The sequence below is a fragment of the Cynocephalus volans genome, chromosome 9, assembly GCF_027409185.1.
Source record: "Cynocephalus volans isolate mCynVol1 chromosome 9, mCynVol1.pri, whole genome shotgun sequence".
Lineage (NCBI taxonomy): Eukaryota > Metazoa > Chordata > Mammalia > Dermoptera > Cynocephalidae > Cynocephalus > Cynocephalus volans.
The window spans coordinates 62,717,883-62,862,061 of NC_084468.1; the positions used below are offsets into that span (position 1 = coordinate 62,717,883).

Here is a 144,179-nt window from a genome sequence, read left to right on the forward strand (position 1 = left end):
AACTAAACTGAAAACAAATTCAAACCTAATCTGAGGAAGAGCAGAGTTCTAAATGAGTATTCCTTCTAAATGTCTTCTAGCAGTGGCAAAGCAATAATTAAAAAAAATTAGTTATTAGAAAATAAAGCTTGCATAACTGTTTTTAAAATTGTAAAATAAAGTAATATGAAACAGTGGATTTCATTTTGGATTTATTGTGAACATATTTGAAATTTGAAGTAGTCATGGATACTTGAGTAACTCATTCCCAATGTGGTTGCCAGCATCTGTCTTTTCTCCAGCTTGCACTGCCCCCTCTACCAACTGTCTTGCTGCTGTAGACACTGGAATTGTTACAGGAAAGGTACGAAGCAAGGTCTCTATGACACTTAGAGTCCCTGTCTGAAAAGAACAAAGAATTAAGCACAAGACAAAAAGAGAACACCCTCATGCCAGCTTCTGCAGTTCAAACCCCCCACCTCCCAAATTTTCCATCCCAAATAAGAATGGATATAGTTTTGTCAATACAAAAAAAATCTTTGAGGGACTCTCAGGGAATAACTGTTCTTATTTTTTGAAAGGAATTATAGGTAGATATATATATCCTTCTTACCCAAGACTACCCGAGTTTATAATTCTTGCTCTGTTGTTCACTAGTTGTTGACCTTGGGCAAGTTATTTAATCTCAGTTACTTTACCTTAACCTATTTCCTCAATTGCATAATGGGATAGTAATGATGTTGCCCTAATAAGGAGCAAATATGCCAGTGCTGGTAAAGTATTGCTGAGAACAGGGACAGACACATTGTAGGCATTTTATAAATGTTAAATAAACAGATAGTCCTCTGCTGTCCTTTTGCTCCTGACACACTCAATGCTTCAGGAGAGATAATATAGCTCTAACTCAATGTAAATACACTTGAGATTTTAGTGTTTGCAGCATTATTATGAGTAAATGCAAAATTTCTATTACTATTATCTGCAATTATTATTGAAAATAAACTCATGGACTTTTATTATGCTTTCATGGATATCAGAAGTTCATGGACACCAGACTAGAAACTGTTTATTTATTCATTTATTTATTTATTCATTCATTCACTCAAAACATACTTACTGAGCACCTATGACATGCCAGGAATGTATATGATTAGTTATGTAAATCTTAAATTTGCTAGAGATGGAGATCTAACAACTTTCCTTTGTTTTTCCACAATACAGTCATTTTGAAAGTTTTTACTCATTTAATTTAATTCATAGGTTTAATGACTATCTACTTTGTCTAGTACTGAATTGAGATTTTGTGAATAATATAATGAATAGGACAAATTTTAACTCATAAAATGATTGCAATTTAATAAAACCATATAAATTCAAAAGATATAACTAATAATGAAAACAAAGCAATAGAGATCATCAGAAGAGAGTGAGAAGAACATAAGGCTGGGGGAGAGAAGGTCTGGAGTTATACTCTGAAGATGGGAGGACTTAGGTAGATAGAAAGCAGGAGGGAGTCATCATAGTGGGAGATAGCCCAATAAGCAGAGACTTCAGTCTAGAAATGAACGTGACATTCTGGGAAAGAGGTAGCCTCTGGAAAGAGGTAGCACCTTGCATATCGTCTCACTTAATACAGTATTTTGTACTTTGTAGGCTTTCAAAAACTGTTATAACAAATATTACTGAGTTAATAGGGAAATTTACATGTGAAAGAGAAATAAAAGATTATGCCACAGAGACCATCCCTTCATTTATTTGTTCATTCGTTTACTCATTCATTCAACAAGCATTATCGAATACATATTATGTGCCTGACATGTGCTCGCTTTTGGGGATATTGCACCGAAGGAGAAAGACAGAGCTTCTGCTTTCAGGGACATTATAAACTAGCGGAATAATAATAATAAAAAAATTAGTGGAATTAGCTTACAGAACATTTTGAATATCAAGGTAAGAAGCCTGGCATTTATTTAAAAGGTAACGGGGAGCCACTGAAGGATTTTAAGGAGAGCAAAATTTTAGCATTAATCAGAATAGATAGAGATATGAACATTAACTCAGAGTTTATTATAACAACCAGGTGTGATTTGGTAAGATCTGATCCAGAGTAGTGTCAGTGTCCTGGGGGAGAAGGGTAAATGTGAAGATGGATCAAAACTATTTAACTAGACAAAACTAAAGGCTGATTCAAAACTATTTAGGGACAGATTGAATACCTGATGTTGAGGAGAAGGAGGTAATAAAGTTACCTCAAAGCTCTGAAAATAGGTGACATGAAGAATTATAAGCCAAATGGGTAAATTTGGAAAGAATTAGAGAGAGGATGTGGTAGGGAGATGACCACTGATTTTGAATATAGTGATGTACTGAACTGATGTCAAGTGGGTTTCATGGAGAGAAATGGATCTGCAAGGGTTTTTGACAGTGAGCATAATAAGAAACACATTTTATATGATGACCCAATGTAGACAAATATAGCAAACATTTCACAAAATGATATTTATCCTACTATTTGCAATGCACACTGATCAATTCTATTCTATTAATTTCATTTTACTAAAACCTATTGGCCATGACACACTAAATTTATTTCATGACCCTGTTTGTTCTAAAATAGTTGGAAATGAGGATCTTATGGTAGTAGGTGTATTGTAGAGATTGTTGGCACTAAGTATCATGTTGTAGAAGAAAAGTCAAGACTAATAGAGATTTTGGAGTTTTGTGTATGGCATTAGAAAATATGTTTGAGTTCACAAGGTGTAGAAATTCTTCCTAGATTATCATGGCTACAAACAGAGCAGCCTCCAACACATGAATAAGTTAATTAGACATACCCCAGGGTGTAGATAACAAAGAACATTAGAAATAGTGTGCAATCCAATTACTTACTATTTTTTTCTTATGAAAAGATATGCTTTAATTTTAAAAGATGGATATCTGTGTTAATGTCTGACTACACCAGATTTTTCGTATTGAGTAAAGAAATGTCACAAATACCCTCTTCTCCCCATTCTTGCAGACACATTTCATATTTGATGTTTCCTAGGATTATGCACAACTTTAAGGTATAGTGAGAATGAATCATGTAATAGCCTCTGAATGGACTGATTTAGGTTATTGTGGTTATCGGTTTGCTTTGGCTGACCAAGAAGCAATTGCACCCATGTGCTAAGTGACCATGAGCAAATTTCTCTACAACAAATGACCTTGCTTCACAGAGTGGTTGAGTCGTTGGAAAGATTTTTGTATTTGAACTCCTCCAGCATCCCCTTTTCTTACTCACCTAAACTGAATACAAAAGAATATAAATGGAAATTGGAGCTTGGATTTGGGTGGGAAGAACAAAAAGGGCAGCCATATGGCACATTGTAAGTATTGAGCAACATTCTGGGCAATGAATGTATCTGCTGGGCTGATGGGATGTATTACTGAGCTATTTAGATAGACCCCAGTATTCCTAAGGATTGTTTTTAGCCTCTTCAGTCAGTTAGGATTGAAGTAAGGCAGCTTCTGCTCACCTTTTTACCTTTATTTTGTTCTTCTGACTATACTAATTCCCAGATTGCATTATGATGTGAACAGAAAAATGTGGGAGGATAAATGATGTAAAGTTGCTCATGGCCACTTAACACGTGAGTGCAGTTGCCTCTTGATCAGTCAAATTAAATTGACAATCAATTAAATTTTGAATGGCTCCTATATTCAAAATGTGCTGGATCTGGTATTAGATATAGTGAGTGGGAGATATGGTTTGTGCTTTCTAGTAACTTATCATTTTGGGGTTGTAGGACGGAAATTATAGAATGTCTATTGTAAGGAAACATTGATCTAGTTCATCTAACATGGATCTCAATGGTCCAAAAAAGAAAGAGAGAAAAAGAAGTTTCTGAACAGCCAAATAGAGATTCCAAAGTTCAAGCACCAAAGTTCAGTCCCTAACAACTGTTTACAAATATCAGCTAACCTTATGTCCTAGTGGGACGGGACCTACACTCTGAGATTTGAAGAACCATGGAACCACTGCTTCAGGTTCTTCTCTCTACTTTGTTGCCTGAGGTTCCATCCATTAAGAATTCACTGACACGACAGCAGTATCTTCTAAAATGCCTCTCTTTCTAGGAAGATTAGGGTGGTTTGGGGGAGAAAATGGAGTGTTGAGATTGGAAGCTTTAGAGAGAAACTGTCAGGTTTTGTGGAGTTAGTTTACTAAGATTACTGATCTTTAACACCAACCTGAATCTGCCAACAAATTAAGAAATGGGAGTTTTGGCAAGGGGTATGCATTTGAGAAGAGGACCATAGAACTTTGAGTGTGAGTAATAGTGGAGGACTTGGGGCACCCAAGAAATTAGTCCTGGTGAGGAGTCTAGGCCAGGTGTTTGAGGTGTGCAGAGGGCAGTGGAATGGGAGACAGAGATGACCACAATGTCTAGGAAGGGGCCAGAGAGGAAGATGAGTGCCACAGACAGACTTTTCTTACTTTTCAATTTAGCCCAAGGCAATGAGTCTCTCAGTTCAGGACACTCTCTCATTCCGACCACTTCTACCTTCTCCGTTTTCCTCAAGTATCCAACTCCAAGTCTTTTATTCATAGCAATCCCCACCTTACCAAGAAAATAGAAACCACACGATCAGTATCTTCTGCCTTCCAGATATTAAATGAACAGATCTAACTATATCTACACCCATCCTGTCCTCCTTCCCTTCACTGTTACTGGTTGAGGGAGTCCTCTGCTTATCTTCCCTTGGATTTTTAATCTTATCTCTTCAACTTCTCAAGAATTCAACTCTCTTCTCTCTCATACACTTAATATCTGCCTCTCAGTGGAATCCTTCTCATTGGCTTCAAAATGCTCACAAGCAAAACTTTTCATTGAGCCTCAACACTCTCCAGTTTCCCCCTTTACCATCTAAATTTCTTAGACGAGTTTATACTGGAGAGTTTTATTTTTTACCTCCCAGTCACTTCTCTAGCCCCTCCAGCCTGGTTTTTGGTCTCATCATTCTATCAGAACAGTTCTGTTAAGGATATCAGTAATCCCCATGTGACAGATGGTTTTTTCAGTTCTCACCTACTATCTCTGTCTGTAACATTTGTAATTCTTGACCTAGTCTTGTTTGAACATTCTCTTCCCTTGTGTTCCCTGGTATAACACTGCCTTGATTTTTTCCCTTTTCTCCGGCTACCAGTTCTTTAACCTTTGATCTTCCTCAAGACTCCATCATGGACCTCTCGTTGTCTCACTTCTCTCTCTCCAGATATCTCAATTCTGCACTTCTCCATGACTCACAAATAATAGACCAAGCCGAGACGTTGTCTCTGACCTCTAGATCGTATGTCTATTAACTACCTACTTGACGTCTATTCCTAGCTGTCTTAAAGATGCCTGAAATTCAACATGTACAAACCATCCTAAGGATCTTCTTATATAGCTCTAGTCTCTGACCAATGCTCTTTAGACCAAGGAGTAGTACTACAAATGTTGATTTGTAAAAGGCAGAAAACTAGAAATAAACATGACACCTCTACTTCCCTACCACCCGTTTTCAATTATCAAGTCCTGCTAATGTTAGCTCCTTGGAGTTTTGTGTTAGGGAGAACCAGCTCCCAATTTTAACCCACCTCTCGTCTCTGCCACCCATGGCTCCATCCATTACTATGAGGGGATCTCCTTTATAAGCATGTGGAAACCCACCCCTAGTGTTATCGTTCACATTATTGCTTTTAGAATAGAGACCAAAATATTTAATGTAGCTAAGATGACATCCAAAGTCATCTCCTACTCTCATATCTCATCTCATACTGTACTTCCGACTCTGTGTCTAGCCTTTCTGTTTCTTTCATGCTCCTTCTTGCCCCAAGCATTTGCACATGCTGTTTCCCCTACCTGGAAGGCTATTTTCTGCCCTCATTAATCCTGCTCATTTGAAAAATTCTCAGCTGAAATGTCACATCCCCAGGAAAGCCCTCTTAGACTCCCAGGCACATGGTATTAAATAAAAATATGGCTTGAATCAGGAACACTGGTTCATCCCTAAGTACGTGGGTGGTCTACTGTCTTTGTCAATCATCCTAGATAAACTATGGGTCCCCACGGAAGTTTTGTAGTTTTCTACAAGGATAGCATCTTTCTTTGGGGCTTGTAATATCAAAATGACAACTTTCTCTTACTTAGCTTTCCCTGGAAACCTGAATAATTGCAAATTCTGCTTTTCTTTTCTGCCTGCCAGCCTGCCTTTCTTTTTTTTCTTAATGTTTCTGTAGGAAGTACCATCGTCTTCTAAGTTGGGGCCTAACTCTTTGCTTTGGTCTCTTATCAAACACTTAGAAATTACACATCTCCATATCCTCCTTACTTTCTTCAGTCCCCTTCCTCCTCCTTTCATTTCTCCAACAAAGTTCCTTCGCAGGCAAAAATGAACTCAATGAATGCAAATTTGAAGTTTTGCAGCCTGTTGAGTTGCATAGGCATCTAAAGAGGTTAACGCCCACACATTTTACTTATGCATGAGCTTGTCATTGGATTTAGAGCTTTTCTACTCTTCTTTATTATCCCTGGAGTACCTTGTATTCTACACGCATAGTAACTTAAAATGTTGCATTATAATTATCTTCCTGTGTGTCTGTCCCTCTTGTTAGACTGTGAACTCTTCGAAGTCAGAGACTGTGTCTTATTAATCTTTTGTATCCTCATACTCTAGAGAATGCTTAGCATATAGTGGTCACTCGAATAAATTTTGAGCATGAATGAAAGACTAGATAGTGCTACTTAAAATAAGTGTGAAACATTGTTTTGTGGATTGTGTTCTGTCAGCAAAATGCTGTTGTTTTAAAATAAATAGTGTGTTTTTTGATGCCAAGGCAATGTTCGCTTTCAGATACCATCATTCGTGATGTGCATTTTTTGCCAGTTTTCCATGTAACTGCAGAGAAAAGTTTGGACTCATCAATACAGCCATTTATCTTCAAGACATTAAATGCAGAGAGGCTAATTTATTTAATTTTAATGAATGAATTAATAAATAGTGTAAATATAAGAATTAAAATTGAATTGAAATAGTAATTGTATATATTTCATTGATGTTTGGATTACATTACAATTTTTATTTGCCTTAGAAATGCCTATGTAAGTTCTTACATTTTGGTCAATTTTCTTATTTTTTTTTTAGGAAATGCATCTTAATAAGTGAGTGAAAAATTAAATTGTGTATTATGTTTCAGTTGGTTAGTCTGATGCACAATGGTCTTTCACATTTCTACCCTTCTGTATTTCTTAGAAAGCAGTCCAGATACTTCATGATAGGCTGAATACGCATATGTCTATCGTATGGCAGGAAGACTGCTATGAAAAGGTTTTCCTGTCCCCAATTTTCTCTCCAAATTTTCTGTATTTTGGAATGACTTTAGGTTAAGTGGTTGTTTCTAGAAAGTCTCTGTTAAAACACTGAGGACATTGTTGACATTGTTGTCACATTTTCATGAGTATGTTTTACTTTATTCCTAAGGGAAGGAGACCCAGAAGTAGTACCCTGTCACAGAGAGACTGCATGAGGGCTGGACCAAAAAGATTGCCAGATTGAAGGCAAGCCTGGTTTGAATGACTCAGTGAGAAGCTTTAGGAATCCAGAGGGTGTATTTTGAGGCTATGATTAGGGTGGAGAGAAGTAAGGGACTGGTCCAAAGGGATATTTCATCTACTTTTCCATCCTGTCCAAATGAATGCAAAACAAGTACGAAAGGGATAAAGTTTCAGGTTTAATTCCCAGTTACATTTACATTTCAATGGAGGTATTTTTTTTTTCTCTCCTAAATGATCAGTATGCTATTATCCTTTCAAAAGAAAGGAATTTTCTTAACTACTCTCTATTTTTAAACTTCTCCCATAAAGATGAGAAAACATTTTAAAATCACTGAAGCTATTTTTCTATTTACCTAGAAACTAGATTCTCCAAACCATATTTATAACTCTTAGTTTAAATATTTGCACTTAACCTCATGCCAGAATCCTTTGATGACTGACTAAACATAAGAGTTTAAAGGCTTGAAGAACTAGACGGAAGGCAACAAACCAGAGACAGAGCGAGCGCCCGACCTGGCACAGCACTGTGAGTGATCCCTGGCACAGCTCTGTTTTCGGGGAGTGGATGCCCACGCAGCTCCCGCCTGCACCACCAGGCCACTCACCGCCCTGGTGCTGCCTCCATTTTCCCAGGTGCGGGCAGCTCCGCCCTGCTCGGCCATCACTGAGCCCATTTGCTTGGCCTGGCGCGGGGCTTTCCAGAGCCTGCGGGCTGGCCTCCTCTCCCACTCCCTCCGTGGTTCTCTGGCGGGGCTAGGGGTGTGGGGCGTCCCGACCAGTGTTGGGAGGGCAAGGAAGTACGGGCGGGCCGACTGTCACTCCACCACACCCTGGACTCCTGCCCCGGTAAAGTTCCTGTTACTGGGAGGCAGATACCATCTCTGCGACCACCAGTTTGGAAAAAAGCCTAACGAATTTCTGGTTGGGAATAGTGTGGTAGGAGAGTTCCCAGGTCCACTTGAACCTGCCGGAGAGCAGGCTGCAGGCGGGCACTAGACTCGGTTTATACCGGGGGGATACAAAGGTGAACAAGACCCAAGAAAGATCTACACAGTGCTACAAAGGCACCCAGAGAGACCGGTCGTCTGTGCCTAGCAGAAACCTGGTAGACTTCCTGGGCGAGGCGGTGCTGAGCAGGGTCTTGAAGGCCCAGCTGATAGACGAGGGGTGCAGAAGACACACCCCAGCCCAGCACAGTGTGCACAGAGGGGGGAGACGTGCGGCCAGGGGGGCGGAGACTCGACAGAAACCACACACCCGGTGGGGTCACCACTGCACGATCTAACAGCCTGGGCCAGAGCACATGGAACGGGGAGAAGTCCTGTACAGGAAGTGAAAGCTCAACAGAGATCACACACCCTGTGGTACGTGATCCACCAGCCCAGCAGAGTCCAAGCTGACCAGAAAGGTGGATCCCCGGAGAAGCCCAAGACCCGAGGCAACCACACACACAAGACACTAGAGGCCAACTGAGCAGTCACGGCGGGAGCCATACCAAATTGGCAACCACAGCAACATCCTAGTTAGTCATTAGTCTCAAACCGGTGGACTGTGAAACCCCCTGCCACAATGAATAAACACCAAAAAAAAAGACACCAGAAATACAAAAAATCAAGAAAGTACACCACCAAAAGTTAATAAATCTCATACTCTAGATCCTATAGAACAAGAAGCCCTTGAAATAACTGACAAGGAATTTCGAGTGATAATTCTAAGGAAACTGAATGAGATACAAGAAAACTCAGCTAGACATCATGATGAAATGAGGAAAAGTATACAGGATCTGAAAGAGGAAATATACAAGGAAATCAATGTCCTGAAAAAAAATGTAGCAGAACTTGCTGAACGGAAGAAGTTATTCAACGAAATAAAAAACACAACGGAGAGTTTAACCAGCAGGCTTGTCGAAGTTGAAGAGAGAACCTCTGAACTTGAAGATGGTCTGTTTGAAATAACACAAGCAGACAAAAAGAAAGAAAAAAGAATCAAGGACATGGAAGAAAATCTGAGAGAGATATCAGACAACCTCAAGCGCTCAAATATCCGAGTCATGGGTATTCCAGAAGGGGAGGAAAAAGGAGATTCCATTGAAAACATATTCAACAAAATAGTGGCAGAAAACTTCCCAGGTATAGGAAAAATCACAGATCTTCAGATCCAGGAAGCTCAACGATCTCCAAACGTATTCAACCCAAAAAGGCCTTCTCCAAGACATGTCATAGTCAAATTGGCAAAACTCAGAGACAAAGAGAGAATCTTAAAAGCTGCAAGAGAGAAGCGTCAAATCACCTGTAAGGGAGCCCCAATCAGGTTAACATCAGACTTTTCATCACAAACCCTAAAAGCTAGAAAGGAATGGGATGATATTTTCAAAATACTAAAAGACAAAGATTGCCAGCCAAGAATACTCTACCCTGCAAGGCTATCCTTCCGAAATGAGGGGCAAATAGTATATTTCTCAGACAAACAAAAACTGCGGGAGTTCACTACCACACGACAACCCTTACAAGAAATCCTCAAGGGAGTACTGGGTTTGGTTCCTGAAAAATAACTACCAGTGCCATAAAAACCTAAGAAAAATCTAAACCCACTAGTACAATAAAAATGGCATTCATGAAGAGAAAACAAGCTAACAAAAACACTATCTACAACCTAAGGAACCAACAAACAAAGAAACCAAACAGTAAATCAGAAAGCAAGGAACAAAAGACACCTAAGACAACCAAACAACCAATAAAATGCTAGGAATAAATCAACACCTTTCAATAACAACTCTTAATGTTAAAGGCTTAAATTCCCCAATTAAAAGACACAGACTGGCTGACTGGATCAAAAAGCAGGACCCAACTATATGCTGCCTACAAGAGACCCACCTCACCCATAAAGATTCACACAGACTAAGAGTGAAAGGATGGAAAAAGATTTACCATGCAAACAGAAAAGAAAAACGAGCTGGAGTGGCTATTCTTATATCTGACAAAATAGACTTTAAACTAAAAACCATAAAAAGAGACAATGAGGGACACTACTTAATGATAAAAGGACTGATCCATCAAGAAGACATAACAATCGTAAATATGTACGCACCCAATGTTGGAGCAGCCAGATTTATAAAACAAACTCTATTAGACCTAAAGAAGGAAATAGACACTAATACCGTAATAGCAGGGGACCTGAACACTCCACTGTCAATATTAGACAGATCATCTAGGCAAAGAATCAGTAGAGAAACACAAGATCTAAACAAGACACTAGACCAATTGGAATTGGCAGATATCTACAGAACATTCCACCCAACAACCTCAGAATATTCATTCTTCTCATCAGCACATGGATCATTCTCCAGGATAGATCACATATTAGGTCACAAATCAAGTCTCAATAAATTCAAAAAAATTGGAATTATCCCATGTATCTTCTCAGACCACAATGGATTAAAACTAGAAATTAATAACAAACAAAACTCTGGAAACTATACAAACACATGGAAATTAAACAGCATTCTACTTAATGACATATGGGTCCAAGAAGAAATCAAGCAGGAAATCAAAAAGTTTATTGAAACTAATGAAAACAATGATACATCATACCAAACCTGTGGGATACTGCAAAAGCAGTATTGAGGGGAAAATTTATTGCATTAAATGCTCACTTCAGAAGAATAGAAAGATGGCAAGTGAACAACCTAACACTTCACCTTAAAGAACTAGAAAAACAAGAACAATCCAATCCTAAAGTTAGCAGACGGAAAGAAATCATTAAGATCAGAGCAGAACTGAATGAAATTGAAAACCAAAAAACAATTCAAAAGATCAACGAATCAAAAAGTTGTTTTTTTGAAAAGATAAATAAAATTGACAAACCATTAGCATGGCTAACAAAAAAAAGAAGAGAGAAGACTCAAATAACAAAAATTAGAAATGAAAAAGGCGATATTACAACTGATTCATCTGAAATACAAGGAATCATTCGAGACTACTATAAACAACTATACGCCAACAAATTTGAAAATCTGGAGGAAATGGATAAATTTCTGGACACACACAAGCTCCCAAAACAGAACCGTGAAGACGTAGAAAATTTGAACAGACCAATAACAATAAAGGAGATTGAAGCTGTTATCAGAAGGCTCCCAACAAAGAAAAGCCCAGGACCAGATGGATTCACAGAAGAATTTTACCAAACACTCAAAGAGGAATTGACACCGATTCTTTACAAACTATTCCAAAAGATTGAAACAGACGCAAATCTCCCAAACTCATTCTATGAAGCAAACATCATCCTGATACCAAAACCAGGTAAAGATATAACCAAAAAAGAAAACTACAGGCCAATATCCTTGATGAATATAGATGCAAAAATCCTCACTAAAATATTAGCAAACAGAATACAGCAACACATACGAAAAATTATTCATCACGATCAAGTGGGATTCATCCCAGGGATGCAAGGTTGGTTCAACATATGCAAATCAATAAATGTGATACACCATATTAATAAACTCAGACACAAGGACCATATGATCATCTCTATAGATGCTGAAAAAGCATTTGATAAAGTTCAGCACTCATTCATGACAAAGACCCTCTATAAGTTAGGTATAGAGGGAAAGTATCTCAACATAATTAAAGCCATATATGCCAAACCCACTGCCAATATCATCCTGAATGGGGAAAAGCTGAAAGCTTTTCCTTTAAGAACAGGCACCAGACAAGGATGCCCACTCTCACCACTCCTATTCAACATAGTGTTGGAAGTACTAGCCAGAGCAATCAGAGAAGAGAAGGAAATAAAGGGCATCCAGATTGGAAAAGATGAAGTCAAACTGTCCCTGTTTGCAGATGACATGATCCTATATATCCAACAGCCTAAAACCTCTACAAAAAAACTGTTGGAATTGATAAATGATTTCAGCACAGTAGCAGGATACAAAATCAACACACAAAAATCAGTAGCATTTCTTTTCTCCAATAGTGAACATGCAGAAGGAGAAATCAAGAAAGCCTGCCCATTTACAATAGCCACCAAAACAATAAAATACTTAGGAATTGAGTTAACCAAGGATGTGAAAAATCTCTATAATGAGAACTACAAACCACTGCTGAGAGAAATTAGAGAGGATACAAGAAGATGGAAAGATATTCCATGCTCTTGGATTGGAAGAATCAACATAGTGAAAATGTCCATACTACCCAAAGTGATATACAAATTCAACGCAATCCCCATCAAAATTCCAAAGACATTTTTCTCAGAAATGGAAAAAACTATTCAGACATTTATATGGAACAATAAAAGACCACGAATAGCCAAAGCAATGCTCAGCAAAAAAAATAAAGCTGGAGGCATAACACTACCTGACTTTAAGCTATACTACAAAGCTATAATAACCAAAACAGTATGGTACTGGCATAAAAACAGACACACTGACCAATGGAATAGAATAGAGAATCCAGAAATCAACCCACACACTTACTGCCATCTGATCTTTGACAAAGGCACCAAGCCTATTCAGTGGCGAAGGGACTGCCTCTTCAGCAAGTGGTGCTGGGATAACTGGATATCGATATGCCGGAGAATGAAACTAGATCCATACCTCTCACCGTATACTAAAATCAACTCAAAATGGATTAAGGATTTAAATATACACCCTGAGACAATGAAACTTCTTAAAGAAAACATAGGAGAAACACTTCAGGAAATAGGACTGGGCACAGACTTCATGAATACGACCCCAAAAGCACGGGCAACCAAAGAAAAAATAAACAAATGGGATTATATCAAACTAAAAAGCTTCTGCACAGCAAAAGAAACAATTAAAAGAGTTAAAAGACAACCAACAGAGTGGGAGAAAATATTTGCAAAATATGCATCTGACAAAGGATTAATATCCAGAATATATAAGGAACTCAAACAACTTTACAAGAAGAAAACAAGCAACCCAATTAAAAAATGGGCAAAAGAGCTAAGTAGGCATTTCTCTAAGCAAGATATACAAATGGCCAACAGACATATGAAAAAATGCTCAACATCACTCAGCATCTGGGAAATGCAAATCAAAACCACATTGAGATACCATCTAACCCCAGTTAGGATGGCTAAAATCCAAAAGACTATGAACGATAAATGCTGGCGAGGCTGCGGAGAAAAAGGAACTCTCATACATTGTTGGTGGGACTGCAAAATGGTGCAGCCTCTATGGAAAATGGTATGGAGGTTCCTTAAACAATTGCAAATAGATCTACCATACGACCCAGCCATCCCACTGTTGGGAATATACCCAGAGGAATGGAAATCATCAAGTCGAAGGTATACCTGTTCCCCAATGTTCATCGCAGCACTCTTTACAATAGCCAAGAGTTGGAACCAGCCCAAATGCCCATCATCAGATGAGTGGATACGGAAAATGTGGTACATCTACACAATGGAATACTACTCAGCTATAAAAACGAATGAAATACTGCCATTTGCAACAACATGGATGGACCTTGAGAGAATTATATTAAGTGAAACAAGTCAGGCACAGAAAGAGAAATACCACATGTTCTCACTTATTGGAGGGAGCTAAAAATTAATATATAAATTCACACACACACATACACACACACACACACACAAACCGGGGGGGGGCGGGGGAAGAAGATATAACAACCACAATTATTTGAAGTTGATACGACAAGCAAACAGAAAGGACATTGTTGGGGGGGAGGGGGGGACGGAGAAGGGAGGGAGGTTTTGGTGATGGGGAGCAATAATCAGCTACAATATATATCGACAAAATAAAATTAAAAAAAAAAAAAAGGCTTGAATAACTAGATACTTAGAAATAACTAGCAATTATGTGGTTTTATTCCTCTCAGTGTAGAATTTAAATGCAGAATTAATGCCTGAGGTTTTCAGAGAAAAATGTAGGAATTCCTACTTTGGGAATCCATACAATTCAAGGGTTTCTAATTAATTAAGATGAATTTTAAGCAAGCAGATAATGTTCAGAATTAAATATTTTAATTTCTCAACCTTAATAAGGATACACATATGCTAAACTTGCTAAACACCGTATTGGTACTGTAAGCAAATATTCTTTCAGGTATTATCAATTTTATATTTTAAAGCTATAGGATCTTCATTAAATATATGAAAATCAATTCAAAGTTCAGTCATGATAAATTTGAATTTTACTAGGTTTTCTGTATTTATCATCGTATTGTAATATAATATTGCAGTGCAAAATAGACTCATTATTTTTTTCACTTGTTAAATAAAATAATGCACAAAGTATATGTGTGAGCGACAAAGTCCTGATTTTGTGAATTAGCAATACAATAATATTTAATATAAGGATTGCATGTTTGCTTAGGCATTCTCCAGGGACTCATATCAGGAAAAGGATAGGGTTGGCCACTTACTTCAAATAAATAATGCCCACTCTTCCTAGGAAGTTAAAAGAAAAGTTGGCCTAATTTATCCAGGAAAGAATTATTTTCTCCACTTAGAAAGTTAGAATAGTTTCCTTTTTCTTTTCCAATATAGGTTTTCTGGCTTTGCAAAACCTGGTTTTCTCCAGTTTAAGTAATTTTATAGGCAGACATTCTTTTATACTTGTATTACCTCTCAGGACTCCCATGGGTCACTTAAAAAAACTCTTACCTACCTATCTACCAATCTTTTCCTCTTCTGTGCTTGATTATTTAATTAGTACCTATTCCTGAAAATGAAATAAAATAAAATAACATTATAGAAAGTATATTCCTTTTCTTTTAAGACTAAATAAGAAAAATAATGCTTCTCTTGAGTATTTATTAGCTTCTGTGCCTATATGTGCCATGCGGAAATTTGACTGACAGTTTTGACTGACTCAGCTATTTACTTAAGTGAAATAACTGGCTTGATGCTAATTATTCTGTAGTATCACAGCAAGTCAGTTTTCCTACTGGTTGAGATCAGTAGTTCTTCATCTTCAGAGCAAAAGGGCAGAGGAAGAATAGACCTTCGGAGGTAGAGAATAGAACCTTGAGTGGGAAAGGAAAATCTAAAAACCATTAAAAAAATTATCTTTGCTTTGTTTTGTTTTTAGACATAATGTTTTATTTCAAAATTTTAAGTAGCATTAAAAAAGAGCACATGATTTTTCTACTTATTAAAAGGGAAAAAGGAAAAAAGTGTGAAACAGGGATGAAAAGAATCTGATACCTGGTGAAGGAGGTCCAGGATTCTCATAACCTGTAGAGGTGTAATCAGGGTTCAACCTATCTGTGTATATTATAATGGCAAAGATCATCATCACTGTCCTTTGGGCCTGTTTTCATCCCCAGGTCTCCTTAACTGGAGAGGGAAAACACCATGAGGGATACTCACTTTGTATCTAAGTATCTTACCTCAGGGCCTGAATCACATGTGGGCCAGAGCTAGAATAGAAACATGAAACTTCTACATATCTATTTTAGTTGTTATTGTTGCTATGGCTTTTTCTTAGTTTGCATTTGTGGCAACATCAGCTTTTGCGGACAGAATGATTTCAGAAGAATGAAAAAGATATGGAAACCGTATTGTGTGTGTGTGTGTGTGTGTGTGTGCATGTGTAAATTTTTCATTCCCTGTAGAGTACTCTTGGAACTGGTGATAGATGCGATTAAGGACTTCGCTCTTTTAGTATGGCTTATTTTCAAGCAAAGCCATTGGTTTAGTTACAGTTTTTTGCAAACATTGAAAACTAAAATGTTTAAATGGGAAATCGCAGATAAAGAACATGGTAATGAATAATAGGTACAAATCAGTTAAACTCTTGTGTAAAATTTGATAAGATGTTTTGCATAACTTTAATGAATTGACAAGGTCTTGTGGAAAAAACAGTTCCAGATTGCAAATATACGCAAGAGATTTAGTCAAACAGTTTTTTGGCAAGAATATTATGAATTTTGTAATCAGTTGGGAGCCAATGAGATACAAAGATGAGTCTAGTTAATAATCTACAATTATTGGTTAAAGGAGTATATTAGTGCTAATTTCCCTCTATGTGTCTTACCTTTTCTCTTCTATCAACCCCACAAGTCTTTGGCACAATGAAGTGGGTTACTTTTATTTCCCTTCTCTTTCTCTTCAGCTCCGCTTATTCCAGGGGTGTGTTTCGTCGAGAAGCACGTAAGAATTCTGTTTTTCTATTGTTCAACTTTTATTTTCCTAGCAAAAGAAAGTTTCAGTAAACCCTGCATCTGTAACGTATTAAATTTTCTTTTAGCATTTATTTCTAGAATATGATGACATCTTGTATTTGTGTACCCTTATGTTGTCATCTTATTAATGTGTTTCAAACACTCTAGGTGAAAAAAAAATGGTGAGAATTGTTTAGTGACTAATTTTCTTTTGCACAAGAAGAAACTTTAGGCAGAGTGACCTAAACTTCACAGAATAGAGTTGAAGATAAAATTCGTACTTATCTCAAAGACCTATTTACTGCACCATGCTTTATAAAAAAAAAAAACCCTCATAACCTAATTGCTAATCTTATAAATAGAACTTGTATTTATATTTGCTTTCATTCCAGACTGTTTTCTCAGTTGCTATTAATGGATACTACAGGAGCATTAAATCTTATCCAAATTTGAATATAAAGCTATTAATATTGAATGATTTTTAAAATGTATTCTTGATGATTGAATAATTCTGTTTAAATGCAGAAGAAATAATTCACCAATATCCTTAAATTTTCTGTAAGGATCAGAGCCCAATATTTTGGAGCAAATGAATAACCTAAGTCAAATGAAAAGAAATTTAAAAAGTAGCATCATAATGAATTGTTTTCCTCAGTATTAATACATTTTTTTTTCTTTTTCTCCCCCTCAGATAAGAGTGAGATTGCTCATCGGTTTAAAGAATTGGGAGAAGAAAATTTCAAAGGCCTGTAAGTTAAAATATTGAGGAGTCAAAGTTAATGTTTCTAATAACATTAATTATTACTCTAAAGTCTTTATATTCCCCAGTCATCAGGATTCAGACTCTAGAACAGTGCTGTTCAATAGAATTTTCTGCATTGATGAACATATTCTGTGTTAGTGCTGTCCAATATGGTAGCCACTGGTCACATATGGCTATTGAATACTTTAAATATGGCAAATGCAACTGAGAAAAAGAACGTTAAATTGTATTTAATTTTAATTAATTTAAATTTGTATACTCACATGTGGCTAATGGCTACTGTATGAGACAGTGCAGGTCTGGAATTCTTCTGCAACCTGTGTGGTAGAGAGGACTTTAATATATGGTTCCTTTGGCAGCTCACTTGCAAAACCCTTTACCTAGCAAATAGTCCTATGGTTTTGGGGGAACATTTCATTTTTTTAAATTTAGTAAAAAATGAGAAAATGGTTTATTTTTTAAAGGTCAATCTCATCCTCGGCTTAATTAAATGAAGAATGTGGGTTTTGTTTTTCATTATAGATAATTCACAGGACTTCTGTAATGCCCAGTCTTCACAATTAGGTCTATTTAGTATGCAGTTCGGTGACTTGGCTCTATGTGTGTGCATCTACTAACATGCATACACATATATTTAAACATTGTGGGAATACATATCCTCTTTGCCTAGGAAGCTACATATACCTGATTAGGCCTCAGATAATACCTGATATGAACAGGCTTTCTGGATAATAGTAAGAGATATATAAAATATAGAATATATATACATACATGATTTGCTTTCTAGTATAGCAAGATTAAAGTTTTATTATTCTACATATTTCTACATTCTTTGTTTCAGGGTGCTGGTTTCCTTTTCTCAGTATCTCCAGAAGTGCCCATTTGAAGAACACATAAAATTAGTGAAAGAAGTAACTGAATTTGCAAAAACATGTGTTGCTGATGAGTCAGCTGAAAATTGTGACAAATCACTTGTAAGTACATTTTGGTTTTCAGGATTCTTTCTTCTAAGTGATCCCAAGCAGTTCAAAGGAAAAAATTCCTTTTTAGTTTTCTCAATTATTATTAAATGATCAGATTTGTAAGCAACACTTAAAAGTTGCTTATAGACTAATAAGCCATTGTTTCCTCTGGAATAGAGATGCTCTAGCTATGCCCACAGTTTTAAAAACATTTCTTCATTGAGACCACATACAGCAGTCATGGTGTATTTAAATGGCAATTGCCATCTGTGAAAATCTTTTTTCAAAATTTGAGGTTTGGTTTCTTTTTGTACAAGCTAATAGTGATAGTATGTTTTTATGTACTAATTAATTTTATTTTACTGTGGTAAGAACATAAGACCTACCCTCTTAAAAATGTTTTATGTGTAATATATTAATATTGACTATAGGTACAATATTGTACAGCAGATCTTTAGAGCTTATTCATCTTGCTTAATTAAAACTTTATGCCCGTTGATTAATAACTCCCCATTTCCTCCTCCCTGCAGACTCTGGCAACCACCATTCTACTCTTTGAGTCTGTGAATTTGACTATTTTAGATACCTTATATAAGTGAAATCATGCAGTATTTGTCTTTCTGTGACTGGCTTATTTCACTTAGCATAATATTCTCAAGGTTCATCCATATTGTTGCACATTGTAGAATTTCCTTCTTTTTAAGGCTGAATAGTATTCCATTGTATGTACGTCCCACATTTTCTTTATCCATTCATCTGTCCATGGACACTTAGGTTGTTTTCACACCTTGACTATTGTGAATAGTGCTGCAATGAACGCAGGAGTGCTAGTATCTCTTTGAAAATATAGAATGATTTTTATCTTCAGGAAGCACCAACTGATTTCTATGGCAATTTTGTTGCCTGGGCAAAATAATTGTAATGCTGTGTATTCCTCATTTTCGGGATATTCATATTTTTACATATGATAAAAAAGCAGGGTAATCAGTAATTTTGAAGAACTGAACTTTCCGTATATCTAGATAGGTCTTCAAAATAAGGAGAGGTTTATCTTTCTCTCACCACTCAATCTATACTCATGTATACCTCTCTGGGGGCAAGACCATTTTAAATTTATCATTGGAGACTATTCTCTCCTTATTTCTCTCTATGTTTACCTCTTCCTCATGGCAGAATCAGCACTGTAACTCCTCACAATAATACATTTCTACAATGAATCTCTCTCTCTCTCTTCTTTTTTTACATATGAATTTTTAAAAATGTAATTTTTGAAAAATAATAAATTCTGTCTAGAGCAGTATATTTCCCCTGGGGTTTTAATTACTTTCATAATAAAAATAAATGGGGAAGAAAAGGATTCATTTAATGAAAAGAGCTTTGATGTAAATATTTCTAAAATAAAAAGAAATCTATATTGTAATGCCGTAGCTTAATATATATTAGATTGTGATACTCCTCAGTTTTAAATGGTATCTGCTAAAAAGTTGGACCTCTCAAAAAGGGGCACATCAAATGAGAAACTCTCTGAACACTTTTCTCCCTAATGTGAATCCACCTCCTACTTATATTTTCCCCTGATTTTTGTTGTAATGATTACTCTCGGCCTTTAGTGTCAGGTGGATATAGGAGTAATGCAACATTCTTTAAAGCTATTGACTGTCTTTTTGTCCTTCTGTTTTATCCACCATAAGTAATAGTGTGAACTTAATTTTTATAAAAATTATACAGAGATGGCCAAATCAAGGGAATGCTAAACGAGAGGGAGAAAAGTAAATTTTTATATGATTTCCTAACCAAGCTTTAGCAGTATATTAAACTTTTTAAAAAACTTTTTTATTAGCATATTCATTATTACCAATATTAATTTTTATACTGTTCTTTGATTATAAAGAAAAGAAAATACTGCTCAATAATTTGAAGCTTGCTCTCTTTAATTTAGCATCAACTTTTTGGAGATAAATTATGTACAGTTGCAAGTCTTCGTGACACCTATGGTGAAATGGCTGACTGCTGTGCAAAACAAGAACCCGAGAGAAATGAATGCTTCCTGGCCCACAAAGATGATAACCCACAACTCCCTCCTTTCTTGAGACCAGAGGCTGATGCATTGTGTGCCAAATTTCAGGAAGATGAATCTAAGTTTTTGGGAAAGTAAGTAATCAGATGTTTATGCTTCAAAATAAAAAAATTTTGGAATAAATCTATAGGTCAACACATATTTTGACAATTGCCACAACAAAAAATATATTTATCTTTAAGACTTAAAAGTTTTCTTCTTAGGATGATTTTTAAAGAAGTAATATTTGATACCGCACAATTCTACACAACAAAAATTATGATCAGAGATCTTTTGCAGTTTATTGAAAGAGGATGTGATCTGTACGAAAAATTTAAGACTGACATGTTTTAAAACATTATATAGGTGTGTGTATATATATATATATGTATCCACATATATATATACACACACATAAGTTATACTTAGAATTGATTTATTTTAGTCAGCAATATTATATCACCAAAATTTAACCATTTATACGCGCACACACAGACATATACAAATTTAAATTTAACCTTCCTTTTCACTGACAAGGCCTTTATGTGCAAATTGAACTTCCTTTGTAAATTAGATGTCTTTGGCTTTGGAAGGACTGGGGAACACTTTCATTACAATTGTTTCTGTAAGGGCCAACCCCGTGGCTCACTCGGGAGAGTGGGGCACTGGGACGGGTTCAGATCCTTTAGAGGGATGGCCTGTGCGCTCACTGGCTGAGTGCGGTGCGGACGACACCAAGCCAAGGGTTGCAATCCCCTTACCGGTCACAAAAAAGACAAAACAAAAAAACAATTGTTTCTGTAATACTGTATTCTAAAGATAAGTGACTGCCTTTTTCCCTTTTTAAAAATTTAGTTACTTATATGAAGTTGCCAGAAGACATCCTTACTTTTATGCCCCAGAACTGCTTTTCTATGCTCAAAAGTACAAAGCCGCTCTTACAGAATGCTGCCAAGCTGCTGATAAAACTGCCTGCCTGACACCAAAGGTATTCTCCAAAAGAAGGATAGAAGAACAAGTTTATAGTCTCACCTCTGATTTTGAACATTTTATGGTTAGATGTAAGGAACCTAAGTCTCTGACACAAATTTCCCTACATGGTTAAGAAAACCTTGCTCACTCTTATCTCCCCCAAAGATCTTTCATCCTTTTTGAAAGCCTCTAATCTCCTCATTCCTCCTTCTAAGATTTGTCAATGCTTATCTGACAGAAGTTATCACTGTGCGTGTGTCTAAATCCCCGCCACTTTTTATGGTGGTGATCACTATAGTGAAATACAGAAACTCATTTGTCAAACTGCACAGCAAGGGCCACAGTTTTTGTTTATCTTTTCAGGAAGCTTTTTCTTGGAGAGGGGATTCAAAGTAGTAGAGAACTGTACTGCACCTAGAAGCCCAGCTTTATTCGTCCATATCATAAATATATATTACGTGCTTTATTCTCTTTTCTGGGGAGTTTATTGATGCTATTGGTGGAAGAAGAACTAAAATGAATTACACACAAAATTAGGAAATCAGCAAAGTTGTATTTCCTGGATATTAGTGTGCTCTGTTCCTCCACTTTTCCTTTCAGGGCCCTTTCCCCCAGCAATACCTTCAAGATGATTTTTAACTACCTGGAGTCTTCTACTATGACCAAACTGATTTTTTCTCTTCTTACATAGCAAAATAACTGTTTGCCAAAGGGAGTACTTGGGAATTTAGGTGTATATTATCTCTTTAAAATTTAATTGGGCATTGTTTCATCTGGGCTTATGAAGAGATGCTTTGTATAGAAGTTTTCTAAGTTTTTCAAAATTATTCCTTTTTGTAGCTTGATGCTGTGAAGGAAAAGGCATTGGTTTCAGCTGCCAGACAGAGATTCAAGTGCGCCAGTCTGCATAAATTTGGAGAAAGAGCATTCAAAGCATGGTAAATATTTTTTAACATAGTTTGCATCTTTATAGTGACATAAATTATGATGGTTCAGTTGACAAATTTCGACATTTACATGGCATTTTACACAGTGCTTTTAAAAACGTCTTTTTGGTTGTCTAAAGGGTAGAAAATGTAATAGAGTTAAAAATCAGGATATCAATGACAATTTGGCATTGTTTTTAATCTTTTTTTTAAGTAGTCAAGATTAATTAATTAATTATTTTTTGTCACTATGAAATTTTTTTATTGTAACATAGTTGATTGTACATATCTGTGGGGTTCAGAGTTGAATATCAATATCTGTGTGCAATATGTGATGCTCCAATCAGGATAATTAGTATATTCAACATTATACAATGTAATTGTTTTTTGGATCTAAGGGAGGAATTAGTAGTCAACAATCTAGAAGACAACATTTTTTTGTTCTAAAAAGGGACAGCTATTTAAATCCCATTTATTTATAAATACTGGAGATCTCATTATAATGGTTTATTATTTTTATAGATCTGTATTTAGTGCATTTTACTTAATTTTACCTTTCCTTCCAATAATCTGAAAGTGTCTGCTCGTCCTTTTAAATCCTGATAATTAAGTTCAGCCATAAGCTAAGTTAAAGTTATTTCTCATTTTTTTCATACCTCCAACTCTGCATTTCATCTTGTGTTTTTGCCTGGACCTCTGGCAAAATTTTTATATTACTTACCTGGTTCTGGGAGCATACTTCAATATCTGAGCCAAGAAAAATACTACCTGTCCCCTCATTCCCTCATTTACCAGTCAACGATGAATCAACACAAACAGAAGATAAATTGAAAATAATAGACATTATGCATGCTCTCTAGAAACTGTCAACTGAATGAGCTATTTGGCCATTATTCCTACCATCTATACCACCAAAATCAACCGAATTGATAAGCAAAACAACTCCAACATGAAATGATACACAGATCAGCAGGCTATGATTGGTTCTGGGAAAGAAGTCTCTTTTATCAGATCTAGGTGACTCTGAAGTGATTTGGTTAAAACAAGGATATTAGCCTTTTACATCTTGTCATAGGGTCAGTTTATTGGTAAAAGTATGCTTAATAAAAACTCCCTAATTCTGTAGAATCTATAAAAAATTTTTTTCTCAGCCACCTTTAGAAGTCAGGAAGAATGTGTTTTAATTGAGAAAAAAAAAAGATAACTGGAATTTGTGTGGTACTTCTTAGATTATAAAATGCTTTCCTATGCATTATCTAATTTAATTCTTAAAATGGTCCTTTGATTTAACCTGCTATTGTAACACTTCCGAGGCTGAAGCCCAGAGAGGCTAAGTCACTTGCCTAGAGTCACACTGCTAGAAAGTGATAAAGCCAGATCTGAAGGTCAAATCTGGGCTCTGAACCTAATGCCTTTCAGCCTGTTGTCCCTTTCAGAATCCCTCTTTGATTTCCGCATTTATGAATTACTGGGTTTCTATCCACCACACACACTCTTAAATGGATAATTCTGCTCTAAGGAAGAAAGATAAACATTTGGTTTAGAACTAATATTAAAATAAGAACTAATGAATTTTGAAAATTCTTTCCGAATGTTAGTTTGTCTGGAATTTTCTTGTTATAAATAGTATTTTCCTAATACTTTCATATAAAATACTGCATGATAACAATATTTTGATGGGGGGATTTTCATTTTAGGGCAGTAGCTCACCTGAGCCAGAGATTTCCCAAAGCTGACTTTGCAGAAGTTACCAAGTTAGTGACAGATCTTACCAAACTCCACAAGGAATGCTGCCACGGTGACCTGCTTGAATGTGCCGATGACAGGGTAAAGAGTCATTAATATGCTCTTTGGTAGCATACATGCTTAAGTTGGTAGAATGAATACATGCAGTATCGTTGGCGACAGCTGACAGTGGGTTGAGATTGCCTTCTGTTCTCTTATATGCTTTATCTCCAAGCCTTTCCTGCCTTGTGATAGTTTTTATCCTAAGTACTAAGTGACCTGATAAACCAGTTCACTGATTTATAACTACATTCAGTCGTAATCTGAGAACAAAGGCTTAAACTGAAGGACAGCTACAAAGGTAGATTTCTAAGATTTTTGGAATGTGGGTGCAGGTGAAGAGGGTCGGGTACCTGAAGAGATCTTTGGAAATGATGTATTTCTTCCTGTCTGTATTCTCTCCCTTAATTAACTCTCTGTGTTAAATATACACATATTTAGCATGATGTCTCTTTTCCCCAAACTTGTAACATTTTTCCTTTTCTTCAAAGATTAAAAATATGACCAAACACTAGAATCCTAATCTCTCATAACTCTTTCTGAAAAACTGAAAGTAGATATTTCATATATGTAAGAAGGTCCTGTGACTATGATCTTCACTCATTTTTCAAAAATCTCTAATACTTTATTTAGTTATCTGGTTTCAAAATGCCTGCACTTAATATGGGGAGGGGGTATTATTTGGAAAAACACCACTGAGTAAGTTTTTTAAGGAAAAAAATCTTAAATGCCTTAATAGTAGAAATATAAAATTAATAAATAACTTATACGAGTGCCTGTTACTGCCCAGTCTTTTTTTAACAAGTGAGGATGTTGTTGTAGTTCAATCTGAGTCTCCACGCTTAGGAGAATTGACTCAGAATATGTTCGTAGAAGGCATGTTGTTATGTGTATGGTCTTAAAATACAATGATCATGTTCTGCCAACATAGTAAAGGTCTGGGGAGAAAGTATAGCAATGTCAATTTATGTTGAACAATTTCCATTATCTTGCTAATAGGCGGACCTTGCCAAGTATATGTGTGAACATCAAGATTCAATCTCCAGTAAACTGAAGGGATGCTGTGATAAGCCTGTGCTGGAAAAATCCCAGTGTCTTGCTGAGGTGGAAAAAGACGACTTGCCTTCTGACTTGGCCCCAATAGCTCATGATTTTGTTGAGGATAAGGAAGTTTGCAAAAACTATGCTGAGGCAAAAGATGTCTTCCTGGGCACGTGAGTAGATAAGGAATAATTCTTTCATAGCTTTCATATGGCCTCACGATATAGGAAGATATACTAGGCTTTTCTGTGGAGTTGCTACAATTTCCCTGCTGCTCAGCATGCTTCTTATCCTTCCTTCTCCCAGACTTTAAAAATTTTTTGAAAAAGTTAATTAGTTTAAAGCATTACCATAAAATAATACATGCTTACAGCAAAAGCACAACATTCCTTACTCCTTAGGGATATTTTTGGAAATGCCTTCAGAAATATTTTTTATGTGTATAAATTATATATATATTATTCTTTTAATCATTCATTCATTCAAAGAGTATTTCTTGAACATTTTTTATACGTGTGAATATATATTGCCTATCTATCGTCTATCTATCTATCTAATCTGTATGATGGCAACAATGAAGTATAAAAAGAAGTATGGAGACTGACACCAGGTACTTTGTATTTGGTTGAAAAGACCAGAAGTTCAGTAGTATGGCAAGGCAGTATGTAATTAAATGACAAAATAAATGATTATACATAGTCAAATAAATGTGGTGCTAAACTTTTGCATTTTTGTTGTATCCTGTATACCTGTATTCTTTGCATTAAATAATATTTCATAAAATTATGTACCCTATATGATTTCACTTACACAAAGAGGAAAAGGAAAATTTTAACAATATGCTTCTGTCCATATATCTATCAGAATTCTTTTAAGATGTAGTCCAAATCAAACAAAATATACATAAAAATAACAGGTGTCACTCATTAAACATTTAATATATGCCAGGCAGTATGTGTTCTGCATACATAATATCATGTATTCCTCACAATCCACCTTATGAGACAGATATCCCATTATACAGAGGAGGAAACTAAGACTCTGATAGTTTTAATAAGTTGCCTAAGGTGATATAGTAAAACCAGTGGCAGAGGCAGGAATTGAATCTGAGTAGCTTAAACTCTGGACCTCAAGTCTGTAGCACCAGGAATTACTTGGGGTTTAGCCAAATACAGGTCTTTGGAATATGAGTTAATCTTGAGATGAGTTATGTGATTTTTCTTGCTCATTTGTCCAACTAAATCTATTTTATTTTCATGTTAGGTTTTTGTATGAATATTCAAGAAGGCACCCTAATTCCCCTGTCTCATTGCTGCTGAGAGTTGCCAAGGCATATGAAGCCACATTGGAGAAGTGCTGTGCCACTGCAGATCCTCCTTCATGTTATGCCAAAGTGGTACGTTTCTTGCAGGAAAAAGATGTAGCTCCTTTACTGATAAGAAGGAAAAATAATGCAGGAATGTGAAATGACATTTAGTGCAATTTAGATGTTTTCTTAAGATGGTTTCACTTCTCTGCTCTTAAACATTATAGGAAAAATAGCCTTAAATAGAATGACTAATAAAACCTAGAATAGTTAGTCTAGGGAAGAAAGATCTGAAGAGAGTAACCTCTAATTTCACAAAATATTAACAATGGTTTTTCTCTTTTTTATACTCCTGAGAACAAAATAATATAAATTTAAGTGTTAATTAAAAAGGTTTAGCTTAGATATACAGAAAGTTAACCCAATTCCAAGATTTGTCAAGTACTAGAATTAGTATCTGAAGGAAGGTTGTGAAATCTGTTCTTTTAGAATATTTCCAAGACTTTTGGGAAGGTTTCAGAATAGTTTAAAGTTAGAAGAGGAAATCTGTTCTGGAGGGTTTTTAAGGTCCCTACAAGCATACATAATGGCTTGCAAACTATCCAGAATCAGAGAAAGGCCATTCTTTCCTCTGCCAAGAAGCTGTGATATGCCACTCATCCACTGCAACTGATGACCAAGGCAAAATCTTTCATCTTGGAGAGATCGAAATTCGTCTGGAGTGATGGCTTAATAATAATGGTACTAACGATTATAGCCATCACTTATCGAACTTTTACTATGTGCCAGGTGCTGTTTTAATTTCATTAGTTTAGTTGGTTTATGGAGCAATCTGTGAGGAGAGTGTCATCTTTGCCCCTATTAAAGAGACGAGGATTCTGATGTTTGAAGAGGGTAAGTAAAGTTGCACAGGTGGGAAATGAGTCAGATGGCCTGGCTCAAGTACCAGCCGTTGAACTCCAGAACTACTTACACTATACAGCCTCACCAAATAAACAATTCAAATGTAATATGACTAATGTGGCATTGAAGATCTATGCACATGGCTTTGGGCAGAGAGGAGGAAGGCTCTCATTTTGAGCAGAAGGGTGAAAAATGCCCTGCATCTAGTCCTCAGGTGGAATACTGGCAACACAACCCTTTTATATTTCAGCTTGATGAATTTCAGCCTCTTATAAATGAGGCTCAGAATTTAGTCCAACAAAACTGTGAACTTTATGAGAAGCTTGGAGATTATGGCTTCCAAAATGCGTAAGTATTTTTATTTATTGGCTCATTTTTTTTTGATCAATTTGTAATTATTTAAGACTTAATACACAGGTCACCTGGCATAGAACTTTTAATAATGAAAATAGAATATGTATTTCTAGTAATTCTTTATCAAGAAAAACTGGAGAGGACTGATAAAATAATTGATGGGATGAAGAGGTCTATATTTGAGTGCAGTCTGAAAAATTGGACTGGGAGTTATGTAGGCAGTGAGAGTAACTGCCAAACCTTGATATATTAGAACTAGGGATGCCCCTTGAAGGTTAGGAGCTAGTTTATGGGCAAATAAAACAGCAATATTTTACAGAACAGGAACGAGTAAGCTTTGGTGGCAGTAGCTCAAGAAGTAATCTATAAGCTGAACTTGAAAATATGATAAAATCAATTTATATACATGTGTGAATATTAGATTTATAATGGGCTATTTGGGGAAAGATTGGGTAGTTAGAAGATGCACCCAGCATTTGATGGTAACAACCTTGTTTTCCTATGAAATTTCTCTCTCTAGAAAAGACAGAGGCATATGACCTGCTGTACTAATGTCCCAGTTCAATAGAGCCTTGTCTATGGAGGTAAAGACAAGAAAGGGCACATTATTCAGCACATATTTATTGTGCAGCTCATGTACATAGTTAGCACTTTTCTAACTATGGATTTGAGGGATAACAACAGTGCACATAAATAACTGAGTAGTTTCTTCCATCAAGTAGATTGCAGTCATACATTGACTTTCAATGGTGAGTGGCATTCTTAATAAGTGATTACTACAGGCAAGATACTGCACCAGGTTAATTGCATACTTTATTCCTTTTAATTTAGTACTTGCATCATTCCTTTTGAGTCAGGTATATTTCTTCCCATTTTCCACTGATATCTTAAGTTTATCCCAGTGCTGTTGTATATTAAGCTCTCAGTAGGACTTACTGAAGGAGAGAAGCAATTAATAAATCTATCAGTGCTGCTGAACTATAATAAGGTAATTCAATTCTTGAAGATAATATAGTGCAATTGGAATTCAAAGCCAAAACTAGTTGCTCAAGACAAGTTCTCCCCCCTGTGCTCCCCCACCACCCTGGAGATGGAAATAATTTGATGAATGGAAAATAAGAACATCTTAGTTAATTTTGGCCAAGTATTCTCTACTTGATCTATGAAACAGTTTTTTGCCTGACTGAAAACATATGGACTATTTCATTATAGGCTCGCAGTTCGTTATGCCAGGAGAGCACCCCAAGTGTCAACTCCAACTCTTGTGGAGATCTCAAGAAGCCTAGGAAAAGTGGGCAGCAAGTGTTGTAAGCTTCCTGAATCCGACAGAGTGGCCTGTGCTGAAGATTATGTGAGTCTTTAAAAACATAATGATAAGGATGAATTTTTGCCTCTAGATATTGACAAACCTAACTTTCAGAAGAAGGGTAGGCTAACGTGTGTGTGTGTGTGTGTGTGTGTGTGTGTGTGTGTGTGTGTGGCAGACAGAATTTGGTCACTGTATCAGTCCATTTCTGTTGCTCATAACAAAATACCTGGAAATGGGTAATTTAGAAGGAAAACAAAATTTATTGCTTATAGTTTCTGAGGCTGGGAAGTCCAAAGTCCATCTGATGGTGGCGATAGTGACCCAGGGGTCTCACATTGCAAGATGGTGGAAGCAGAGAGAGCAAAGAGAGAGTAACCTCCTCATGCACTGTCCTTTTAAAGCCCTCAGAACCACGCCCCTGACCACCATTTTTAATCCATTCACTAAGGCATGGTCCTACAATCCAATCACCTCTTCAAGGCCTCACCTTTCAATTTTACCATAATAGGATCTTCCACCCTTTTAACAGTCATAGTGGGGGCCAAGTTTCTAATACATAAAACTTGGGGGATGCAATTCAAGCTTCAGTGAGTTTTGAGGGGACAAAATTCAATCCACTACACCTATACTATCCTGTCAAAATGAGGATTTAGACAAGATCTCAAAGGTGATAAATTGTTTTGAAAAAAATCCATGAATTTTCAGTATTCCTCTGGCATTTTCTAAATTTTTACTTTCTTTGGGGTGTCTTCTTTAATGTGTAAGACTATTTCCTCCGCACTCCAACACATATCTCAAGACATTTCATCTCAACTTATTTTCATCAATTACTTTCTCAAGTGAATTATTGTTAAAATGTAGACATATTTAATTAAAAGAGAGACAATTTGAAAGTTCTTATTTGTAGTTCTAAAGATAAACCACTGCCTCAAATCCACTTTGGGTTCAGTGTTGCTAGTTAAAATATAACACTTGTTTTGGTGCACTGGAAAGTAGGCGTTCAATGAAAACTTTCAATTTTGCTCCTTTTGCATTTATGCTGTCTTGACTGTTCTTTAGGTGTCCATGGTCCTAAATCGGTTGTGTGTGTTACATGAAAAAACACCAGTGAGTGAAAAAGTCACCAAATGCTGCACTGAATCCGTGGCGAACAGGCGGCCATGCTTTTCTGCTCTGCAACTTGATGAAACATATGCTCCCAAAGCCTTTAATGCCGAAACATTCACCTTCCATGCAGATGTGTGCACACTTCCTGAGAAGGAGAAACAATTCAAGAAACAATCGTGAGGAGTATTTCATTACTGCTTGTGTTTATTGTCTTGATAGCAAGAACTGTCAGTTAAAATGAGCAATTTTTTTTCTCCTGAAATAGTGATTATATTCCTTAGAGAAAAGTATTTGAATATTGGCCTTATTAAGCTGATAAAAGTGTCAAGGATAAATTGAATAGCTTTTTCCCTGAGCAAAAGCTAATATAATCTTGCCAACAAATTATTCAGAGTCATATTGTGGATAAAAGCCATGGTAGAATAACATCTTGGGCCAGGTCTGGTACAATAAGCTATGGATTTGTGAACAACTAGTTGATGGATTTGTGCAGATAGCAAATTAGTTAGAAGGAATCACAGGAAAATTTATTTCTAGGCATGCAGAGTTAGTTTAAGTTTGCTCTATGGTCACCCCTCTGGAGAGCCAAACCCCCAAAATGTGACTTTTGAGAAAGAGACTTGGATGAAAAACATGTAGAAATGAGAGTTCTGAGGCTTAACTCCCAATTGCTGTCACAAGGGATTAGAATTGCATGACATTTAGCAACAGAAAGTTGCTGCCTTCTCTGGTGGGCTGTAATCATAGCCTAGACTTAAGAGTAATATTGAAAAACCTGTCAGGCCCACACAACTCTCTCTCTGGCACTACTGTCTCTGCAGATGTCAATGAAAGAGAACCACCAGCTCCCATGAGCTGGATAGTCTTATGTTCTATAGACTCTCCGCTATTAACTTCAGATGGGGCAAATTTCAAAGACCAAATATAAAAATTCTCAGATGAGAAACTTTTAAAATGAGTTCCAAGATAGTTAAGTTTTTAAGGATCATTTTTAGCTCTTAAATAGCTATAAAATTCAGTATGGCATAACTTTCAAAATCTTAATAGTAGCTAAATGCAATGACATAATTCTTTCCAGAGATTTACTGAAAAGAGATTTATGAAAAGAGATTTAGTGACACTGCATAAGATGTTGAGCAATTTACACTGATTATCTCATTTGATCTTCCCACCAACCCTACGAAGGTGGATTTTATTATCCTCATGACGGCGATGAGAATATTGAAATGTATAGCGGTATGCTTGGGCCTCAAACCCAGAGTTGCCTGGCTCCAAGACTTGGAATCTTAAATGATTGCACTACCATCCTTACCATTTTCATTTATCTTTATGTGACTAAACTTTTTCCTGTTTTTTTTTTTTTCTTTTTCTTTTTCTCTTTTTCCATTCAAATGCAGTGCACTTGTTGAGCTGGTGAAACACAAGCCCAAGGCAACAGAAGAACAAATGAAAACTGTTATGGGGAATTTCGCAGCTTTTTTAGAAAAGTGCTGCAAGGCTGATGACAAAGAGGCCTGCTTTGCTGAGGAGGTACTGGAGCTGTGCTAATTTTTAATACATCTAATTTCCATTTTTGTGCGTTTGATCGGGTTAGGGCTTAGGGGTTTATTTGTTAAAGAGCATTTCGTACATATGGGACAGGGACCATATTCTATGTACAATTGTCTTACAAAATGAAAATCTTGGTTATCTCCTGCTCTGCATGTTGATAATGCCCGTTCTCTGTCCAAATTTGTGATGTTTATGAATATTCATAGCATATTTGTGAGGCCTGAAATCTTTTGATCACTAGACCAAAATATTAATTTATTTAGCATTTTTGTGAAAAGTGCTGGCTTGTAATTTAGTTGATTTTACAGGTTAGTGGGGAAATTTACATTTAAATGTTTGAATCATTTAATAGTTCTCCCTATGGCCTGACAGTAATTTTTTATTCCTTTGGGGACAACAGATGTCAGTAAGCTTCCTTTTAGAGATTCTAGTAGTAAATTAGAATTAAAGACTGTGATGATGGTGAGATCACTTTGCAATCACCAATGGCTGTATTAATATCACTTTTTAAATTGTAATAGTAGTGCTAATATTTTTCCAACATCTGTCATTTCTTTGTATTCAGGGTCCAAAACTTGTTACTTCAAGTCAAGCTGCTTTAGCCTAAAAACATCACAATCACAAGCATCTCAGGTAACCATACTTCAGATTTTTAAAAAAAGTAATTACAGTAGTTATTATTAAAATAGAAAATACTGACTGACCATTTGCCAAGTACCATATAGACCAGTGCTAACCGCTGTTCTAAGCTCTTTATATGTTAGCTTATTTAATTCTCAAAATGGTGGCTGAGTTGAGTACCATTATTATTCCCATTTTATAGATGAGAAAATAAAGGCACAGATCAAAGCATAGGTTAATTTACCCAAGGGCCGCCCAGCTAGCGAGAGTTGGGGCCAAAATTCAAAATTCAAACCAGAGCTTAAGAGTTAACCATTGACCTATTCTGACTTAACATGATGCAGCACACGAAGTCATACAAGTAAGCCATGGCTCAGCAGAGGGATACTCTAGGTACTAGGCTGAACCACATGAAAGAGCATTTTTGTAGGTCAATGATTTCACATGGTTCAGCCTAATACCTAGAGTATCCCTGGAGTTGAATCCATTTCATTGGAGGACATGCTGAATCTATGTTATGTGGACTTCCACTTTGCAGTGAATCGTCTGCTACTAAATTTCCAAAGTTTCAAAATGCTGAGCTTTAATAGAATTTTTCTTCTTATGACAAAAGGGCCCACTTTAAAACACAGATGTTTGAACATAAACGTGTCTTACCCATTTTGTTCCTAATGTTTTGGAGGAAATTTAAAAATAGAAAAACAACAAAACAAATTGCTGTTTAAAACAAGTTGTGCAATTATTTTTTAGCATGAATGATTTTTATATTTTCCAAACTGACTATAATGTCTATTCCACTACTCGGTTTTAACTTACTCTTTGCCCATATGATAATACCTACATATTGTGCATCTAGGCAAGGAAGCAACTTCATATCTCTGCAAATTTGGCCATTTCAAAATGTGATTTGTCTTAGTTCAAAGTAGGATGATTTTCTTCCTAGAGTTTTAACTTTGAGAAGATACCTTTTTGTTTGTAATAACTTAGGTAAGTAGGTGTTTAGTAAATAACTCTGAGGAGTGATCTTAAAAAGCCTCTAATTTAGAAGCCTGGGGACTCTGATGGCACCACTGACGAAGAAGTGACTTCTCAACATCTATTGTTGTGTCCTCTCCCCTAGCCCAACAGGAGAATTCAGCTGCCATAAGCCTAGGATAGGCTTACACTGTTTTCACTGGTGGAAATTGCAGAAAGACAATCTATGCAATTTGGTATTTATTTTAATAGATTTGAAAAACAAGTTATTTTCAGAAACAGCACTTATATTTGTCCTTCTGTTTTTCAGCCTACCTTGAGAATAGGAGAAAGAGAAATGAAGACCTAGAGCTACTCATCTGTTTTTCTTTTCTGTTGGTATAAAACCAGCATCCTATATAAGAAACACAAATTTCTTCAAACATTTTGCCTCTTTCCTCTCTGCTGCAATTAATAAAAAATTATAAGAACCTAATATAGTGGTCTAGGACTGTTATTTTTCAAAGGTGTGTTGCTATCCTGAAACTTTTTGGGTTCTGTGAAAGTTCCAATGTTCTCTTACTCTACTTCAACAGAGAATTTCTAGTTCCGTATGGGCTAAGTAATGAAAAGAAACAGTAATACTCTTCCGAGTTATGGATTATAAATATTCAAAATAATACTTTAACATTATCATAATTCTGAATAAAAGAAGAAAAACTGTGGTGTAGATAAGGCATATAAAACATGGCTTTTCCTTATTACTGGGACTGTATAAGAAATAGTGAGGAACAAAAAAAGACAGAGATGATTATGAGAATACTTAATTGAATTGGAAGGAGAAGTGATCCTAGACAAAATTTAAGACAGTTTATGAGAACAATACATGAAGAGTGCTAAGAAGTCTGGAGAAGCGTAATTGTAAGAGGGGAGCAGGAGAGCTAGAGGAATGTACAGTAAGGAGTGATTAAGGTATATTGAACTGATGAAGTGCAAAAGTTGGAGGGTGAAAGTTTCTTGTAAAAAGTTAGGATGTTATACCCAATGCATTGCCATTTTCCCTGTGCTAGGAGGTGATCACTCATATCACGCCTTTGTCTATTAATTTACAGACCTACCAGAACTTTGTCTATGAGTTGACATACTTAATCATTTATAGCTTTATTAGTTTATGTATCCTTTTTATTTTTATAGAATTAATTTTATACTGTAATGCTATTCCACAACTTATCCTCCATGATAATGCTTTATAGTTTTATTTTAAGTATGAGCATGATGCTTGCAAAAGGTTCTGGTACCAAGTTAAAAAAAGATTCCTTCTGTTCCTAGAATGTTATGTTCCACACTCCCCATCTTCCCACTCCCCTAACCCCACTCAACTCCTGCTTTGGCCTCTCCTTGAATGTATCAAACACTTGGTTACATTTGTTTCCATCATCACAAAGTTTGGAGAATGCTCAGAAGGGAGAAATGGAGATCATGGGCCCTGGCTGACCCAAGGCTCCAGAGGCAGACCTAGAAAATTTTAATTAAAGCAAAATTTACTGGACTCATAGGGTACCAGGTCTAGGCTGGTACACTGTCTGTATGACTCTGCCATCCCTGCCAATCCCTTTTACAGGTGTCAGGGGAGGTGGCAGGTATTTTTTACCTAGTGCACTCTGCCACTGGCATCCAGGGTGGTTACTCCAATTTCTCCACACACTCCACATCAAAGGTGTAATATTCCGGGGTGGCCAGGCCTATCTCTTCCAAGGGCTTTGGGGACTGTTGCTCTGCAATGCCAGTGGGCCCTTTCACTTGATGTCCTCTCTTGCCTCTATTAATGTGGTTTCATTGTGCTTCCCTGGGTTGGTCTGAAGCCCTGCCAACATCCATGCAGAAATGTGATCGCTCTTCTTGTTTCACCACAGGCCCCTCCCTTCCTATTGGTGGCTGTGTGTGGAAGGCAGGGGTGCAGTTAACACTGAAAGAGTTCACATCCTAAAAGTGCAGTGATTATGGCCTAAGCGTTCAGGAGAAAACATGGTTGGAAGATGTGTTATTTTCTGTTTATGTTAAGAAAGTCTAAATGGAAAATTTAACATAATCAGTGACTTGCATTTGTGGTTATCATCAATGAAGCACAATAATAACATTTAAGAGAGTCATCGGAAGCCAGAATTCATGGAGACATGATGGATGAGACTGCATCATGAATAATGACATAAAATAAAATAAAAAATAATATCATAATAAAATAAAATAAATAATAATAGAAATTATTATTAAATACATAAAATAAATAAATAAACAATAAATAAATAAAATAAATAATAGTAGAAAATTGGAGAGGCAAGATTTATTTGTTTCAATACAAACAGGCTCCAGAGAGTCATTGCATCATGAGTAATAACAGCATTGATACTTTTTTCTTGAGATGGGAGATATAAAGTTAGCCAGGAATGAGATGCAGTTGACAATAAAGAAGATGGTACCGCCAAAGGGATGGTACCTGGAAGAGATCATGCTTGGACATTAAGAACTTCATGTGCACTGATTGCACAATAAGCAAGTATGTAAATATTGCCTCCTTACTCATTATTCTAAATCTAAATGAATAAATTAGTATATTTCCCGTAGACCCATGTTGGTGTTGCATGAATCCGGAGGGCACTATTAATGTAGAATAAAATGTGAAGAGTGCCTCCTGGAATTGAGCAACATGGGTTCAGTTGTTTTTATTACTATTATTAATATTTTAGAGGTTTTTTTTCATGGAGGGATGGCTGAGAGTGTGATAAGACGGCTATTTTATAACAGATGTGTTGGATATATGGAAATTACACATGGAAGCACATCATTCCTACCCTTCCCTTCTGACCTCACAACTTTCTTTCTCCTCTTAGTTACTTTATGAATCCAAACTTTACTACCTTTCCAATCTCTTACCACCTTCCCTTCCATACCTTAATTATTTTGAACTTCATACTGTTGATTAACACACCATGCTTTCCATGCCTCCCTACATGGGTTCCTTCTACCTGGGATATCTTTCTCTCTCTTTGTCTGCTTAATCTAGCTGAAAATTTGCTTTTTTTGCTGTAATTTCCCAGGATAGAGTTATCACTTCCTTCCCTGATGTCCCTTTGCTCTTTGAGGTTGACGTTACAACATTCTATTAATTTTTTATTCATATTCATATTCACATCTATATTTTATTGTAATTACAGTGTATAATTATAATTATGGTATCTATTTAAAATATATATAATCTGAGTCCTAGAGCTAGAATCTGAACACACACATAGTTCTAGTTGCTGAGAGCAGGCCCGTTTAATGACACTAGTTTATTTATGTATCTCTGTCTTCAAATAGGTAGTATTTCTCATCAGAAGAGACCATGAATTAGAAGTCCTGTGTCTCCCCTGATATTTAGCACAACCTGGTACATAGTGGATATTCAATAAAAATTAGATGAATAAATTGATTTGTACTATAGGCTATAAATATTCTAAACTACATATCGTGTAATCCTGACTTACAATAATTTTCTGGACTTCCAAAACCACAAATATAGTTAATTAAATTTTATGCAAATTTGTGCTTTAATATAATAATAACAACAATCATTTTGTCCGTTTTATTTTATTCATGCGAACCTTGTGTAATTTCTTCAACAGTAGACTATAAAGCAGTTACCTGGACAATATCTGAAAAATACTGCGTGCAAGCAAACAGATCACTTTTCCACATTTACTCTTTAACTCTTACTCGGTTTTATTTGTTGCCAATTTCTTTATTCATTTCCTTAGTCAATTGATATCTGAACCTAGAGACTGGTTACTTAAAAAGTTGGGCTTTAGAATCTCAAGGAAGAAATGAAATAAGCGGCAGTATCACTGGTGGCGTTGTAAGTAACAAAGAGAGGGAGTCCATCCCGTTGGGGTGAGGACAGGCCCTTACCCACCTGAGGTGGGGTAATTTGTTCGGTGATTTGAAGAGACACACAGTTGAGTATCAGGAGCTACAAGCATTTTCGAGGGATGGGAGAGGACATCAGCAAGTCATACAGACACGCTAAGTTTTCAGATACGATCAGCCACGTCTTCGGGCTTGGCACTAAGGCACTAGAGCAGAGGCTACAAAGGAGCAGAGTGCAAAGTTTAGCTCCACCGGCTGTCAAGAAGAATATGTGCAAAAATTAAGATGCCTCTGCACTATGGGAAAGACAATCCCTTGATTTTTAAAATTGTAACATAAAAATTGTAGAACACCTCAAACTTCCACTGCTTCTTCCCACTGCTAGAAGAACAGGTTTCTCTGTATTCAGAACAGTCTTGGATGAGAGCTGTTCTCCTAACTTTGTGACAGGGCAGGGCAGATGTACTGCTTGACACAACAGTGACTCAATGTAAAGATGACCATGAGGTATTGAGGATGGGAGACAAGATGTGTTCTGACCCATTTTATTACTTTTCTCATAGAAAAGATTGTGAGGCTTCAGTGAAATTCACTCACAAATTTCTTACCTCCCACAGAATACTGTACAGCACATATGTTTTTATTCTTTTTTTAGGAACATCAAAAATAAGAGCATTTTTTCTAAATAAAGAGGGCTTGCCTAAAAATATATAGTTTATCTTTTGTGAAGCAGCATGATTTGCTTAAGAATAATAGCAAATAATTCTAGGTCCACATATTTCCCGTGAGAATAATGTATATTTATTGAGGTGTGTGTGTGTGTGTGTGTGTGTGTGTGTGTGTGTGTGTGTGTGTTAGTCTACTCAAGCTGCCAAAATGCAATACGGTAGCCTGGGTGATTTAAACACAGAAATTTACTTTCTCACAATTCTGGATGCTGGAAAGTCAAAGATCAAGATTCTGCCAGGGTCTGATTTCTGGTGAGAGCTCTAGTCCTGGCTCACGGATGGCTGCCTCTTGCTGCGTCCTCACATGGTGCAAAGAGTGAGCAAGCTCTTTGGCACTGAGGGCACTAATCCCATCATGAGGGCCCCCGTCTTGTAATCTCATCTAACCCTAATTACCTCCCAAAGGCTCCATCTCCAAGTACCATCATATTGTGGGTTAGGGCTTCAACACATGAATTTTGGGGGCACATAAACATTCAGTTCATAACAGAGTATAAAATCTCTGGGCCATGTAGGGAATTTTTCTGAATCTCCTATAACAATGAGCCATCACTCAACCTTGCAAAGGGATATGGTTTGAATGTATGCACCCCTCCAAAATTCATATGCTGGAGCCTAATGTCCAGAGTGATAGTATGAGGTGAGGCCTCTTGGGAAGTAATTAATCCACCTTTATGATTGGCTTAGTGCTTTTATAAAACAGGCTGCAGGGAGTACCCTACTGCCCTTTTGCCCTTCTGTTCTTTCTCCCTTGTGAAGACATGTAGATGGAGCCATCTATGAGGAACAGGTCCTCAGCAGACACTGAACCTGCCGGTGCCTTGATCTTGGACTTCCCAGCCTCTGAAACTGTGAGAAGTAAATTTCTGTTTATAAATTGCCCAGTCTCAGTTATTTTGTTATAGCAGCACAAATGGACTAAGACACTAGGGAAAAGGTATATTCAGCAATTATTCTGATGATGGCAGAGAGCCAAAGACTCCCTTTATTATTTCTTATACCCTGTCATTGCTATAGAAGCTGGGAAGAGAGGGACACCCTATGAAAAAGCCATTACAACAAAGTGTTTAGGAAGTGCTTTTTCTTTGCAAGTTATTGTTCTGGGACTTTTAGGAGATGCTCTCAAAGTATGGTGTTTCTCTCAAGTAGTTTATAATCCATTGAGTACGTGGACCAGTTCTGCTGTTTTAAGGACCCGTGCGTGGCCTAGCATAAGCAGCCTACTCGTATAAGGAGAAATGCTGTTAATGGAACATGGATCTTTTGTAAAGTTTGTTTCTTTCTCTTTTCTTTTTTTGGCATCTGACTGGGCAGAGATCTGAACCCTCAGACCTTGGTGTTATAAAACCACTCTCTAACCAACTGAGCTAAGGGGCCAGCCTGTAAAGTTTATTTCTGATTGGCCCTTGACTTTGCTCTATCTCTGCTTGACCCATATTGATGTCTTGGTTCACCTTGCTGACCTTAAGTCACTTGTATTCTTTTAAGTGTGGCAGGCAGATTGGTTGCCTAATCTCACTCTGATCCGTCTCACTTTGTTCCTGGTGTAGAAAGGAAGAAATGTTTTCTGCCCTAAAAACCAGAGGCAAAAATCCCTTTGATGAAGAAAAACTTTTTTTTTTTTTTTTTTTTTGAGCAAAATAGTTTGAAAGCTTTTGGGGGGCAGCAAATGGGAAAGATGAAGTCTTCTCCTCCAGTGCATGAGCTAGATGGCCTCAGATTAAACAAAGGGTGGGGTAGTTTGCTCTGCAGAAAAACAGTAGTGAGAGGGGGCGTGTAGAAGCTGGGCTAGATGAGAAGAGATTAAGAAAGGAGGAGAGGGGGACAGACCAAAGAAAGAGGAGGCTGGTCAGGGCTCTGCAAGAAGAATCAGGTGGCGTTGACAGAAGCGAAAAGGGTCTTTTCATGCTTGATTTCTAGTTCCTTGATGCAAATTGTGTTGAGGGTTCTTTGGAAAACTGATAAGAAGTGTATCCAACATGGGGTTTAGGACAGGGAAGCATTAGACAGCATGTAAAGAAGAAAAGAAAGAGCATGGACAAAGAGAATTTAACAGCACCAGGAAATGAGAGCCAAAGATGTGAAGGATAAATGCAGGCAATCCTCCCCTATACCTGAATTCTTAGAAATATAGGGGTGATGGTGGTGGTAATTCTGTTTTCTTCCCCTACATGGAATGAGCATTGAGCTAAATGTAATTAAATCTTAAGGGACAAGAGGACCTGTTGGGCTGGGAAACTTTGGAGACATCCGTCTTGCTGGCATTTGGGTTATATCTGCTCTATGGGGTTTATTTTAAGCTCTGCAGCTTATGACAAGGTTCATTGGCTTCTTCCCAAGACCTTAAGCACTTTACCCTTCTCAGATCTGTTCTGGGTTCTCTGGATCTTGAATATCAGAGAAAATATAAATATAAACATTTCAGTAATGTTCTGTGGTGAGAAGAGTATGAGAGATGTGTCATTTACTTGTGTCAATGAATGAGTGAGGACAATTAGTGCATACATGCTTACTACAACAGTCTGATTTAGTGTCATTCAATTTCTATTTATACAGATTATATTCTGTGTCAGATGTGCTAGGCACCATGGGAATCACAAAGATTTGTCCATGAATCCAAGAAGTTAATTATCTAGGAAGAATAGCATAGTTTTAAAATGACTGTGCTATAAGGTCAAACTAGAAGTTCCCTGAGAAAACAATCCAAAAGCTGTTATAAGGCTTCCAATCAAGATGGTGGAATAGATGGTCCCCAGTGTCACTCTCTCCCACAAATCGACCAACTTACAACTATTAAAAAAGCAATGACAGCCAAGCTGGGGCCACTAGAGCTCAGGGGAAGAGGAGGAGAGACCAGTGGATTCAAGAGGGTAGGAGAAACCACGATGAGAGAATGAAAGGATCGCTCCCACCGTATTAGAGCCCTGGCCGCTCCAAGGCTGGAGCTGCTGAGTGCATGGAGCAAGAACTGGCAAAAGCCGCAGCTGTGCCCTTCAGATGAAGTTGCTTGGAGGTGGCAGGGGAGAAGAGGACCTCGGTGGCCCCCTGGCCAGCAAGACCACTAACAGGGTTCCCGTGGACCCACATAGGAGTGAGGAGCCAGAACAACTGAAAAAAAGGAGCCACTCAGAGGCCAGTGAGTCATCGTAAGGGACCAGCACATGGCCCCATCCTACGGCAAGTGTTTGGAGTGTGGGTGGTAGGGGAGATACCAGGGGAACATTGGGGCACAGCATGGACAGCTGATCTGCCCTCCAGTCAGCACAGGACGACTCAGTGGAGACTGGTCAGGAATATAGAACTGCGGGGGATAGAGTTTGCTGAAAAGACTCAGGTCTAGACCAGAGTTTCCACACAACCCAGGTGTACCAGATCTCACAAGACATGAAAGTGCTTACAAGGTCAACAATTAAAACCTGAGTTGTACAAAAAGCTTTCCCCAGAGAATCAGCAGCAAAGCAGCAATTTAGCTCAACCACAGAGCCCAAGTGCTGGTTTCCACAGGAAGTTCCCCCATTTTAAAAGTAACCAAAGGACAACAAGTTAGTTTCATTGCAGAGTTTAAGTGGTGGGAACAGAGAATAATCCAACACAGAACTGAAAGAAAAAACAAAACACCCACAGATCAGAGATAAATAAAGTTTGACATTAACCAGTAAAGATCTAACACCATCAAAGAACCTAGGATTGGAAGCACCTTGGGCTCCCAAGCTGGGGAGAGGGAGGGCCATGGGCCTCAGCCACGTCCCCGCAATGCCTGCAACCAGCCCGGTGACAACCACTGAGCTGCTGCAGGAAGTGCCCTAGGCTCCTGCACTGAGGTGCTGGGGGACTGAGGGCCTCAGCCATGCCACCCAATATCCACAACCAGTCCAGTGATGACCACAGAGCTGCCACCAGAAATACCTTGGGCTCCTGAGCTGAGGTGGTGGGGGCCAAAGGCTTCAGTCACATCCCCCTGACATCTGCATCAAGACCAACAATGACCAAGCCACCGCTAGAAGCCCCCTGGTCTCCCCTGCCAGAATGACAGGGGTGCCACAGGCTTCAACCATGCCCTCCCTCTTTCCTCCTCCTCCCATCGTTTTCCCCTCCCTCTTTCTCTCTCCCCCTTAACCCCCAACTGCTCTGCAACAACACCTTAGGCTGTAAAAAATAATAATAATATTAATAAAGAAAGAAAAAAAAATAAAAGGTGTTATAAGCTGTCAGAGGTGAGAGGACTCCTCTGTTTGGAATAATCAGAAATACATTCATGGAGAATTATTTGATATAGCAGTAGGTACACTTTTTACAAGCATTGATGGGGAAGGGGAATAGAGATTAAAAAACACACTTTCAAATGACCAACCATGCAAACCAACAAACAAAAAATAAAAAAGATCCCAGGAAGAGTGAGGGAAGAGAAGGCATTTCTTGACAATCCATGTGCACAGTTCAACTGCTCTGAAGAAGACTATATCTTATATTTAATACTAATACCAATGCTAATAATGATCATAATTACTTTTATCTTTTAAAACTGTTTGTAGGTATCAGGTATTTAAAATATATTATTTTATTTATACAACAAAATTAACTTCAGGGGAAATATCATTTTCATGATATATGAGAGAAAATCGAGAACAAGATTAAATTATTTGCCTAATGTCATATAGCTAATAATTAGCACAGCTAAGATTAGAATCATTCTGATACCAAAGTCCAGTTTACTGTGCCATGTTGTTTCCGAGCACGGATTTATGAAAAAGTAAACAGAATCAGAATTAGATCAGTGGGAAAGCACTTGATGTGAACTCTGTACTTAGGACTAAGTTTGAGCAATGACATAGATTGAGGATTGTTTGCAGTTAGTATACAAACTCTGGTTCAAAGCTGCTCTTTATCGCTTGTCTTGTAAAATGTGGTGTTCCTCAGGATTTCTCTTTTCATGACAATCTCTTTCTCGTCCATTCACATGGTTGCAATAACTCTTGACAAACTGATGATTCCCGGAGTTCCATCTGCAGCCTTAATCTTGTTCCAGAGAACAAGAAGCGCGATTCAATGCCCATCAACCTTTTACTGGGAGGGCTTAGGAACACTTCAACCTGCAAACCAGGGTGTTCTGCCTAGAAAGTTTCTGAGTGTGAAAGAGGGAGGCTGATTCATAATTACACTAAGTCAACAGGCATAAACCGAGTGTTTGGTCACTCTTTCTTAAGCTCAATATATCCAAAACTGAACACATACTCAGTTACTAAATGCTTTTGATTTTATCTCATTTGTACCACTTCACTCTGTCCACATCTCCCATTTCCTATTTCCCATTAGCACTACTCGCATCCAGTCCACTTACTGAATCACTGCTGCAAAAACTTCCTAACTAGTCTCCTTATTCTTATCTCTTTTGTAACAAAGGATACAGTTTCAAAGCACAAACATGATGTTTTATTAGCTCCCTTTTGTAGTCTCCATTGCCCGAGGATGAGGTGTAAACTTTATTTAAAAGGTATTTGAGCTGTTCCTGCCAACCTTGCTGGAAATTCCTCATGTATAGGAAGTTCCATCATCTTTAAACTTTGTGTTTCATTGAAACCTCATTTCTTCCCATTTCTTAAATATGCCATTTTCTTCCTTACCAGTTAGTCTTTCCACTACTTTCTATATTTGCCTGTAACACTCTTTTCTCCCTCTTTATTTGGCCCATCTCCAATTTTTCTTCGGGTCTCCAATAAAATGTTACTTCCTTCAGGAAGCCTTACCTGACCTCCACCCCAAAGATGCCAGGGGTTCCTCTTTTCACTCTGTGTACCATAGCATCCATCACACCATGTTGTGACTGCTGATGTAATTTTTTGTCTCTTCTATTAGATGGTAAGCTCAGCAAGAGTAGGGATGGTGTCTGTCTCCTGTTGCTGATTATTCCCATCAAAGAACAGTGCCTGGTATGCAGACTTAACATTTATGTTGAGTCAATAAATAAAACCCCCATCTACCTAGCACCACTCTGTGCAAGGCCCTGTTCTGAGCCATTTATGCTTATTGATTTATTTAATCCTCATTTAACTGTGAAGGAGGTACTATCTATCATTATATCATTTTATAAATGGTGAAAATAAAGCCCAGAGAAATTAAATAATTCACCCCAAATCATGTAGCTAGTAAGTGGCAGGACAAAAATTTAAACCTGTTCCCCAAATCCACAGGTTTAATCATGACACTATACTGTCTCTCTGATCATATGGCATGAAATAGCAGAGATGTGCTTGGAAAGGGAAACTATGGAAGGGCAATAAAGGATGACAAAGATCCAGCAAGTATCACAGAAAAGATCCAAGTAGGACCTGCACTGACAGTAAGGTTGTTACTTCTGGTGCATAAGCATCTTGATGAATTGGTGGCTGATACAATCACATCTAGCTTGACGTGTACATATTGTTTGTAGTTATGTGTCTATTTATAGATACATTTATAATATTGGAATAATCATAATTTGGTAGAAGTCCTACTATTTGCCAGGCATTTTTACATATGTCTGCTACCTAGCCTTGCAGATTACATATACATACATATATGAGCATAAAACCTGAAATATGGTTTGCAAAGTTACAAAGATCTTAGAGCTTATAGAACTTAGGATTTTCCAAATGTAACCTCTTCCTCTACCTTAAACTCCTGTCTTTGAACAAATACATTCATCATTCATTCAGCAAATGTTATTGAGTCCTAACTATGGACCAGGCACTGTGAAAGGCTTTCGGATATTTTGCCTGTGCTTAGCTAAGCTGTATATAGTTTACTTCATAAAAAAATTTCAGTTTTTCATAGCTAGTGCTTCATGACTAATGCTTTTCAGTTGTTTCTTCAAAACGAATGCTTTTGTTTTTGTACTACAGTATTTGAACAAAATTCCCCTTCAGGGAGAGTAGTAGAGCTGTGCCTCATATATAATATCCTGGAATCCAAGTGGGTACATAAGGCAATACCTCCCACTGGAGAGTACCTGAGCAAGGCCTGCTCCTGCCAGTGTGCTTCTCAGGAGACAAAACCTAGGGTGGCTGCACATAGCAGAAATTCAACAAAAACTAACAAATGAATGGGAATTTTATTTGACCAGCACTGAAGACCTTGTTCATGCTACTACAAATTTTTGTATCTGCTAGAAGTGCTACCGATGATAAGCTTTTGTTTAAATGTCTGCCCTAGTAACAGCAGTGTGATCAATTTTTAAAAAATGCACTGTTTATTTTTAAAATTTTATTTTAAAAATAATATATCAACTCTCATTGAACAAGTTTTGAGAGAGAGAGAGAGAGAGAGAGGGAGAGAATAAAATTCACTTGTAATTCTACATTCCAGAGAAACCCAGTGTTAAACATTGTGGTCCATTATTCCCATCTTTTATTCTTCACTTTTTTTTTTTTTGAGATGGGGAGGACGGGGAGGTATAAAAATGGGATTATTCTGTATATATATATTTTTCCTGTTTTACACTTAGTAATATCATATGAGCATATTTCCATACCATTAAATATTCTTCCACAAAATTAGTTTGATGGCTGCATATTACTCCATTTAATAAATGTACCATATTTATTGTTTTCCTAGTGTAGGCCATTTGGTTTTATAATGTTACCTTTAGAATAATGAATTACCTATGAAGCTTTAGACTGTACTGATGCCTGGATTCCAACTTCACAGATTCTGATTTCATTGGTCTGGGTTACAGCTAGGCATTGGGAATTTAAAAAGATCCCCCTATGATCCAAATGTGTAGCCAAGATTGAGAATCCACACAAACAAGGAAAATATGAGGTGAACCACTCCAGGAATCAGTGGAGTTTATAACTGCCCATTATTTAGTATAACATAATCATCTTGAGTTGTTAAGTGAACAGTGCAGCTGACCCACTTCACAGTGACACACATGCAAAATTATTTTCTAACAAATAAAATTGTTATAGGACTTGTTTCATTAGGGTTTGTGCTGTAAGTCTTCTATGTTAATCCATACTCAGTATAACAAATAAAAGTGTATCTTACTGACAAAAAAATCAGGTGGAGAGTATTTTAGAGCTAAACAATAACAACATAATAATCAAGCAATGTATTTTTTAATGAAGAGTTTGGTTAAATAGCATGTTCAGTGCGTGATATGTGATAGGCATTCAATTAACATTTTTAAAGAATTAATGTATTTAGTTGAATTGCATACCAAGTCTGGTGGCTATTTTTTATGACATCATTAAGTTTCTAATTTGAAAGGAATTAATTATTCTGCAATTTGGAGACAAATTATCCTTTAAATATTCTGCAGTTTGAGAATAATATTTGTTACATTTGCAAAATGGTGTTTTGCAAGTTTTTTTTTTTTTTCTCTTTTTCCACCCAAAAGAAGTATGTGTCCTTGGACATAAAATACAAATAACCTCTGTGCTGTTAATTATTGGCAAATTGCCCCATGTTCAACATAAAGAAATAACGTGATGGATATACCAACAAAAGGTTACTAGTTAACAGGCATTGCCTGTGAAAGGTATAAAAGAATTTCAGTATGATTTTCAGTATTCTGCTCCCACGACTCCCAACAAGGAGACAATTAGTAACCATGAAGTGGATGAAATCCATTTTTTTAATTTTCCTACTAAATTTTACTGAATCCAGAACACTGCATAGAAATGCATATGGAATAGGTGAGATATTTTGTTTTTCTTTTTTGTCTTTCTCTATATCAAAATTCTTAAATTCTTAAATTTGCATTTATCCATTTGTCTTGATCTATTTATTACATTTATTGTTCCACACAGAGGAAAAATATTTAGCTGGTGGAGATATTTAAATGAAAGATAAATTTGTAACTTTACGAGAGGTTTACAAGATCACACAGTTCCTAACATGATCAATGAATAGTTTGTATGTTCCATATTGAATTAATTGTTTGTACATTATTTATTTAACTGCTATCAATATTAACTTTGAAAAAAATTACATATATATTCACAGAAAACCATAATCCTGGCTCCTTCACAAATAAAACCCCTCAGACTGTTAACATCTTTATTCTTAATTCAGAAAAATGGGTCATTATTTGACTGTCTGAAGAAGCAGCACTGTGATTTGGGGTACAAATGGAAAACAAGTATAATTATGCTCAAAAGAGTGACTGAAATATATTTTTAACCATTTGATTTTCAAGCCAATTTGGGCATCACAATAAAAAACAATTGCAAGACAAAATCTGAATTTTAGTGCTAGGTCTACCATAAATTATGTTTGTTAACTTTATTCCTTAGTTTCCTAGTTTTCTCAACTGCAAAGATTTTTAAATAGGTGATCCCTAATGTCTTCTTAGTTCTAAAATCATGTAGTTCTAACTTAAATACAAACAGCTATATGTAACAATGATTACATCCTTAGTTGCAGTTGAAAACATCATTTTTCGTGTTTTTTTTTGTTTTGTTTTTGCTTTCCAGCTTCCATTTTGGATTCTTCCCAATGTTCTGCAGAGATGAATTTAGTTGATCTGTAAGTTTTGCTTGTATAAATACACTTTAAATATGCAAAGCAATGATAATTTTATTAGGTAATTAAATAAAATTGGATAGCTCTATGAGTTTTTAAAAGTATAAAAGCAAATTGAACAATTCCAAAAAAAGTTATTTATATTGAATATTAAATTGATATTGAAGAGGCTGAACTGTTGGCCAATGCCTTAGATATTAACTTTAGGTTCCTTGAAATCCCATGAGGCAAACCAAATGAGACTTTAGAAACTGAAAATTAGTGTCTAATCAGTGACAACCATGTATAAGCTCAGGATTTTTTTCTCATCGACACCAGTAGAACGATATCACAATATTCTCTGTTCTGTATAGTATTTAAATCTTAGTAGCAAGTCATAGGAGGTAAAATATTCTATATTCTGTTATTTGTGGATACTATGTTGTTCTCTTGAATGTTATCTTTCTGTTCCACGATTTTGAAATTTCTAATAAGGAATTTAAATAATGTGTTGCTGCTGTGCTTGCCCACAGAAACCTACACAAGCATTGCTTTGAGTCAATCCATGAGCACAGTAGTCTTAGGTCGGACCTTGATCATGCTGGGAGTAGACACAGGCAAAGGCCTAATGATCAATTCTTTGCTTAAATAAAGAAGAAACTATAAAGAACCCAGATACCCCAATTATAGGTGCATTGCAGTGGGTGAGTGACCACAGAGAAAGAACCATTCTATGGAAAATCCACTTATTCTGACTTTTAACATCTATATGCATATTTATGGGGGAAGAGGAAAAGAAAAAGACTGAAATTTCTTCCTAAATGGCTAGAGTCTAATTTCATATAGATTTTTAGCAAAGATCATCCTCTAAACAGTTCACAACATAAACATAAACAGGAAATAAACAAAAAACCAAAAACTATACTTGGGAAAAATAAGCTTGATATAAATCTATTTCGTAAGCACTCATATGTATTTTTGTTTCAGAACTACCATATTTTTTGCCCAGTTTGTTCAAGAAGCCACTTATGAGGAAGTAAGCAAAATGGTGAAAGATGTATTGACTGTAATTGAGAAATCCACTGGCAGTGAGCAGTCTGCAGGGTGTTTAGAAAACCAGGTGAGTGAATTGTTTAAAAAGCTCGGTGATATTTGACCAAAATTTAGTATGGAGAAGAGAAGGTACAGGGGTGGCATGAGAAATGCACTTACCTATTTGAAGAGCTGTTGTATGAGAGAGGAGCTAGATTAATTCTGAATTACTGGAGAAGGTAGAAGACAAAACAGTGAGTGGCTATTGTAAAGAGGTAATATGAGCGCAGTGACTAAGAGCTGAGGTTCTGAAATAATAAGATTATCTGGGTGACCACAGGCATGTTACTTAACTTTGAGCTTCAGTTTTCTTATCTATAAAACAAGGGATAATAAGAGCTTCCATTTCTGAGGAATCATGGAGATTGATATATAGTACTAGTAGTAGTTAATTTTTATTAAGCACACAATGGGACTAGCATTATTCTAGGGAGTGTTACATACACATTGATAATCAAAATATATGACATAGAGGATAGCACTGATGAATCAGAATGTCTGTCCAGTGAGTCAAGAAACCCCACTGAAGCTTATTGGCACAATATCAGCTCTGTCTACCAATATCAATGTATTAAATCTTTACAATAATCCTAGGAGATTTTTGCTAATGATTTTTAGATTAGATTAGATTAGATTTTTGCTAATCTCCTCAGAGATTAGTTGTAGAACTAACATCCTCAGTAGCTTCATTACATTACACCCTATAATATAGTGAGTGTGAGGTGCATAAGTCACAGTTAAGGTTGCCAGATTTTGCAAACAAACATGGTACCCAGTTAAGTTTGAATTTTAGATAAACATTGAGGACATTTATTTTTTTCTTTAGTATAAGGATGTTCCAATGTAGAAGCTCAATATATAACAGTTATTGTTGTTTATTTTATCTCACTATAGAAAACAGTTTTATAATGATTAGGACTATCCAATTTTGGAAGAAAATGCCCAGAGAATCCTCTGTCATGGTGGGGTTGATGAAGTGCCCAAGAGAGAATGTCTCTGGAATATTGCAGAGAAGATGCTCTTTTAAAGATATGAAGTACTTTTCAACTCTGAAATTTATGATATAGTAAAAAATTCTGTTTTGCATCTCTATTTTTGTCTTGTCCTGATAATCTTTTAAAAATGTGTATCAATCATGCAAAATACATTTCCTATTGCAACTTTACATGCAATTCGAGGCTCAAGGTAATGTTACAGGTTGCTGATCTATTGCTGTAAACTTATGCTTTATTGTGTGGACTGGGAATTAGAAATCTTAAGTTTTTCCAGATTCTCTAAATATTAGCAGTTATAAAAGCTAAAAAAAAAAAAAAAATCCTGAGATAAATTAAACATATCTCAGAAGCTTTCTTCAGAATACTGATGTTAGTTGTCTGATTTTGGTAAAATTAAGATACCAAAGAAGGAAGCATGTGCGTTGTAAAACATTTTAGCTGAATCTGTAATTGTGATAAATAAAAAGTGGCTCTATTTTTATTCCACTTTAAAATTACTTTATTTTTATTTTTAATTGAAAATAATATCCTATTTTAGATCAATGTCTTATCATGAGAAAGCCATATGAAATCAGTATCTATTTCTGAAACACAGTTTATATGAAAAAGGAAAGTTTATATTTCCTGGGGATAAATTGTTGATAACATAAAAGGGAACGGTAAAATAATTCAATATGGGGGTGGGAGACAAAATATTGAAAGGCCTTTTCCCTTAAATAAAATAATTGTGTCTAATAGTCATTTGTATTACTCAAAGTTGGAAACTAAAATTCCATTTCCTAAAGGGCAGCAAAGAAAAGTATCTGATCAGGCTGAAACTATGGGGAATTTTCTTAATCTATAGTTCTAATTTTGGATATTAGAAAACTTTCCATGTGCTTTACAGAATTTTAAAGTAAAGATAGTTGTCTTTCATTAAAAATAAAATATTTCTTTTTTTTTTTTTTTTGTGACTGGTAAGGGGATCGCAACCCTTGGCTTGGTGTTGTCCGCACCACGCTCAGCCAGTGAGCGCACTGGCCATCCCTATATAGGATCCGAACCCACAGCCTCGGCGCTCCCAGCGCCGCACTCTCCCGAGTGAGCCACGGGGTCGGCCCCCAAATAAAATATTTCTTACAGTTACCTGCCTTTCTGGAAGAAATCTGCCATGAGAAGGAAATCTCTGAAAGGTGTGGACTTTCAGACTGCTGCAGCCAAAGTGAAGAGGAAAGACACAAGTGTTTACTGGCACACAAAAAGGCTGCTCCAGCATCCATTCCACCCTTCCAAGTTCCAGAACCTGTCACGAGTTGTAAAGCATATGACGAAAATAGGGAGGCTTTCATAAACAGGTAAGGATCCACTTTAAAGGTAGGTGAAACCCCAGAAAGGGAGCAGCGCCAAGCAGAATTTTTTATTTATGCAATTTATTAATGTACTCCAAAGTAGGGAGAAATAGAAATAACGTTTGGCATTGTAGCTGCTGAGGTCTTGCACAGGTAATTAGGACAGCAAATTTAATGTAACTTTGTTTCCACAGCATGTGAGATGCAGTGCAGACCACACAACAGACCCACGAGCTCTTCCTTTTAGTCTCTTGAGATACACCCTCTTTTTTCCCTTCTAATCTCTCAAGTTTACCTTGCCCAAGAATGTATTGGTAGTGATCAAAATGACTCCTTCCTGAGGACTGGTGTTTTGTGTTCACCAAATTGCCTGGAAATAAAAAATATTAGAGACCCGGGCGTGCTTAAGATACATAAATGTAGTTAAAGATTTATTGAGCACACACATTGGAGGAACATGTGTGCTTGGCACATAGGATTGGATTAATGCTCACAAACAACCTTTGAAGACCCTTTCTCCTCCTCCTCTTCATTCTTTTTCCTCTCCCTTTTTTATTGATGAGGAAATTGAAGTGTAGAACCTTAAGACAGCTGGCTGAGGGCACGCTGCTAGCGTATTTGAACCCAGGCTCTCCGTTGGGGAAGCCTGTATCTAACTCTTCATCACTTCTGTCTTCCATGGTACTTACTAAACCAGAGAAACAGAGAGCCTGCCCTTAGAACATCTCTGCTGTGGAGGCTGCGAAGGTGGATGACTCTATTCTCATTGACAAGGGAAAAAGAGTCCACTCTTGTGCTTCCCTTAGCGGAGAGCTGGCCTTGCTGATCCACTGATCCCTGAAGCATGTCTGAGTAGGCTTATTGCAAAGGACACTTCAATAAGAGTCATAGTCAGCATTTCTGCCTATTTTGTTCTCATATTAGAATCTGGTACCATCTATCCGATTTTTTTTTTCCTGAGGATCTTTAGTGAGGAACATTTTTGACAGCATGTGGAAACATGTGACTGTTTTCTCTTTAGGAACACAGTAAAGAAAAAGTCGAATGCATTTTTAGTTGTTATCTGAGTCATTAAACAAATTCTACAGTGCAGTTCCAAGTAGTAGTAGTCTTGTTTTTTGGCATTTATAGATCTTCTTTATTTCATTTCTCAGGTACATCTATGAGATATCAAGAAGGCACCCCTTCCTGTATGCCCCCACGATTCTTTCTATGGCTGCTCGCTATGACAAAATAATTCCACTTTGCTGCAAAGCTGAAAATGCAGTTGAATGCTTCCAAACAAAGGTAGCATATTTGCATGGATATCTGAACCAATCCTTTAGTCTGGTTATGACTCATTAAAACCAAAGTTAAAAAGGGAAATAGGCTTTATGTGAGGAGTATCATTTTTAGAATACAGCATATTTCAGCAGTCTGATATGCCTTGTGATAAAAAAATCGGATTTGCTGTTTTTTATTCATCCACCACCAATTATTATTAAGAAAGAGAGTTTGGTGGGATAAAGAAGGAAAGACAGAAGGAGATGATAATGTAAATGAAAGAGATGAGTAGGAGGTGAAAGAATAGAAGGGAGAGGGAAGAGCAGAAGCAGAGAGAAAAAAGTAAAGAGAGGTATAATTAATGCATTATATACATTGTTTTTAAAAAATTCTTAGAATAAATTTGAGGTCTAAGTGTTATTGTCTTAACAAACAAGATAACTTAGGTTTAGAGAAGTGAATAACTTTCTTAGGTTCAGAGAGCTACGGTAATATCCACAATTAACTACTTGCCAGCAGAAGTCCAGAAATTTCCTAAGATTGTGACTATTCTGATTGTCAGGCTGTAATGCAATCCTATTTTTTGTAACCGAGAAGACATTTAAGAAATGACCATGCTTCAGTAAGTTAAAGTAACTGTTTAAAAGCACAGTTGTTCATTCATGAGCCCTAATATGAACGTAATAATGTTTTTGCGTGAAGGTATTTTAAATAAATTTGTCTGCCATAGTTGCATATAAACTAACCTAAAAGAATAAATGAGTGAATAATGTTCTGCAAGAATGTCTGACATTATAATTTTTAGTAAAAACCATATTTTATGGCGTTTTATGTTTTACCTATGCCTGTTGTTTTTCTAACTAGCAGAGTTTGTAAAAGAAAATACATGCTTTCTTGACACTTTGTTTCTTCCACATTTAGACAGCATTAATTACAAAAGAATTAAGAGAAAGCAGCTTGTTAAATCAACACTTATGTGCAGTAATGAGAAATTTTGGACCCCGAACCTTCCAAGCCATGTAAGTTTAAGCTCTATTTAGGGAAGAGGGTTAGATCTACAGAACTACTATTTTGCAACCTGGGTTCATTTTTCTCATTGTCACTGTTATACAGAATGAAATCTCCTTTGATGGGGGTTAATGTAATTAGAGTTATGAAATCTTACGATTGGAATGAAGCTAACAGATCAGTCTGCTGTTTAACACTTAGTAAAGCCTAGCTGAGATAATACACAGGAAAGACTTTTAAGGTTTATGTTATTTACCTATTCTTCCAGACACTTAAATTCTGGCCTGCAATCTATTTATACCTCATTATTAGACCATTTTCTCCTAGTTCCTTTACAAAGTAGGTCATCCTTCCCTGAGCATCATTTAAAACTTTTGGCTTAATAAGAAATTCTTTATATTAATTGTGCTTTATGATAAGGCCTATTATGACAATTGTTGCTTCCTATGAAAATATTCCCTTGAGGCAATAATATTAGAATCTAGTGTTAGGAGAAAAGAAAATTTTAAACTATAAAACTGGATAACTCTTCAATTCTTTTGTGATAAAACATTTCTGGGATAAAAAAATCTGAGTTGCTAATTGAAGAGTAGTAAGTATATGCACTCAGAGTTTATTTCTTTGTTCATTTGTTAAATCACACATTAAAACATATTGTGCATGGTGGAGACCTAGATCAAAGTTTTTAGTTATGGAGTTAGTTCCAAAGACTGACTAAAATTTATCTTTGAAGAGGTCAGATTTATGCCTTAACTACCCTCCAACTCTATGAGAAACTTAAAGATTGATTCATGAACTACTTTATTTAAATTTATTTTATCAATAAAATGAAAATTAAGATATTATAATGACTTTATCAATTGCTATCCACAAGAGATTAAAGTTAAATGCTCTAAATTTCTGAAGAAAATTGATCTTCATCAAAAGCAGCAACAACACTATTTGCTCTAGGGAGCAGTGGTTTCACAGAGACATCTCTTAAAATTTAATAAAGTATGCAGAAGGACCAGAATTTTAATTTCTTACTACCCTTTTTGGCCTCAGCATTACCTTGACATGATGACATGCCTGAAATGTTTAGTCTGCCCCACTTTCTTCTCCCATTTTATTGATTTGCACATATACACCCCTCCATAAATTCTCAGAAGTATTTTTTTTTTCTCTCAAGTGAAAAATGACTATCATTCTCATGGATTTTTTCATTTCTTAATTGTTTATTCTTTAGCATTGGGGATGAACAGCAAAAAGATGGAATTCATCTCATCCCAGGAAAAGTTTTAGGAAATGAAAAATTACTTCCAAACAATATGTGGAGCCAGGTCTTAAAAGACTGGGTTGGAATTGACAAGACTCAAGACAATTTCCTTTTTTTTTTTTTTTTAACACAATATTTCAGTTCTTTCTCTTTGGAACTTTAACTATACTAATACTCTAGAAATATTATTTCGTTTTGATAGAAAACCAAGAGTGATTTCTGTTTTTTTCCTGTCCTAGAACCGTTACTAAACTGAGCCAAAAGTTTTCCAAAGCTAATTTTACTGAAATCCAGAAACTGGTCCTGGATGTGGCCCACGTTCACAAGGAATGTTGCAGTGGAAACGTACTGGAGTGTCTGCAGGATGGGGTGAAGAGTCTTGCTTCCTAAGAAAAATATATTTCTGCTTCATTTTCTTTATTTTAGTCTCATTCTAAAAGGGAGAAGTCTTTCTGACTTGAGTTGGCACAGGGTGACTGAGTGTTGCAGACTTCTTGACAGTAAAACTTAAACCATCTTTTATGGATCCTGGCTTTCACTTCAGAGATGTCCCCCTTTTGTGAGACCAGGGCCAATCCATTTATTACTTCTAAAGGAGCTGGGACCCTCTCAGAAGGCCTCCACACAAAGTCTTGGGGGACAGACTTTTTTAACATGTTAGTTTTTCCATTCATTTATTCTTTCATTTGGCAAATATATATTGAGTACTTTCTATCTGCTAAACACTGTGAGGAACACTTGTTATGAAGGTACAAGTGGAGGTCAATCAATTTATAGTCCAATAGAAGAGATAAGACAGTGACCTTGGACTTAGAGACTGTCTTCTGTTTACTATTATCTCCCTAGGCTGCCAGCACACCTGGCACATGAAAGGCTCTCTATTAACAAAAATAACACAAGAAACTGTCCCAGGAGGTAAAGAGCTGGCCATGCCAAAGTGAAGTGTGAATGAAGGGCTCTAGGAGAATTAAAAAACAAAACCAAAAAGTCTCAGCAGCAGATTCCTTGAGAGAGGTGTCATCAGTAGGAATTTAAGCAGTATGGCATTAACATATTTTGGGCTTACCCCAGTCTTTGTAGATATTGTACAAGAGGCCTGTCCATCCCCAAATTACTTCCTCTCTTCCGGTGACACCCCCTCCTCTCCAACGAGGCTTAAAAATCACTGTTCTAATTGTCTCTGTTGAGAATGCACAGAATTTTCAATCACATGATAGGTAAGTAAGCGCTGCCTCTTTCTGGCCTCTTGGATGCAGCCATTTCATTGTCTATAGACTGCCCTCTGGTGGTAATACTGTGTCACTGCCGTTTGTTCTGATAAAGATGGAACAGAAAGTTTGCTCTCTGTTACGGCATCAGCTCCAAGTATCTAATGGCAAATTTGAATACTAATAGATATATAGCAACATGCATGCTGTTTGATTTGAGGAGTACACTTTCCTCTTATTTTGAAAGATTTCCTATTAAAATTTAGTGTTTAGCTGACAACTATGGAAAGAAGAATTGAACAAATGGGTAAGTAGAAAAGTGAGGAAAGGCAAAAATGGGGAGAAAAGCCCTAAAATGGGAGACAAGGTGAAACGCCTTCTTTCTTCTTCCTTCCCTCCTCCATTCTGTTTTTCCTTCCTTCCTTCCTTCCTTTTTTCCTTCCTTCCTTTTCTATAACTGACCCTGAAGTCCTAGATTAAATAATAAACTTATAAAACTTATAATTTATTTTTCCCATTTCAGGAAAAAATTATGTCATACATATGTTCTCAACAAGATATTCTGTCAAACAAAATAGCAGAGTGCTGCAAACTGCCCATACTTGAACTTGGTCAATGCATAATTCATGCAGAAAATGATGACAAACCTGAAGGTCTATCTCCAAATCTAACCAGGTTTCTAGGAGATAGAGATTTCAACCAATTTTCTTCAGTGGAAAAAAATATCTTCTTGGCAAGGTAACACACTCTGTAAATGTATGTCCACACAAGGAAAAATCATCGTGTGACTGACAGCTTTGTGTTTTTGAGATGAGGAGTGATGGCTGTGGTTTCTGAGCTCAATATGTGAGGATGTTTGGCTAGAATGCTCTGAACCAAAATAGATTTAAGCAGATAACTAGAGAATAAGGAATGATATCTACCTTCTATTGGTGAAGCTTCTACAATTGCTGTTATTAACTGGTTTGCTTATGAAGGTATGTTTTATTTTATACCGATTTCTCTGGAATCAGAAGCATTGTTATCCTATACAAATTACTTATACAAAGGCCACCACTGAACTTTCAAATAAGATACAAATATTTTTTTAATAAGAAGGGATCCTGATTAAGAATGTGCTCTTTTGCTACACGTTTAAAAAACTTTTCCCCCAAATAAAAGTTAATATATAATGCTAGATAGAAGGCCTTTAATGGAACAGTTTATTTGCTATTTATTGAATACATTTTTTTTAAAGAAAAACAAAACATGTACAGACATTTGCAGTACAACAGTTTGTTGTGATATAATTGATAGGCAATATTCTCATTCTATCTGCCTTTAAGAAAAGCAGTCAATCAAGTTAATACATTTTCCTTTATTGTACACTGTGTATCTATGGACATTATTAGAGGAGGGATTTTTACAGCTCTTAGGACATTATATTTAATGATCTCCAGGGGTCTTTCTAAATTGAAGAGTCTGATTCTAATGCAATATTGAAAATAATGGTCCAGTTTTCTTTTTAATATTCCCTGAGGATATCACTCTTTTGTTGCATTAAAATTAGATATTCACACAGTGTTTGCACTGCTAAATAAAATTATGCAAACTAGAACAAAGTCCAGATTTAAGAGTCATGTATTAACAATTTACTGATGGCAGAACTAACTACAACCAATTTCTATAGCCTGGAAATACAATTAGTAAATTCAAGAATTATCTTTAAGTTTACACATCTAAATCTGTTTGTTTAATAGAAGCAGTTCTTTGATTGCAAAGGTTCTTTGCAGTAGAAATTTTCTCAGCCAAGAATGATCTTCCCCCAGACACTTGCATGGCTTCTTTTGTCCAGATCTCCACTCCAATATCAGCTGCCCAGAGAGACTTTTCTTGACCACATACTAAATTAGTGGCCCCTGCACCTCAGGTGTCCTCCCTTCCACTCTCTTCCATCTTTGTTATTTTTCTTCATTGATTTATCACTACCTGAAATGAGATGATCCATTTTTTGCTTATTTGTTTCTGCCTCCCTAAAATTATGCTTTTGAGAGGGCAGGCATTTTATCTTACACATCATTGACTCCCTTCTGCTTAAAGCAATGCTAGCATAAAGTAGGCACTGGAAAAATATTTGTTGAAAGAATGTAAAGTCCACACTTGAAAAGCCAAAGTGAGAGGTGCAAAAGAAAACCAGAGGCCATTTTACAGGACAATTTGAGGGATTATAGTTTGTATTAACAGTTTGCCATTTATATAATTCAAATCATATTTGATTTACAGATTTACTTATGTAAATCAAATCATATTTGATTTACAGATTTACTACATGCCATTTTATACAGGAATAATTAGGGAAGTATGGCTTCATTTTGTCTCTTAGTTCCAATAACATATTTTTTTCTCACACATTTCAGTTTTGTTCATGAATATTCAAGAAGGCATCTTGAGCTTGCTGTCCCAGTAATTTTAAGAGTTGCTAAAGGATACCAGGAGTTACTGGAGAAGTGTTTCCAGTCTGAAAACCCTTTTGAATGCCAGGATAAAGGGGTAAATTGCTCTAGAATTTTAGGGGAATCTGAAAAACTGAATCGATATTATTCATTAAAAATGCTTGTTTGTTTGAAAGTATCTCGTTAACTAGTAGTTAGCTAGTTGTATCTAATAATTAGTTATCTAGATATTAAATAGTTATTAACTAGCAGTCAGCAACTGGTGGCTTAGTTTAGAAATAAAAATGTTAACCAAAAGTTCTTTGAGGCACAAATAAAGATAATATTCATTTTTGGACAGCTTCAGAAAGGCAAGAATTTTGTATGGAAAGAACTGTAACTTTATCCAAAGATTGAGTTCTGCCATCAAATAATTTTATGAATCACAAAGTTTCAAGCTTAATCTCCCTAAAGACCATTTACTTTAATTCTCATAATTCACACTTTGCCATCTTTAATATTTAAAAAAACTTGTAAGGGTGGTTTCTCTAAGATTGGTTTCAGGATAGAATAAAATATTGGTTAATTTTTATATCCAAAGTTATGTATCTGGGAAGAGAAAAAAATGTATATAACAATGCTTGTGTTTTCAGGAAGAGGAATTACAAAAATACGTCCAGGAGAGCCAAGCATTGGCGAAGCGAAGCTGTGGCCTCTTCCAGAAATTAGGAGAATATTACTTACAAAATGCGTATGTTTTTGTAAATAGTATTTTTAGTGATTTAAAATTATTAACAGGTAAGGCAAATGTAAATCCAAATTAATGACCCATGGATACTCTAATTTCAGTTTCTATTTCGGATTGGAAGTCCATGTAATCTGATTCCTCAGTTTCCCCAAAGAGAATGTAGCCTTCCCCATTCCCCTCTTTTAGGAGCAACAAAAATGGCCTGTGAGGTCTGAGCTGTGGTACTGGCTATAGGTTCCCCATACCATGCAAATTTTTGCAGTAAAGATATCCATTCTGTAATAGTCTGTCATAGTTAAAATACCAAAATATCACAGTTAAAATCAATGCAGCTCTTGAGGTTGGGAAGAGGAGTCAGCCTTCTGCCCAGGTTGCTTCTCCACTGTGCTATGTTGGTATGATAGTAGTATAGGGAGTGATTATAGAGTAGAAGTATCTCAAAAGTTGGTCCAAACACCATGTGGATGAAACAAATGAGCTCACATCAGAAGAGAGTCTTCGATCGGGAGCAAGAAGTCCAAAACCTTGTGGACGACTGACTCAGCAAGACTGGTAAGAAATGCTTCTTTCAGGTTCCTCGTTGCTTACGTGAAGAAAGCCCCTCAGCTGACCTCCTCTGAGCTGAGGGCCTTAACCAGGAAGTCGGCGACCGCCACAGCCACGTGCTGCCAACTCAGTGAGGACAAACAGTTGGCCTGTGGCGAGGGGGCGGTGAGTGTCTGCTTTGCTTAGTCCCATCTCATTTCTGCCTTTTGACTTGAAGTAGCCTCATGACTCCTGTCGGGGGGAAATGGTAAAAACCAGTGTGGAGATGGCTTTATTAGGCTTGTTTAATTAGTTACATTTGTGGGGGGCGGGGCGGGGGGAGAACTCAGCTGTGACTATTGGGCAAGTGGCCTGGCTTCCCATCCTTCTAGAATAGCTGCTCCAAGTGCAGTTGATTCAACAATGTCTGAGAAAACTTTACATACAGCAAAGATCGAATGACCAATATGTTATTCAGTCACGATTTCCTCTTTTTATTCACCAAATACTTAAATGTTAAAAAACGAAAAAGCTTCATCTTTGATAGATTAAAACTAGTAATTTAATTTTATTCATATTTAATTTTTGCCTTTTGTAGTATAATTTTCTTATTATTATAATGTTAGGATCAATTTGTTCCATTTGACAGGGTATGGGATACAGAACATGGTAAGTTCCCTGTTTTAAATAATAAAGTGACTTTCCAGTTAGTAATGCCAATAATCTTTACTTCCTGATATGACTAGTGTTATACATATGGTTACAGATTGATTTTTTTTTCATTATTTTTTCACTTAAAGTCACCATTGTGAACAAAAATATATATCTACTCTATCCCTTTTTCTTTTTTTAATGATGGGGAGTTATTTGCTAGTTAGTCTTCACAGCTTAGAATTTTTCACCAAAGGTTAGGAGAGGTGAGTTTCTTCTGATTAAGCATTAACTCGTTTATTGAATTCACATGTTGGGAGCCTGCGGGGAAGCAGGATGGTTAATGATTCAGGAGTGTGGGTTCTGGAGGCCACCCGCCTACAATCCCGTCCCACTTTCACCACTTGTTAGTTGTGTCACACCGAGAAAGTTCCTTACATCACTAAGCTTGAGCATTTTCATCTGACATTTGAGAATAAAAATCGTGCCACCCTCATAGGACAGCTGTCTTAAGGTAATCGGGTAACTCACTCAGCACTAGCCTGATACACATTATGCACACAAAACACGTTAGCCCTTAATAGAAGTTATTACTTGGTGCTTAAGGAGTATCTCTGAAGTGTGGAAGGTAGGCGGATTCTACATGAGGAAAGCTTTAAAGACACACACACATTGGCCCTAGTTCTTTTAAATTAGAATGATATATTAGCTGTATGTACACACACACACACACACACATATATATGCATATTTCACATATATATGTGAAAGGGCTAGGTTTGTGCCGTTCTTACCTTCAGAAAGTGACTCTCCAGATCTCAAAAGTAAAACGGAAAGGTCAACTACATATACATGGAAAATGTAAGCTACTTACTGATTTCCACAGGTCCAGGCAGAGACTTTTTTCTCCTCTGTAAGTACGAATGTAACTGGAAGCATGTTTCAAATAGCTGACTTAAATAGCTGAAGGGACTGTCCTGAATATCACATATGGAACATCTGTCACTAAGTGCTGAGGTTTATCCCAAATAAATGGAAAAACACTAAAAACTTGACATCAAATGATCCTGCACAGACAGCAAAATTTCCTGTAATATTAATCATAAATTGCTGGACATTAAAATTTATTGCAATAGTTTTCTGGAAACCTGGATGAACTTTGTGGCTAATACCCAATATTCTTGCTTTTTTCTTTCTCATTCCTAACTAGGCTGATGTTATTATTGGACAATTATGTATCAGACATGAAGCGACTCCTGTGAACCCTAGTATTGGCCAGTGCTGCACGTCCTCATATGCCAACAGGCGGCCATGCTTCAGCAGCTTGCTGGCGGATGGAACCTATGTCCCTCCACCATTCTCTGATGACAAGTTTGTCTTCCACACAGATCTGTGCCAAGCTCAGGGGGTGGCGCTGCAAACAATGAAGCAAGAGTAAGAAACTGTTATTTGCTAGCATGGAGAAGACTGACATCACCAAAGAGCAGTTGAGATTTCTACCTTTTATACCTAACACTCCATGCTCACTGGTAGAACGTTATTGCCCCCAAAACATTTAAAGTGTCTTTCAAAATAGTTTTGTCTCAATGTCCTCACAGCCGCATGGGAAAATAGGTCTAGAAAAATTCACTAGGACAGACAATTTCCTGTTTGTTAAAAGTCATCTCCATTGTAACTACTATTGCGATGCACTTTGGAGATGAGAAAAAATGGACAGTCTATTTTGGGGAATTAAGGTGTATCTTTATGGTGTCTGGGTACTTCCATTCCAAACACAGAAAACATATCATTAAATCTTTTTTCTACACTATTTATACTTTGAAGAGAATAACCATAATATTTGACTCAACCGTTCAGTGTGGGTGTTAAGAAAAGCTATGCACATGTCAATACACTGTGGGAGTCGTTCTGCAATGGGGATGGTAACAAAAGTCAACGGAACTTATGTTCTCCAAACATCCATGCATTTTAGTACTCACTTGCTTTGCAGATGGTCTTCCTTTGCTGGAAAACCTGTTCTTCCCTTTTTTCTCTATCACAGTCTGAGGCATATTTCAAGGTACAATAAGAATGCCACCTCTTCTGACAAGATATCCCTATTGCCCCATCAATATTACTTCCAACATACAAGCATTGCTAAATGAGTAGTGCAGGCTATTAGTGCTGCCAATGCTCAAGTAAGGGTGTAATAACTGTGGACGGCAGGGTTTGGAAATGTGGGCCTTTTAGGAGGGATAAGATATACTTTAAAGAGAGAACAGGAAAAGATATTCTAGGCAAGTAAGAAAAAGACTGCATTTTCACTACATATAAGTATGGCGGAACTATGAAATAGTGTTCATCTATAATCTGCACAAGTCCAGACCAGCAAAACACGTGGCATGCTTCCAGCCTCAATTTTTCTGATGAAAGTACTAGACAAGGTGTGCATGATAAGTCTGGCGATGGGTTGGTGGAATGAGGGTTTTAGGGTGAGGGTAGCTAGGGCTCTGAAAATTCTCTACTAGGAAGGCTTTAGAAAGATACCATTGCATAACAGACTTCTCTTGTATTTTGCTTTGTTTTAAATTATAGGTTTCTCATTAACCTTGTGAAGCAAAAGCCACAAATAACAGAGGAACAACTTGAGGCTGTCATTGCAGATTTTTCTGGCCTCTTGGAAAAGTGCTGCCAAGACCAAGGGCAGGAAGCCTGCTTTGCAGAGGAGGTATATGCAGCTCATTTTCCACTTAAAATACTTGGGATAGAATTTTCTGTAGTGAATAATGTAAAGACTACCCTATATTTAAAAACTATAGCTTTAAAATAATGTCAGAGAGATTTAAATTTCATTGAGAAATGTATATAAGGATTTTATAAATTAAAAATAACCAATTTTCTTATTAAATATTAAGAATTATAATTTTTAAATATTTTAAGATAGTAATTTTAATTTATTTCCTAGTATTGAAAAGCGGATATATAAGTAATTGATGATAATTTAGACAGTTTCTGGCCTAAAATTTATCAATTCAGCTAAATGGATTAGAAGGATTTAATAGCAAATTAATTGTGCAAACAGGATATTGGGAGAGTATTTATAGAAAATGTTTCTGAACTCATTTAGGAGCATGCCTTTGTATATCAGCAGAGAAATAATTAGGAATTATCTTAACCCAATTACTTAGTAATTTTAGCTGGATTTGCAATAGGCTACATTTTTTTAAAACTGGAGAATTCTACCTATCATTTTTAAAAATTATTTTTTTCATCTTTATTGAGGCATGATTGACAAACAAAAATTGTATATATGAATATTTAAGGTATACAATGTGACATTTTAATATATGTATACATTGTGAAATGATTACCACGATCAAGCTAATTGGCTACATTTTGTAAACCTTTAGTTTGTATTACTAAATGTATTTGAATATAGCATACTATAATTTTAAAAGATGTCCTATAATCCAGCCTTTATGTCAACTTTATCTGGCTATCCCATAATGTAAAAGGTTGGACTTCTTGTTAGATGCAAGCTCTGAAAAGAGATAATATCAGAAGTAGGGTTTTTCTATAAATAGTATAATTAGATGTGCTTGAGTGTGTGCACTTATCAGTATGTGTCTGTGTTTTTGGTGGGGTAGGGTGGGGGCAAGGCACAGGTAACCAAATCAGATAAAACAAAACTGATGAAATAGATTTGATGCAAACTTTTCTGACAGATGTCATACAAAAAGATTACTATCCTCTGATTTGAGATGGCATTCATTTAGATATAGAGAACATTAGCAAATAGTTGCAGTACTTTTTTTTTTTTTTTTTACAAATCTTTTACTTTCTAATGACTTGTGATTTGTAGAGGAAGAGAAAAAGTGGGGTGAGAATAGGCAAGGATTTGAAGATTGGTGTATAGAAAAATAAATCTACTGTTGATATGAATAAATTTTACTTTTTCTTTCTAGCTTGTTGGCATCAGAGATGTATTTTCTTTATTTTAGCTTGGTTAATCTACAAACTTGTGAATTCACCCAGATTGTGAAGAGAACTGTATGACTGGCACAATCATTCATTCCTTCGTCTGATTATTTTTATTTGCTGTTCATTTTCAGGGTCCAAAACTGATTTCAAAGACTCGTGCTGCTTTGGGAGTTTAAATTACTTCAGGTAATGAGAAATTTAGACAAGGCCGAATATAATGCTGGTTATTCTTAAATAGCAATCCATAGTGAGACAGATCCTAAAAAGTATCATTAATTAAAAAAAAATGCAATTCAATAAAAAAGTTTATTTTAAAATACTGAAACAAAGTTATGCCCACAATGTTAGTGACTCAACTCATGCTAAATTGTTATGTTATTTTAAAGGCTATCAGGAGACCTCCCTATGTATATAATATTTCTCTGATATAGCATAATAGAACCAGTTATTTTCTGCATCTATTCATTTAATTAGTACTTAATATATTTTTGTTCATATTGCAGGGGGAAGAGAAGAGAAAATGAATTTTTATGATTTGGTGTGAACTTTTCCCTTTAATTATAACTGGCAATACTTTCTATGAATTAATAAAATGATGAAGACTTTTATATGAGATTTCCCTGTCATAGAAATAAAGTATCTTCAAATGCTTCCTTTCTCCTAGTCAGCTTATTTACGAAAATGAATAGACAATTCCTTTAAATAGTTGTGTACACCATTGTCTGAAGCAGATTCTGTTAAAAAAGCAAAGACAGATTTACAACACTGAATGCTAGATCAGTTGATGAAATGAAAAAATGTTCCAAGTTAAGTATTGTTTGGTGCTGCCAGGGCACATTGTTCATTAAATGACCACTTAAGTATTCTAACAGATAATCTGGAGATGAGAAAAGAGATTATTATGCTTCTACAAGATGCATAAGAATTTAACATCTACTTTTTCTCAATTTTGTTCAATTCCCTACTCACAGACATTTTAAAACATAAGTGATTAACTGTACTGTTTTGACAGAGTGTAATTAACATTTGTATCAATTACTCTTTTTTATTCCACAAGTGCAGTCACCCATTATTCTGGGTGCAGTCACTGTTCTCCAGTTGTTTCAATAAAGAAGGAAGCAAATAAATAGTAATGTCACAAGATAATGATCATGATAGAGGTGACAATAAATTGCTGAGGGATTCCAAGGGCAGGTGAGAGCAGTTCTGACTCGGGAAAGTGCCACGAACATGTAAGAAGAGTCTTAGAAGATGAGTGGGCATTCATCAGTCCAAGTAAAAGAGAACATCATTTTAAGAAAGAGAAAAACATGGTCAAAGGTATTGAGTATGACAAAACATGATGAAGGGTTTTAGGAAATTATAGGGTGGAAAGGAAGGGTATAGATATGGACTATCAGGCAAAATGTGGAAGCTATGTAGAACCAAGCCAGATTCTCCTGGGCTTTATTCCAAAGGGGTTGGACACTTTCTTGTGGGTAACAGGGGACCAAAGTGATATCTAAGCAGTAGAGTGCCATCAGTAGTTAGCTTTTAGGAAAGTAATTTACGAGATAAGGAGATGGGGAGTGGGGCAGGGGAAGGAGTAAAGAGGGGCAAGATCAGCAAGTGGTGACAAAAAGATCAGCCCACCAGTACGGAGGCTGTTTATTATATTAGCTTTGAATAGAAAACTAAAAATTACATTCATGCTGGCCTGTGCTCCAGGAGAAAACAATTGTTACAGAGCAGTAAAATGAGTTTTCAGTTTTAACTCAATTGCTATCTACTTTACATTTTTCTTTCAATTCAATTGCAGCATCTATGGACTTTCTCTGATTTTGGTGTGATTCAAAAAGGTATTAATTCAGAGATCACAATAAAAGAAAACAGAATTCACTATAAGAGCATTAAACAGCAAAAATCCCTTTTTATATTTAAGGGTAAAGTTCATTGAATATAAAACTGTAAGGAAAATTTATGAGCCAAATGACATTTCATTGACATGTATAGAGAAATATGAAGAAAAATGATTGGAAATACAAGGATAAATTGACACAACTACAATAATAGTAAATTGGGAATTTTAAAACATTGCTATTTCTTTGACAAAACAAGTTAGAAAAATAATAAAGATTCAGGGTATAACCTATTCTAATCAAGATTACCAATGATTTGCACACTGCAAAATCCAGTAGTCAATTCTTAATCTTCAGCTTACCTGACTTTTCTCAGTAGAATTTGAGACAATTGACCACACTCTTTTCCTTGAAACATTTTCTTCACTTGGCTTTTGGATTTTCCTCCACCCTCATTGGCTGCTTCTCCTCAGCTCTCTTTGCTGAGTCCTCCTCAACAATTTGACCTCTAAATGTTGGAGTGTCCCAGAGCAGCTCTTCCTGAATTAAACTTGCTATCTAGGTGACCTCATCCAGACTAGTGTGTTAAATACTGTCTAGATGCTGATAATGTATATTTACATATTCAGCCTGGATTTCCTCCTGATTTCCATATGTCAGTTTTTTCTCTGATATTTCCATGCTGATAGTGCATGTACAACTCAAACTTAGCACAATTACAGAGTAAACTCCTGATGCACTCCTAGTTCCAAACTTGCATCTCCCTCTGTCTTGTCCATCCTTTTGTTCACTCAAGCCAGAAACCTTGGAGTCATCGATGACTCCTCTCTTTCTTCCATATCCCCACATTTAATCCATGAGCAAAGCTTGTCTGTTCTACCTTCAAAGTATACCCAGAATCTGACAATCTCTTGATGCCTCCGTTACAAGCCACAATCATACCTCACCTGGATTATTGTAAAGGCTTCCTAATCGGTCTCCTTACAAGTACCATTGCCCCAATGCCAGCTCTATTCTCAAAGCAGCAATTAAAGTGATCCTTTACGTGTAAGTACATTATGTCACTTTTTCACTCAAAACCTTCTAGTATCTTCTCGTATCACTCAGAGTAAAATGTGAAGGCTGTACAAATACCCTACATAATGGTATCTTTCTGACATTTTGTCTTACTCCTCTGCTCAGGCACAATGGCTTCCTTGCTGTTCTGCAAGTCGTCAGTTTTCTCTCAGTGCTTTCCCCTTGTGATTCTTCTTGCTTGAAAAACCCTCAGATATGTGTGAAGGTCACTCCATCACCAACTTCGAGCTTCTACTCACTGTCACCTGCTGGATGATGACATCTTCCTCGACTGCCCTATTTTAAGTCATACCACCATCTCTATTCCCCACACCACTTATTGCTGTTTGATAAACACTAGATTTTACTTGCTTATTTATTTTGTGTCTACCCCTACTAGAGTGTAAACTGCACGAGGATAGGGTTTGTCTGTTTTGTTCACTTTGTTATTCTCAGCATATAGAACAGTGCCTGGAACATAATAGGTGTTCTAGAAATATTTTTTTGAAAATGTTGATGAACACCACATGCCAAGGGCTATATTTTCTTATAATGAGGTGAACTAGAAGGGGTTGCCAGCTCCATCTTCTAAAAGCCACCCTAGGGAGAGAGAGAAAGGCATAGGCCTAAGAAATTAACATAAAAACACAAGAAATCACTGGGGAAGTTAAAGACTCAAGAACTGATATGAGTGTGGAACGGGGACTAGGGAGTGGTGGCAGTCTAGGGTAGCTGACTTAGAAGAGGGTGGACAGGTTTGGGGAGGTGGATAGATTTTAACTTGTGCTTTTGGCTACACACTAAATTGCAAAGAAGACTGTCACTTCCCTCACTGCTGCTGTGAAATATAAATCAGAAGCAGTAGCTCAAATTGTCTGATGTCCACAGGACGATATCAAGATAAGGCTAAACTCCTGCTGCAACAAGATGGTGAAAACAGGTGAGCGTAGGCCAGACACTCTTAATAATCAGTTCTTCCAACCTCTCCCCTTCCTACTCTCCCAAGACTGGTAGATTACCATATAAGGAATTGGTCTTCTTCCAATGGATGCTGCTTTGAAAGAGTTAAGGGAGATTCCAGGGAATTGCTTGATAGTACGGAATTAAGTTAGCAATCAGCAACAGTAAGATTTTTGAAAAATCTGCAAATATTCATGAAATAACATGCTTCTAAACCACTCATGAATCAAACAAGAAATCAAAAGCATATTTAAGAATATTTTAAACTGAATGAAAATGAAAAACAATGTGTCAGAATTTGTGGGATGCCACTGAAACAGTACTTAAAGGAAATTTACACCCTAAAGGCCTATATTAGAAGAGAATATCGATCTCAAACCAATGATATTGGCTTCTCCCTTAAGAAACTAGAAAAGAAAGAGCAAACTAAAAACATAGTAAGCAGAAGAAAGGAAATAATAAAGATCAAAGCAGAAATCAAGAAAGTGGAAAACAGAAAAAAACAATATATAAAATCAAGGAATCCAAATGCTGGTTCTTTGAGATTAATAATATTGATAAACCTCTAGCCAGATTTATCAGGGAACAAAAGAGAAACAAACACAAGTTACCAATATCAGGAATGAGAAAGGTGACATCACCAAAAATAAAATGACAAAGGAATATTAAATGATATCAAATTAAACTGATAAGGGAATATTATGAAAACACATTATTCCAATAAATTCACTGACTTAAGTGAAAATAACAAAATCCTTGAAAGACACACACTACCAAAGCTCACTCAAGAAAAAAATCTAACCTGATTATTTCTACATCTATTTAAAAATAAAAATTTTAGTTAAAATCATACCCACAAAGAAAACGCTAGGCTTCAATGGTAGATTCTACTAAATATATAAGGAAGAAATAATACGAATTCTACACAAACTCTTCCAAAAAATTGAAGAGAACGGAATATTTTTCAGTTCATTCTATGAGGCCAGTATCACACCAACACCAAAACCAAACACAGATATTGCACAAAGAGAAAACTGTGGACCGATATCTCTTGCGATTAGGAGTCAGCAAAGTTTTCTATAGAGGATTAGATAAATATTTCAGGCTTTCCTGGCCATTTACAGTTCCTCTTCCTCCTCTTCCTCCTCTTACTAACTTACTGGCAAAAGTAAGCACATAGTCAAATTCAGAATACTCTAATACTGTAATGATGGTGTTTAAGTCAATTATGTCTCTAATACTGAAGTTAAAAGTCAAAAGTATTACAAACAACTATAATGACAATAATTTGTTAAAGGACTCTTGTTATCTTTCCTCTCTTTGATAACAGTCATCCTAACGGGTGTGAGAGTATATCTAATTGTGGTTTTAATTTGCGTTTTCCTGATGATTAGTGATATTGAGCACCTTTTCATATACCTATTGGTCATCTGTATGTCTTCTTTGGGAAAAGGTCTATTTAGGTCCTTTGCCCATTTTTTAATCAGGTTATTATTATTTTCTGTTGAATTATATGGGTTTCTCACATACTTTTTGATATTGACACCTTATCACATATGGGATTTGCAAATATTTTCTCTTTTCTTTCATTGTATAGGTTGTCTTTCATTTTATTGGTGGTTTTTTCCTTTATTATGCAGAAGCTTATTGGTTTGATGTAGTCTCCACATGTTTTTGTTTTTTGGATTTTTTTGCTTTTGTTGCCTGTGCTTTTGGTGTCATATACAAACAATCATTGCCAAGACCAGCATCAAGAAGCTTTCCCTTTTATTTTCTAACAGGAATTATTTTACAGTCTCAGGTCTTACAGTTAAGTCTTTAATCCATTTTGAGTTGATTTTTCTGTACGATTTAAGATAAGGGTCTAATTTTATTCTCTTGCATATGGATATCCAGTCTCCCAGCACTGGTTGTTGAGAGACTTTTCTTTCCTCATTGTATATTTATGTTCTTAGTAAAAGAATATAATTTGAGTGATTGATTCAAATGCTGTGAATGTTTTTAGGACTACTAATTTTTACTATAAATTTGTTTTCCAAAAGCTTTGATTATATGGGCACTTGTTTTGCTATATGTTTACCAGAATTAGGTATTTTTATTGTTTGCTTTGTTCTAATTCTATCTAATATATAAAATTTATTATTTTTAAGTTTAACTTTCTTTGTTTACTAGCAAAGTTTAACATCCTTCTAGTTGTATTTCTTTGGTGAATTATCTATTTTAGTCCTTTTTCCTTTAACGTTTACAGTATTTCAAGATTGTTTTTTTGGTTGTCTATTTGATTAGGTATTGTGCATACTTCATCTGTGGACTTTTTACTTAACTCAGTAGATTTTTTCCTGAGAAACACAGAGGCAGTGTTTTCTTAGTTAATAATTAGCAAGAAATTCTGCAGTGTGATTGAATATACAGTATTTCAGAAATAGATTAAACAGGTTACTTTTTTACTAGTAATGTCCAACAATAATATAAAAATTTAATTTTCCTCAGTCACATTACTTTCTTTTGTGAATGTTATTCCATAAAACAAAATGAAACAGTTGCAAGTTACAGGGTTTGTTTTCTTCTTTTGACTGAATCCCTAACCCTGCCCACAAAGCCTCAGGATGTAGGTAAGAAATTTACTTGTGTATCAGTTAAGGAATGACTAAATTAGGATAATTTGTTTTTTTAACTTTGTTTTTATTAAATTCTTCATGAGTTTTGTTCTCCCTGTAGCTAGTTTATATATACTGAGCGGTTATTCAAAACTAACAGTTCCAGAATTTGTATTTTGGTGATAATATTACCCAATCTGTAGGCAGAGACAGTTATCACATCTAGAAAATGGTTAGCAGCTTATGGCAGGATAGAAAGTGTTGCTGGGAGATACAATTTGGATTTCAAAACTAGTATTTCTTGCAAACGAGTACAGTGGAAAATAGATAGGAACTGTGATTTTTCTAGAACATTTGATTGTCCAGCATATCTCCTGACTACATGGTAAACACCTTTAGAGTATACAGGATCCTGCTTCCTCCTTCAACTGTTCAGTCTGTATATCTCCCCCACCCCCCACTCCTCTTCCAAGCCTGGCCAAGGCAGTGTCAGCATGGAGAAAGGGATGACTTTTGTATTTCTTCCATCTAAAGGGAGAACATTCTGAAATTCATTTGTCCAGAGAAAATGTCTTTTTGTAATACCTCTTGCCTGGAAGGAGCTCCTTTTTATAACTTGCACAAAGGTGCCTTAAGCATTGCAGTGGCCCTGAAGGTGTGGTGGATTGTGTCTTATTCAATTTGACATGCCTCCCCCCACCCCCTAGCCTCCTCGCAGTGCCCCCTAGTGAGAACAGTCACAGGACTTGAAGAGAGTGGTCATTCTTGAGTTCTCTCTCTTTTCCCCTTGCAACAATCTATTTCAAATCCTATTGATTTTTGTCTTTCATATCTTTTACATCTATGTTTTTCTTTTCATTTCTGTTACTCCTATCAAAATTCAGATCTTGCTGATTTCTTGATTGCAAAAGTCTAGTAATGGCCTTCTTACTTTTTCCCATCCACCCATTCTTCCATTTATTCAACAAATAGTTCTTGTCACTTTCTATTCGTCAGGCACCATGGGAGGTCCTCAGCACATTAGATATATCACTACCTGACTGGTAGTTCTTAGCATATAGAAATGACCATATTACTATCCTACATGAATATTTTTAATAGCTCTCCATGGCTTCCAATTGAAGCCCAAATTCTTCAGCTTTATATGCAAGACCCCCGTAACGGGCACCCAGGCTCTTCCTATCATAGGTCCCATTATTCCTCTGCATGAGCCACTTTTTCACCAAGATGGATTGACTTTCTCTAAGTACATCTCGAGTTATCACCTTCATGCTTTTTCTCATATCATTATCTTCACACAGAAAGACAGGGCTTCTTATTTTTCTTCCAGGTGAATCTTTTTCATTTTTTTAGACTCACCTCATATGCCACTCACCCTGTCATCCTTTTCTGGTTTCTCACCCAGGACTCAACCACATTCTAAATTGGATTAAGTCACTTGCATAAGTCACTTCCACTATGAGAGCATTTGGGAACGTGAGGTCTGGGGGAGATGTCTTAGTCATTGTTGGTTGCCTCATAGTGTCCCGAACAGTACTTTGTAAAATATAAGGACTCCATCAATGCAGTCTATGTGGACAAACATAAATGTACTCTGTTTAGCGCATGCTCACTGGGAGGCAATCTATGATTTTAGGTGAGTCTGAAGATCACCTAAATATTTGTGTCTGACAAACATTAGAAACTGTGCTGGCCACCAGTATGCCATGGCATTTCTCATCAGGCCTGACATGGCATCACATTACCTGTCAGTTAATCTTCGTATTATTTCTCTAGTCAAAATGATAGACTTTTACCATGGAAATGGTGCTTGTATTTAACATTTGTGTCTGGGGAGCCATCAATGCCAAATCTAAAGTCTGGTCAGTTTGAGATTAATTCAAATCAATTTAATTTAATAAATATTTCTTGAGCACATGATCAGCTGTGATTAAGATCTCATATTTGGTTCATAGGACTTCTCTCCTTGTTAAATATGCCAAATTATTTTCTACCATCAGTGTTCCATTTTACACTTGTATATGTACATTTAAATGTCGTGTATAGTCATTTATTGGGAAGATGTTAAAATGCCAGGATATGTAATAACCTGAATATCCTTGTTTTTCAGATTACTTCAGTGTCACTCAGAAATTTTTAGACGAGAATGTTGGATACCTGTGAGTTTTGTTAAACTTTTTTTGATGATGATGTTTAGTGTAATCTTATCTGACATATTCCAGAAATGTTAATGCTTCTCAAAAGTAATTTAAGTAAATAGAAACCATATCAAAAAAGTAAATACAGCATTAATTATAAAATTCAGGTGAGGCAATTAAACTGTCAAGAAGTTGTAAAATGTATAGCCTTCACATTAGACAATTTCCTGAAGCTAGTCAGCAAGTAGATGTTCTTGTAAGTTTTTGCTGGACATAAACACAATTCTGCAGATGATCATTGTGGGCCCTGTGTAAACTGTTGCAGTGCTGTCATTGCATTTGCTCAACTCGTTCAGGAAGCAACTTTTGAAGAAGTGGAAATAATGCTGAAAGCCGTGGTGGAATACACAGATAAGTGCTTGGTTGGTAAGACACTCCCAGAATGTTCAAAATCAGCTCTAAGTTAATTGCTTACATTTCTTAAACACACAAGATTATTTGCCAACACTGAGAATTTCTGGCTTGAAAATATGAAAAGAAAGATACTCTATGCACATCATTTTTATTTTGCCTAATCTAGGTATTTAGCATGGGTACTTTCCTCATATGAGCTGCAATTCTGTCTTATGAAGCACAGGAAGACTTGACTGTGTACTTGCAGTATGTATGCATGCATATGCCTTAGGTATACAGTATACCATATGCATACAGGTAGAAAAGGCAGCCAACAGCCTGAAAACTCCCATGAAAGTACAGAAGTACCCTCCTTAGCTGCCTCCATCAATATTTACTCTATTGTCACACCGTTTTTCTAGGTCTCCTTCAGATAGACCCACCATCTGTACCTCTAGAAAACTACTACTAAACACCACTACTAAACGCTTTAGCAGTACATAAGCATACTAACCTTGCCACCTTGGGAGATGAGGAGAAAAGCCATGAAGGAAGGGAAATGTAGCAGCAAAGAAAGAGTAAGTGGTTAAGAAGTCTTGTGATAGGATAGTGAAAGTTCCCCAAGTGTGGGATGGTTGTCACGGGTGTGGGCAAAGAGCGTTGGTGGGAATAGTAGGAAAATTGAAAACTCTTTCCCAAACCATAATGCTGATCATCTGTTGTGTCCATCGTGTTTTTCCAGAATGTAGAAAAGCTTTACCATGACTAAAAGTGGTACTTTTCTTCTCTGTTGTCCAGAATACTGTTTTACAGGAAACAATATGTGCTATGGAGGGGTTGCCACAAAAGTATAATTTTTCACACTGCTGCAGTAAGGTTGACATTGAAAGAAGACTTTGCTTCCTCTATAATAAGAAAGCTGATGTAGGATTTCTGCCTCCTTTTCCTACTCTAGATCCTGAAGAGAAATGCTAGGCTTATAAAAATAACAGAGAATCTTTGCTAAATCAGTAAGTTTAATTTTAATACAAAAATGATGTAGTTGGAAAAGTATTCTTAGGTTAAATCTAATATATAATATATATCTCAAAGAAACATGGCTGGGTTCATTGACTGATTCATTCATTAATTAATTCAATATGTATTATGTATTTGATTCTGTGCTCAGTGGTGAGGATACAAGTATGAATAAGATATGGACCATGCTGTCAAGACCTTTATGCTAGTAATGTGTATCTACTAATGTGATAAGCCCTAGAACAGAGTTGTGTGCACGGTGTTAAATTGTTAGGAAGCAAAGCAGAGGAAATAATATATGCATCTCCAAAAGAAGTTGTAGCTCTTACCACAGGCAGTCACTAAATTACAGGATGTTTAGCAAAAAAAAAAAAAAAAAAAAAAAATCTGTTTTCAATAGTGCAGTAACTGCAGAAGCAAGGACTTTTTCTGGCGAGTTGGTGTGCCCATTGAAACCCAAATCACAAGTTTATTTGAACCTAGGTAAATCTGACCCCTGAAATCTCAAATGGAGTGTGTATAGACAGCTGTTCTTTGAGCACGGAAGGGAGAGGTGCTGACCACCTGGCTGCAGGGGAGGAAAGGAGACTAGTCAGAGCTCAGCGTTCAGCATTAGAACAGCAATGTCACCCTTACTTTGGAATTAGCAACTTCCTTGATGAGGACTTTAAAGGACTCTTACTGGGAATTGAATAATGCTGCCTTATATTGAAGTTTTTATAATGAAAAAAGTTTCTTCCTTTTACCTTCAGTTTTACAATTTGCTCTTCTTGTCTCCTCCTATCTTTTCTTTTCCTTTCCTTTCCCATCCCTTTCCTTTCCTTGTCTACCATTCCTTTCCTTTTCTTCCCTTCCCCTTCTCTCCTTTTTTAAAAAAAATTATATTCTTTATAGCTGTATGTATGAAATTGCCGGAAGGAACCCCTTTGTTTTCACCCCTACACCTCTAGCTGTTGCTGCTAGTTTTGAGGAGATGGCTAAAACATGTTGCAAAGAACAACACAAAGCCAACTGCTTTCAAACAAGGGTGAGCACCGCGTTTCTTTCATAAAAAAGGATAAGGAATCACCCAACACCACAGCGCTAGATCCTTACTTCAAAGTAAATTACAGCAAAAGTGTTGTTTACCATATATGATATTCTCTTGCCACAATCACTGATTTTCAACCCACTGATCGTCAGCTACTGATCTAAATACTGTTCTCATTACCTGAGACGCTCAAAAGACAATTGCTCATTCTCAGAATCTCTCTTCTGGCTATGTCTTCTTTGTAAACTGGAAGAAAGCCCTAGAGAATGAATATCCAGGGTGAAAGATGACATTTTATCTTCTATACTCAACAAGCCCTGTCTTGACTACCCATAGCATGGAATCACCTAAGTGTAGATGGGCTTGCCCACAGCACCATGCCCACCAGGTGAGTACTGTACACCTTCCCACCGAGTGCCTTTACAATGTGCCACAAATGCACATTTCTTTTGATATGTAAACTTACTAAAATAAAAATTCCATAGATTTTGTCTCTCAACAAATTTTATAATATTTTGATTGACATGTAGTTTAAAAAAATGAGACTAGTGAGATTTTGCTCTTGTTTCAACAGAATTTTCTTTTTCTTCAGGCAGCACCTGTTACACAATATTTAAAGATTTTGTCTCCTTATCAAAAAAATGTCTGTGGGGCATTTTTGAAATTTAGACCCCAAGTCTTAAACTCTGTGTGAGTTTTATACTGTGTATCTTGTCTTTACCTGTATTTTTTTAAAATCTGTGTCTCATTTTTTATTAAATGATTCATGACTTTTTATTTATGTTATTCCTAGTTCCCCAGAGGTTTTGAGGTGGGTCTGCGTCAACATGGATAGCTCAGAACCAGGGCATTAGGTCAGGATGAGAGAAGACTGGGGCAGGGGGGGACCCAGAAGAGAAAGGGAGCTGCTTCTAAGATGCATTTTAGTTAGCTGGGAATCTGAACTGGTCTGTGAGTTTCCATCCAGGGTTATAAAACCCTCCAGTGCTTTCAAAATGACTTCATGCATCAGTCTTTGACTTTAACGAGTAAGAGACAACCTTGCAAAGTTAAATTTTATCTCTAGTGCTCTCCCTGACCAACTAGTAGTGGTACAAAAACAGTGTCTTGAGAAACAATTTGAGATTTCAAGACAATCAGCAGTAAAGAGATCTGTGATGGATTATCTGTGCCTGCTATGGGCTTGCAATTAGAAGTGGTGGCCCTTATTCAGTTTTATCTTGCTGTAATAATTGTGGAAGAGAGCACATCTTTCAGGTCTTTTTTGGGCTTGCATACAGGATTCTGACGGGCCCAAAATACCAGCCTAGGATTTTCAAAGTGATCATGCAGGCTGTGCAGCATACCATCAGTTATTTGATAAAGATATCTGTGAAAACCCCTGGGTACCAATGTTTTTTGCAGCTGTTTATATTGTATTAGCAAAGAACTCCTTCTTGTTTTACGTGCTGATACAATTACTTTAGTGGTTTACCAATTCTCTTTCCAGAAACGTTGCTGTACTCAGTAAAAAATTCCCCAAGATTAAATTTAAGGAACTTACCTCTCTCATAGAAGATGTTTCCTCCAGGTACGATGGATGTTGTGAAGGGGATGGTGTGCAGTGCCTTCGTGAGACGGTAAATATTCTCAAAAACCAAGTAAAAATAGTGAGTGATTTTTGGCAACCATTTTTTATTCTGAACTTGCTCTGATGGGTGTTAACTTTGCCATAATAAAATTAGAGTATTAATAAATTGTTAAATGAAAATATAAAATAAAAAATAAATTTTTACAAATAAAGCCAAATAAATTTTTTTTATGCATAGAGTTTTTTTTTAAAGATGACTCAGCAGATTGCATTTTATATCGCTACATGTCTCGACATAAAACTTCAGGAGTTTAAAATTTTGAAAATACATTTAATCCACATTAAAATTTTCTTTTACACAGCAAATCCTCTTTTAGAGATGTTGGAAATTAATAGCAAAGCTCAGGGAATGACCTGTTATCATTACGCTTTTAAGAGCTGCTTTCTCCGGGCTTCCTCAGGCTGTTTAGGTACAGTCTTTCCAAATAAGAGAATATGTTCATTTCAAATAACTTTTACTCTTATCTAGCTTTTCTTTTTCTTTCTTTCTCTTTCTGTTTTTAATTAACAAGTAAAAATTGTGTATATTTAAGGTGTACAATATATTTTGACATATGTAAACATTGTGAAATGTCTGAATTCAACAAATGCATTGCCTCATGTACCATTTTTTTTGTGGTGAGAAAATTTCAAATCTACTCTCTTGCAAATACACAACCTACTGGTGTGAACTATAGTCACCATGATGTACAACGGATCTCTTGAACTTATTCTTCCTGTCTAACTGACATTTTATGTCCTTTGACCGACCTCTCTTTATTCCATCACCTCCAGGCCACTGGTAACCTTTAAAGTGATCCTCTGAGTTAATATACTGGTAAATACATTGTTGGCAAAGTTTAAGTTGTTCACACACCTAAAGGTAATGCAATTTCATTAAAAATATCCTGACTTCTTAGCTAAAATTAGGCTTTATCTTAATGATTTCTAATTAGTTTAACTGTTTAGACTCACAGTGAAGACAGAATGTTAATTAAATAACTTGAGTTTCAGAGTATTGAGTCATGTCCACTTTATTTCAAGCAGTGGACCACAGATGCTCCCATGAATTATTTTCTCCCTAACTGCACCCCGGTTAAAAACTCTCACTTGGGAGTTATTTTTGTATTATTTGATTGTTTATGAGGATGCAGATTTTCTAACGCTCAAATCTAATGTGCTGAATTAGGATGTAACTGGAGATTTTCGGTGAAGGTTGGAGATGAGACTAAGAGATCATATTATATCTCAAATTTCCTCCCCATTAATGCCTTTATAGAGAAATGAGAGGAACTGAATTATGGTTAAATGAAAATAGAAGTGAATTCTCAGAGAATAAGAGATGCTCTGCCTAGAACCGTGATGGCCTCAGGTGAGATGTGAGTGTTTTGCAAAGATTGGCTCCCCGGTTCTATGTGGTTTGTTGGAAACATGGTGCCAGCCCCCATCCTATTTTTCACCTCAACCCTGAGCTTCATGCTATTCCTCACCCTTGGTTTTCGCCAGAAGATTCCAGGCCGTGGGAATAGCTTGAGTAGAGTCATGAAGGCCTGAAATAGCCTGATGTGTTGCTGGAACTCAATGCTGTTCAAGTGAGGCTGGAACAGAGAGTAGGAAAAACAAGCAGCCTCATTCTGGAGAGTCTGGACAGGAGGCCAGGGGCTTACCAGCTTTTGAAAATTATCCAGCTAATACGTTAATAAGATAACCTCACCCTCTCTCTAACTCCCAAACTTTATGTAGAGGTCAGAATCAGGGTGAAGGGAGTGGATAAGGAAACTGTGGTACATCTACACAATGGAATACTACTCTGCTATAAGAAAGAATGAAATACTGCCATTTGCAGCAACATGGATGGACTTAGAAAAAATTATACTAAGTGAAACGAGTCAGGCACAGAAAGAGAAATACCACATGTTCTCACTTATTTGAGGGAGCTAAAAATAAATAAATAAATATACAAACAAATGTGGGGCAGGGGGCAGGGAAGAAGACATAGCAATTACAATTCCTTGAACTTGTTCAGACAAATGAACAGATTTGATGTTGATGGGTGGGAGGGGGGAGGGGGAAAGGGAAGGGAGGAATAGGTAAAGGGACAACTACATTGTATATTGATAAAATACAATTAAAAAAAAAAGAATCAGGGTGAAGGGTAGGAACAGGAGACAGAGCAAGGTTTGTATGTATTTGATAACCTGAACAGTTTCAAATAAATAATATCCATAGGAAAATGATACCATGACTGGAATACTTTCTTATGTTTGGGAAGTTTTCATCTGGTAGTAGCTGTACTGGTTCATTTGCTTACCATTCTTTCATTCACTTACCAAATATTTATTGCATTTTTGCTATATATTTAGCAATGTGGTTTTAGACCACATGAGAAGACTAGTGTTATAGATGTTTAGTAATATGTCATTGGTGGCCTGCATTGAAAGTACAGGTGGACTTTTATCAGAAAGAAAGAACGTTTAGAATATAAGATGCCAATATATCAGAGTAGCAGGTATAAAGTATTTAAAAGATTAATACTTAATAATGAATGTGAATTTATTATATAGCGTATTTTTTATAATTGTATTACCTTAAATTCTGAGACATAATGCTTGCATTAATGTGAAACTTCATGTGTGTTGATTGAATACAAAATTTAAGTGAATATTATCTATCAAATTAGCTGATGAAGTAATTTCAGATGTTATGCTCATGATTGATTTTGCAAGCAACCATTCCACTATGAAGGAAAACCCAGCCCTGAACAAATTTTGAAAATAAAGTCATTTCTTATTCTTATTTGGTACAGGGCAAGGTTATGAGCTATATTCGTTCAAAACAAGATTCCATCTCCAGCAAAATCAAAGAGTGCTGTAAAAGTAAAATACCACAGCGTGGCAAGTGCATAATTTACTCAGATAAAGATGATAGACCAAAGGATTTATCTCTAAGAGAAGCAAAGTTTACTGACAACGAAAATGTGTGTCAAGAACAAGATAATGACCCAGACAACGTCTTTGCTGAGTAATATTTTTAAACTCTCTATTGAAATTTATAAGGCAAACAGAAACTTATAAGATTTGATCTACGTTGGCTAATTTGGGTAGAAGGATATGAAATCATTTAATTCACTGGATATCATATAATTTTTAAAAATTATGGCCATAGATCATAGTGTTTTCATACAATTTTAAGAAAAAGCAACTGTGTTATAGTGATGGCTAACATTTATTGAGTACTTGATACGTGCCAGAAAATGACTTAAATACTTTATATAGATTAGCTATTTTAATTCTCACAATAACCATGTAAAATAAGGACAATTTTCCCCAATTTTTCAGATGAGCAGACAGGTAAGAAGAAGTTAAGTGGCTCATTCAATATTCACAGATAAAAAAATAGCAGCGTAAGGATTTGTCCCCAGGAGGTCTGGCCTAAGAAGTTGCAGGCCTACCTGCCCTGCTGTGTCACACCACAGCTGTTAAGGGGAATACTAGTGGACTTGGAGCCACAGGGACTAGATTTGAGTCCTGGTTAAGTCCCTGGGACAAGTTAACTTTTCTGTGCTTTATTTTATTACATATAAAGTTCATATAAGAATATTCATTCATTCAAAACTTACTGATAATGGAATATAATCCAGGGCCTTTACTGGGTTTCTACCTCCAGGAGCCTTTATCTATAGGGAGTGTGGTACGGGAAGTGACAGACTCATAAATAAATAAGCAGAAAAATGTTCTATTAGTTCTCATAGCACTATGTGCTAGATAATGTGGGGGACAGAGGAAGAGGTGGTCAATGGAATCTGGAGATCTTGGAAAGGCTTGATAGGGAGGTGGCAGTTAAAGAGATTTTGGTAATCTAGACAGAGGGAGTAGAGCACGGATGGAAGCATCTGCAGTGAAACTCCAGGGTAGTGGGAGATAGATGGGGCCAGATCATGCAGGCATGCTAAGTGATGGGATGCCACTGAAGGGTTTTCATTGAAGAATGAGGAGGGACAAAATCACTTATTTTTTAGAAACTTCCTCTGAAATGAATTCCAGTTTAAGACTGAGTAGGTAGTTTTCTCATTCAATGAGATGGGAAGTATGGTGAAGAAGTAGGTTTTGTGGGAAAGATAACATTAGGTCTGAACACATTGACTTTGAGGTGCCTGTAGAATAACAATTGGGACTATCAGGAGATGGTTTTATATTTGACCCTGGAATTTTGGAAGCAGGGCTGGGGTGAAGGTATAGGATATAATAATAGCTAATGTTTATTGAATACTTACTAAATTTTAAGTGCTTCTCATTTACTAACCAATTGAATTTTCAAAAAACTCCCCGAGGTTAATAAACTTTTATTAACCCTATTTCATAGGTGATGAAATAGGCACAAAGAGGTTAAGCAACTTGCTGCAAAGTCATGCAGCTAACATAGGGGGCAGCCAGGATTCACACGCAGTCTGGCTCCAGACTCCTGCTCTTACAACCACTATGCTCTATTGCTCCCACAGGTTGTGGATGTTAAGCCCAATTAAACTAAACAAAATGATAGATTGTACCTGACACATCTCCGTACATGGAAGCAGTTTTTATCACTGTCTTTATCAGCCACATTATCATCACTATTCCAACATCGTGTTTGAAGTATGGGAAGAAATGATAAACCAGCAATGAGCTTGCTGAGTCAGAACAGAGTTTTAAGGTGCAGTCTTTCTGAATGTGAACATTTGAGGCAAGGTCTCAGTGGATCCCACAGCCTAGAGTAAGGCTTCCAGGGGCTTTTGTTTGCAACATTTTAGGGATATGTTTTTAGTGTGTGTGTGTGTGTTTGTTTTTTGTATTTTGCTGCAAAGAAATCTATGGCTTATATCAGATATTAAGAGGAACGCTGATTTTCTGAAGGTTAAGCACCACTGCCTTAGAGTACGGGCATATATTCCACAAATGCGACTTGAGAAAGCAGCTAGGCAGCTGGAGACACGGTGTCAGGAAAAGCACGATTAATTAAGGAAGTCAAATGCTGAAAAAAAAGGGGCGGAGAGGTGAAAAGAATTAAAAACTTTTGTGAGGTATTGCTCTCATAAAACAAGGAAGGTCCTTATTTAACTTACTGTGAATGAAGAGATGAGATTCTTTCGTGAAGAAGACTGTAAATAGCAGAGCTGAGGTACGTAGAGAGGAAGAACATCTCTCTTTTGCAGAAAGAGTCAGCTTGGTATAAAAAAGACTGGAGAAGGCATCTCATGGGACAGGGGTCAAATTTTATATCTTCTGTTAATAGCAGGGTGCTTAACCAATCTGTGACTTAATTTCCTCAGCTGTAAAAGAGTATCTTGAAGACTATGTGAAGTTAAATGAGAAAGTGTTTCTAAAGACTAGGAAGCATATCTCTCTCTCATGCCCAAAGCTTGATCCAGAGCACCTAGTAAGGGCTTAATAAGAGTTAGCCTCATTCTTCTGGCTTTCCTGCTTTCTTCCCAAATCATACCCACCTATACTGTTGGAGCCTTTGACTGAGGCCTTGCACACCACTGCCAATGATTTACAGATAAAGGGATGAACACTCCCACATCTGGCAAGGATGGAGTAATGGGTGAAGGCTGATCCGTGTCTCACCAAGACCGCACTGGGAGGGAGGGGAAAGTCATATTCCCACTGTCCCAAGTTGGAAGTCTGAATGCATTTTCCAACAGAATTATACTCAATATGTACTTTCTCAAACATGGATGGCACAATACACTGTTTCTGAGGCTTTAAGGGTTAAATCATTCTAATAATTAACTCTAAATAACTCAGATAATTTTATCCTCCCAAGTAAAAAATATTGTTAATCTAAAATATAACATGGAAGACAACTTTTATAAAATGATCTCCTATAGCCAAAATGTCCTCTTAAATCACTCTGACCAAACCAGAGGAGGAACTTAGCATTTGAAAGCAGACTTAGTATTAAAAGACCTGACTAGGTAAAGATAGTAGGATGTGGTGTTTTGCTCTTTCTCTAAGTTCTAACAAACAAAATATTTTACACATTGCAGGTTTCTTTATGAATACTCAAGGAGGACATCCAAACCTGTCTACACCTGAGCTTTTAAGAATTGCTAGAGTATACAAGGATCTCCTGGAAGGTTGTTGAAGCACAGAAAATCCTCCAGATTGTCAGAGGCATGCAGTAGGTTCTATTATTGTAGGTTCAGAGAATTAAAAAACAACAACAAAAACAACATACATAAAAATTGATATCAAAGTTTTTCTCAGTCTAAAGAGTACAAAATGTAACTGACTAATCTGAGTCTACTATAGATTCAAATAAGATCATCAATTTGGCTTACGTATAATGTTTTGAACTACTAATCCATCGTGTTAATTTAAAAATCTCTTTCTATTAAATATTTTACATTTACATTTTTATTTATGTACTCTGTATTTTATTGAACTGTCTTAGATTTTCTTATGGTCGCAAAAGTAATAAATGATTATTGTAGATGATTAGGAAAGTACCAAAAGTCAGAAAGAAAAAAATAAAAGCTTTCTGATTTTATCACCAAGAAATAGCTATAATTAATATCTTCTTTCATCTTTTCTGTGCATATATACCTATATATGTGTGGGGGTGTTTTTAAAAATTTGATTGAAATAATACTCAGAAAATGTTTGGAACTGTTTTTTATTTGGTATCATAGAAAACCTTTTTTTTTTTTTGGTTATGAATGGTGCTGTATTAGCTTCCTATTATAGCCACAAATGTAATGGCTGAAAACAACAGAAACTTTTTCTCTCGTAGGAGGCCAGACGTCTGAAATGAGTCTTATGGGGCTAAAATCAAGACCCTGGAAGGGCTATCTTCCTTCTGGCGGTTTGGGGAGAATCTGTTCCTTGACTCTTCTGGTTTTTAGTATAGAACACTTTTTATGTCATTAAGCACACTTTAAATTACTCATTTTAAATGATTGCATCCCATCATGATGATGTAAAAATTTATTTAACCGCTCTTTTACTGTGTACGGGATATTTTGGATGTTTAGATAGGTTGTTTTTAATTTTATAAGTGACCCTGAGATAAGTATCTCACTTCATTAATCTTCATTAATATTTATGACCATTTTCTTAGCATACATCACTAGAAGGGAAATTATTGGGTCAAAATATACGAACTTTTAAAAAACACTTGCCACAAATTGCCAAGTTACATTCTAGAAAGTTTTTGCCAGTATATAGTCCAACAATAGTGCTTGAGAATGCTCATTTCAGCTTTACCTTTATCAACACTGCACATGGAAATTAACTTTGCTAGATTTTTATGTAAAAAAAAAAAAATAGTGGCTGTGTTTTAAGCAAAGATTTATTTGTTTTTTTTAATGTTAAACTTTTCTCATATGTTTTTAGCTATTATATTTATAAATTTCCTATGAACAATTTGTTTATGTCTGTTACCCATTTTCCTATTGAAATTAGTGTGTTTTATATCAACTTATATGCATTCCTTATATATTACAGAAATTAATTATTTGACATTTTTTATTTGTTTATTATTTCTTTGATATGTACTAATTGCCATAAAAGCCAGTTTATACCCATTCGGATTTGAGCAATGGAGTAAGAAGACTAGGCTTTCATTCCTGCTCTGTCACTGTTACTAACAAGGTGGTCTGTTTCTGATCCTTAAATGAATCATAGTGATAGAAAATTCTCTTTTTACATGAAGACACAATTTGTCCCACAGCATCCTTTTGCTGGGGTGTAGTTCTCTCTCTGGTGGCCCACTCAGTACATGTCCAACTTTATGCCACATGAAGAGAGAATCTGTCAAATATTTGAAGACAGTTATTGGAGGTTTTAAGTTCCAAATCCAAATGATAAAAAAGATATAAAATAAAGATAAATATGGTTAAAAATGTTTTATAGCAATACTTACTAGTTGGGTCATTCTGGGCATGTCACTTAATTTCACAAGGCCAGTTTCCTTTACTTAAAAATGAAGATAACACCTGTTCTGGTCACTTCAAAGTAAGAATTGAATGTGATCATTGTCAAAATAAAATTTGAATTTAACTTTGTAAATAAGAAAGCTCTAAATAAATGTACACGATGATGAAAATTTGGACTTTCAAATTTTAGCCAAAAATATTTGTATATCTATACCTATAACTGAAAAAAATTAAATTCAAATTCACACATATAAAAAGTGCCCTCAATTTAGTAAGTAACGCATAATAGCAAGAGTTTGAAAATGCTATATAAATTTTAAAAAACAGTTGACAAGTTGACATAAAGCTTATAATTAAATTTTAGATAAAATGTTTGTAACTGTGATTGTTCTTATTTTCAGGAAGACAAATTCAATGAGACAACTGAGAAAAGCCTCAAAAGAGTACAACAAAAATGTGAACATTTCCAGAATTTGGGGAAGGATGGTTTGAAATACCAGTAAGTTGTTTGTACGAGTGGGCTAGCATTTGTGACCAGGATAAAATATTAAGAATCCCTCAAAGTGTAAAAAATTAGCTCCAGTCTTTCAGTTATGGCCAATAAAAACACAAGGGTCAAGAATGCACACTGAACTGTCACATTAATTCTTTACCTGAAATGAGGCTAGAAATAAAAGAAATACAGGATTCTGAATAGATTGATTCTCTAATGCTTTAGTTTCTGTTTAAACATGTCTTTACTTCCAACCCAGAATCCCTGGATTCTGCCCCATTTGGGAGTGGGATGGAGCAACTTCAGGTTATAACAGTTCCCTGGAAAAGAAATGGTTTGCCCAGGATGTAAGCTCATCTTAACTGAGTTTATAAATAACTCTAGATTTGCTTAACACTTTAATATTTATTCTTTTAGTGTTCTTGTGAGCATTCATGAATAATACGTGGTTTAGTCGGATTTTCTTAATTATCATGCTAATGTAGTGTTTGTTGAAATTAAATACCTCTAAATCAAAACAAAACAGTTTAAAAAATATGATTTCACTATTTCTGCAATCTGGCTGTTAGCTGAGAATTCAAACTCAGTTCATTAAAGATCTTAGTTTCTTTCCTTCATCTCAGATTATCCTTTTCCAACATGTATCTATTAAATTCTCTCTTTAAAATATGTATTAATTAGGCAGAGGACTTCAAGCATGATTTTACGTACTAGCCAAACTATTTGCCACCAAGAAACTCCAGTTCCCAAAGGTAAGACAGGAAAGGCAAATCTAAGAGCTTCTGAGATCACCATACAATTAAAAAGAAAGCTAAAATGTAGACATATAGGGGCAGGGTGCAGGAAAATAGGAAGTAAAGAGACATTTCTCTGCCATTTTATTAGAAAGCTGAGGTTCATGTTGCACTTATATCGGTTGTCCCTAGCCTTGAAGGGTCTGGGTTTCAGCAGCTATTCAATGGAAAATGAGCATCTGCTTTTATTCAGAACAAAACAGACAAATGTTCTTTCAGCTACCCTGTGAAACTCACAAAGATCGCCCCCCAGCTCTCCACTGAAGAACTGATCTCTCTCAGCAAGGAAATGGTGGCGGCTTTGACTACCTGCTGCACACAAAGTGAAGAGTTTGCCTGTGTTTATAATTTGCTGAGCAAGGCCTGTGTACCTGACTATTCTTAAAAAAAAAAAGGTATTCGTACTCATTGATTTGTAGTAATTACCTACCTTCCTCTCTTCTTTATTTCCAATGTTGTCAAGCAAGGATTGTCAAGTTTTCCTTTTGGATCACTATGTGAAAACACTAGGGAAAGGGAAAAACCCTAAGAAGGGAAAAAGGGAATGTATTAAATATTTTGGGGGGAATCTCCGGACTATCTATCCTATTTCTCATTTAAATTAGAAATGATTTGTTAGGGCAAATGATTTAGGAATCACAATATTGTTTCAGAATGATATGGGGAACTTTATAACTTTACGTAATGTTACATATTCTCCCTCTTTCCCCAAGAGGGAGAGTTCAGTAAGAAAACTGCTGCTTCAAACCCAATCACGTGATGAGTGTGTCTCTTAGGGCTGGAGGAGAGAGTACCCTGGGGGACATACCAGGAGAAGAATAAACCTACGGACCACAGGGTTTGGTTGCCACTTTAAGTTGTCTGTCTGCAGCTCTCTGCTCACAATGAAAAGTTTGTGTATATGTTACCAAGAAATTGATCTGTAGGCATTTAAATTGCTACGGCTTGAATTTTTATCATAATGCCATTCAGGATCCCAGCCTCTACTTTTCTCTGTATGTAGTCTAGTGTTATGAGTGCATGTGTTTTTCTGAGTAAGATAAACAGTGATCTTTGAACTATCTGACTATTCATCTAATCGTATTTTTCAAAACTCCATTCAAGTAAAATCATATCCAACTCTTATCGACACAGGTAGATTCAGTTCTTGGAGAGTTGTGTGCAATAAATACAAATTGGACCATCAACCCTGCTGTGGACCAGTGCTATAGTACAAACTTTACCTTCAGAAGGCCCTGCTTTGAGGATCTGAAAGCCAATAAAACATATGTGCCTCCACTGACCTCTCAAGATTTATTTGCCTTTCACGCAGACTTGTGTCAGGCTCAGAATAAGGAGCTGGAGAGAAAGAGAGACAAGTACCAACATACTCTTCTGGTCCTCTTTTTCTTCAGCCTGAAGATATATCATGTATTAATTAGAAGGTTTATTGTAAGGTTGTGGTTTTGGTGTCATAATCCCGTTCCTTCTACCAAATTGTTTACTCTCTCCTGTTCAGAAAAACACCAATGCATATTTATTGCCATTGTTTGTGAGTAAAACCCTACCTTGTCTTTTCCTTTGATAGACACTTGGAGTGTCCAGTAGACTATGCTTTGGAAAGGTGAGTTACGCAGCTAGCAAAAAGGCTCATAATGAATTGGATTTTTTTGACAGAATAACTTAGATATTTTCCCTGAGAATCTTGCTTAATGTTTGAAAAAAAGTGAGGCCCAAAGGGACAGGAATTCTACTTTCATTCTCTCAGGCAATGCTTTAAATACCAAGAAATAAGACCTGTTTTTTTGGATTTAGATAGTGTCTATATCAAGCATAGTGGAAACAGCATTCATCCACTGAGGAAGGGAAATTGGAGGTTGTTTTGAACAGGAGTTTTCTAGAAAGATCAAATGAAATCATGTGTTCTATAATACTGTGCATAACATAGCCTAATACGTTCACATTCTTTTACACCATTTTGTCTGTGATTACATCACCCTCCAAAGAATGTTATCATGGAATCCATTCTGTAAGTTTAACAGGAAAGTTTCAGGAGACCCTTTCAAAAGTGAAATATTTGAAACCTTTACACTCACCCAAGTCGAGACCCTAAGACGTGTTTCTGTCAAAAGCATTTGGGTGAAGAAGAGCTGCAGAAAGATCATTAATTAATTATATTTGACATCTTTGGCCACAGGCTTCTTGTCAACTTAGTGAAGCTGAAGTGTGAACTCACAGATGAGGAGCTGCAGACTTTGTTCACAAATTTTACTAATGCGGTGGAGAAACGCTGCAAAGTGGAGGGGCCTGAAGACTGTTTTAATGAAGAGGTAGTTACATTTCTTTTCCACTAAAATTCAATCGGTATTCCTGGTCAAGTAAAATAAGACAGAGCTCCCCGTAGGACCCTGCTTCCACTGTGCAATGTCTACGAGGTCTGCGTTTGGGAGCACCACGGCCCCGCAGCTAACATGCAGCCATCTCTCAGACACAGGCTGTGGGCACCATCTGCTTGATGATGACAAGGTATAAGAAAAGCTGTCAGGAAAACCTGGTTCTAATCCCAGCAGTCTTGGTCATGTAACTTCAGCTGAATTGCAGTTGACCATCTGCAAATGAGGACGGTAATAATTATCCTTGAATTGCACCACTGGTCCTTACTCTTCTGTTTTGAATCACCCATTATCTTAATAAAACAGAGTCAAAGGGACTTACAAAGGCAATCATGATCAGCTCCAAAGGGAAGGCAGCAGGAAGGGTTTTAGCAAGTGAGTCTTTCAGGGGTGGCTGTCTCACTCTCCTGGGCCCTGTCCCAACATCCCGCAGTTGGGAATACATGATGGGTGGGAGGAAAGGGTAGTGGGGGTATGGGAGTAAGGAAGCGCCTTCTGCTTATTTCCCTCCAGTGACTGTGGAGTCTGCAGCCACTTGCTGTGGTGAACCTCAGTTACCTTCCCAGTAAATGCCTCATGAAAGTGCCCCTTCATTGTTTTCCAACTTCCTTTCTCAGTTTCTTTCCTAGTGAAACCCACTGTACTCCAAAACTCACTCACAATTCACACGCACTCACGTGCTTCATGCACACACCCCATGCACACTCATAGGCACACACTCGCACATCTCTCACACTGGTTGAGAGCCCTCTGCTTTTCTGAGTGCTTCATTGGGGAATTTTTTTTGGTACACATTATTAGTTTTTTAAAAATATGCTTAACTTTAGAGAGTGTTAATCAGTATCTAGTATTTACCTGAATGTGTACATTAGGGCCGTGTAAAGAGAGGAAAGAATTTATTGGTATTTCGTAAAAGGCCTTGGGTTTCTGTTTCCAAGTTCAGTTGAAGAAAGAATGTTCACTGTATCCCTGTATAATATAGGAGTGGTTTAAGTTTTCTTCCCAAAATTCGGGGCAACATGCTTCTCTAAGTTTAAATAATAGTGTCTTAATTTTTTTTTCCCTTTGTGTTTTTAATTTCTATTTTCCCCCTCTCAGGGTCCAAAAATTGGCAGCTGAAGCCAGGCTGCTTGAGAAACCTAAAGAAAAAGCACCAAAGGTAAAACCTTCTATCTCAATCAAATGTCACATGTATTTGCAGCTTACCTGTTCTCCTTGGCTTTTTTCCTTCTACGCATCCTTGTCTATTTCTGGCTTATCCCACAGGCCTTGAAGCTAACTGATTGCAATATTGGTCCCATAATGTTTCTCTGGGTATCAATCACTCCTTATGGCGTGACAATGCTGCATTTGTACTAGTACTTCTCTTACTGTTTGAGCAGTTTTGGAAAATAGCCAAAAGGTGCCCACTTGTCTGCCTTTCTGCTATTGCATTTAGCTGTCTGGACCAGAAAGGAGAGCAACTGAATCTCTGAATGTTGATAGAAAGATGAGGAGTAACTGCTCAGAGTTTGGGGTGGGCAGACAGGCCTGAGTAGCCTTGTCTCAAGAGTTTTTTTTTTTTTTTAATCACTTTATTGAAGTATGATTGACATACAAACTGAGAGTCTTGCTGCAGCATTTACATAAATGAAAAGCAATATATCTGCGATTTAAAAAAGATGTATAAAGAATACCCTCTTCCCCACAGTTTATGTAAGATTCATAACACAAAGTTTAAAAACAAAATGTTGCATAGATATAGCAGTGATATACATTGTCAGGAAAGAGAGATATGGATCCCAATAGAAGGTAGGTTTGGATCTACAAGAGGCAAAACATGGTTACCACTAACAGTTTTGAAAAAATACATGGATTTTTATCACCCAAGGCATAACATTTTATATACTTTTGATGCATAAAATGCTGGTTTTTCTTCCCAGGGAAGACCAACTTGCACATTTCCTATCTGTTTTGTGGTGAATTTCATTTCCTGAGAAGAACAGAATAAAAGTTTCTTCTGTAACCTTAACCTGAAATCATGTTATTGCATCAAGTGATAAACACAAAATTATAAAGTTATTTCTCAGACTGATGTCATGTATCAACTTGATCACAAAATTAGGCAATCATGAGTCATTCATTCCATCACCATCTTTTGCTCACTGGCTAAACCCACCCCACTCCTCAGAGGTCAGAACTCTGAACAGCAACTGTGTGGGCAGATCCTCCTGCCACTGCTGGGAAGGAAATGAGGAGCTGAGGGCAGGCACCTTAACTAGTGCAACTGCTGCGCCTGCTAATGGCTGGTATCTATTGAATCTTTTCAACACACCAAACATTGTTCTAGGTACTTTTCATACATTATCTCATCTAAGCTTATAACTCTATCTATGAGTAGGTATCATTTTTTTTCCCCATTTTATAGACAGGGAACCCTCAGGTTGGGGAGATAAACTAATCTGTAATGTGATACAGCTAGTACTTGGCAGAACCTTGAATTCTGGAACGATATACTTAATCACAGTGCACATTACCTGCTAGGTATGGCATGTTGTCTGCCTTACAAAATCTGTTATTTAGAGTGGGGGAGGAGTGTCCAAGGCATCAGAGACAGTGGTGTCTTTCTCCCTACATTCCATGCCAAAAGTCTTGTTATGTTGTAGCTGTAAATACTTGGCAATGGCATCAAAGGACAGGGGAACTCAGGAAATAAAGACTAGTCATGGGCTCATGGCCTTATTGTCCTGACTGTTCTCTAAACTTTTAAAGTTTTCAGTGTTTCAATGTCTAAAATTGAAGACTATGATCATTTAATAGAACATATATGAGGATATTCGCAGAATTCTTTTGGTATAGTGTTTAGAGCATAGTCTTTGGGACTATGTCATTCAACACATATTTATTAGAATCCTACTGTGTGTCAGACATTGTGGATACAAATGTGAGCCAGATAGACATGGTTCCTGTGGCTTGCTGAACAGGGGAGGACAGCAAGCAATCACATTTCGATGACATAAGTGCAGGGACCCCTGCTGTGGGTGCATGCCACACAGGCTCTCACTCTCTGAAGATGCAGGGTAAGAAGGGGATGGGGAGGCTTCAAATTCCTACTGCCATTGACTTACTGTAGGGTCTCAGACAAGTCCCTCACACTCTGTGACTTCCATTTCTTTGTGTGTATGTGATGATAATCACCACATCACAAAGACTTTAGAGAAATAAATTAATTTACCATATAAAGTACTCAATATGTTGGCCAGATGATAGGTGTTTAATTCATGAAGCCATTTTGTCCTTTTACCACTTTCTCCAAACATCTCATTTACCAACGAATATAATAAGGAAGAAAGTTTTATTTAAACAATAGATAATAGATTTAGCAAACAAGCAAAACAGAGCACAATTAGCTACTTCAATTTTTTACCTCATACAATAGTTCCCCCTTATCTGCTGTTTTGCTTTCTGAGGTTTCTCTTACTGGTGATCAACTGTGGTTTGAAAATATATACATGGAAAATTCAAGAAATAAACAATTCATAAATTTTAAATTGTGGCTGTTCCGAGTAGCATGATGAAGTCTGGTGCCTCCCCTCTCCATCCAGCTCCATTCTGCCCCGGATGTGAATCATCCCCTTGCCTGGTGTATCCACACTGTAGACACTACCTGCCTGTTAGTCACTTCTGTTATCAGACTGAAAAAACATAGTCTACAAGTATATAGGGTTCAGCACTATCTGTGGTTTCAGGCTTCCATGGGGGGTTTTGCAGTATATCGCAGGGATGAAGTGGGTACCACTGTAGTGAATTCTGCTGTGTGTTCAATACTGTGCTAAGAGCAGCAGATATGAAACTGGAAACCCAGGAACCTGCTGCCATCATGAAGACTCTGTTATCACAGAGGAAACTGCCACACAACTCTTTCTCTACTGCCATGCCAGAGAACACACAGATAAAAGAAGGAACCAGTGCAGTGTGAGGAAAGGAGAGAGGGCAATGGTTTATTCAAAAGACAAGAAGAAAGGATTTGGAGAGAGCAAGTCAAACTTTGTATTACTTGGACAGAACTCATACCAATTAGTAGACTATACCTGGACTTGATGCAGGAAGTTCTAACACTAGAGTTGCTTGTACACATGATAAGCCTCCTGGTGCAGTAGCAAATGCTGAGACTGTGTGTGTGTGAATAGTCACCACCAGGGTTTTTGGTGGGATCCAGGGATCCAGTCCTGATCTTTCTAAGGTCCCTTTGGATTCTGTTTCTATGACTTGGGCAAGAATTAGGTTTGCTGTGAAAATAATATTTATTAAAAATCATCATTGTGTCTTACACTTGTATACCTTCCATTTTTCATCTTAAAGGCCAGCCTGAAGAACCTAATTTCTTAAAGAGCAAATTCTTGTACTGTCTATTGAGTGGCATTATGAAACTCATTCCCTTGCCCTTGCATAATAATCCCCACTACTTCTGTTTCCTGTGGTTTGAAGTTACACCATTAGTCACTGTAGAGCTAGGGCTGGGTCTGGAGCTCACAGACCTCTCAAGCCTGTTGTACAGATTGGTTCACAAACCCTTTACATGCAGGTCTATGAGCTAAGTAACAGCAAAAAGGTCCTTGGAGCCTTAGTTGAAGAAAGAATAGTCTTTATTCAGCGCACACACACTGAAGAGCTAGGCAGCCCAAAGAGAAACTCAGAAACTCAACAGCTACCAGCAAAGTCCAAAGAAAAACCAAGCAGCTGCCAGCAAAGTAAACATGCTCTATTTTTAGACGTGAGCTCTCTGCTCAGTGCTGCTTCACAAACTCTGAAGAACACACAATAGCAACAAACTAAAAGACACATTGCCGCAGATGTGCACTAACTCCACCCACATGCAACTTGTTTACAAGGAATGTGCTGCACCACCCGCAACTGGACCTGAGGCAAGGGGACCTAACTAAACTATTCTATTTTCCTCACAGTCACTAATAGGGGACTTAACATCTTTTTACACTTTCTGTTTCTTTTTTATTGTAACATAGTTGATTGCACATTTCTCTAGTATACAGAGTTGAATATCATTACCTGTGTGCAATATGTGATGCTCAAATCCTGATAATTAATATATTCGACATTATACAATATAATCATTTTTTGTGGTCCTTTATAAATTCCCCTCTTAACCCACTCCCTCTCCCTCCTTTCCAACCTCTGGTAACCTCAGTTTTGTTCTCTCCTTTTCAAAGTATGATGTATTATTGTGAGAGTTCTTCTTTCTTTCTTTCTTTCCTTACTTATTTGTTTATTTTTTAGCTCCCACTTAAGAATGAAGACGTGGTATTTCCCTTTCTGTGCCTGGCTTATTTCACTTAACATGATTTTCTTGAGGTTCATCCATGTTGCTGGAAATGGCAGGATTTCTTTCTTTTTTATGGCAGAGTAGTTTTCCACTGTGTATATATACCACATTTTCCTTATCCAGTCATCCAGTGATGGACATGTAGGTTGGTTCCATCTCTTGGCTATTGTAAATAGAGGTGCAATAAACATGGGAGTGCAGGTATCCTTTGGCATGATAATTTCCATTCCTTTGTGATATACCCAGCGGTGGAATTGCTGTATTGTATGGCAGTTCTATTTGTAGTTGTTTGAGGAATTTCCATACTATTTTTTCCATAATTGCTGCTCCAATTTACAGTCCCACGAACAGCACAGGAGGGTCTCCCTTTCTCTGCTTCTTTGCCAGCATTTGTTATTCTCTCTCTTTTTGATAACAGACAGTCTAAATAGGGTTAGATAATATCTGAATGTGGTTTTGATTTGCATTTCCTTTATGCAATAAAATTCCCTTTTACCACTGCTTTTTCAACATCCCATGGGTTTTGGACAATGTGCATCCCACAAGTTTTGGTATGATGTGCTCTTGATATTTTCAATTAACTGCAAATGTCTCTGAGAGGAGAGTTCCCATGGAAGGTTAATGTTGGCCAGGATTTTTTAGGGAGAAGCTAGTTTAGCACATATAACAGTTTTTTGTTTATGTTTTCAATGTCAACTCCAATCAATTGTTAGTGGCTGTCCTGAAGCATTGTGCCATGAATGACCCTAAGGCTGAGCCTAGGCTCAGAGAGAAAGGGTGCAGTGATCAATTAGCAGCATTTTTTCAAAGGATTGGGCCTAGTTTAATAGGTCCTTTTTTGATAGTTGTAGACTTAGAGTAAGACTTCAAGGGAACAGCTTTAAGCATGCACAAGAAGAGATACTGAACATCAGGACTGTTTAGAGGACCCTAAAAAAGACGATGGAAACCTTCCAAATATAGTCTTCCCCACGTTGACCTTGCCTTTCTATCACATAGGGGCATTCATATTCTTAACACTTGACAAAGATTCTTTGCTTGGCCAACTTCTAGTTAGGCTTCTGAATCATCTGCTAGGCCTGCGCACTTCCTTGGAAAACCTAGTTTTAGCAAAGAGCACTGCCAAGTCAGTTTAGCAAGACCCCTCTCTTCCACCCCCATCCTTGATATCTGATCATCCTTGATATGTGATCAGGTTTCTCATTTTCCACCATCCTCCAGGTGATGTCTGATCACCCTGGCCTGTCTTCAGCAGGAATCCTGTAGGTCAGTTTAGCCAGAACGTCCCTCTTAGTAATTTTCCATCTGCTGACCCCCCACCCTGCTCCTTGGCTATAAATTCCCACTTGCCAATCCTGTATTCGGAGGTGAGCCCAATCCCTCTCCCCCACTGCAAGACCCCATTGTAGTGACCTCTATATCTATCACAATGGTCTTTGTAGTGGATTGACTTATGCTCCCCCCAAACTCACTGAAGCTTGAATTGTACTCCCCAAGTTTTATGTATTGGAAACTTCCCCTCCACTGAGACTGTTAAGAGGGTGGGAAATCCTATTATGGTAATTGAAAAGTGGAGCCTTGTAGAGGTGATTGGATTGTAGGACCCTGCAGTAGTGAATGGATTAAAAATGGTGGTCAGGGGTATGGTTCTGAGGGCTTTAAAAGAAGAGGACAGTCTCTCTCTCTTTCTCTGCTCCCTCTGCTTCCACCATCTTGCAATGTGAGACCCCTGGGTCACTGTTGCCACCACCAGATGGACTTTGGACTTCCCAGCCTCAGAAACTGTAAGCAATGAATTTTGTTTTCTTTATAAATCACTCAGTTTCAGATATTTTGTTATAAGCATCCAAAATGGACTAATACAGTCCCAGATAAAGCCTTCCTTACCATGCTTTAGCAGGTGTCATTGAACAAAAAGCCAATGTATGACAAATATCAAAGATAACAGGTTTTGTTGGTTGTTTTTAGGAAAATATATCTCTCTCACTTGTGATATTGTTTTGCTTAGGAAACCAGAAATAAGAATATGTGGGTAGCAGAATCAAGTGACGGACTTTCAGCCTTAGAGTTTATCTGGCCAAACCTTCCATTTATAAATGAGGAAACTGAGAACAGGAATGGTTAGTGTCATAACCAGTGATCTCTTATTTCCAAGTTTTGGACTATATTATTCTGTTTTCTGCTGCTTATAACAGAATACCTGAAATTGGGTAACTTATAAATAAATAAAATTTATTTCTCATAGTTTGGGAGGCTGGAAAGTCCACGGTTTGTGGGACACATCTGGTGAGGGCCTTGTTCTGGGTGGGAACCGTCTACAGGGTCCTGTGGCGACCAGGGTATCACATGCCAAGAATGTCAAGAGCTGTCTAATGTGCTCACTTGCTCTCCTTATGAAGCCACCAATGCCACTTCTATGATAACCCACTAAATCATAATCCTTTACTCTGTGAAAGGATTAATCCATTCATGGCAGCATGGTCTTTACAATCCAATCACCTCTCCAAGGTCCCACCTTTCAGATACCATAGTTGGATTTCCCACCCTCTTAACACTGTTATAATAGAGATCATGCTTCAGTGAGTTTGGGGGGAAAGTCAGTCATGGACTTTACATGTATCTTACACTTTTAAATTTAATCTGTAATTACCTGTTTTTTGTCCTAGACCTAAAAATTGGATGATAGGCAAAACAGACAATAACTGAGGGATACTGGGACCTCATCATTTAAGTATCACTGGCTCTCGGGCGGTGTGGGCTCTGAAGTCAGTCAGACAGATCTGATTTTTAACCTGTGAGTCTGAGCAAATTACATGACTTCGAGTCTTACTTTCTTATTCAAGAATTAATAATATTTCTATCTACCTGAAAATCATAGAAAGTGCCATACTCACAGCAAGCACTGAGTAAATTAGGTTCCATTCCCTTGGGTTTGCTCCCAGTGCTTGTGCTCTTAACTCCCTCTCTCCCTGGGAACTTGAAAATGTGCTCAGCGTTGGAACCTGAGCCCTGACCATTTATTTGATCGGAGATAGTACATGTTTACCTTCTCCCCTGCCACTTCAGAACTTTGTACATGTCAACAAGATATTGCAGACCAATATTTACCAAAAGTGTTTATTGGTTACTTTATTACAAGGTCTGCCTGTTGTAATGTTGAAAAACACATAGATTGACATGACTTGTTTTAAAATCCAGTATTCATTAATGAATGTAATCCATCAACAATATTTCTTAATTGTCATGAATTTCCCTACTTTTATCAGGGTCATAGTGGCCTGAAAAAAAGATTCACCAGAAAAGTTAATCATTAATAGTAATTGTTTGACAAGAATATATAGAAATTCTTCATTCCTCTCAAATGCTAGAATGCCTTCCATAAATGTTCATCTCAAATACTGAAGACTGTTAAACCCAAATCTTTTCTTGTTTTCTTCAGCTATGTTAAATGTCAAACTCTTTAGAGAAGTTTACTAGATACAGGTAGGAAATTCTATTTACAATCTATATATTCCATGTATGAGGATAAAGTAAATAAGGCTTAATGACTACTAAAATGTATATGGAAAGACTTATCTTTCTCAGCATTCATCACTGTTGATAGAGTCATTAAAAATTGCTAAACATTAGCATGTAGAATAAATATAGAAAGATAGTACATTTAGGCAACACACAGAGGAGTATCATTTGAGCCCGATTTCCACACTAGGTAAGAAATGGTTACATTTCACATTTGTATTTGAAATTGAATAAGCAATCTTAGAGCAGTAGTGTGAATAACAGCAGGAATAATATTATGAGGTACATTATTCAGTACTTATTATGTGCCTGGCACTGTGCTCAGTGCTTTTCACATGTGCTTTCATCTAATGCTAACAACAACCCAGTGTAGAACTTGTTTACATTTTCTAGACAGGGAAACAGAAACTCAGAGAGCTTCAGTTAATTTCTCAAGGTCACATCAAATACCAGAACCAGAAGTTGAATTCAGAGTAGTTGTCTCCAAAGCTTTCATACTTTTGTTCCCAGTGCTGAACTTTGATTTTGGGTCTGCTAGTAACGTCTAATGTAACAAGTTAAATAACCAAATCACCAAGTTTAAGTAATTTAGAAGTGTTAAGGCAAGTACATGCAGATTATTTGCAGAGCAATGATATGTTTCAGCTACAGAATAAACTCGAGTTTGAACATAAGTAAGTTACTCACAGAAGAGAGCTTAAATGCAAGCGAAGATATATTCTGGTAATTTGTTCTAATGTGTTATAGTAAATAAAAACAGATCTAGAAATTTATGAGTGAATAAATATAGATTGCAGCATTGCAAAGGGGGATTTTAATTTGGGAAATTTTCTCTTATGCAATTGTAGTTCGTCTGGGTTGTTATAACAAAATACCGTAAACTGGGTAGCTTATGAAAAACAGAAATTTATTTTTCACAGTTCTGAAGACTGGGCAGTTCAAGATCAAAGGGCCAGGAGATTTGGTAACTGTTAAGGGCACTTATATTTGGTATCTGGTATAGATCCACTTTCTGGTCCACAGGCAGTGCCCGCTCTCTGTGTTCTTACATGGTGGAAGGGGTAATTGAGTTCCCTTGGGTGTCTACTATTAGGGCACTAATTACACTCAGGAGAGCTCTGCTCTTATGACATAATCACCTCAAAAGCACCACCTTCTAATACCATCACCTTTGGGGTTAGCATTTAAGCATATAAATTTTAGAGGTTCACAAGCATTCAAGTCATAGCAGCAAATAAAATCTCATTTTTTTTTCTTCAGCCATGCAGTATACTAAAAACCAGAATTATCTGGAAGAGAACTTAAGACATGTACGTTTTGTTATCAATATTCTTCTGTCTGAAATTTAAAATCACATTATTTGGGGGGGAATGGGGCAGTGATATAATGAAGAATGATGGAGGAACAGGATTTGATTTATCTTTAACAATCACAAATGTTGTGTTTCAGCACCAGCATAATGGTTGCTCAGTTTCTTCAGAAAGCCACTTATGAAGAAGTACCAATCATAATTAAAGAGTTGCTAGATCTTTCAGAGAAATGCAAGAGCATTAAGTCACATGAGTTATCTTCAGAATGCGCTCACCAGTTGGTAGGTGAATCATGTTCTGCCTTTTTCTCTGTTTTAAACTATATTGCAACCAAAAGGTGTTGTTATAAAGGGAGCTGGTTGAATAATTAGGGAGGGGGGGGGGTTTAAGACAAGGATATGTAGCTGAGTCACATCCAAGATATAATCTTTGAAGATTTGTAAACCAACATTTTACCAGTTCATCCCTGGGAGACCAGGCTCTGAGAACCAAACATTCAATAGAACGAATTATAGCCAAGAACAGTGATTTGTTAGTTGATGTTGGTTACTCTGCTTCTGTCACTAGGATACTGTTGTCTGATGTCCTCATATAAAAGATCCTGGAAAACTGAAGTACTAATTTTAAAAAGTTCTCAGAGAATATGAAAAAGATAAAATAGTGGAAGATACATATTATGGGCTTCTTTTCAGTCAGTAGAAAATCATGGGAATTATTGTTTCGTTATAAAGTATATTTATCTTGTGATTAGCAAATTCCATGAAAATAGTCATTCTCTAAGAAAATTCTTGATATACTGTAGTGGGTTAGAAATCTTGATTCTCCTTTGATCTTAGAACAGGATTTTTAGGTAATACATGAATGAGCCAAAGGGCTCTTGAGTAGGGGACAAGAGTCCACAGATAAGGTTGGCAAAAGCCAATCAATTCTAATCACTGTTTAGGGATGGGATTGTGTACTCTGACTGTTTTATGTTGCTTATTAGATTCTGGCTTGAATGGCTACTGACTATTTAACCTACTGATTGTTCTTAAGATATGTTAAGGAAACTGCTTGAATGCTGTTTAAATATGCTAAGGAAATCGCTGTAGGAAGTATGTGGAAAAGAAAATGTTTACTAAGGACAAGCTGTTTGTTGGTAAATTGACCTTGCTTTTTACAAATTACATTCTGGAATATCACATTGTTAATTTACTGCTGTTACAAGTTTTACACAGCCTGTTTTTATGTCCTTCTTGGATGATTGAATCAAGTGATTTTTCTTGTGAAACTTCCTTGTCTTGTCAATAAAAAGAATGGCTGATTTTGAATCAGGGCTGCTCCCCTGATGGGCAGCAGTCCCTCCAGGGGCTGCTGCTCCCCAATGGGTGGCAGTCCCTCCAGGCCTCATTGATGATACTTTGAGTGAATTCTTTCTCTTTTTTCCATCTCAGTTACACAGAGGAAAGTGTAACAATAAACACTAACATATTGTTAAAATTTAAATATTTTTGGATCTGCTATTCACATGCTAAATAATTTAAAACACAAATGAGTAATCTTCTTTATTTACAGATTTAGTTTACTTCATCTTCTTGGGACTAAAACCTACCTGTCTTTTGCTAGACTCTGAATAGACATAGAAAAATCATCAGTTTCATTAGAAACACATTTTAAATGAAGTATTTTGGCCAGTGGTTAATCTCACTTATTCTGCAGTAATTTTTACTTATTTTCATTTTTTAAATGACCTTTTTCTAACCCAAATCCCCCAGATCTCAAAACACATGTCATTTTGAGGTTTACAGCATCCCACACATTTACTGTCACCTAAAGGTACTTGAACACTAACTGAATTATTACATTTCCATTTGGATGTTTGACATTGAATACACATTGCTTCAGAGTTCAGTTCTTAAAATAAGTTCCCATGGAGACCAAACTAAAAACAATTAGAAAACAAGGAAAGCGAACTACTGTCTATTTCTTGGTGAATAGTTCTCATTAAAAATACCTTGCCTTGGACATTCTGGCTTATGTTTATTTTAGTAACTCTCAACTCGATGAAAATGAAGCAATTGTATAGGAACAGGGAGTATGATAAATTCTATTTGGTCTATGTCCAGCATGTGGGGATTTATAGTTAAAACTGTAAAAGGCTTTTGCTCAAAATAGCTGTGCCCAGGAACTATTGGATCCAAAGTTTAACATTATGTGGTTGGCTGCTTTTTCTTTACAATAATTCCTCAACTTTTCTGTGGTTAGGAATGCAGACCACATGTGCTTTCCCTTTAAGTTATTGTTTCCTCCCATAGAGGACTACCTTCATAGACCATATTTGTAACAACTACGGAATGGTTGACAAACATGTGTTTTCTGACTTTTGCAATACAAATAACACAGCAAGACACAAGTTCTTTCTATCCTATAGAAAGGATGATACCAATTACAGTGATATATTCCAAATTCCAAATCCCGAGCATATCTGTGAGATGGACAGAGAGAATCGAGTGTCAGTGAAGGAGAGGTAAGCCATTTCTCCTTGCCATTGTCTTTGACAAAGAGTACTTTTTAAGTTTAAAGACAGGTCTTTTTTATATAAGAGCCTCTGAGAACATGATGCTTTACTACAATTAAAGCGAAAATTTGAGCAATAGTGTATATATTTTCTCCTTTAGAATGACATTAACATCTTATTGAACCAACAAGGCATGGAAATGTCTGTGCCATGAAACAGATTAAAATGGCTAGAACCTATAAAGGACCCATCTCCTTAAGGGTTAGATTAGGGAGACCAGTAGCAAATAATATTGAAAGGTACAGTCAAGTAGGCAATGTATAATAAACAGAGAGTTTTGGAGATAGAGAACAGGTAATAGGGACTGGCATTGGGGAGGTTCATCACGGAATAGTGGGGAAGGTATCTGATAAGACTGGAAATAGAGTCTGTCTTCGGAAGCCTAGAAATAAGCAGTAATGGTAGATTAGATGAGATGAGTTTTCAACTCATCTTAAAATCTGATTTTATAAGTCTTACCTGGAGTGGATAACACTGTAGAAAACAAGGTCATATTTGGGTTTCCGGATTGGCATGGAAGTCTGTCTATTGAGAATTGGGTGCTAGCAAGAGGTTGGGGTTTAGAGCCAAAAAATGACAAGGAAGTTCAAGACTTCATCTCTTAAGGAATGCAGTTTTGGCCGTCTTATCAAGACAGGCTCAGACACTGGGAATAAGGCAGAGAGAGATCTGATGGCTAGATCTAGAGTGCAGGAGCATGGTGGTTATTTGATTTGAGTTTGCAGACATGAAACTCTAGACCAGAGAAGAATGAGGAGACAGGGCAACTTGACGCCAGATAACCTAAACTCCTTAAATTTACTCAATTAGAAGTAGGACTGGCCGAGAGATTACTGAGCCCCCAAGAAGGAATTAAGTGGACCCACACACTTAGAAAGGACTAAGGAACTGAGAGATGGGTAAGTTCCAACATGTCTGACATTAAAGAAGACTAAATGAAAACCAAAATATGAGCTTGGTTACCCATCTATTTAAGTGCTATACACTCTAGGTGGGAATTATAGAATCAGTTTTTGGGCCAAATGTTCAGAGATTACAAAATCTAACCAATACTCAGTCAGTAAATCTAACCTCTTCTTGAACATTTATAATGAAGTCAGTATTAAGGGGTTATTTTATATAATTTTAACTTATGTGCATATAGATATAAATATTCAGGGGAAAAATAATTTTCTAACTGTTTAATTAAATTAAATAATCTATCAACTTTATTTAATTCTCAACCAAGAAACAGTAACTTATTTCAAAGCTAGAGGAAAAATCAGCTATTTTGTACTTATCAAAAGATGGTGTAGTATACTATATACATAAAACTATAGTTACTGTACTTTTGGATTATTTAAGATTTTTTTCAATAATAGTTGTGATCATTTTAAGATTTTATTGTATGTCTGACTCTCGTACTCAATTTATAGCTAAGTGAGACCCTTCGTTACCTTACAAGAGGGACATTCCATTTTTTAAGTGGCTCTAATTATTAAAGAACATTTCTTTACACTAAGCTAAACCTTGCCTTTGGAAAATTGAAAATAGATTGGCTCATTTTGAATATCCTTTAAGGAAAATGTGGTATATTTACACAGTGGAATACTACTCTGCTATAAAAAAGAATGAAATAGTGCCATTCAAAGCAACAAGGATGAACTTAGAGAAAATTATGTTAAGTGAAATAAGTCAGGCACAGAAAGAGAAATACTGCATGACCTCATCCATAAGTTGGAGCTTCAAAGTAAACTAACAAATTTTAAAGAGGAAGAAAGGAAGATATAATAATCACAGCAGTAAGGGAGAAATTCATAGAGTCATGAAAAATGATTACATTGTATAATGACGAATATACTAATTATTTAGTAATTATACAATGATTTGAGCATTATGTATTGTACAGACGTATTGATATTCAACTTTTTACCCCACAGATATGTACAATCAACTATGTTCCATTAAAAAAAAATGAATATCCTCTAAGGGAACTAAGTTACTGTAGCACAAAAATGAACTTTTAATTTGGTATAGTACTCAGTAGAGAGCAGAGTAATGGAATGACTCCAGTGAAATTTCATGATGACCAAGAATTTTGCCTTATCTTGGGAGGCAGGTGTATGTTGATAATATCAGTTCTGCTGTTCTGTTGTTATAATTTGGGTGTGACAAACTCTGCTGATAGAAATCTTTTGACTGAAATTCCAGGGGCAAGGTTGGGGGTGCCTTGATGAGAATGAAGAGAGGGTTTTATGCAAAGCATAGATCTACTTTTCTAGGTCTCGCCCAGCTGCTACCAAATGAAGTTCAGTCCTAGTATCTGACCTTTTCCCCTCACTCCATGGCTTGCAGATGATTTTATTTTTATAGGTTTGTAATAAGCAAAAGTAATAATCTGAAGATAGGCAGAGCTATGCCGTGGTAGCAAGTTATCTCTAATTTTCAGCAGCCTAATATAACAAAAGTTTTATTTTTCACTCATACCATCTTTCCAATACAGATTGGTAGGAGGTCTGCTTATTATAGTCACTAGGCTGACAAAGGCACCATGTCAACCTGCCTCCTTGATGACTATGGCAAGAGGAGAAGAGGATGGTAGATCATGCATTGCCTCTTAGGCTTCTGTTCAGCAGTAAACCCATCATTTCTACTTACACATCATTAATCACAGCAAGTCACATTGTCATGCATCATGTCAGAGGGAGTGGGAACCATTTGCTTGGAAGGAGAGGAGCTGGAAATATTTGGTAAACTACTCTTGGTCACTGCCTCAACCATCCATCAACAAGAATTTATTTTTTATTTTAAACCAAAAGGAAACATACCACAGGATTGCTATACACATCAGTTGTTAGATAAGGTCTCTACTGATATCTGGTTAGTGCTTCAGGTCTCCCACAAGTCTTTCACTATGGCACCATTATTCTGTACCTGGCTCTAGCCTCCAGAGAGCAGCAGCAAATACTCTTCTGATGAAGTTACATATGCTTGTAGTACCTGACTCCAAAACTTCAAGCCACCGTCTTTGGTGTGGCTTAGTTTTCCAGATTCTGTACGACTGGGAAGCTTTTATTCAAATATTTCAAGCTTATCCATGGCCATTTGTCATGAGGTATAATTTCTTCCTCAGTTGTCAGAGGCAAGGCAATGTAGTAGCGAGCGTCATTTGACTGACACCAATGGCTGCTGCAGTTTTATCCTTAGTTAGCACCCCAAGAGAAGTTGGAGAGAATTTGCAGAAATCAAGATTTATATATTATCCAAGGAACTGGGGGGATGGAGGAGAGGATGTTATAAAAACATGAACTAAGCTCCTGTCCTTTATCTATCACTTCCCCACTATCTCTTTTATGTTGAGAACCAGGGTCATTTTTCTGGTGACATAGGCCTACTTTGTAAATGTTACATCCTAAACCTTTATTAGAGACAATATTATAATACTCCGGATAGACTAAACTGTGCTGTGCTAACAAGTAAATCCCAAAGTTTCAGTGATTTAATTCAATAAAGATTTCTTTCTTTCTCATATCACAGTCTAAATTGGGTGATTTTCATAGGTGACCCTTGAGGAGTACTGCTTCTGGCTAAAAACCTTTGTGTGATTTTTTTTTTTCTCCCCAGGCTTGACTGCAGGCAACCATGAGACTGTCCTCCCCACACCAGACTTGGTGCAGAATCAAGGACTTAGGCCCCTGTCTGAACTTTCTCCTATGAGTGCCTCATTCCTTGATCAGCTGCCTGCATTTGGAGGCCTCTTTATAGGAGCCCTTCAGCACAGGACGGCCTCACATGTCTCTGCTGAGACCTCCTTGCTGGGGGAAAGCAAGGGGAACTTTAAGAGACTTTTCTTGACTCTGACTCAGCTCAGAATGTCTCCACTCCCAGTCCTTTCCCTTGGCCCAGGGTCCATAAAACTGCAGGCACCTTCTTGGGGGCTCCCTCAGGATGTCTCTCCTCATCTTCCTCATCCTTGGCTGGTGCTGGTCCATGGGGAAAAATGGAATCGGGGGAGTTGGTACTTTCTTCATCTGAGCCTCTTATACTGTACCAGAAGTGATTAAGGCTTCACTGTTTCATTTCGGCTTCTTGCCTCAAGTGGCTGCTCTGTTACCCAGCAGCTCAGCTCTTTCCAGCTTAGTTTAGCTCCTCAAAATTCTCCTCCAAGGGGTACTGAGGAAGCTAAGACATTTCCATCTTGGAGCTATATCACCTGGAGCATGTGTTTCCAGCATCACTGTGAAACAGAAGGAGAGAGAGTAGAGAATTGTGCAAAGAAATGAATAGCTAAGCCTAGAAGTGGTATTTCATTCATATTACATTGGCCAGAATTCTGTCACACATTCCCAACTTAACTGCAAGGGACTGCCCGAAGTACACAGTGTTAGGTCCCTGGAACTGAAAACCTGACTTTTAGAAAGCCCCCACCTTTCGGTTTCGTTTCTCTGTTTCCTTCCTCTTAAGTTTCTATCTCCCTAAGTCTCTGTTCCCAACAGCAGGCTGAGCAAGCTGTACCCAGAGTGTAACACTATAACTGCTTCCCCAGCTAGCCCAAGGTTTCTGTCTCCCCATGTCTCTGTTCCCATGAACAGGCTGTATCTGGAGTGGAACACTGTGACCGTCTTCCTAGGCAAGGTCAGATGCCAATCTGAACCCTATGAAAGAAGACACCCAGCTGCCTCTCGGCGCTGACACCATTTTTCAGCTTAGACTGGCAGGTGTGCTTGCAGCTTGCTGATGAAATCTCCTTTCCTTCCTTTACCTGGCTAGCGTCTCTTTCCTCAGTGACTTTACACACAGGAAGTGCACACAGGAAGAGAAAACGGATTTGTGTGAGCATCAAGCCAGTTTTGCCTTTAATGTCAACGTTTGTTGGGTATACATGCATGTGTGGGGGGTAAGTTTTGAACAAGTGTTGCAGACTACTATGTGGAGATGTGATTACAGAGGAAGGCAGCCCTGGCACCCAGGCTCTATACGGAGCGTGAGGAATGAATTAGAGAAGGAAATAAAGACCAAGGATTTAGTAACAAACCAAAATATTAAATCTTGGAGGACAATGGCATTGACTTTCCTAGTCTAGAAAGAATTTCTCGGTGATTTTGAGACTCATCTCTCCCTACCAATACTTCTAAATTTAATTCCCCTGGACCAGCTGCACGACCCTGCTTTTACAATTTAGCTTAGACTATTGAACTTTCTACCTCCTACTCCCTGTAAAAAAGTGAAAGGTTTTCATTACTGGTTTTCATTTCCCACCAGCATGAACAGTACAGTTGGTCACTTCATGGGTGCTCAGGGAATGTCTGACCAACCTCACATGATCTGCCCATTGTGAACATTTGATGCATTTAGGTATAATGCACCTTATCTCCATCACCATGAAACTCTAGAAGTTCAGGCGAACAATGCTGAATGAGTCTGAAGTTTTTAAGAAACTGTCAGCATCTGTTTTTGAATTCTAAATTATACAGCTTTGTGTTGTTAAATTAGAGGTACATTTATGAAACTGCTAGAAAGCATCCATTCTTGTATGGACCTACTATCCTGACCATGTCTGCTTGCTATGAAACAGCTGTTCAGTCATGTTGCCGAGGAGAAAATAAGACTGAATGCCTCCAGATAAAGGTATAACATTCACATGTCAACTGTTATTTAGGGCCTTGCTATGCAAAGTGTGGGCTGTAGACCAATAGCATCAGTTGGCAGGTTGTTTGAAATGCAGAATCTGAAGGTCTTCTCCAAACCTACTAAGTAGATTTCATTTTAATAAGACACCCAGACAATTTGTATAGTCACTAAAGTTTGAGAAGCATGATCTAGCATAGATATTACTTCATAATAAATACTTAATATTCCAGTTACTATTGCTGCCTAACAAAATATCCTGAAATTTAGTGACTCAAAAGAACAATGACAATCAGTTTATTTCTTTCACTTCTGTGGGTCAGGAATTCAGGAAGGGCTTGTCTAGGTGTTTGTGGCTCGTGATCTTCATGCAGTTTCAGTCAGACAATGGCTGGATATGGGACTTGGGGGGGCCGAGGTACCTGGGCACTGGATCAACATCTCTTTCTTATATAATCTCAGGTCTTTTCCATGTAGTCTATCTGCCTGGGCTAGTTTGAGCTTTCTGACAGCATGGTAGCCTGAGGGCAACTGGACTGCTTACATGTGGTCAAGGGCCTCAGGAAGGAATATTCTAGTGGATATAGCAGAAGTTGCTTAGCCTTTAATGATTTAGCCTCAGAAATCCCTTCTGCCATGCTCTCGGTACTATCACTTAAGAAACAGAATGCACCTGCAATATTCCTTCTTCACCCCGCATTTGCAAATGCGTTTATATTCTTTTGGCTACTTGATGAACTAGAACTAACTTTAGAAAGGACTGAATTCAAAATACTGTTTAAAAATGTACTTTTTTTTTTTTTCAGGGGATTGGTTTTGCTCACTGAAAAACAACCTAAAGCTAACTTTTCTGAAATTGCCAAGTGGACCGTGGATACCAAAAATCTGCATCAGATGTGTTGTGAAGGAAATACTGTAGCATGTATGCTCTGCAGGGTGAGAGACTCTCTTTTCTTAAAACTTACCTTAGCCATTAAAAAACTTGTAATTCTTAAATAATGGTGACAGTGATAATGAATCTAGAAAAGTAATTATTATTTCTCAATATTACAAGCAGAATGGTGTCTCCTCTCCTTTCTCTTTCCAGATCATGCAACAATTTTCCTTCCTTTCTCTCTCCCTCTCTCCATCCATCCCTCCTTTCCTCTCTCCCTTCCTTCCTTTCTTCCTCTTTCTTTCTTACTTCAATTTATTCCTTTATTCTATAAGTTTTTAGAGCTGGCCTCTAACTTCCTTCCAAATTGGGACTATATTTCTCTCATCTTTGAGTCTTGCACAAGTCCTAGAATTGCAATCTACACCCCCAGGCCACATCAGCTTGGTGGGAAGGGGAAGCAATCCAGGACAAAGATATGGTATCAAGGGGCATGGGGGCGAGGACAGCATAGAACTCACCTGCTCCACATCCAAATGTAAAGTATCAGAGAAGGAGGGAAAAAATTGTAACTGTGAAAAAATGCGTAAGACTTTTGTAAGTCACAAGTCATACTGTTATTCATTACGAAAATTTGAAAATTGAGTAATTTTCATCACAATTAAAAGAAAAAAAAAGCAGAAGCAAAGAAGGATTAATGATTCAAAGATAGACCCATAACTCCTATGGGCAAGGACCTCCCTCCCAACCATTTTAGTCCAATCACCCACACATTAAGGGATATGCGTAACAATAGCAATTAAAACAGAAAATCATTGAATAAAATCCCCAGTAGAATCCCTAGGATTCTACGTCTTCAATTCTCTACTTTGCATGACAGAGAGTTGGGATCACACCACAGCTTTTGCTTGCTGGCTGCTGCAGTTTTAATGTCCAAGGCTCCACCACATTCAACTCTACCCCTTAGGAAAGGTGGCAGCTGGCACTGCCAATTCATCTTGGAGACAGACAATTTAAAGTTGTTCCTTGAACTGGTTTTTTTTATGGCAAGAGTCTGAACTGACACTGGAAGGAATACTATCCCACATATTTAGAAGTGCTGGCTCTTCAGGATAGGCTGTCAGACTCTTATTTGCTTAAAGATTAGGTAAATTTGGGGGGAAAAAGGGACCTTTGTGGCCTGACAGATTCCATCCTAATTAACAAAACAAAACAAAACATCGAAAATCCCATAACACATAAATAATACCTATGCCAAAACAGTAACTCTAGAACTGCTCCTATTAGTCTGGACTGCTACAGGAATGCTAGAACAACCTACGGTTCTTTAATTGTATTGTCTGGTATTCACAAACAGTATTACATAACTGGCAGTCCTGTCTTGGTCCAGACAATAAGGGAAACAGGTTTAAGGATATTGGCTTGGCTTGACAAATATATTGTTTACATGTTAAAGGAGTTTTCATTCTACTTTATAGTGTTTTTTTTTTTTTTTTTAAGTTAAGGTCGATTCTGACCATTAGTAAATGCTCTTTTGTCATTTTAGGATGATCATATGATTTCTATCCTTTGACTTATTCATTGGTGAATTTTATTAAAAGATTAAAAAAATTTTAACCAACTTTACATTCCTCAAGTCAATCTCATGTTACTATATCTCTGGACTTGAGATATACATATATAATATATTTATATGTTCAAATATTTGCATTTATGTTTAGACATGAGATTGATCTATAACTTTCTTTTTTGGCACATGCTTCATCAGATTTTGGTATTCATTTATCCTAACTTCTAAAAAATGAATAAGAATTTTTTTTTCCTTTTGAATTCTCTGAAATAACAAATAGTATAGAGACTGTTTTGTGAAGGTCTGAAATAACTTGTTTGTGAAACTGAAGCTGGGCTGGAGATCGAAACTAGTGTAACAACTTTTCCACTTCTTTTGCTAGGGGTTAATTTTAACGTTTTTCAGTCAATCCTCATTATTCATGGATTGGGTGCTTATGAATTCACCTATTTTCCACAATTTATTTGGAACCCTCAAATCAATACTGCACTTTCGTGGCCAGTAGCAGCCTTGTGCGTGCTCTGAGCAGCAGACGACGTGAGCTGCGCACAGTCCCTGCCCAGGTGGAACAGGCGATGCTCTGCCTGCTTGCTTCAGCTCACGTCTTCTCCCTTTGCTTTCAACGTAATTATTGTTTATTAAAATCCTTTCAATTCTACCTTTCAGTAGCTCTTAAGTCTGCCCAAATCACGAATTTGGTTCAAATCTTATCATTTCTCAACTAAATTTTCTTAATAACCTCCAAATACTTCATATCCCACCTCCCAAATGTCATGCCTCTTACTGCTAAGATTCTTTAAAGATGAGTAATTCTACAATGCTCTTCTTCTTCACCTGTTTCAAACTAACTTCTATTTGTCTTTCCAGACTCAAATTGTTTAAGATTTTCACTGTGACCTCCATCCCCTCTGGATTGCCATAATCTGTCTTTTTTCTCCCTACGCATCAGATGAGTACATGTCTTACAAATTCTAGAATAACGCGTTATGATTGGTATTGTTTAAGTATTTCACTCTCCAACTAGATTGTGAGATTCTAAATGTTGAGGCTAGTTCATTCACACACACACACACACACACACACACACACAATTATTTATGCATATGTGTGTATAAGTAAATATGTAAGTGTAATAGTGATATATAGTATACGTAGTAAATAAACAAATGGTGATGTGGTTCAGAGACAAAGTGCTTCCTAAACTGGGATCCTAAAACAGGAACAACAATAGAAAGACAATAAAACTCTTCATTTCTGTTTTATTGGGCTAAACATAGAAACAATAATACAGTCTGTCTCCACTTATATTCTTTAAGAGATGTTAAAAGAGCTTGTGATACTTTAGTAAAGTCAAATAGAGAAGCTTTCTGTGTTAGAGTGAGCCACTATGACCTTTCGGTCTCTCAGTTTGCCAAGGATAAAGCAATATAAGGGGTCAAGTTTTTCCCTTGTTTTTCTACCAATAGCAATAAAAATAAATAAGTTCAGAATGAAGCCTTCAAAAATGACTGCTCCCTTTTATGTTTTATAGAACCAGCTTATGAATTACATCTGCTCTAAACAGGCTGTGCTATCCAGCAAGTTCACTCAGTGCCGTGAACAGCCAGTGCCATTCTGAGGGGAATGCATTATCAATGCAAAAAATGATGACAAACCTGACCTTTCATCCCTGTCACTCAGCAGGTTCACAGAAGACCAATTTGTATGCATACAATTCACTGACAAGCAAGACAGCTTCCTACAGGAGTGATATAGCTTTCTGTAAAGTCTTAGTCATGGAACATATATACATATATATGTATATATATGTATAACATATATATGTATATGAATATATGTGAATGCATATATATGTACATGAATTCTTTGGGAGGTTACAGACTTGAAAGATGATAGGAGCCAGCTAGTGACAGAACTGAGAGGTTAAATGGGAACTGTGGTCAAGAGGAGATGCTTTGTGGAGTCCAAAGTTGGCAGCTACTGTTCAGCACCAGACATGTTGCCATATGGGAATACAGACTTTGGGTGTTTGGGTCTACTACATTTTGAGAGAACTTAAATGATGACAACTAATATAGGAATTTTTTGAAAACACAGTGAGGGTCAAGTGTTTGCAAGCTTTGCTCTAAGGGAATTAGAGATGGTCAAGAGCTTCAGATTGGTATACATAGTCAGTTCTTCTATTCTACTTACTTTAACATTTATTACCAAACCTGTGGTGAAACATTTAAAGATTAGAGAGTTGGGATAGTAACATCTCTGGTGTCCATTCAGAAGTGTGTATTAATTAGTGCATAAGGCAAACTGTTTTCAATACATAATATTAAGAAAATACTGTTGTGTGGTTGAAATAGTTCCAAACTCACTTTGTGAAGCATTATTTAGAGCAACTAAATTCCAACAAAACATGGAAATTCAAATTTTCCTTAAATTCTTTGTAGAATGACCTTAATTATATTTCCAATATTAAATTTGATAGTGGCTAATAAAGTAAATGTCACTATGTGAACCCACTTATTACAAATTCCTAAATTTGAATTTGATACTGAAAAGTCGACAGGCACAACTTCCTAGGTCAAAGTACATGGGACCATGATTTTAGAGAACTGAGTTCCAGTCCCAGCTTTGACATGCATAATTTGTGGAATGTAGATCAAGTCAGTTGATATTCCTAAGCTTTTGGGTCCAAACTGCAAACTGAGACAGTTGAACAAGCTAACTTCGAAAGTCCCTTCTGTAATTCTATGATTCCTTTGAAAATGTTCTAGGGTTTGAATTTCTCTTTCTTGTTACCCAGAAGAATGTGCAGATTATGCATGAACTATACTTGAGGCTTATTGGGAAAAGGGGGCAAGATGGCAATTTAATACCTAGCCAGGACTTTCTCTTTAAAAAATTGTAATACTTGTAAAATTTAACCTCAAAGATCATTGGGAAAATGTGTTCTTGCCCGAACACTTGGAATTAATTTTTAGTAAAAGTAAGTAGAGACTCTGAGCCAGAAACCACCTGTTAATCAGAATGATTTTTAGGTTCAAGTTCTGGATCTGCCACTCACTACTGTGTGACTTTAGAAAAACCGCATCATTTTATTCATTTGGTTTTCTTATCTCAAAATATAAGCAATAAAACCTCTCTGTCAGCTTTCCGAGGGTTCCAAATGCCTTAAAGTCAGTTAAAACGTCATAGTCATAAGTGGCTTTTGAAAGAAAACTCATGGCCTCTGAATTTTTCTGTTTACCTTCTAACATGTTTCATATGACACAAGTTTCTGTATGAATATTCAAGAAGACATCCAGAGTTGGCAGTTCCAGTGATTTTAAGAGTGGATACAGTATATAAAAATTTACTGGAGAAATGCTGTAAATTAGAAAACCCTCTGGAATGCTATGGCCATGGGGTAAATTCCTTTTCTTAAAAAAACATGTTCCTCATAAGTGATTACAAACATAAGAAAAATTCTAGTGCTGTTAGTGGCACTATATCTTTGTAAGAAGATTATGCATGTATTTGCTAATTGCAAGCCCTAGAGGAGAAATATGATTTCCATCTCAAACAAAAGCTATGTCGTCATCCCATAGCAACTCTTTCGGTGAGTCACTGATTTATAGATTTTGTGTTTCATGAAACTTCTGCAGTCTCCTCTTTAAAGTGAATGTAGATGTTTACTTGGCACAGTAGCAGGCAGCATGAAAGCACAGTCTAGTAGGTTGCGGGAAGCTCTACTATTTCACCAAGGAGTCCTGGAACTGTCTCTACTTCAGGTCAGAAATCTTACTGTTTGCAGGCAGCAGCTCCTGTGTTGTGCATTTGATATCAAAATGCTGGTGACCTGACAAACATCTGACCACATGACCATGGGTTAGTATGAGCCAGGGTGGTTCTGGCATTTGTTATCCTAATCGGTGGCTTATATACTTAGACTTACAGAGGGCTGGGCATGGAGTGGAGAGTAGGGGTGGAGGGTTTGAGGGCGAAGTCATCTCTTATACTGTCTGGGCTCAAGAAGGTACACCTAGTATCTTTCCATTCCCAGGAAAGAAGGGGAAGTGAGGGTGATTTTGTCTGCTGTAAGTAAGCACCCTCTCATAGCATCACTGTTAGGCCTTCATGATAATCATTATAATAGCACCTTACAGGAACGTGGATGTTTAGAGTTAAAAAGTAGCATCACACCCAGTGTCCTTGTTCCTCATGACAGACTGGTAAGATGGGTAGTGCCTGAATTACTAAGTGCATTTTATAGATGAGAGTATTAAGTTTCAGATGGTTCAAGTGACTTGCTTAATGTCACACGGGCAGTAAGGACAGGGCTAAGTATAAAATCCAGACCAGTTGTTTGCAAATCTGATACAATTTTCACTATAACAAGCATTGCTTTTTAGGATAAAGTGGACTATGTCCGGTAGTTAAACTGATAAGCAGTGCTCCTACCAAAGAGCTAAGCGTGCAAGGTCACTGGTACCTTCCCATGGGAATCTTATTTTCACAGTTCATGAACTCTTTGAATTTGCCTTTAGCTCTGAAATTTCCATTTGATTCACTTCAGTTTGTATTTGTGGAGTGCTTTACTATGCTCACAGCTGGTACATGTTTTTCTTAAGCCATGGCTTCTTAATACATACCTATATTTCTATCTCTATATCTGTGCTGTTTGTGTACAAAGATGGCATTAGAATAACCAGCACACACACCCACACACTATAAACTACCTTTAAAATTCTCCTTCTGGCTTGATGAGTGTTGTGCCTTGTGCTCATAAAATATGCCTTTTAAGCCCCACAAATGAGTTTATGTTACAGGAACCTGAAGACCAATCTTGCTGTCCCACTTTTTCTCCACAAAGTATATGGCGGCTTCTTTCTCAACAAAACATGATTTTTAAGATTTGCAAACTCATTAAGTAAATAAAGCCCTGGGTTTAGGAAAATAGTTATATTAAACTATTAGAGACAATGGTTTTGCAATCTTACTTCAAGATATATTGTTGCAACACTTGATAAACACTGATTATCTCTATTTTTCAGAAAGTGATGCTCCAAAGAGTGGTGCATGAAAGCCATGATCATGTAAAAAATCACTGTGCTTTATATGAGAAATTAGGAGATGGTAACTTCCACAAAAGGTATGCCTCTACGATATTGTTCAGATTTGTGCTTGTTAGGGAGTTTTGATTAATTTCTGCTGCTGACAGTTGCTAAGAGTTTACATCCAACCTTAAAAGTCTCTGAGGCAAGAGAAAAAAGTGAGTTCAGAATTAACCTAGATCTCTTGTCTTAGTAAGATAAATGTCTACATAACCTTGGATCGTTCTACACAGCTTTCCAGGCCAGTTTCCCAGATGCCAGTCAACGCCCAGAGGTTAGGAATAAAACAGGCCCTGATTGCCCTTCTGTGATCTCACACTTGAGCATTTAGTTTGGGGTTTTACCTGTGATTTTGAGTCAAGGCTGCGATAGAGATCTAAGCTAGGGTCCCTTACTCAGCCAAGCAAATACAACCCATTACATACATGTTTTCAGTATAAACAATAACTAGTTCTGATAGTGCAAATTTAGTATTTCCACCACCAAGAATAAAGATGAGTGGATATCTTAGTTATTTGCCAGAGAGAACACATGCTCATCTTTGTGTAGAGACAGCCTGGTAAATTCCACTGTATTTCAAAGATTAAGTTGTCAAAAAACAAAGGCCAATTTTTAGTAATCTTTGAGATCTTACTGTAATCTATTTACAAGCAGAGTGTTAAGGAAAAATTCAGTTGATATAGTATCCCATAATATTGAGCTTAAGTTAAATGTCCAGAGTAATGGATCCAAAAAAGTATTCTTGTTTAAAAGAGAATTTTTGGTTTATTATTTTTCTTTTATGTTGTGTTCAGTTGCTAATACCCAGTGTAAGGATTAGATTTGTGGTTCTCAAACTTGAGAGTGCATCAAAATTACTTGGAAGACTTGTTAAAACACAGACTGCACCCCCACAGTTTTTGATTTAGTCTGGGATGGGGCCTGAAAATTTGCATTTCTAATAAGTTCCCAGGCATGCTGTTACTGCTGGTCCAGGGTTCATAATATGAGGACCATTTGATATTAGGTTGACTGTTTCATTGGATGTTGTAGAAACTAAACTCTTTCCCCAACTCTATTTCTATTATATAAGCAGTAACTGATTCCAGTTCTTTGCTATCCTCAACATCTACTTTTATAGAGGCTCTCTCTTTAAAAATCTCTCTTTGTATCTGTCATGCTATTTTACTGGCTCAAAATCCTGCTAACTGGGCTGATTGTCGAGCTAGGGCTGAGTCTGGAGCTCACAGACCCCTCAAGCACATTCACAGACTGGGTCACAAACCCTTCACATGCCAGGCTGGGTCACCAGACCCTTCACATGCAGGTCTATGAGCTAGGAAACCAGCAAACAGGTCCTTGGAAGCCATAGGTTGGAGAGCATGGCTGCACGGGGCAGACTCCTGAGACACCACACATGTGCACTAACTCCACCCACACACAACTTATTTACAAAGAATGTGCCACACCACCCCCAACCTGACCTAAGGCAAGGGGGTCTGATTAAATTATTCTATTTTCCCAACAATCCACCACTTCAGGGCCCCTTGCTGTATAATTTATGCTTTCAGAATCTTCTGCAAGGTTCCCTTAGTGAGGATAAATGACCCTTACCTTTACATAAGGTAAAGGTCTGTTCAATATGCCTTAAGGCTTGTAGTTCTGTCCTTTTAACTATTAGCCACATATGTCCAGTAAGTAGTCACCATTGGTGTGATCCTCCATGGGAATCCTGCAGTCATACTGATGGGCGGTTTAATGCATATTCAGTAGATGATCACATCAACATACGTATGTACCCAGTCAACTCTGGTGCAGTGCCTGTAGCCAGAACACTATGGGCAAAATGACAGAAGAGTAATTGGTACTAATAGGGGAAGTTCTTGCCCCTCTGGTAAGATACATGCCAGTTTGCCATCCTGAAAAGGATGGTTGCAGGAATATGTATCTTACCTGGCTTATGATACCACACCTTATCTGCTAACACTGTTGGATCTGTAGGTTCTACATGTAACAGTATAGAGGAACTCATAATTGGCCATAATGATTATACAAATGTGCCCTTTGGAATAGAGCACTTATCTGTTCCAGGCTATGTTACCTTTACTCAAGGAGGCCAGGTACTTGTCACCCAGGGTGAAACTTGCAAGTCTTCTTCTAATCCTTTTCTCCAAGGCCCTATTAAACCTACCCAGCATATATGGGGGGCTTTTATTCTCCAAGACCATTCCCATTGTACTGTCTGTCCCTGTTGCAAACAGGTTGGGGCCAGCAAGAGAATATTTCCATTCTTGCTATATCCTGGCTTCAAAAGCTTATCTTTAGTAGTGATTTGCAGCTGTATAGGTGCTGCAGCCCTATGCAACAGAGCTTCCACTGGAGAGGGCCCACCATTGCAGGGTCTCTCATTTAGAATCCTGACTGTCAGCCATAACCACTGTGTCTACCCCTTCAGGGATGGGGGTTGGGTAGATAGCCTTAGTCCCTTTTTCAAAAGACCATGGTACCGTTCAATCATTCCCACTGCCTGATATGGCCCATGTAACTTCCACTGAATGGACAACTGGAAGGCCCACCTCTGAACCCCATGTCCAATAAAGTGGGTTCCATTATCACTCTCTATAACTACAGCCGATCATACATAGCTGTAAGGCTATTCAATGCCTTCACAGTGTTTACCTGGTCTGGAGCCTTACAAGGCCATACAAACAGAAGACCAGTAGCCATATCAACAGCTGTGAAGATGTGTCTGAAATTCTCTGACTTTGGCAGTGGTCTGACAAAGTCCACTTGCCATTGAGTCAGGAGCACCCTTCCTTGAGTTATTTGTCCATCTGTATGGGGAATCTGCCAGGGGTGTGGACTCTCTTGAGCACGTACTGGACAAGCATGACAGGCATTCACTACATCTTCCCATTTTATCGGCAGGACCCATCTCTGAGCCGTCATCCACATGGTTTTACTGCCAGCATGCTGCATTCATTGATGTAACCACTGGGCTACATCAGCAGCTGGGGCTCTCCAGCCACCTTACCTTAGCCAAGGCATTGGCTTCAACATTTCCTGGACCGGCTAAGAGAAAGTATCTTGTGACATGGAAAAGAGTTACTTCTTTCTCATGTCTCAATTACCATAACTCTTGCCACATGGCTTGTCCCCACAGGGGTCGGTGGCCTACCATCTGCAATTGATATTTCCAAGTAGAAATCCAAAGAGTTAAATCTTTGTACACAGCCCAGCTGTCAGTACAGATGGTTAATGGCTCAGGCTCATTTTTTATCACCATCCATTCTGCTCTCAACTCAGCCCATTGACTGCTTTGCTCTGTGCCATTTTCATACCACATGGTATATGTTGAGGGCTGGAGAGCAACAGCTGTCCACGATGCTGAGGGTCCCATGCTACAGCCATCTGTAGAACAAGCTTGCTCTGTGATAGGTCCCTGTCCCTGATGGAAAGGTGTAGCCTCCACCTCCATGGGTAATGGTTGTGTCAAAATTTCCTCCACAACCTCTAGTGGGCCTAGCACATTTTCCAACTCTTTGGACAGAGGACTCATTGACACAGTACTCCTTTGCTCTCTATATGCTCCCCATTTAGACAAAGTGGGAATCTGAGCTATGCCTGTTTTAGGGTTGGTTGCACACGTGCACAGCCAACCTGTTATGGGGTATGTCATCCTTACTAGGACTTTGGCAGTTCCTGTGATAGCTTCAGTGGATATCAAGGCAGAATACATAGCTGCTAACTGCTTTTCTATTAGGGTGTAGCACACTTTAGCACCCTTCCAGCACTGAGACCAGAACCCTACAGGTGTGTGGAATCAATCTTGTCTCTGCCACAAACCGCATCCTAACCCCTCTTGGTTTATATGTACATCTAAGTCAAATGGCTTAGTGGGGTCGGACACTTGTAACGCCTGTACTTGCTGTATTGCCCTTTTTGTAGCCTGGTAAGCTTGTTCTGCTTCCTCAGTCCAATCCCAGAGGGCTCCTTTCTTTGTTAATGCATATAGTGGGTGTGCCATTTGGGCAATATGGGGTACAAAAGCTCTCCAGTACCCCCAAAGTCCCAAATATGTCTGTAGCTGAGCTAACATTGTGGGTCAAGGGTATGCCTGTATCTTACCTAAAATAGCTTCTGGGATGACCCTCATCTTACCTGACCAGACCACCCCCAGGAATTTGACTGACAGCCCAGGACCTTGCACTTTGGCTATGTTTATGGCCCACCTACATTGTTCCAAATGACTTAGCAGCATTGGAGCTGCATGGGTTAAATCTACAAGAGAATCAGAAGTTAGTAACACATCATCAATGTACTGAAACATTGTAACCATGCTGGGCCTAGTCCACTTGGCTAGGTCCCCAGCCACCAAATCATGACAGATGGTTGGGCTATGCAGATAACCTTGGGGCATTACTTGAAAGGTCCACTGTCTTCCTTCCCAGCTGAAGATGAACTGATTTCAGCTATCAGCTGAGATTGGAATAGAGCAAAAAGCATTTGCCAGATCCAATACACAATGATTAAGTTCCCAGCTGAGTCATCAGCTGATCCATCAAGTTGTGAACTGAAGGCACAGCTGCGTGCAAAGTAGGCACTACTTTGTTCAGTTCTGGATAATCTACAGTCATTCTCCAGGTACTATCAGGCTTTTTCACTGGCCATACCAGAGCGTTAAATGGGCTCTGAGCTGGACGAATGATGCCAACTTTCTCTAATTCCAATATAGTGGCACTTTTCTTTGCATGTCCTCCTGGTAGGTGGTACTGCTTTACACTAACTACACATCTTGGCTTGGGTAACACCAGTGGGTCATGTTTAGCATATCCTTGTAACACAGGCTTTACTGTCCATATTCACAGCTGAAACTCTTCAACTGTTGTTTGCAGATGCAAACCATAAAGTACCTCCATACCCAAGATGTACTCAGCTATGGGGGATATATATATATATATATACACAGTATATACACGAGGAGTTAATCTTCCTATGCCCAATGGCAATGACACAGCTTTGGCCTCAGTAGTATGTCATCCATAGTCATCTATACGAACTGTGGCCCCTGGAAACTTACCTGGATTGCCATATATCAGGCTACATTTTGCACTTGTATCCACCAATGCCAAAACACGCTGCACATTTGTCCTTACCAATATATTGCCAGTTCAACATGAGGCCTCCGGTCCTCGCCTGCCCCCAAAAGATGAGCTCCTGGGCCTGCTCCATAACTGAAATGGAAGCGGGGCCTTCTATAGCTCCTTTGGTAGAGTGGAGGGCTGTAGTGTATAAGACTAATTGAAATGGAACAGTTCACCTGTCTCCTCGGGAGCAACCAAAAAGTTTTTTAAATCCACTGAGTGTTCCTTGCTACCTGTTTCCAGACATTTGGTAAAATGCTGTTCAGGGCACAATTGCTGCCACAAAGTGAACAGGACTGCATTTGGCTGCTGGTCAATTTTCTTTTTATAAAACCCCTGCTGCAAGCAAGTCAAGCCACATCTGCTGACGGCTAGTCTTGCTTGGTCCCTTCAGGATAAAATCCTGAGTATTTCTTTGGGGTTTGGTCTTAGCCACCTTTCGGGCCCCTTTTGCTTGTCTCCTCTCCTCACTTCACCCAAGCCAGCTATCATGGAAATTACCTCATGTACAGGATGACTAATGTATGGATCCAGTATGGCCATCAGTGACCCAAAGGACGTTGATGGGACATTTTGCAGCACTATGTCTCTCATGCTGCTTGTAAAATTTTCATCATCCAGGCCACAGGCATTCACATTAAACATGGACTTCTGCATCCCCAGCTCCTGAATGATTTGGACCAGTTCAGCATACATTTGCTATTTACTAATAATCGTGGGCAGTTCTCCAGCATTTGCCCACACGGTTCAGGCAGCTGCCTTCACCCAGTCCATCAAGGAGTGATTGCTGCGCCCTTGTGCATATCTGCAGCTATTCTGCAGCTGCTGCCTCAAGGATGGGTGTATGGTAATGGAGGCCAATTTCTCCATCTCCTCACCAGAGCACACCACACTATCCACCCCTAGGTCTCATCACCACAATAGCCAAGCAGCCAGGGTCTCCCCATGTTTCTGCCTGAACTGTTTTCCCAAGTCAAGCAATTCAGCCTGGGTATACGGGATACAGGTGGTGAACTGGGTCACCTGTGGATCACCCGCTGGATGTCCATCTGGTCCCATAGGCTGCTCATGTTTCAATTTCTTGTGCACAACAGGTCATGCCTGGAGACTCATGGTTTCCCCCAATTCACCACTGGGTTGGTCGTCTTCCCTGGTGTGAGAGGCAGGAGTGGCCAGTCACTGCACATCATCCTCCAGGACATTTATCCCCACTTCCAACAACTCTGCTTTATGCTGCAAATCTCGATCAGTTTTCAGCATAGTTAGCAGTAGCCAGGCTCCAGTCAGAAGAAAAGTGGCCACTGGGCAGGCACAACATGCTCAAGGATAGCCACATTTCCCCCCCTTCCCAAGGGGCTTTCTGCCGTAGTGCCTGGGCTATGCTGTCTTGCAATACCATGAGCAGCAACCAGATCCCGGTCAACAGGAAGGTGGCCATAGGGCAGAGCATATTCAGAAGTAGCCACATTTCTTCCTTCTTCCAAGGGCTTTTGTCTCCTGTACCTGCTCAGAATACTGCTACAACTATGCCAATTGTCGTGCTATTTTACCTGCCCATAATCCTGCCAACTGGGCCAATCGTCGAGCTAGGGCTGAGTCTGGAGCTCACAGACCCCTCAAGCACATTCACAGACTGGTCACAAACCCTTCACATGCGAGGCTGGGTCACCAGACCCCTCACATGCAGGTATATGAGCTAGATAACCAGCAAGCAGGTCCTTGGAAGCCATAGGTTGGAGAGCATGGCCATGCAGGGTGGATGCCTGAGGCAGGAAAAAGCACCAGCCAGGTTATGGTGCTGTACATTCATACTAACTCCACCCACATACAACTTATTTACAAAGAATGTGCCACACCACCCCCAACCTGCCCTAAGATGAGGAGGCCTGATTAAATTATTCTATTTTCCCAACAGTATCTTGTGATTCCCAGCACCACTCTCCTAGTTCAGGCCATCAGTGTCTTCCACCTGGATTGCTGGAATGGCAATCTTAAGAATAATGCAAATCTGATTTTATAATTAAGCTTGCTTCCTCCTCCCCACTTTCTTCCCCACTATTCCCCAACCACCCCCAATTAAGAAAACAAAACCACATTCAACACTTTCCAAATGCTCCACTCCCATCTTCACTCCCCTTCACCTGGCTCATTTGGAGTCATTGTCAGATCTCAGCTCAGATGGCATTTCCTCTGGGAGACCTGCCTGGACTCCTTAGTATGGGATTAGATGCTGTCCTTTGTGCAATGATGGGAAAACATAATTAAAAACAAAATTTTCTCCTTACCCAGAAAACCTTCCCACAAAGGTGGTAGGAAAATAAACTAGTTTTTTTTTTTTTTTTTTTTTTTTATTGAATATGCATTAAACCAGACTGTGATGTGCATGACAGGCCATCAACTAAGAGACTGCAATGATAGAAAAAAATCTCACCTCCTTATACAGCCAAGCAGACACAACCCATTACAAACATTGTTTCAATACAAACAGTAACTAGTCCTCAAGTGAGAGGACTTGGCAGTACCAATTGTCACACATAGTTTATTCTAACTTTCCCTGGTAATTGGGGTCATTATCTGTGTTAGCTAAGTGGCTTTATCCAAACAAACAAAAAATTCTTATATCTTTATGGGAGGTGGTAGTTTTGCAACTTGGAGCAAGGTTCCCACCAAAGTTAGGCTCCCTCTTCCCACAGACACTGGGAGATAGGGGTGCTTTCTCCCTTGTTTTCATTTCAGAAAGATGACTCCTGCATCCTTGAAAAAGACATTTCTGGGTCATAAAGCTGACAAAAGATATATCTAGTTTTCAAAAGGATTTGTACACATTTCAAAGAGAGGAGAAGGGACTTAACATTTTTAAGTTTTCTAAAGCAAATACTTGAAGGAAAAAGGAGGGGAGGATAATCCCTTCCCTTATTTTAAACAGTAAGAATTAAGACTCTTATTTCTAATTTTTAATTTATCCATATGGCTCTTTGTACTCCTCTCAACACATAGAGCACTTGTCTATCTCCCATTCTAAGGTGTGAGCCCCCTGAGAATAGGGACCGTTTCCTGATGGTTGCTGCAGTCCCTATTTCTACACATTGTAGACAATCAATAAAAGCTTTAATGTGTTGTCGACCAGTACGCAGCGGGAGATAGTGGAGAATGAAGAAACACGCTTATGGAATCAGGAGTTCCATACAGGCTGATGTCCTGTAAGGCATCCTAGTTTATTTAGGTTCCTTTTTATAAGCCAGTGAAAATAACAAATTGTACTGATTAAGTCAGACACATCTGGTACAAAGCTGTTTATAGAACATTTTCTGCTGCCACGGCACTTGAGGGTTCATGGCTAACTGCTTATCAACAAAATAATAACATAAGTTCCTCATTTACAAAGCCCTCAGGGTCCTGGGTTCAATCAAAGGTCAGACCTCAAGGAGAGGGAGAAGGGGGAAACAGGCAAAATAGGAAGCCAGCCTTGTTGGCCTATTCCCTAGAATAGCAAGGATTCTGTCAGCTTGCTATTCAATATCCTACATTAATGGTCTGAACATGTATTTATTTCAGAATCCAAGTCTGATTTTGCAACCATTCAAATTAACTATCATAGTATCCTTGATATGTAGAAAACAGATGAGTCAGGTGGAGCAATGCATGAGGTGGGAAGAGAATTCCAGGTATCCTTTGCACCCATGGATTTCACATCCAATCTCAGATCAAACATGTTCAGGAAAAATTAAAAAGCTAAAAAATAACAATGCAACAACAAAAAGTAAAACAAATAAAAATACGGTATAACAACTATTTACATAATATTTACATTGTAATAGGTATTATAAGAAATCTAGAGATGATTTATGGTATATGAGAGGACTGTGTAGGTTATATGCAAATGCTTTGCCATTTTATATCAAGGATGTGAACATCCTCAAATTTTGAAATCAATATCCCATGGATACTGAAAGATGACTGTATATTAGATAAGCCATTGGGCCATTGGAATAAGGACCAAAAGTATAGAATTAAACCTAGTTTAATGCTTTGCTTATCCTAAATCAGAGATAATGTATTGAAGAAAATTCTGTAGAATGCATGTTTGGGCACACAACCATTGCCAGGAATAAGAGGAAATTATTCTTTAAGGCTCATAGTCCTTTATATTAAGAAAGCCCCACAACTGTCTGCTCAAGAGCTGGTTGTAGTCACGAAGAAGATGGCAGCAGCCACCAGTAAATGTTGTCCACTGAGTGATGAGCAGCAGTTTATCTGCAGTGAGGATTGGGTAAGCATATCTCGGTAATCTCCAACCTGTTCTCTTGCTTGTTCTTGAAAGTTCTAATCTTCAGCTCCTGGCAATCAATCAGTTCTGTGAACACATCTATGAACTGTCAATGGAACCTAGTAATTCTGTCTTCAGGAGAAATTCTTTCAGGTCAGCCCATGCCAATTGTCTTTGATTAGCACTGTCACCTCCCTAACACTGGGGAAGTCAGATTCACCAGGCCTTTTCCTGGCTCATATCCCTGGGTCTATTTCTTGAATTTTTTTTTTTTTAAAAAGTGGTTTTGTCAGCAACTTCAAAGATAATACTGTTTTTAGGCTAACTCAGCCTAATCAAACTCACAAGTGTTAAATTTATTAGACAGAACACAAGTGTGTTCACTTACAATGAGCAATGTATTTTCATTGGCAGAAAGAATTGGTATAATAACTAGGCTACAATTTTTCCTGAATCAAAACACTTGGGAAGCTGAATTAGGATATGGATATTAGTGCAAATGAAATCAGAAGAAGAGCAGCAATGATCTTGAAGGATACTTCCTCTAGGCTATGGCAAAGCATGATAGATGATTTCTTCCTCACAATGGAGAACGTATCTGCCGGGACCAGGGTGATCAGGTCTCTGAGATCTAGTATTAGGTCTCTCTCAAACAATATTATTTTAACACTACTAAATTCTTGTTTGGTGACAGCTTTCTCTGCCCCGTGTTCTTGGTAAATCATATACTTTATGGTAACTTGGTCTTTCTTCTGATGAAATATAATTGTTTCAGTTGCAGATTTAAATATTCTTATTATATAGCCCTGCCTTCCTTTTTTGTTTCATTAGTTTTTATTATCTAGTCATGCTTTTGGGGGGAGCTTTTCTGATCAGATTTGTATATTCTTAAAGCCTTGTTTCAGGTGATCTCTTTGGTTATTTCTAAAATAGGTAAACTTTATACATTAAAGCTTGATGCTTACTGATTTTAATTAATTCATCTTCACATACGGAGGTGACAGAGAATTTGAGTGATCATTATTCTCAAAGGGGTATGGGGCAGGCTTGCAGACAGTATAAGAATAAATATTGATGTCCCGAACAACAAGCTGGGAGCCAGGTATGCAACAATTCTAAAAGGGGATGAGAAAATGAAGGAGATAATTGAAATAGGATCCAAGGATTTCTTTAGTTATTCATTTTTTCATTCATACAACTAACATTCATAGAGTATCTATCATGTGCCAAGTTCTGTTGTTGTTTATGGATATCAGGTTATAAAAAACAAACAAATTGGATATGAACCTTTTAAATAAGAACTCCAATCATCAGTCTTATGTCTGAGTCAAATCAGCAGTAGTGTTGACTCGAGACTTGATTTTAATTGGTGGAGCATCAGAAACTGGTGGCTCAAGTCAACACTGTCTGTAAACTGGACTGGGAAGGAACCAGCTGCAGTCCAGATGAGCTCAACTTGAAGATGACGGGACAAGGGAGGACGAGGCTGGGAACCAGGCTGCACCTGACACTTGCTTTCTCACAAACAGAGAAATCTAGGTGGAACTAGTAAAAACTGGAATTTGAGAATACTTTAATATAATCTTATTTTCTATGGGTTAAAAAAAAAAGAAAGACATAAACCTAATGGCTCTTATTTTAATTGTCTCCTGGGAAAGACAAAACTAATTCTTGGAGCTTTATGCAGAAGACATGAGGCCAAGCCTATTAGTGATGGTGTGGGTCACTGCTGTGATGACTCGTATGCCTTCAGGAAGCCATGCTTTGATGGTCTGCATGACGATGGAACTCACGTTTCTCCATCTTTATCTTGTGATCACATCATCAACCTTGAACAGGACTTGTGCAAAGCTCAGGAGGAGGAAGTACAAATTGAAAAGCAAAAGTAAGAATGTTTATTTACTTTGTTCTATATTAACAACAAGGGAGTTTAAATTAAAAAAAAAAAGTTAAACTGGGCACAGATATAACTATTGCATAATGAATAGAGATGCTAAATGTCATGTTGGAAGTCAACTGGAATTACGAATGTTCTGCAGTTTTGCAATTATAGCCATGATGGGTGCTACCCTTACCAGTTAATGAGACTGAAGCATATTGATCAGAAAATATTGACAGAGAAGCACATTAATACATTTTTTCCTAAAATGTGAACTTTGAAATATTAGTTTTATAAAGTGTTCTATGCAGAAATGGTTCTGTGGTTAAGTAAGTTTGGAAATACTTTATTTCCTTTCTCTTCTTAGAATGTCATACTTTACATTAAAAATGGAATTCGGAGAACTTCTGTAATAAAGTAATATGTTCAGCTTGTTCTAGCTCAGGATGATTTGAGTCACAAAATCTACTAGAATTCTACAGGAGGTGTATGCCGGCAAAGGGTTCTGGAACATTCCATTAGTGATGAGCATCGCCTCATAGTATATACTATAATTACTTTTCCTATCATTTCCACTACTGTTACTAGACTTGTCTGTTTAAGAATATGGTTTTGGGGTGGTTAGCAGGGGGTACAAGTGGGTGATAACATAATGCCTGTGAGTTCAGCTCCTTGAATCCTTGATTTCCTTCTTCCCCCTTCCCCCCCACCCCCTGACAATGCAGTTGCTTGTGCCAGATAAGGCTTTATAGTAACTTCTCAAATAGAGAAAAATAGGAAGTCACTAGAAACTCACAATATAAGAAAAAAATTTTAAATGCCATATATCTTTTCTATGAGAATATAAAGTCAAAGCATTCTGAAGATGGGAGGAATTTCAGATATTAATCAATCCTCTGTACTCCAAGTTTAGGAAATCCTTCCAAAACACAGTGTGCAGTTTCTCTGAAAATATTTCCAGTGATGGAAAGACTGTTTGTTTAAAGCAGGCTGTTTTATCTTTAGACATGTTTAATTATTAAAAAGTTCATCTTTTTTTGTTAAGTAGGAATCTGTTTCTTTGTCACTTCTAACCAAATTTCTACTTATGAAGCTACAGAGAGAAATACTTTATAGATAGTCTGTGTTGCAGAGTAGGGACAGATCCCTGTTATTCGACAATCAACTGGGGATGAGGTAGGGTTGTTACACTCTTAGTCTGCTTGTGGACTTCCAGGGGAAGGTGAGAAAAATGGTTTACAATGTTTCCCGAACTTGTATGTGACCATGGAAAAACATATATGTATATATGATATAAATAAAGTATATGGAAACATTTATAAGCTAGTTAATTTTATGAATATAAGTTATTACTTTACAAAGTGCTATTCTGATTTGGTTGCTGTTACCAATACTGAAGCCTATTGATCAGGAATGCTGCCAGTAGAATACATTTTCTTTAAACCTGAGCAGGATTTCCCAATGTGTGTGTTCTGTGTAAAAAAGATTTCTAGATGAAGTTGGCAAAAGAGTTCAATCCAGTGCTCTTTTCTACGCCTGCATTCATAGCATCTGTTAGAATATTTAGTCATTCCGTGTGTTATCCACCTTTTTCTCCTGCTACCATGTCCGTTATCAAGTTTTTCCCCTCATCCTTTCCACATGGTCTATCTAGTTTTTGCTGCATGACAAGTCTCCGAAATGTATTGGCTGACAACATCAATTATTATTGCTCAGGTGCCTGTGGGTTGATTGGCTGTGTCTGCTGATGTGGGCCAGCCTCGGGCATTTTCAGCTGGGCTTTCTCAAGTGTCTGCGGTCAGCTGCTAGTCAGCTGGGGGCTGGCTGATCTAGGCTGTCCTTAGCTAGGGTGGCTTTTCTCTGCTGTAAGTGGTCTCCTGTCATTTGGCGGGCTAACCCAGGCTTCTTTATATGGTAGCTGGGAGAGAGAAGTGTGGAGACCACGTCAGGTCCAGGTTGGAACTGTGAATGTCGACTCTGCTGTGAAGTAGGTCCCAAGGCCAACCCCATATTAAAGGGGTTTGGATAGATTTCATTTCTTGATAGGAAGAGTTAAAAAGTCATACTGTAAAGGACACAAATACAGGGAAAGGTAGACAATTGGATCTGACTTTCAAATTAATTTGCCACATGTGGATCATTAATACAGTTGTTGAAATGACAGAAAATGATGAATGGCAAGATAACAATGGAAAATGAGGCAATGCTAAAGTCATCAAAAACGCAGGGCAAGACTACTAGGCTTTCTTTATGTGGCAGAAATAAATAGGGATGGGGATGAACAAGTTTGATGACATGTACTTCAAAGGAGCTATGGCTTTTAACAGAGGATAAAGGACAGATATGTTGGAAGCAGTAAAAGGGAGTCATATGCTAAGGTAAGTGGTATTCAAGCAAAAATAGCCACTCTTGAGAGTTCTTGGAGGAAGCAGTGATCTCAGGGGAGCCTCATGTTGTATAGAACAAAAAAAGAGAAGTTCGGAGAAGAGACTGTGGATATAGGGGAGTTTTCTGATAAGAAAGCCACAAGTTACCAAAGAGACAGAGGAAGAGTTAGGAGGGCAGGGAGAGCAGGAAATGGGTCAGTTTAGGGATGCAGAAAGCATCACTACGACGCTGAATGATGTGGGAGACTTACATTTCTGGCAGTGACCAAGCCATGATGGGTAGCGTATGCACACACAGCCTTAGGGCAGCTGCTCTTGCCCTCAGCTACTGAGAGTGTAAGGTGATTGATCTGTTACAAGTGGCTGGCATTTCCTGCAATTCTTTCTATCCCACCCACACAGATGGATAGAATGGAACAATTATTGTCAGGTCTTAGAAAAAATGCAACTTTTTTGCTTCAGACGTGTAAGGAAAGTAGAAAAAGTTTAGTCAGGATCTCTCCCCTCACATCTCTTACAAACAGGGAAGATTCAGCACATTCACTAGAAACAAGTTATAAATGTAGTGTAACTGTGCATGTGTGCCCATTTACTGATTCAGCACGATTGTTGTAATCATGTAATGCTTGTCTTACGGCTGCTATTGTGTACTTGTGATATAAAAGTAACAGCTCTGAACCGCTGGTTGCTGGTCAGCAGAGCACAGAGCGGGCAGAGCATGGAGGGTCAGTGGAATAGAGCCAGAGCTCATGTCTGAGAATAAAGCCTGTCTGCGAAGCTCATATCTGGAAAATAAAGTATGTCTACCTTTCATAAAACTGCCCAAATCTTCTTTCAATTACCTGAGTCATGACCAGCATAGGAAGGGGCAGAAAGATCAGAGATTCCTGCCTGACAGGACAAAAAAACCTTTTCTAGCAGCAACAATTATCATCTTTCCACCCCACCCCACTCCTGAGCCTAGAGCCAAGATGAACCCCTTTGCCAGGCATTCTCCCTTGGAATGAATTCCATTGGTGATGGTTATGATATTAGAGGCTCTCTTTTGAATCCACCAAAAATGACCGTTCTAGGAAAAGCCAAAGGTTTTAATTCCAGTTTCCACGAACCAGCAGGATGCACATAAAGCAGTTCAACCCCCAACAGTGGGGCAGATTCCTTGCAGTGCCCATCCACCCTTCCTGACCTCCTTGCATGCCCCTGCCTTTAGGAGAAAGCAGGTTCTGGTCCTCATTGTTCCTTCTCCCCAGGGTCATCAGAAATGACAGCTTATTTATAATTTATTTACTCTAAAACTCACTTTGTCAAAGCAGAGTCTAAATATTATTTGCTCAACAATATCCTCTTGCCTAGTAAGGCAGAGTTTTTGTTGTCTTGGGAATGAACACATTCTTGTGGTCAGCAAGTACAAAGTTGTTACTTTTTCTGTTTTATCACAGTATTTGCAATTCATAAACCAGTTGACTCTTGAAGTTCTTCATTTCCCAAGGTGAGCTGATCACAAACTAAGCATTAAAACTTTCCACTAAGCACCCGAAGACCATTGCAACATTTAGTTAGTTAGCCCAGGCATGATGTGAGGACGTCAGGAGGTCCATTTCACTTCCAGAATGCAGGCTTTGATTCCTCTTATGGAAGTTCCCTGGACATAGATAGGCACCGCTTTATGTAAGTCATCTCACCAAATCCTTACCACAAAATTATGGGGTATGTAATATAATTACACCATTTTTAATTATGAGAAAACAGGCCGAGAGGGCAAAAGAACCTGGTGTGAGATCATGCAACAGGTACATAGATTATTAAGCTGGGATTTGAATCCAAGCTATCTGGGTCAAAGTTCATGTGTTAAACTGCCAACATCTAACTGTTGGTGTGCCCAGTATCAAGGGCACTGTGCTCCAAATTTTTTGGTAAACGGTTTTCCTAAATGGTAAACGTTAGGAAACATCTCTGTTCTGCTATATTCACCATGCTGTTTGTATGTAGAAAGCAGTAGCATAGAGATAGTTAATGTGGGAGTTTCTGGAATGTTCTGAGAGGATCCATATTAGGAGTCAAAGGGCAGTCTGGAAAGAAACCTCTAACTTCCCAAGATAGTAGCAAGGACTTTCTCCATGGCTTTCACTCCTACATAATTCTGGCTGACCATCACAGCACAATTCTAAAAAAAAAAAAAAACAAAGTTAAGGGTTCCTTGAATGGAAGAAAGAAATTCAGCAGGATAATAAAGAGAAAGTAGAAGTTGAGATCATAGAAAAAAAAAATTGAGGACTTAAGATAGATAAAATCAAAAGGAAATAGAAGTTCAAAGTAAAACATTTTAAAACCCAATTGAGAAAATTATTGAGTTGAAATATCAAGATTTAAAGTAGTACATAAAGACTAGAATGAGCTTTAAATAAAATGATGAATAAATTTAATGAAAATAAAAGATTAACCCCATAGAAATAAAGAGCTGAAAACAAGTTGATAGATTGAAGATCAGAAATAGGATTAAGATTTAAAAAGGTAAATTAACAGCATTGTCCATACTACCCAAAGGGATCTACAGATTCAATGCAACCCTCATCAAAATACCAATGACATTCTTCACAGATATAGAAAAAACAATCCTAACATTCATATGGAACAACAAAAGACCCCAAATAACCAAAGCAACCCTGAGCAAAAAAAATGAATCCAGAGACATTACACTACCTGACTTCAAAACATACTACAAAGCTATAGTCACCAAAACAGCATGGTACTGACATAAAAACAGACATATGGATCCATGGAACAGAGAACCCAGAAATTAATCCACATATGTAAAGCCAACTGATCTTTGACAAAGCACCCAGAACAAACATCATGGGAAGGACAATGTCTTCAATAAACGGTGCTGGGAAAACTGTATATCCATGTGTAGAAGAATGAAACTAAAACCTTATCTCTCACCTTATGCCAAAATCAACTCAAAATGGATTAAAGACTTAAATCTAAGACCTGAAACTATAAAACTCCTAGAAAGAAACACAAGGAAAACACTTCTGTAGGTAAAAGGAGGCAAAGAGTTTATGAATAAGACCTCAAAAGCGAGGAGGCTTCCAGTCAAGATGGCAGAATACATGGTCCCCAGCATCACTCTCTCCCACAAATCAACCAATTTACAACTATGAAAAAGCAACAATAGCCAAGCTGGGGCCGCTAGAGCTTAGGGAAAGAGGAGTAGAGACCTACAGACTGCATGAAGGCGGGAGAAGCCATGATGAGAGAAAGAAAGGATGGCTCTGACCATTTTGAGCCCCAGCTGCTTCCAGGCTGGAGCTGCTTAGTGCACAGAGCAGGAGCTTGCAAAAGCTGCAGGTGTGCCCCTCAGATGAAGTTGCTTGGAAGCAGCAGGGGAGAAGAGGGCCTTGGTGGCTCCCAGGCCAGCAAGACTACTTACAGGGTTCCCATGGACCCACATAGAAGCAAGGGGCCACAACAACTGAAGAAAGGAGCCACTCAGAGGCCATTGAGTCATTGCAAGGGACTGGTGCATAGCCTGTCCCAGGGGAAGTGTTTGGAACATGGGCAATGGGGGAGATGGGCCCTCTGGAAGAACACTGGGGTACAGCAAGGACAACTGATCTGCCCCCCAATCAGCATAGGACCACTCAGTGGAGATTGGTCAGGAATATAAAACTGCAGGGGGTACAGTTTGCTGAAAAGTCTCAGGTCCAGACCAGAGTTTCTCCATAACCCAGGTGTACTGGATCTTACAAGACCCAGAAGTACTTACAAAGTCTACCCTTAAAACCTGAGTTGCACAAAAACCCCTTCCCCAGGGAATCAGCAGCAAAAAAACAATTTAGCTCAACCACAGAGCTCAAGTACTGTTCCCCACAAGAAGTTCCCCCATTTTAGAAGTAAGCAAAGGACAACAAATTAGTTCCAGTGCAGAGTTTAAGTGGTAGGAACAGCAAATAATCCAACGTAGATCTGAAAGAAAAAATAAAACATCCACAGACCAGAGACGAACTCGTAAAGTTCTCGCATCACCAAAGAACACCTATAAAACCTAGAAGGACCAGAACTCCCCTGGCTACTAAGCAGGGACGGGGGAGGGCTGAGGGCCTCAGCCGTGCCCCCTGACACCTGCAACCAGCCCAGTGACAACTATCGAGCCGCCTCAGGAAGCACGCTAGATCCTTCCAAGCTGGGGCAGTGGCAGTCCAGGGCTTCACCCACACCCCTCTGACATCTGCACCCAGCTTAGCAATGACCAGGCCACCATTAGAAACCCCCTGGTCTCCCATGCAGCAATGAAGGGGGTGCCACAGGCCTCAACTCCACCCCTCTTCCTTCCTCCTTCTCCCACCCTATTTCCTTCCCCTTTTCCCTCTCCCGATCCCCTCAGCTGCTCTGCAACAACATCATAGAATGTAAAAAAACCCCAACACTAATAAATAAATAAACTTAAAAATAAAAGACCTCAAAAGCACAGGCAACAAAAGAAAAAATAAAGAAATGGGATTATATCAAACTAAAATGCTTCCGCATAGCAAAGGAAACAAGGGCAGTGCAAAAAGACAACCTACAGTATGAGAGAAAATATTTGCAAATTATGTATTTGACAAGTGATTAATATTCCAGAATATACAAGGAACTCAAATAACTCAATATTAAAAAAAACAAATAACCCAATTAGAAAATTGGCAAAGGATCTGAACAGACATTTCTCAAAAGAAGACACACAGATTGCCAATGGGTAAACAAGTATATGAAAAAATGCTCAACACCACTAATCATCATTAAAATCAAAAACGACAATTGGAGATATCATCTCATTCTGGTTAGACTGCTATTATCAAAAAGATAGAAAATAACAAATGCTGGCAAGGATGCAGAGAAAGCGGAACCCTTACCCACTCTTAGTAGGATTGAATATTAGTGCAGTCATTATGGAAAACAGTAGGAGGTTTCTCAAACAACCAGAGATAGAACTGCCATGTAATACAGCAATGCTCCTTCTAGACATATACCCAAAGGAATGGAAAGCATCATGTCAGAAGGATACCTGCACTCCTATGTTTATTGCAGCTCTATTCACAATAGCCAAGATTTAGAACCAACCTAAATGTCTATCCATAGACTACTGGATAAAGAAAATTGATATGAATTGTGTTCCCCAAGTTTTATGTATTAGTAGGACCATGCTATAGTGAATGGATTAATAATGGCAGTCATGGGCATGGTTCTAAGGGCTTTAAAAGAAGAGCACATGAGAAGCTCTCTCTCTCTGCTCTGCCATTTCCTATCATGTGAGAATCCTTGGTCACTGTCGCCACCACCAAGACCCTCACCAGATGTGTTCTGTGAACTTTGGACTTCCCAGCTTCCCAAACTGAGAGCAATAAATTTTGTTTTCTTATAAATTATCCAGTTCCAGGGTTTTTGTTAGAAGCAACAGAAATGGACTAATACAGAAAACGTAGTGTATATGCACAATGGAATACTACTCAGCCGTAAAAAAAGAATGAAATTCTTCCATTTGCAGCAGCATGGATGCACCTGTAGAAAATTATGTTCAGTGAAATAAACCAGGCACAGAAAAAGAAACAGCACATATTCTTACCCATACGTGGGAGCAAATAAATAAATAAATAAAATAAACAATGATATTAATATGTTGAACTTTCAGAAAGAGAGAACAGAACTGTGGTTACTAGAGGCAGGAAAGAGGGAGGGGCATGGGGGATAGTGAGAGGTTGGTTAATAGACACAAAGCAGCTAGATAGAAAAATAAATTCTATTGATGTATAGTTGAGCTAGGCATCTAAATGGCTGTAAGAGAGGAGATCTAATGTCCTCATCACAAAGAAATGATTACGTTTTGTAATGATCAGTATACTAACTCCCCTGATTTGATCACCACACATTGTATACATGTATTGAAACTGCAATTCAACTCTGTACCACACACATATGTGTAGTCAATACATTTCAGTTAAAAAAACAAAAGAACTAAAAGAGTAGAAAGGATTAGGGGAAACATTTTTACATAAAAGCAATCAGGTTGGTCGATGGAGATCAGGGTAGGGAAGGTAGGAAAAGGGCAGGAGAGGTAAATCAGACCACATTTATTCATGTGACCTAGTTGGTAATGGTGGGGGTGGGGAGTGTACAGCTTCCAAGTAGCGCAGCGTCCCCAGCTGTAGAAACGGCAACCTTTATATCTGGAGTGCCAAGGAGAGATAACATGATCTGTCTCATTCCCAGACCTACTGCCATCTAATAATGGGAGACTTTTTTTCTTGGGTGTGTTTCTTTTTGTTTAAAGAACAAGAACAAAATCTTTTGGACACTCATCAGTCGTGCTCACCTTCCCTCTACTGGTCTCTCTGGGAAACTACCTGACCCAGCAGGGGATAAAAGAAAGCAGAGTGGTTCTGTATGACTGAGGCCTAGGGAAAGGGAAAGAAACCTTCAGAGATGAGACTAGAGGGGTTGGGAGAGGCCCAGTCACAAAGATACTTAGGATCCTGCAGCATGTATATGACAAAAGAGAAAGAGGTTATACATGAGGGAGGCTTTCTACCTCTCCTGTTAAGTTTCCCTGTAATTGTTGAATCTGCAACTCAAATCCTCAGGGAAATTGTGAAGATGCTCATTAATTATTTGCAAATGAATAAATGAATACATAGAAGAGACGGTGTGACAATGTACCATTTATTGTGGGGGTCAGGGAGGAGGGAGACCGTGGTTGGAATCAACCAATAATTTGATTATTGTTATTATTATTCATTGTTATGATTTTCTTTGTCACTATTGATTGAGTGCCTTCAGTATATCGGGTACTGTACTCAGTCCTTTAATGTATTATTTTTGGTCCTCACACAAACCTTGCAAGGTTTGTGTTCAAATTTTCTTTTCAGAGATGAGGGTCAGAGAGGTCAAGTATCTCACACACCATCACACAAACAAGTGAGCAGAGGACCTAACTTGAACTGAAGTAAATTTGACTTCAAAGCTGTGCCCTTTTTGTGATACCAGAAGGAAAGAGGAGTCCAGATTTTCCAGCGACTAGCAGAAAACTCTGTCCCCTTCCTTTACAAGCTTTGCCCCCTTGTGGTGCTGAATCTCCTGTGCTAGAGCATGAAGGCCCCAACAGGTGTTTGGAAATACAGTAATCCATTGGGTAGGCCTGCAGGTCTGTGATTGGATTTTCTCAAAGGTACTCATTATGGTTAGTTTCTGTAACAGAGGACTTGAGCTATGCTATGCTTTTATGAGTTGCCAGTAAATTTCGGCATCATGAGCAATATTGTTTCTGTAGGAAAATACATTCCGAGACAAAATCCACCAAATTCTAATGGGAAATAGCCTGTATTTATTACTTTGAATAATTAATTTGTTAAAAACTATTAATTATTATTCAAAGGTATAATAAAAGCAAACTGATTCGACTATATATCCTAATCATACAGACTTGAATGATATAGAGATACAAACAAACAAGCACAATGTTTTATTTCAAGTGGAATCAAGTCTGGGTATAATTCAGAATCAAGACTGAATATGTATAGAACAGTTGGATAGAAAAAATTATGCTTAATTACTCTAGTTCTTTGTAAAATATTAATTTATTTTACCATTAGAGTAATATATAATCATTGTGGAAAATCTAGAAAATACGGAAGAGAGAAGAAAATCATAATCATTTAATTCCAACAATGCAGAGATACCCATTATAAATGTATGTATAGTTTAGGAATATATAATGTCATATATATATACACACAAGCACACACTCCCACAGTTGCCCTCTGTCCATCAATCTTTGGCTCTCAATGATTAATAATGCATGTTTTGCAGACTCTTGCTACTACCTGTTTTTACAAAACTTCAGTTCCAGCAATTATCCCCAAAATCCTCAGGGAGGAGCTTATGAAACTCCCCTCCCCTCCGCCACCCCCCAGGAATTCTCCAGGCATGCTCTCTCTGGCCCTACACCTGCCCCACTGGGAATAGGCATGTCCTCCAAGTCTTGCAGTCTCCTTAGCTGCAGACTGGATCCCTTGAAATGGCAAAACTGCTTTATGTTTTATTGTGAGTGGAAAGTGATACTTCTCTCTTCTTCCCAGGATTATACCCTTTTAGAGAGGGTCCATGGCAGAGATGCTTGTGTCTTAATGCTTTGCAGGACTTTAATGAAATTGCTTTTTCAATATTTTTCAAAGAGTTACCCTGATCCTGTATGACTCAGAATTGAGTCTAATGGATGCCAGCTGGGCAACCACAGAATTACTCCTGTAATTACTCATGAAGCCTGCCTTACCATGTGGAAATCTTTGAGCCTGGGTTCTTATTTCAGGGTTTCTCACAAGTAGTTCCTAAGTCTCATGCCTTCTGGTTGGGAGGCTCACCCCACCAGTGTTATATATGCCCAGGCTTATGTTATTCCCAAGGAGTCTGAAGCCGCTGGTACAAATGCAAAATGGAGATGACAGAGAGCCTTTTATTTAGAAAATAACAGAAAGCATAACAACAGCTAACATACAGAAAATTATTAGTGCAGTGCCTGGAACATGTAAATATTAATAAGATGAAAAGATATTGACTGTTGCCATTTTTTAAAAATATAGCTTTAAAAATTATAATGTATACTTTTTTTGTCACTATTCTTCAAAACAGCATTTTAATGACTCTGTAGTATCTTGCTATATGGGTACTGTAATGAGTTCAACCTTTCCCTATTGTTGGACATAAAGATTGTCTTCAATTTCTAACTATTATGAATTATTACAATGAACATTTTTATGTACAAGTTTTTGTCCCTATATCTGATTTTTCCCAGATTGCTAGGATTTGGAATCAGGGGCAACACTAACATAGTTATTCTTTTGGCCCTGCCTTGTTGATTCTTAGAGTGCAGCCATTACGTGCATCTCAAACCAGCCTCATCACTGTGGAAGTTTCTGAAAAGGAATCATTGTCTGTGCTTCCTTATCATTTTTATCCCGCTCTTGTTTCAAGTTTGTCTATCCTCAAGATCTCAAAGGGTAGACAAATTTATCCTTTGTCTATAAAAAGGGTATATAAATATATATATATTTATATACACAAATTTGATTAATTACAGAAATTTGATTTTCTGTAATTAATCAAATCTATGCACGAGGGTGGTGGTGGGAAGGGGTGGAGTTGAAATGGGAATTTCAAAGAGGCCTGCCCAAGGGGCCACCACGTCGAGCTGGACGTCTTTCATTGTTTCGATCGGGGTGGGCAAGCTATCCGGCTGTATTGTAGGGCCTGTGGGCTCCGCTTGACTAGGCTGGTCCTGGCAGCCACACAGGGCGGTGCATGTTTTACCCTACTTCTGCCTTTGCTCCCAGCACCTGCCTCCCCTGCGGGTGACCATGCTCTCCACTGGCCAGGGCCTGTGCTGGTGCCACATACATGTTGAGGACTTCACTGTTAGTGGCTACGGGGCAGCAAAGGGTGGGTGGTATCTCAGTCCTGCAGTCGAGTGACTCAGTGACTCGCCTTGCTTCGAGCCCATGTTGAGATACCTGGGAAAAGAGAAGGGTGCTCTGGGATCTGAGTGTCACTAGGGCAGAGTGAAACTGACCACAGTGCGTTCCCCCCTCCCACTGGCTGTTCGCTCTTCTTTTCCATTGTCTCCAGCTTGTAGCAACAGGGCACAAACTGGACCTGCTACCTGGGGAGGCCCATGCCAGGCAAACCAGGGGGAGTGGGGCAGGGCGGAGTTTTGTCTTGTAATATGAGTACCACCTACATAATATCCTTGATTTTTGTCTCTCAGAGAGCAAAGCCTAAAATAGTTACTATCTGCAAGTTTGCTGACCCCTAGTTTAGACAGTAATAGAAATAGTTACTTAGAACTTTGAGATATTTTCTTTTATACCCATCCAGGGCACAGGTAAAGCCACTAGGTATTATTAATGTGAATTTGAAAATGAAGCCTAAGCAAGGGTTTTGGGTAAACAGTCTAATACTGATTAATGTACACTTTTTCCTGTCCTTCATACCTTGTTTTCTTTGTGCTTAAATTTCCATAGATCAAAAACAGTAAAAAAAGAAAAAAGTTTTTCTCTAACCATAAGCAAAGTTAACTTTGGAAGGTTTTGATTTCCATTTTATTAAATAGGAAGACAGAAAACAGGTTACAATTTTTAATATTCAAGGTGAAATTGTTGTTTATATAGTTGTGGGGGAAATTCATTCTGTGAGGGAAATCTGAGACGATTGTCAAGCCATTGCAGTTTCAAATTAGCTTATTGGTTTTGTCATTAATAACATATGAGGGGGCTCTCACATTCTAGGCGTGTTATACTTGTAATGCTTATTTGGAAATTAGCTTAAAATGCATAATAAACTATAGGAAAAAGTTTAATTTACTACTTACCATTCATATGCAATAAAAATAGTAGAAAACAAGAATGTTTACCCTACTAATAATTACATTAAGATAATTAAATTTAATGTAATAATTGTATGGAGGTTGTTTACTTGCAGAAAAAGTGTGTTTAATGAACCTGACTGTAGAGAGGGACCTTGTGAACACTATGAAGACATCAGGGCATCTTCAGGGCCTTGAGCCTTAAGAGTGGAGCAATGAAAATGCATGGATGGTGTGCAGCTCTAGAAGTAAGGCAGGTTTACAAGCTGGCCTCCTAGAACTCAGGGAATGCTTGTACTTCTGCTCCGAATCCTCAGCAACCTTGTGAAGCAGAATCTTTATGCAACAGAGATGCAGTTCCAATCACTTATTGTGGATTTCACTCACCTGGTGAAGATGTGTTGCCAAGCAGAGAAAAGTGAAATGTGTTTTCAAGAAGAGGTATCCTTGTTCGTTCTTCTGTTAGGGTTTATTAGCACTCTTGGGGGTTATTCAAGTAAAAAAAAAGAAAAAGGACTGTTTCTGCAAGAAAAATCTTTTCCTCATTTCAATCATGAGTGGATTAGGAGAAAACCACATTTTAGATGGATCGGAGTAACTGACTATATTTGTGTTTAGAAAATGTTAATATTTATGTGTATTTGAGGAAACTAGAAGAATTAGACATGAATACGGATGAATACAACAGTCATGATGCTAGATGGACCAGGGATGCTTAGGATTGGGGAGGGATGGGAGGAAGAGGGACGAATTGAGGACCTTTGATAATTCTCCACAGTTAGCGAAGATTATCATCATCAGTTCGTCCCTCTGCCTCCCAACCATCTTTAGTCCTAAGCATCCCTGGTCCATCTGGGATCCCTGGTCCCTGATTCTTTGGAAAATATAGAGAAATTTTAAAGAAATAACAGTTTAAAGACCTGTCTGGGACAACTGGAGAGTTGTTCTAGAAATTTCTGGGGCACAATTGGGAAGAGTCACCAAATGAGGTTTGGGAGCTTAACTAGTGAACCAGGTAAAAAGAATTTCATTTTCTCAGTAGTCAGAAGTTCACAGGAATAGGGCTTGAAGAATGGAAAGAGAAAAGAACATACCAGGAGAAAAGAGTGCCTATCTGTGCATACGCACCAAACTAGCTACCAGGAGACTATTTTCTGTAATTAACCTAATTGCATGTAGTTAACAAGTACATGGTTTTTCATAAGATAAAGTTGCGCAACTTAAATTGCTGAGAATATCATGATAGGATGTCACACTGCAAAATCGTGTAAATTCAGCGAGGGGAATCAAACCAGGGGAACCTGGAACTGACTACTCTTACTACATGGCTTCAGGAGCAGAAACTCAGATACAGTAGGTGATAGTGTCTGAGTAGAAGAATGCAAGGGTATAGTTAAAAAAAATAATAAAGCAGCTTTATACTTTGGCAAAACAGGCTGGGGCTGGTTAGGACTGGGATTAAGTTTAGCACTGGCCCTGGGAAATGTTTTCAAAGGTAATAATTTTCACGAATGCCTTAACTACTTGCAGTGGCTCTTTTCTACCTATTCAGCTAAACTGTATATGTGCTTATGCTAAAAGTCATATATCTACACTGTAGTCAAGGATAGGCCAACTACAGCTCTCAGGTTAAGTCAGCCCAACTTCCTGTTTATGTAAATAAGGTTTTATTACCAATAGCCACACCTATTTATTTACAAATTGTCTATGGCTGCTGCATTCTGGCTATAACGGCAGAGTTGAGTAGTTAGGACAGAGACTATATGAACTGCAAAGCCCCAAATATTTACTATCTGGCTCTTCACAGAAAATGTTTGACGACCCCCAGACTAGCACAAAACAAATATAATCACCCACACTAGAATCCATTTATTTATTTTAAAGAATTTTAATTTTTGTAAAAGATTCAGAAAACATATCCCCACCCGAGTAATAAACAGCTCTATATTCACTCAAACACTTCTACTAAGGACCTGTGCCAGGGAATTCCCAGGGGAGTTTTCTTCAAGTGTTCTTGCTCTTGAGTTTGAACGCTGCTTGCTTGAACTATTTCATCAATATAATTATAGGATGATTTGTGTGCTTTTTCTCACAGTTTTTGCCCAACAGCAATCTTCAACTTAATGGTTGGAAAGCCCAAGTATCTTTCCCTTCCCTCCTGTAAAGCTAGGGCTTGGGCTCACAGACCCCTTGAGCCCATTGTAGAAACTGGGTCACAAACCCTGCACACACAGGTCTGTGAGCTAGGTAATAGGAAACGGTCCTGGGAGCTGTGGGTGAAAAATTAATAGGCTTTATTCAGAGCCAGGAGCAGCTGCCCTAGTGGCTTCCCCGAGTGTCCCAAGAAGCGCAGCCTATCAGAGCCGTTAGTCCTTATACTTAAGTCCATAACCCAAAACACCTGGGTGCACATGAGCAGTTACATTAGCAAGGAACACCTGGGCATGCGTGCATATTTACATGAGATGCTCAGCAAGATTCTGAACATCTGAGGGGCCCTGACCATTTTTCTATATTTTCCCAACACCTCCCCTTCCCTTTCTCCTTTCTTTTAGGATTTCTCCCCAAATTAAAGGAGCAAATAGAAATTATCTGAAGACTGTATGATATTAATTTAAAATTTCTAGAACTACTTCTTCAGATGAAAATGCTTATTATATATAATTATGCATAATCTCTAAAGTTTGGTCAAGTCGACCTTTGTATGGTTATTCTGAAGCAATAATTCTCAAATTTTAGTGTGCATCAGAATCACCTGAAAGGCTTGTTAAGACAAAAATGAATGTGTTCCATTCACAGAGTTTCTGATTCGGTAGATCTGGAGTGGGGTCTGATAATTTACATTTCTAACAGGTTTCCAGGTGATGCTGATGCTGTTAACTTGGGAACCACACTTTAGAAACTACTTTTCTCAGGTGAAGGTAGATAATCATCAATTGTTTCTCACTCCCCTCCCAATATTTCCATATGTCTAACTGTTGGTGAGAAGTTGGAACCTAAGACGGTAACAGAAAAAATTTAACAATTGGAAAATAACATACTTATGAAAGAAAATGAAAGAATTTGGGGATATTAAATATGAGCATAAGAAGACTGGAATATTTAAAAAATAAGCTTACAGTATATGAAAAGGTTTAGCAAAAAAGGTGAAAATAGATGATCGAAATATTTTGGAATCTTAGTATTAAAAACTTGTGTAAACCTGGCTTCTATGTTTGTGGAAGAAGTCTAGGCTTGAGTGTAATGAAAAGTAATAATACTTAGTAGCTCCCCAGGAGTCTCTGTGAAACCAAGATCCCAGCAGTGAGGAGGCACAGCCGACTGGCAGTGTGCAGGTGTTCTGAGGGCTATGGAAGACTAACTGCTATAGAGACCTACAGGGCATTCTTTTTTTTTCTGAGGTAGTAATAGTCAATCATGAGAAACTGTTTCACCTGTTGAAAGAGAAAGTGGGCAGGCTTGAAGACTGCCTTTCCTAGCTATGGCTATTGGGAGAAGAAAGCATTTTTAGATAAGATAGAAGACATGTTTTAAGAAGTAAGCCCCCCAAAAAGGAGAGTTCGAAGGAGAAAAAAAAAGAGAACCAAAGTCAATGTTGGAATGTTGGCAGGAGTAAGAGAGAAACATAAAGAAGGAATAAGATAGAAAACTCAGCCTATTTCACCTATGCGGGATGACATAGCTTAGGCTGTATAGTCTATTCACCTATGGATCAGTATGCGAGGTTGAATTTGGACCATCCAAAGAAGAGGCATCTCACATTTCATGAAATAATGTGAACTGCAGCCTTCAGTAGATTCAAGGAGAAAAATCTACTCACAGAAATTCTCTCTTCTAGGTCAGTGAGGAATGATAATTCTAGCCTGAGATATTTATCTGTTAACCAATAAAGTATGAGTATAGAACAAGGTTAACATTAACTAGTAGAAATTTGGACAGGTTGAAATGATGGTTTGAAAACAACACATGAAATTTAATGACAAAAAAAAGTAAAGTTCTGCTTTCAGGTGTGGTTTAGCACAGGTATAGGTGAAAAGACCTCCTGGTTTAAGTTGTCTAAACTTATAACGAGTCCCTATATTGGACGGGTGTACTATCAAAGCTACTGCAATCTTGGGATGCATTCTTGAAGGGAAAAAAGGGATCAGATGAAGCAAGGTGATAAGTCCAATTTATATTGATCAAGTCATTCTGGGTTACCGTTCAGTTTCTTTTGATATATTATACAAGTTTTAAAAGATATATAAGTGATAAATAGACATGGCAAAAGTTCAATTAGAAGAGCAGGGTACATCCCCCATTTCCAAGAGAGATAACCAATTTTAAGTTTCACTTTTAGTTCTCCTGTGATTACCTTCATCATTTTAATAGTCTCATAAAATATTATCATCATTTAAATAACGTAGTACACTTACACTAACTTCAACGATCCTACATATGCAGACTTTCCCAATTTTTTAAAAAAGTATTATTAGTTCTTTTATTGATTATATTCTATTTCTTGTTCTTTCAACTTTAGTGAGCATATAATGATTCTCTAAAACTTAACATGCAACCTTTGCTTTGCAACTCTTTCTTTTATAAAGCTATATTATTGCTCCTAAATTGTCTAGATTTGTACATCCTGCTTCATAAATATAATCTTTATGTGTTGTTAGTAGATTGCTACTAAACACTGGAAACCATTAAATAGCATATTCAGTAGCATGTTTACTTGCAATGTTAGTAACAGCAGTACCATCAGTGGACCTATAGATCAGTGACTTATCTTGTATTATACCTCAAAAGAGAATGTTACAGATGTTAAGATTAAATGAAGTCTCTTTTCTTACCTACTGTCAATGGCAGTAAATCATGCCACATTTATTTAGTTTTGTATGTATGAAGTATGATTTTCTAATTACTCTTTTTTTTTAGAGTTTTTAATTGCCTTTCTTTTCTCTATGTTGACAAATAAGTCACAAAGTGCCTACTTTCATCACACCACTAAAATATTTTAGGTTCTTAATTCCATAGTTTTTGTGATAGATTATTCTATCATGTTAAGGCTGTATTTTGAAAAGTGTTCTGACTTTATTTTTCAGTTTACCAAGTTATTTTTAGGCATGATTAATAGCTGTCCACATGAGGTTTCTTTTCAATGCAATCCTGGGTAAATTTGACTATTTCTTTTATCCCATGTTGTGTTATTTGTTGGATTCTTTTGAGTTTTGATGGGCTATGTTCTTAAGTTATGTATTATGTATGTATTTTTTCAGAATGGGCACCTGGGAAATAAACTCTTTGGATCCTTTCATTTTTAAAGATTATTTTGTCCATATATTTGCACAGTATTTTTGCTAGTATGTTAGTTGGGGTTCTTTAAGTGATAATAAAAGGATTAAATTCTGACTAAACTAAGTGAAAATGAATTTATTGAAAGGATATTGGTGGCTTCAGGGATCTATGGGAAGTTCGCAAACTTGGCTGGGCACCAGACAAGAACCAAAGCGGCTCAGCACTCAAGACTTTCTGGTCTTTTATTGATGATATATTTTTTTCATGTTACTATTCTGAGCTCCTATTTCTCCACTTTGGGATATTGATCAATATCATCCCCAATTACTTTTTTTTCCCTCCAGAAATTCATCAACATCTCTTACATTGATAGTGCTTTTAGTGTTTTTGGTTTTTTTTAAAGCATTGATAGGGCTTGATTCTCTTTTCATATTTTTACTGTCATTGCATGGAGATTTCAGAAGAGATGGGAGACAACACATTTTAAAAGGATATTGGCAAATTATGTCCAGAGAGTATCCAAAATTATGTCCATGTCATGAGGGATATGAGGGGATAGACTGGTAATGTTTATCCGGAAGTCTTACAGTGGGTGACATGTTAGCAGTCCCCCAATAGGTCCAGCAGTGGAATCAATAGGAAATAGCAGTGGAAATCAATAGGAAATCGAACAGTGGAAGGTTTGGACTCAGCCTAAGAAAGATCTTTCCTCTTTTCTCTGTCTTCCACATCTCAATATCTGAGTGCATATTTTGTACAGCAAAATGTTGTGTGGGTCTTATCTCTGGCTGTGGAGTTATCATCATTGTTTTTATTTCACAAGTCTTTCTTCATTATTAAATTATTCTCAGGATAAGCCTTCTCCTACCTTATCTTAGCCAGAAACATATTTTGTAGCATGTATTAAAACAATTAGAGATTTACCAA

At 37.6% G+C, this 144,179-nt stretch overlaps 3 protein-coding genes across 3 annotated transcripts; all 3 read left to right on the top strand.

Annotated features, from left to right (window-relative positions):
• Positions 1 to 16,615: 16,615 nt before the first annotated feature.
• ALB (albumin) lies at positions 16,616 to 33,728 on the top strand. The gene is made up of 15 exons (XM_063108089.1): positions 16,616 to 16,694; positions 17,397 to 17,454; positions 18,310 to 18,442; positions 20,370 to 20,581; positions 21,342 to 21,474; positions 22,299 to 22,396; positions 24,082 to 24,211; positions 25,169 to 25,383; positions 26,474 to 26,606; positions 27,670 to 27,767; positions 28,986 to 29,124; positions 30,142 to 30,365; positions 31,587 to 31,719; positions 32,306 to 32,373; positions 33,647 to 33,728. The coding sequence occupies exons 1-14, from the start codon at positions 16,616 to 16,618 to the stop codon at positions 32,345 to 32,347; spliced, it is 1,827 nt and encodes a 608-aa protein (XP_062964159.1). The 3' UTR covers positions 32,348 to 32,373; positions 33,647 to 33,728.
• Positions 33,729 to 46,536: 12,808 nt separating this feature from the next.
• AFP (alpha fetoprotein) lies at positions 46,537 to 64,049 on the top strand. Its single transcript, XM_063108673.1, has 14 exons — positions 46,537 to 46,621; positions 47,402 to 47,453; positions 48,417 to 48,549; positions 50,639 to 50,850; positions 51,999 to 52,131; positions 53,029 to 53,126; positions 54,610 to 54,739; positions 56,102 to 56,316; positions 57,975 to 58,107; positions 58,643 to 58,740; positions 59,310 to 59,448; positions 61,124 to 61,347; positions 62,488 to 62,620; positions 64,005 to 64,049. Exons 1-14 carry the CDS (start codon positions 46,537 to 46,539, stop codon positions 64,047 to 64,049), a joined length of 1,830 nt encoding a protein of 609 aa, XP_062964743.1.
• Positions 64,050 to 70,258: 6,209 nt separating this feature from the next.
• Positions 70,259 to 89,204, top strand: AFM (afamin). Its single transcript, XM_063107452.1, is given in 16 exon segments — positions 70,259 to 70,292; positions 70,295 to 70,339; positions 72,435 to 72,483; positions 72,788 to 72,919; positions 73,653 to 73,865; positions 74,767 to 74,899; positions 75,495 to 75,592; positions 76,392 to 76,521; positions 79,318 to 79,532; positions 82,537 to 82,561; positions 82,563 to 82,670; positions 84,828 to 84,925; positions 85,933 to 86,069; positions 86,852 to 87,071; positions 87,890 to 88,022; positions 89,184 to 89,204. Coding segments are annotated over 16 exon segments (1,791 nt in total).
• The last annotated feature ends 54,975 nt before the right edge of the window (positions 89,205 to 144,179 follow it).

Excerpts from the sequence above, each read along its gene's own strand:
- ALB (XM_063108089.1), top strand. The coding sequence starts at position 16,616 with ATGAAGTGGGTTACTTTTATTTCCCTTCTCTTTCTCTTCAGCTCCGCT. Across the intron at positions 16,695-17,396 it reads TGTGTTTCGTCGAGAAGCAC|ATAAGAGTGAGATTGCTCAT; the intron begins GTAAGAATTCTG and ends TCTCCCCCTCAG. Across the intron at positions 17,455-18,309 it reads GAAGAAAATTTCAAAGGCCT|GGTGCTGGTTTCCTTTTCTC; the intron begins GTAAGTTAAAAT and ends TCTTTGTTTCAG.
- AFP (XM_063108673.1), top strand. The coding sequence starts at position 46,537 with ATGAAGTGGATGAAATCCATTTTTTTAATTTTCCTACTAAATTTTACT. Across the intron at positions 52,132-53,028 it reads TTGAATGCTTCCAAACAAAG|ACAGCATTAATTACAAAAGA; the intron begins GTAGCATATTTG and ends TTCCACATTTAG. Across the intron at positions 54,740-56,101 it reads TGGAGTGTCTGCAGGATGGG|GAAAAAATTATGTCATACAT; the intron begins GTGAAGAGTCTT and ends TTCCCATTTCAG.